Source organism: Watersipora subatra, chromosome 11, assembly GCF_963576615.1.
Source record: "Watersipora subatra chromosome 11, tzWatSuba1.1, whole genome shotgun sequence".
NCBI classification, from domain to species: domain Eukaryota; kingdom Metazoa; phylum Bryozoa; class Gymnolaemata; order Cheilostomatida; family Watersiporidae; genus Watersipora; species Watersipora subatra.
Window position 1 is genome coordinate 42416374 of NC_088718.1, and position 144179 is coordinate 42560552.

The 144179-nt window shown below is 35.1% G+C and overlaps 3 protein-coding genes across 3 annotated transcripts; 1 reads left to right on the plus strand and 2 right to left on the minus strand.

Moving 5' to 3' along the window:
- Positions 1–14015: 14015 nt before the first annotated feature.
- LOC137408082 (fucolectin-like) lies at positions 14016–16238 on the minus strand. The gene is made up of 4 exons (XM_068094475.1): positions 16214–16238; positions 15674–15958; positions 14827–14997; positions 14016–14435 (listed from the first exon to the last, which is right to left on the minus strand). Exons 1-4 carry the CDS (start codon positions 16236–16238, stop codon positions 14191–14193), a joined length of 726 nt encoding a protein of 241 aa, XP_067950576.1. The 3' UTR covers positions 14016–14190.
- A 32551-nt stretch (positions 16239–48789) lies between these two features.
- LOC137408083 (alpha-amylase A-like) lies at positions 48790–69004 on the plus strand. The gene is made up of 11 exons (XM_068094476.1): positions 48790–48886; positions 51105–51344; positions 52828–53035; positions 53664–53836; positions 55484–55682; positions 56281–56455; positions 57415–57512; positions 62315–62488; positions 65853–66084; positions 67817–67993; positions 68941–69004. Exons 2-11 carry the CDS (start codon positions 51225–51227, stop codon positions 69002–69004), a joined length of 1620 nt encoding a protein of 539 aa, XP_067950577.1. The 5' UTR covers positions 48790–48886; positions 51105–51224.
- Positions 69005–103847: 34843 nt separating this feature from the next.
- Positions 103848–116183, minus strand: LOC137408084 (uncharacterized). Its single transcript, XM_068094478.1, has 7 exons — positions 116114–116183; positions 115064–115152; positions 113839–113976; positions 112721–112853; positions 111728–111861; positions 105727–105895; positions 103848–104306 (listed from the first exon to the last, which is right to left on the minus strand). The coding sequence occupies exons 1-7, from the start codon at positions 116181–116183 to the stop codon at positions 104137–104139; spliced, it is 903 nt and encodes a 300-aa protein (XP_067950579.1). The 3' UTR covers positions 103848–104136.
- Positions 116184–144179: the final 27996 nt, after the last annotated feature.

The following is a 144179-nucleotide window of genomic DNA, read 5'->3' on the forward strand; positions in this document are numbered from 1 at the left end:
ATCGTTCGTCAGCCAATCATGTGGCTGTTTTGATCGAAAGGCTTTTTCGCAGCTGACGTTTTTAGGCGGGAAAGTTAATATAAATTAGTGTTACCGTTCGCCGGCCAATCAAGGAGCTATTTTTGTCGAAAGTCTTTTTCGCAGCTGACGTTTAGAGGCGGGAAAGTTAATATAAATTAATGTTACCGTTCGCCGGCCAATCATGCCAGGTTGTTCAGTCGATGGGATACTTCGTAATTGTCGTCACCAGGCGGGAAATTCTAAATAATAAACAAACCCGAGCATTGATAATAGGAACATTATAGCAACTACATGTATTTCAAATTAAGGGGAAGATTAATTTGGCGATTTCCCTAGCTCATAAGGCTATGATTCCACTACAAGATACGCACAAAAATCAAGTGCATGCAACCTCTGCTTGCTGCAGAGGTTGTAACTACTTTTACAGAGTTGTTTCTCCTCCAAAAATACAAGATGTCACATTTTCAAAGGGTTGTTTCTCCAAAAGAAAACTTCAAGTAAATTCTGTTTTGGCTTTTTATTTAAAATTATTGTATTATTACTGCTGAAAACTGTTGACGGTGATCACTGATAAATCATACCTCACATATACAATATCAAAATCTTTATGCTTTTGCTGGTGCAGTATAGACATCAATTTACTAAATACATTTGTATTCTAGATACATTTGTATTCTATTTATTTGAAGTTCAGAACCTTTCAGTAAGCAGAACCATTCGCATGCGGTATAGAGCACACTCACACAAAAGTTACTTTAAAATTTCTTGTTTTAAAAATTGTCTCAAAATAAAATTGGTTAAACCTAAAAAATTTATAATAATTCACATGAACACAATAGAGCTTTTACATTGTTTGTGGTAAATAAGTAAACTATGAAGGGGTGGTGATGTAACTAACAAAAAAATAGGAAAAGTTAGGTAGCATATTGTGTAAAGCTATTCACATATCATTCAGTCTTTTAACACTGTTTTATTTTTTATATAAAGCTGACTCATATTTCGATGATAATATAACATGTATGAACAGAAAGATGCCGATTAGAATTCCACCAGAGTTTGTACTGATAACTCTTTAGATTTCGTAACAACTATTACAATTTCATAATCATATACACCCGGTTACAAATACACAGAATATTCATACAAAATCTAGTATAGCGTATGAACCTTATGCTTTGTAATTGTCAAGATCTAAAATTTAAACAAAATTTCAAAGAACATGAGCTAAACCCATCAACAGTGACAGAAATGGGAAGCCGATATTGGTAGTTTATGTCAACACAATGGTTCTTGCGAAGTGTATATATAATAGTCTTTTCTTTAATTGTGACTAAGTCTGTGAATTCAACTTGTAGTCTGTCGGCAACAGCGGTTTCGACCATCACCTTTCTGACTAGGCATCCATTTATCGCCTGATGCAATGTAATGATCAGTGGTAGAATCGAAAATTTTCTGGACACGACCTTAAGCCGTTTGTTGAGACAAGACTCATTCGTGAGAGGAAATCTAAAACAAATTTAGGTATTAGGAAACAGTTTTGGCACTGAGCTCAACTTGGGAATGGCAAGAACCCCTATTTGCACAAATATATCCAAATATTACGAAGAATTTATAATCATATAGCATATCCACATATATGCACACTTTCCCATCGGAGCCGCAGATGTGGTGCCAGGGTCTTGTGTGAAATTGCATGTAAAACCAAGTGCAAGTGCAAACTGTAGTTTTGAAAAATGAATGAATAATGTATCCAGATGGTGCATAACATAAATGTATTTAATTAGCAAACGCGCAAAGGTCTGTGAGGTAACACTTTTCTTGATCAAAATACAGTACCACTATATTCATCTGTCTGTGTTATAGATGCAAAGTGTTGATTCGAGCAACATTTGTGACTTCTCTCCAAGAAATCATGAGAACCCGAAATTCAGATCTAGGGCATGATCTGTTAGCCAAGTTATTGATCAATCTCCTGCGAGTCGGCCAAGTTATGGTTCTATTTATCAACAATGAAAGTACTTGTTTTATGCTGTTTTTGTGGAGAGACAAGCGCCCAATCTTAATACTACTACTTGTGACTATTCATGAAATAATAAAAATGGCACAAATTGCTATATTTTTAATCTTTCTTCTGTTTCCGATTTTGCCTGCAGACGACTTTCTAAACTACATAAAACTTTACCAACTGTATCACTCATATTGCTTCGTATATAGGGCCTACTGATATCATCGGATCGAAGTAAAGCACGTATAGCTTACGCCAGGGTTGTCAAACTCATTTTCACCGAAGGCCACATCAGCGTAATGGCTGTCCTCAAAGGACCAGATGTAATCATTATTGTAACGAAATGTAATTGAATAATGTAAAATAACTTTAACTAATCTTTGATATTAAATAACTCTGACTTTATTACTTAAAGTTGCAAACAGAACAGCTGCATAGCAAAACATGCAGAACAATTGTTTTCGAAAAGAATCAGAAAAATTACACAATACCCATTAACATGAGCATACTTTTAGTAAAGTCAAAAATTGTGAGCTGCTAAGGACATGAATTTGTTTGCATACCCACATTAAACCTGCAAACACTAAATAATTGCAACAGCAGCAACGCAGAATCAAACGTAAGCAGCCAAAAAAACAAAAAACTATTTGCTATTTGCTGAAACAAAGTTATACTTGCACCAAAAATGGCAAAATATACAGTGTTTGACTAAAATTACTTATTTATTACATACAATACAAAATTTTGAATATTATTTATACATATACAGTTAGTCATGAACACGAACATCACGTAACTCCAGTTTCAAACTTTTCCTCGCGAGTATTATCCTTCAAAGCATAGCAAATTTACATCCCAATATAACACAAATAAACTGTCATAAACATGTTTCAAATAATAAAGAATATGTTCAGTAACTCTGTTCTTGACTTTTCAGACTTCAGAGGCAGCTAGCTCTAAGAATCAATATGATCCTATTAAGATTGAATGATAACTTTAGCCTGCCTACGGCTGACAGCCTAAAAAGTGCATTTTTATTTGAGCATAACGATTTAAATTGACAAAATTAAAAGTTAATAAAAACTTTGAAACATTAAAAATAATGTTGCAATTTGATTTATGCAGTCTTTCACTGTCTTACCTCTTCTGAATCTGCAAATTAACTTCTGGAGTTGAAAAAAAATTGATCGTGAACAGTGAATTTTAAAGTGACCACAAGGATTTTTGGTTTAGCTAGATGTCGATATAGGTGTAGTATTTCAGGTATAACCTTTGCCAGAGACATCATTGAGGCATATTTGTACATTTGTTTGATTAGCCAGAAAATTTTCTTTCTGACTAATCAAAATTATTCCTATGTAATTTAAAAATAACGATACAAGGAATAGATAAATTTCGGAAGGAATAAAAGGCAAGATAACTCACGTTGGGTGCCTAGCAACGTTATAAATACAGAAGTTGACTCCTCGCGTGCGAATGAGTCAAGCTCTCGCGGGCCACATAAAATGACGTGCCGGGCCACATGTGGCCCTCGGGCCATGTGATTGACACTTGTGGCTTACGCAATACTCGACACGATGACGAGTTGTTCTAATACCAAGTAGCTTATGAAGTAAATTTTACTAGACAAGGATAGACAACTTCCAACTCAAAAGCGAGTTCACGCAAACTCGATGAGTCGATAAACAGACTCGTGGGTGAGCCGATAAACAGACTCGAGGGCGAGCCAATAAACAGACTCGAGGGTGAGCTGGTAAACAGACTCGTGGGTGAGCCGGTAAACAGACTCGATGGTGATCCGATAAACAGACTCGTGGGTGAGCTGATAAACAGACTTGATGGTGAGCCGATAAACAGACTTGATGGTGAGCTGATAAACAGACTTGATGGTGAGCCGATAAACAGACATGTGGGTGAGCCGATAAACAGACTCGAAAGTGAGACGATAAACAGACTCGAGGGTGCCTTTTCCCAACTGTTACACCCTAGTAAGCCAATCGCAATAATTCTTGATGTTCGGTCAGTAGCACTTATAGTGAATGCAGCTATGATATGCTGGCTAATATCAAAATGCTAAAGTCAGAAACGGTGACAAGAATTCCCTACACTATTTGCCTTGGGAAATCAAGCAGAGCTATTGTAAAGAACGCAGTATTTTTATAATTGGTGTTGTATCTCACAGTACCAAGCAGTAACACAACAGCAATGACAAAACTGAAAGGTTATATAGCAAACCAAGGGAAAAATGTACAGTTGATTGGCAGCACAATAATTAGGTCAACCATCGCCACAATAAAATATTTCGAATGCAAAAATGATAATATTTGTCCCTAACTAATCACGCAATACGAGTATTAATATTTTTCTGAGTATTTATATAGTAACATACAATCTTAAAGGTTGACTTGCAACAAAACTCGCATTACCGTTATTTGATATGAAAAGATTCACCATGTCTTACTCTGTTGTGTTGTAGGTGCAAAACATGTGGAAAGGTGATTACAAGCTCTTAAAAGCTCAAAAACGAACAGAAAATCGCAGCCACACGAGACCGCCGTAGTTTGGATTCCCTTTCCAAAACGGCTCAAATGTGATGTAGTTGTGAAAGATGGTTTCTGTGTACACTTTCTTGCAACCTTATTCGTCGAAATATTTTCACAAATATACTTCACGCATTCAATAAAACTATGTCTATTGTTCTTACGCGTCTGTTTTATCGTCATCGTAATGTTGTCACTTTTAGCAGTGATATCTTATAACTTACCGTAAAAATTCGTTTAATTTTTTAGCTTTAGCTTGAAGGAGTACATATCATTGTCTGATAATCATGACGAGCCTGTTGGTCACTTGTGATAATCGAAAAGTGCTGCAGAAATTATTTTCGAAGTATTGGGTCACATGATCAAATTACGACTTGCCGATTAGACCAGGCCGAAACAAAACTGTAAAGTAGCGAGCATCTATATTTGACACGGGGTCTTCAGTAAAACCCGAAGTGTTTGTCATAAACTAGTACTACGATAAGTTTTATATTGAGCTTTGTATTAGCCTTTCAATTTACGTGAGAACATACGTGACAAGACGATAACCAAATTTCGTGACTATGTCATCGAAATAAAGAGATTCCAATCTACGGCGGCTTTTCGTTTTTGAGCTTTTAAGAGCGTGTAATCACATTTACACACATTTGGCACTTACAACACAACAGAGTAAAACATGGTGAACCTTTTGATACCGAATAACTGTAATGTGAATTTTGTTGCAAGTCAACCTTTAAAATATAGCCACCCTCTTGTTCTCTTGGTAGACGACTCTTCGGTTGCTCTGCTGACACGTGTGTCTGCAAGTTGTAATGCAAGTGGTGCAAGTGATGCAAGTTGTCATAGTCTGTGCTATGAACACAATCTTTTGGTGATTATCTGAGATTTCCTTATGCTAAGTTCTCAATGTCCTAATAGTACAGTGAGTAGGTCGATTCTGGAAGTTGGTTTGTGATGGTGATCATTTCATCTTCGGATTTTGTAGATGCTATCTCTATGAGGGTCTTTTAATAAAGTTGCAATTGGGGTGTAACTTGTTATTCCCTTTATGTCTATCTGTACATGGCTGATATCAGATATAACAAAGCAATTATTTTACTCAGCACATGATAAAACTGGTTTCAATATTTTCTTCATCTTCAACTTGATCGCTGGATGACTATCAAAATTTTACAATTATAATTTGTTTTCGTGTTGAGAGTTGTATGAAGGGAAATGCTCACATATGTAGTAGTAAAGAAGTCTGTGGTAGCATCTTCTAGCATTTGTTTAGTCCAGTAATTAGTAATTTGGTGCCCTACGCTCTTTTAGTTGACAAGCTAGAAATAATTAGCCATTACAAAATGAGTAGAAATACAAAAGTATATTTGTTCTTCTGCCATGAGCAATCGGCCAAATCAGCCAATCATATTTGTTGACCTAAATCGGAGATATTTTCAAATTTCTGGATATTTGCTTGTATCGATAGCAATTAGGTCTGGTTGCGGGGTCATTAGGTTAGTGGCCGCTGTTAACGCTAGTAGTAACAGTGAATATTTTATATCTACCTAAACTGATTTTCACAGCTAGCTACCACGGATTGCTTAATTCAGTACAATTGAGTATCACGTCCTAATAAACTAATATGCTTCACTAATGGGAAAAACGCTGATAATCAAATGTTTTTGTTAGGGGGCAACTCTGCAAAAACAACAGTTTGTCAAGACAGGCTAGGTTGAGTGATTAATTGAAGAGTAGGCAGAGTTTTCAATGAATCAATGCATTTACTACTTGATTGATTAACCATTAGCTTAATTAATAAAGAATGAAGTATATGAGTTTGCTGCTGTCTCACCCAAGTTCTTCTTCAGATTTGAGATTCCTTGCAGCTTAATAAGTTTGTTGATATTTTGATTCATGAGTAAATGCCCTCAGCATTCAGTATAATCTTTATACGAGACAAATAATTAGAGTTGTCAAGGTGGCTTTAACTATTTTCCAATGAACCTCTCAGCTTTTCAGGCTCTTTGTAGATACCGCTCAACTGCAACAATGTTCGATTGCTTGCTTGTTTTCATTAGCAAAGCTTATTACTTTGCTAGGAGGTGGTACTCTTTTGTAATGAATTATGTGTTTCATGATGGCTAGCCATAGGAACTAAATTAAATAGAGATATTAAATTTTCATTGCTACCACCAAAGTTAATGACCAAGTGATACCAGAAACAGCCTAAATACATAATTGCTATCGCTAGGCTCATATAGTCCCCATATTAAAAAAGTCTAGGTTTATGTCTGTAGAGCTAATTGGTTGATTTGTCTAATTAAACATGGCGTAAGAACAAACTGTTTTTGTATTTCTACTCATCTTTTAAATTGCTAATTATCGCTGCTTAGCAATGGTATCTCCTGGTCTACCTGTTAAACTAAGACCCGTTATACCACATGGTCTTGGATACTTTGTAAAAAAATGACACAAAAGTGCCCTGTCAACCAGAAAAATAGGCATGAATGACTTATGGGATCCAAGTTGACACAGAAAAGCTAAAAGATTCCATTTGCCAAAATCTACAGACATTTTTACGCAATTGACGATCTTTAATGATTTTATTAAAGCACATCAATTACATAAGTACTGTTACATCAATTACATAAGTACTGTTACATCAATTACATAAGTACTGTTACATCAATTACATAAGCACTGTTACATCAATTACATAAGTACTGTTTCAGCTCATTCAGGTTCTTCAATATCTTGGCTTTCAAATGAGCCATTGTTTGACATGGTGAGACAGACATTGGTTGGTGTTTATAGGATTTCCCTAGAGCTCTACCACAAAAATGTTCAATGGGATAGGCTTGAAAATTATGGTGTCGAAAATTGTGTCGTCACAATTTTCATATTTGGTGTTGTGTGCTCTTACCGCTTATTTTATTGCGTACCGCTTATATTTATCAACTACGATAATTACGCTAGTGGCAGGCGAAGGTAGGAGAACTCCAGAGAACCAATGAAGATGACAAAGGAATCAGTGTCATTAGCTCTTCAGGTGCAGATTATTTCTATGATAAGTAAGTGAGATTCCAAGCACCATACTATGTTTTCATGATGATATTATGCACTAGCCCTTTCTTTTTATTGTGATGTTGAGGGGCACGACTGAGACTAATCAATTTCAAGCATTGCTTGATCTCGTGAAAATGCAATTGACATATAGTCCTATGGCCACGCCACTGCAGGTCACAATTTAATCGATGTGATTTCATTACCTTTATCAACGACAGTATATTTATTGAAGCATAATTAATTAACCCAGAACATGTGTTTGTATTGGTTGGACGTTAGCACGATCCCCGGGCATTGTTGATTATCTAGAATCCTAGTTTATTATTAGCGCTCTCTAGGTTTAACAGCGCCGGTTGTCACAGAAAGCCGCAGCCTCAATGGCAGCGAAAAGAATCGACGACCTAAGGCTAAATAACAAGTACTAGAAATTCCACTGTCATACAGCCCACGACCAAAGAGATGGCCAGAGATATTGGCAAAAAAATAAAGGGTACTAATGGTTGAGAAATGCAATATTAGCAATCAAATGGCTCTGCAGTGCAATAGGATAACTGCAATGGTAGCTGTAATGTACTGGGTGTGGGTGTTATTATATACAACAATAAGCAATAATGAATGGAAAATATGTTTATATTTTCCCCCTGCAACAGGAGAAATGCAATATTGGCCAATATTAGAAGTAAAATGCACTGATATTCTTAGAATAATCAATTTTATTAATATAGTAATAATAGAAAACCAATACACAATTTTGTTTACATTTCAAAACGCCATAGGTAGCAATATCGAGAAGTTGTGGTATTTATATAGGTTTTTAGAAAATTTATTTAAAAAGTGTTTGGTCATGACAAACAACAACAATGAAAGGAAAATATTACAGGTTTATATCTCTCCCTTGCAATAGGAGAAATGCAATGTTGGCCAATATTATAAGTAAAATGCACTGATATTATTAAAATAACCAATATTGTTAATATAGTAATACAGCAATAATAGAAAACCTATGAGCGTTAATGCGTCTCGAAGATTTCTGCAAACTGCAGCAAAATAAAAGCTGTTATAAAAGTGTTATAAAGCTGTAGGCCCAATTTACTGTAATGTATGTAATTCAACAACAATAAAGAAATATGTTTATTATAACTCTGAAATGCAAAATTAGAAGTAAAATGGCAAGCTACTGTGTACTATACACAGTTTGAAAGTTGGTTGCGTTGAATGTAGAATGGTTTTGATAAGCGATCTTTAACAGAAAGCGGGTAGGAGCATTCACTCGTATAAAAATGTAGCAAAATAAAAAATGTTCTCGTCATGAAGGGGCGTTGTAGTTTGGCCTTAGCTTGTACGTAAGTTGTAAAGAATTTCGGCTAACGTTTTAAATAATGAACCCTTCGGTGATTAGACAAAAAACATAGGCTGATAAACGGTGTACCACAATTTCGTACCTGTAAATCGGTCTACGCCTCAAACGGTCTACGTTTATTACAAAAACCTTCGAATAAATTCGATTACAAGTAAACAGCACCATAGACTGGTAAAATGAACACGGTTTTCTCGTGAAATACGCACTACTAAATGGTTCTACAATCGGTCGCACGGCTTTATTGGCGTTTCAATTTTCGGTCTTAACTTTTATTAAACCGAGCTTTTCAAGCTTTTTGTGACAATTTTCGTTCAAATAAATCTGTCCATTTGTGTATAATCCGATCAGATGGGTAAGTTTAAAGATAATACCGATAATTTACAAAGACTTGGTAACATATTTAAATAGGTTTAAATGTGTTCTGTATCGTTATGATACTTTAACGACTTTACATTCCGATGCTTAAATTTCTTGATGAAATTTCTAGCCAAGGGTTCGTCTCATTGTTGATGAATAATTTTCGTAAGTTGTGTGCACATGCGTTTATCATAAAAACTCCCACACATCGCTTCGCTCGTTTGCTCGTGGGATGACATCACATTGTGGAAACCGCAACCAAATGTTTTTTATTGCAGGACATCCTTTTGACACCCTGTTTTTCCTAGTTCTATTATTCTTTGTGTATTGAATATAGGCTTATTCGAAAGCCAAGACTCTGATGTATTGAAATATATGATACAAAAATTATGTAATTTATGTGCTTTAATAGTGTTCGCATGATAGTAAAATTTATATATGTTTTTGGTTGCATAGCGGAGTAGTCTACGTACCTTTTCGAATTAGGTACGACCGTTAAGGTTTTTCAAAGCAATATGTGTCCGTTGTGTTTATACATTTTCTCATGACAAGATTTTGTATTGATTACTTTTTGTTCTCAGAATATGTCTTTCTATTACATGAAAATACTCTTCACAACATGTTGCATGTAGCTTTTCATAGGCTTTTTGTTGGTGCCTAGTTTATTGCACAATGATGGTTAGTTTAATGAGTCAATTTGATTCAATTAAAGTTGCTGCCAAAGTATTTTATTTGATGCAGACTAGAGGGAGTCAACCTTGCGTTGCTGACTGGTTTATGGCATAGGACCAGATACGACCTAAAAGTAAATACTAGATGAAGCTTTGACTTGTCTTGACTCTCACCTTGACTTGTTCTGTGGTGTTGGCAAATGGACTAGAGCAGGATGACAAAAACGTAAAAAAATGACATTGCAAAACACGTCCAGTCATGGGGCATCAATGACAACATCAGCCCAAGTTTTCCACCTCATGACCACAGCACCCAAGCTGTGTCAGTGATGTGGCAGGACTGGACATGCATGCAAACATTGTTCACCCATACAAGCTAAAAGGTGCAACTGTGATGTCAAAGGCAATTTACATGCAGTCTGTGAGAGACAATGCCAATGTGAGCACTTGATGCAAGATGAGAGCACACCAAGTGCACACAGTAATGGATGAAGCCAAAGGTATATCACATATAGCTCATCTTGATAAGCAGTCTAGCAATCACCCCTGACATGCTTCCATTATGCTGACCATATTCAATAAGGGGCAACCTCTGGAGATAGAACTTCCACTGTGTTGAAACCGGATGGGACCTCTTCCCTTACTATACTTTGGGGTGTGTTACCGATGACAGTTATGTACGGCAATCAGCAGATGGTGACACATATATTTGTGTTAAATCAGGAAGAAGTACTCTTTTTAGTCGTGAGTGGCTGCAACACTTCTAGTTGGACTGAAGGACATTTGTAGACAGCTGTCAATTCATCACATCAGCACTGATGAAGACACTAGGCTTATATAGTCGAAAAGATGAGTGGAGGAAATCTTTTTTTTAAAGTGAACCTCTCACATGCATTTTCCCAGATCAAGCTAGCTGAGGAATCAGAACCATTTGTGACGATCACTACTTAAAAGGACTATTCTACCCCTGCCATTAGCAGAGGGCCATGGATGGGTGTATTGTGCTATCAAGATGACATCTTCATCACAGACGAGTGTCAAAAACCATCTTGAAACACTGCCTGCGGGGCTAAACGCTATACAGGAATTGATTTGCAAGGCTAATAAAGGATGTGAAGACAACCATTTCTGAGAAAGCTATCAGGTGCACACCAGCAGCCCCAGTGTGGTACAACTCACACAGACCAACTCAAAACGGTGGTTGCCAGATACCATAGCACAAACCATTGGAAAATGCATGCATTGAGTACAAGATTCTGCTAAAGACCAGCTATGTCTTTAGAAACACCAAGACCAATTGCGCCAAAGGAACACTGCACTTTAAACCGTGTCAGCCCATTCATATGTCTGTAGACGCCAGGACCGATTACGCCAGAGGAACACCACACCTTACACGGGGGCAAACCAATTACTCATTGTTGACAGTTCTGACTATGCTAACCAAACCGCCACTTGGAACCCTGCTTGTATTGCATCGTCTGAAAAGAACTCAGTCAAAAGCACCCCGTCTGAGACTCAACCTACCTGCTTATCTTATGTATTATGAATCCTAGGTTGTGGCCTACCAAAATCTTGTATGGCACTTCCTTGAGAAAGGGAGAATGTTGTGCTTATTAACTTGTGTCATTACTGTTCTCCAATAACTTACGCTATTTCCTGTTTGATACTATGTGCAATTCAGCACTTCAGTTCTGGCTAATAAAGATAATCAAGTGTGATTATCATCTTTCTTATTCTTATCAAATAAATGCCTTTAAACACAATCATGTTAACCCGGATCATTCTACATTCATACATACATCAGTGTTGAGTTTGCTTTGTCATCTTATTCTAGTCTTGACTTTGTTTACGTAGTTTTCTTAGGTTGTGTAAACTCATTTGATTAGCAACCTGGTCAGCATGAATGTTCAAATCCTGTTATTTCAGTCATTTCTGGCAGTGGTTGACAGAACTATGTGCATGTAATCACCAACATATCATCTTTGGATGGTCATAAGTCGGGCTCAGACATGATCAGTGTATGGTCGACTGATGCAAAGCTCATCTACTTACAATACCTTTAACTGGATCATAGGGCAATTGTTATGTAATACCTACAGATATTTCTGGGGACAAGATTCTAACGATTGTGGTAGAACAATTTTGTTTTTGAACTAAACATGAAAAACCCTTGTGAAAAGTGAAACAATTTACTCCATCGATTAAAAACTTGCTACTGAAAATGGGATTTTCACTGAAGATCCTTGCTGCGCTTTAGTGCAAAAAAAGTCAACCATGTAAAGTGAAACTATTGTAATGCTCTAACTTGGGAAGTGTTAACCAAGATAACCACTTCTACATGAAGAAAATCAAGCTATATGCAAAGAAAGAAATGGACATTTATCCGCTAATACACTTTACTCAGGTCTACAGAAAGGAGATCAGAATGACCTTTGGTATTGAAAAATTTGGAAGACTGATCTTCAAAAAAAGGCATACTGTGCATTCAGATGGCTCGAAAATGCTAACTAGCGCCATCAAGGATCTAGAAGGATACAAGTGCTGAAGTGTTTCACAAGGCTATTACTGAAAGCAAAAACACGTTTGGCAGGTCCTACAAAACCTACTCGATGAAAGGAACCAAGCCAATAAATGCCTACACACTGGCGGTAATAAGTTACACAGCAAGCAAAATTAGGAAGACTAGGGAATGGCTCAAAAATGTACAGCAGACAGTAAGAGAAACAACAGCATGAAAGATACTGCAGCCTCCATGGCCAACATAGACAAGTTGCTAGTTAAATTCCATTCAATTGCTGTTAGAATAGAACCACACACTGATGATAAGGAACCTAATTGGCACCTCGAACCTCTCCAAGGTGCCTACCACCAACAAGTATTTGAGGTGGCGGCCTCCACTGGACATGTAAGCGGCTGCAAAGAAGTAAGCTAACAACCAATAAAGAGTTACTCATCATAGCAGCTCAAGAGCAAGTGCTCACAGACAAGCAACTTCAAGCGCAGATCTATCAAACTAAAATGATATTAGATGCAGGCTGTGTAATGATGCGATTCAAACCATTCAAAGCATCAGCAGTTGCAAGAAGCTAGCAGGCACTGCATACACCGGAGTGTCATAATCATTTGACAAGTTTAGTGTACAGAAGGGTATGCTATGAGTATGACCTCAATAAACCACAACAATAGAGAGAAGCTCTGAAGAAAATCAATAAGAACGACGGTGCTATGAATAAATGAAGCTTTTTAGGATTCTACATCAACAGACAAGCCCAGTTTGGCAAACTGGCTAGATATTGTGGAAAAATATAATAGATACAGCAGTGTCAAATGACTAACCGAATAACCACAACCAAGCCAGAAAAGAACAGGAAAAATTAGCAAAATATCTCTCATTCGGAGAATAGACTGTAAATTTCTGACATATAAAAGCAACTGTAATTTCTGTAGTCATTAGAGTATTGGGTGAAATAACTAAATACACCTCAGAAGTGGCTAGCAAAACTCCTCAAACCTCAAAACTAGCAACAATCGACACTAGTCAGTCGCAGGAAAGCGCTGTTGGGAACGGCTTCAGATGCTGAACAAAAATGGAAAACATGAACACTCAAGAGAGAAAATTTGACTACACTATTGCCAACAGATGCTCTTTCTCTCTACCCTTATCTCCTTCTCCCTTGACCTATTTCTCTTTCTCTCACTTTCCCATTTTCTTTCTAGTTGGGAAAAGTGGTACTTCTTCAAAATGCTGTGAGGGAGCCAGGATCTTGTATAAACGCCAGTTGTAATCTGCGATTTCACATTAATTAAAACAAGCAAGTTAATGCTATACAAAACTGAACATTGCTTCAGAGAAGTTGTATATTATTTGCACCATTCACTGCAACAAATAAATAAACATTGTTACTGAAGGATCATATATATTTACCACAACATCCAACAAAGGTTGTGCTGAAAATATGCAAATTGCAAGTTTGGTCTTCTAACAACATTTATCAGTAATCTAGTGGCCCAAATCTTGGAATTCATATAAATTTAATGTTTCTGTCAGCGCAAAACACGTCTTTGTAAGGTGCTTGTTATGGTTTGCCGTTATCAATTCAGTCTTTACGACACGAGTGACTAGTTAGTCAATTGTGACTCGCTGATATACAGATCACTTGAATGAAAAGGCAACCCTAAAAACACACCTTAGAAGAAGCCATGGACTTCAAACTCATAGATATTTATGATTGTTGTTGCATTAAGCAGCATCTGCACAAACCTAGCTCTCATTGGCTGAACGCAAGTCATCGTCGTAAAGTATCGGTCAAGGATTCCAGCATGGTAAGCGCAAAGGGACTCAGGGTTGTTCCGGAGGAATAAGTGATCTTCTACATTAGAAGCAGTCACTATGGCATTTCGGGTCCTTTCCCAAATTTCGGAGTATACTTCATCTACAATAAGATATCTTCATGAAGGAGGGAAAGATCTATGGGTTTGAGGTAACAATACCTGGTTCTCAGAAACCAGATGGATATGCGTGTGAAGTTTGGATAAAATTGGCTAAGAAATGTTGAAGTGCGTAGTGTTTACACGAAGTAACAGAGACACATGCGCACTGACAATGTGTAATTTGTTAATATAGATGGTCCAATGCCATTGCAATAATTTGTTTTTCACCAGGGTATGCTTTCAGTTCAGAACAACAAGCCAACAGTTTGGTTAGTAAAGACTCATTTTCTGGAGATAAAAGACCTGGTCGCATTCATGGCCCAACCTAGTTAAAACACTGAGGCGTGGGTAGTCCAACCATAATCTTATGGAATGGAAGAATTATTAGCTTACTTCCCCGGTTATGAATCCTGACAGCCCAAAAACAGTGTGCCTGTTCAAGGTCAACCCTTAACCAGGGATTCGCCTCAAGGTGTGAGTGGGCAATTGTTCCCTCTAGGCCATCAACAGCCCTCCTTCCTTCATTAGGATATCCTATTGTTGAGGACATTTGTGTCAGCTTCCCTATAGAAGATGGTTGAGATTTTTATTGTATGCTAAGTAGGACAAGCGAGTATTAAATGTACTAGTCAAGAGGGCGTCTGTTTTACCAGACGTCAACAGAAAATAAGACACGCAGATTTCTTGCTGTTTCCTTATTAATATGAATGAAGTGATTGCAGACAATAACTTAATGCTGACTATTAGATTGGTGCTCAGAAAAGTTTTTAGGAAAACTGCAAAGTATTTGTAACATTGTTATACTATACATTTAATAAAATTTTGATAACAGCTAATTATAACTGCAATGCTGCGCTCGCTAATGTTTTTATTGTCTTCATTTTTACAAAGCTGCTACTCTGATTAAAAAGTGAAACTTTTATTCAGATCAAACTAATTTCATATTACAACACAACCTTGGTTTTGAAATGTCTCTGATCTTGAATGAACGGAAGTTTAAGCACATGTTTGGAGAATCTTTGCTTAAGACGCTGAACAAAAATTTGAAATATGAACGCTCAAAAGAGATGCCGAAGAAACTCGGTGAACCGTTGTAAATTGATGTGTTCTTTCTCGCTTGCTCTCTTTCTCTATCCCTCTCTCTCTTCCTTATTCTAACCCTTTTTCTCCCTTTCAATCTTCCCTTTTTTCCCTTTCTTTCTATCCCCTTTTCTTCATTCTCTGAAAAACCCATACATACCTTGAGCTAGTACATGGCTAATAGCTGGAGCATATACCCATTCTTTTCTGACATCTCCAGGTGAGTCCAACTCAGGGTTAAAACAACCCAGCAACCTGCACTCATGACCAGCATCTTTATAAACAAGGCCAAAGCAATCAGCACGGGTGCTACAGTACCCAGCACATCTTAGTTTGCTTTTTATTCCAATCAGAATGGAGCTGAATTTGAGGTCTTCAGTGGTGAGGGTGATTCGGTTGAACTCTTTGCTGGACTCAACACTAAACAGCAACAGGATTAGGGAACCTGAAATTATTCAGCTCTTTGTCATTGCTCTTGCAACAACTCGTAGCTAAAAATTCATTCAAAATTTTTATGAAATGTTTTAATTTATTTTGTGTTCGAGTTAAGAATTTTTCCACAATTAGGGAGTTACTGAATATGACAGACATCTAGATATATAAAAATATATATATAAAACATTTGCATATTTTTACTGGGTTACAAAAAGCAAGCACCGTTACTCCAACTGATTCATGTAATATGACAGTGATAACTTACCGAAGCAGATGTAAACTCTTCCCATATTTGTCAGCAGAGATTGCAGAAATAAAAAGCGTTCAAAACTGTACATTTGTTGCGAGTGAAACGAGACATAATGATTATCTTGACTCCTGTATGGGCTACATAAGATCCTAAGCTTTTGTTGCGTAACCATAAATGACCTTATTTTTCCCATTGACTCCATTGTCTTTGTTGCATCCTTATCTCGCTTTCATTTCATTCAGTGTCATCTTAGGGTGCCATATATAGAAAGATCAATCACTCACTATTTCTTATCACTTCATTGGTGTTTACTCACCTAGGTGACACCAGAATCAAAGACACCCATTCGATAAATACAAAAGATATATGATAGTTTATCCGCCTAGCCATAGCATTATAAGTCTTTTCATTATGACTTGATCTGTATCACCTGAGATAATAACTACCGGTAAATGTTCTCCATGTGGTTTTACTTATACTCAAATATTTCTCTAGTTATAGATTATTTTTGTGTTTAAACGGCATGCTCGAGACTAATCTGCTACATACAATATATCTTCACAATTTACAAACTAAAGACTTTGTTCTATGAAGTATGTTGATGTGAAACCTTTAAGATGAGGATATTTTATTCGGTGTTTAGCACAAGCTCAAAAAACTCGCATACATTTATCACTTCAACATTTGAGAAGTTATGAACATGGTCTAACCAGATTATTGTCCAAATGTACATGGAGAAGTTACTGACTAACTGGCGTTGTTTGTGCAGGTCTTATTTTTAATAGCTTTACTTTTTTTTGAAGCTCTAATCTTGTACATTCATTCGTCGACATATGAGCTGATTCCGTTCTGGGACTTGTATGCCAATTTACTCGCATCTCAAAGCAATGTTTCCTACATAAAAAACTAAGTAAAAATTAATCCTTTGCTATTTTAATGAAAAAAACTACCTAAAAATTATATTATAGTGGAAAAAGTGTTTTTAATTGTTATAATTCAGTACCCACACTAACAAAGCGACAAATACCTATTTAGTTGTTGTGATTTGCATTAAAATGTATAATCTGAACATGTACACTACTGAATAGAGTTTCTAACTACGAGACAGACGTTGTTGATAACGGCAATCTGAAAAACTTGAGAGCAATGCAGTCAGTACACTGAACTTATGACCCTGCGTTAGAGAAACTTTAAATTTAACTTTAATGAATTTAGCTTACTAAACACACACTTTAAGCTAAGTTTTAATATTTTACTAAATTTTACTTTGCGTTGTTATTATTGGTATTACTTTGCATCACTTACTACTTTACTTTTCATCATATTTTTTTAGTATGGTTCCGGTTATGTGATTTTGCTACGCGTTTACCATAACTATTAGCTAACCTATTAAGAACTTTTTTTAAATTGATTTGAGGAGAAAAAATCGGGCTATGCTGTTCTTAACATCGGCCTCTGGCATACTTGGCCATACAAATTAGTGGCCATCGAGAACCGGCTCTTACGCTCATATCTCAAATATTACTCGTATCTCAAGGAAGAAACTTGCTGAAATGTCAGTTCGTATCTCGAGTTTCTCATACGTTGGGGCACTCGTATGTAGAGGTGTGACTGTATACACAAACAAGTCCCGTGATCATAAACCGTATTAACAGTTTTCAATTGGCTCTAAAAGTATGTAGGGTAGCACAAAACATTTTGAACTGAATATCGTATTGAAGCTCCAAGCTTGTAAAAAATTAATATAATAAACAGAAATTAAATGTAGGAAATAGTTTAATTTTTTCTTACTCTTTCAAAGATGTGATTTTTAGATGCAATTGAAAAAACAAGATGGTTGATGTAAACAAGCCTGCTACAGTGTGTAATTTTAAGAATAGAAAAACAAAAGATGTAGCTAGTGTTGCTAGGAAGTTTTTTAGTTTGATTGTTTAGTTGACTTGCCTAGATTTTATCTTTATTACAAAAAATTGCAATCAGTATGTCATTAGAAACCAATGTTCTGATGAAAGCCATTTATGATTTCTCAGTCTTTTAGAAGTCCCGTAGGCCGGTCCGATGCCTTAACAATTCAGCCACTGAGCTTGATAGATTTCATAAGCGATATAAGTCACAATATGGGAGCAAATATGCTACCGCTTTCCATTATGACGCAGCGTCATGAGAAGCAGTAGCTCTTATTAGTAAGCTTACTCAAATTATACATTGGCATTGTGCCAGGCTAATAGCAAGTGGCAGGCAACTCTCATTACCTTTCATTGTTTATAAGCTGATTTTAATACTCGGGCAACGCTGCGTAGCTCAGCTAGTATATATATATATATATATATACATTATATACAGTAAAACCTCTAGTTGACCGCCACCCAGAAAGAAGGGTTGAAAAAGGAACTGCCACCTCCACTTAGACATTATTTGATCTTCACGAGTCTCTAATATCAACTGATCAGTAGGAAAGTGTCCACAAAATCGTATTAATAATGAATCGTTTATATCAATATCAGTTAATTCTTTCGTTGTCCAATTTCAAAGCTTTTTGTTTTTTTCGTTAAAACTTTGAAAGTAACACTGTCCCAATAACCAATAATGGTCTCAGGCTAGTAGTAGCTCTCTGTTGAACATGGTCTTTCTACTTCGAAGTAGCCTACAATTATAAAAAAACGGCTCAAATTTACTATGGTAGATGAGCTTTCACAGCAACATTATAAAAATAATTACTGTCTCAGGCTAATAGTGGTTCCTTGTTTAGCGCGGTCCTAATACTTCGAGGTAACGTTATAAAAGTACAGAGAACGGTTTAAATTTACGATAGTAGATGGAACTTTAAAAGCAACATTATAGAAATAATTACTGTCTCAGGCTAATAGTAGTTTTTTGTTTAACGCGGTCCTAATACTTCGAAGGACATGTATATAAAAACCGGTTTCCAAGTTTTGGACCAACCGTTACAATAAACGTGAGTAAAACTTCTACGCATTGCATTAGTGATAAATGCAGCGCGTGAAAGTTTGCTCTCCCAAAAAATTGCTTGGAAGCTAATATCAACTAGTTCAGCAGTGCAAAAGAAAAGTTGAGGCCAGAAGATATTGTGGAAAGTATTGGACAACTAGAAGATGCTCGTTCCATCAAAAGCAACAATCAGAACGCAGCTATCTGAGCAAACGATGAAAATATTTCTGTTTTAAAAACGTTAATTTTTGTTTCTGCATGCAATATAAGTATGGTTCATTTATGTCACTTGTTCATAATTATATATTTGTATCATTTGATAGATTATTGTTGTATACCTTATAAATATGCAAATTTAAAGCATTTTATTTAATAGCATCCTTGCGGCTATCTTAACACAGCTTACTATGGATCGATGCTCATAACTCCACTTCTATGGCACATAAAAAGCTAGTTTTGGCTGCAAACTGTAGCAAACATATCAGTGAGTGCAATGAGGTTTTATTCAATAATGTTAAACATATAGAGAAAATAAAATGTTTTCAAATTTAAAATGAAACAAATTCTGAAATGCCAACAAATTGCAAAGAAGGACACAGGCTATAATATCATCGCAGGTAAATTGCAAGCAATATATATCAACTAGTAGAGATATTTCTCGGTTTTTGATGCACATTTATTAAGAGATCTTTGACCAGTTAAAGGTAACTTAGCAGATTTGTTGCATTCAATATGTTAAATATCGGTCTACCGGAAAAGGGAGCAAAATTCGCTTCACCTGCAATAGGGCTATATTTATCTTCCAAAATTCTGCCAATCTAGTTGAAAAATAGATCACTAGCCTCTATTTGAACACCCCATCCAATTGACCGCCACTATAGAAGAAAGGCTGAAAAATAGAGCGCCATGGCGTTCAATTAGAGGTTTTACGGTATATATATATATTATGTATATATATATACATATACTCATGCTACAGACAGTACTGTTTCAGCTATTGAAGCCTCGTCAGTGCGGCTCAGAGCAGGCAAGGAACACAAATCCCATTACCAATGGGAGTTGACTTCCTGCCACCATGAAACAACTAAGTTGCCTCACAGACTAAGAAAGTCAATGTGCTGAAAACTATTAGCCTTTGTGCAAAGCTCATCACTTTTGTGATTTGAGCACTTTGAGGTCAGCACATTGATTTTCCTAAGGTCTGTGAGGCAACTTAGTTGTTTCATGGCAAGAAGTCAACTCTCATTGGTGATGGGATTTGTGTCCCTTGCCTGAGCTCTGAGCTGCACTGATAAGGCTTCGATAGCCAAAACAGTACTGTCTGTAGCATGAGTATACATACCGCACTTTTCGGACTATTAGCCGCTACTTTTTTCTGATGATTTGAGCCATGCAGCTTATATAAGGGTGTGGCTATTCTTTAGCTTTTTCTTTCATCGCTAGGGTGCATTAACCAGAATCTCCGGTTAGTGCACCTCTAGCGGTGAAAGAAAATACAAAACAATGCCTAACGGTACAGTTCTGTTAGTCACTAGGTTAAAAAGCGTCGGTTAAGGTGAAACAGTGCCAGTAGGCACTGTTTCGTTTTAAACAGCGAAGTTGCTGCCGTGTTAAAAAAAGCACCGTCCTGAGTTCTGCAGCCTATACAAAGGTACGGCCTATGTATTGTTTTATCATCGTTTTTTGGAAAATAAAGCAGATGCGGCTTATATAAGGGTGCGGTTTATAGTCCGAAAAGTACGGTATATATATATACTTATATATATATAAGTACGGTATATATATATACTGTACTTATATATATATATATATATAAGTACGGTATATATATATATATAAGTACGGTGTATATATTTTACATCTCTATTTTTTAGCCTTTCTTCTATAGAGGCGGTCAATTGGATGGGGGTGTTCAAATAAAGGCTGGTGATCTATTTTTCAACTACCGGTAGATTGGCAGAATTTTCGGAAGATAAATATAGCCCTATTGCGGGTGAAGCTAGTTTTGCTCACTTTTCCGGTAGACCGATATTTAACATTTTGAATGCAAAAAATCTGCTAACTTACCTTTAACTGGTCAAAGATCTCTTAATAAATGTGCATCAAAAACCGAGAAATATCTCTACCAGATGATATCTATTGCTTGCCATTTACCTGGGATGATATTATAGCCTGTGTCCTTCTTTGCAATCTGTTGGCATTTCAGAAGTTGTTTCATTTTAAATTTGAAGATATATACGGTATATATACGGTATATATATTTTTATATATATTTATATATATATATATACCAGCAATTTTAATACTGTCAGCACAATCTTTGTTCATTATTATAATATATAAATATATGTATATATTATAATAATGAACAAAAATTGTGCTAACAGTATTAAAATTGCTGGTTTTGTCTTCTAATAATATTAATCTGTAGCCTAGCAGCTTGAATCTTGTAATTTATAAAGAATTGCTGATTCTGTAAGAACAAAACCAATCTCTCTAAGGTGCTTACTATGATTGGCCATTGCCGTTTCTGTCTTTAAGATGCCATAGACTTGTTCTCGCTATTAACCAGCTACTTAAAAAAGGCAGCCCTAGAAACACGCCATTTTGAAAGAAGCAGTGGATATCGGGCATATAAATATTTATGATTATGAATACTAGTACCTCTCAATACTGGTACAAATGTAAAAATGAGATATCGAACTGTCGTTTTCTCATACTTTGTCTGACCAAACAAAGAGAAGATGTTGTGGCTATTCCAACTCGGAATAACTTAATTTTCCGTGTTAAAAGTATTAATTAGCTTTTACTCATTTAGCAATCGGACCTCACAAAAAAGGGAAACTGAAGTGTAACAGTACATTTGAAGTTGAATTGGCACATTTAAAAAAGAAAGGGTAGCGGAAGCAAAAAACGAGTTCTTAAACGATTTCAAAAAAAATATAAATGCAAAAGGGGTCAAAAGTGCACATTTACCATGTACAAGATACGAGTTATATAATGCTAAGGACTTTATAGCTCAGTGGTTAAATCCGTGGTTTGGAACTTGCGGCTGCAATCTCTATGAGTTCAAATCTAGCACACAGCAAGCTTTTTATTCAAAAATTTTAATAACTATAGATAGACACACCGAATCATGGAATAAATGATGACAAATTTTGAGATTTATATTTAATAGCTGTACTACCCAGCGTTACCCGAGAATTATAAAATAAAAAAGTCTTTGCATAAAAAATTGATTTGTATTTATCATGTAACAACACTAGCCAGTCTAACCTTTAAACTACATATCATGACAAAAGTATTTTGTGTAGTAGAAATATATTAACAAAGAAAATAAAAACAACTGTAAAGGCTTTCAAACTTTGTCAAACAGCTGTAACTTTCTAACTTGATATCATGAAGAAAATGTTTTGTGTGGGTCGGATAAACTAAAAATAAATTAAGTAGCTATGAAAGGGTTTAAATGTTACTGAAATAATTAGCAAATATTGGCTAAATTAAGTCTGTTTTGCTACGTACAATAAAAGATGATTCGGTAATGATACAATTAATACGAACTGTGAAAACGAAATAAAAATCCTGAATACGTTGAATTAATGATAACAATTCTCGCATAGAAGTGTGTGTGCGCGCGTGTAAAAAACATTTCAGCTTCGCTTAGCTCAATGAATAGTTCAGCTTTGTTACCTGTGGAGGCAACTCCAACTGAAAAATTTCTCATTGAAGTATACTGGATGAGTGTGGAAAACTACCGTTATTCTTTAAGTGAGCTCAGACTTGCATTTTATGCATCGTTGACAAACCCTCATCAACTGACAAATAGTAATATAGTTTACTTGCATTGTGGTTGGTCGAATGTAAGATCATGCTAAAATGGATGTCACAAAAACTTATTGTACACGCTTTTATTAGCTTTATTGCAAAAAATAAATTATGCAACAAAAAAAGGAATTAGAGTAATATCTAAAAAAATTACAGCAAAAGAAAAGTACATATAAAAACAATAATATATACCAAAGTTACCTTCATGAGCACAATCAATGAGATTTGATTTTCTCCCAAGATGCTCTGTAAGTATTAGAACTATCATTTTATATGTTGCTACAATTAAAGTTTCATTAGTTTTTTAATTGTGCTCTGAATGAACTTAGCGAACAGGTGAGCAAAATAATAATTTGCACCAACATTTATAGAATGAGTTATGCAAAAAAAAACAATAAATCAAAAAGTAAAAGAATAGCACACAGAAAGTATAATTGTAGCAAATTTAAACATACTCATAGCTATCTTTATTCTCCAATAATAAACAAAAAACTAACATTTTGTGTAATATAATAGAGTGAAATAACAATAAAACCACTAAAAGTTGGTAGAAAGGTTTTTCCACACTCCTGGTCTGGTCAAGAGCAAGTCTTTATAGGTGCGCTGTTAATGTGTCATGAAAAGCTAGACCTCCAATTTCTTAGGTCTAAATTGTACTTGTGTTCTGAGGTTTTTAATATTGAAACAGTCACAGCTACAATAAATATCTTTTCTCTTAACAATATTTAAGGTAAACACTAACTATAAGACATTTACTTGTCTGCAACAGGTATTTAACTTGCTGCGAAAAGCTACAAATCACATCAAAAATAAATAAACAAGGAATGACAACTTTATTATTTGCCAGGCTGGTTCTGGTCACTGCTACATGAGATTTACCACTTTAAATTACAGGCAATAGTTAATTGTACGAGTTCAAATTCCTGTTTTTTAGCAAAAAAAATTTTGTTTTTTATGCTATTTATTCTAATTACAAAAACATTCCAAAACAGGAGTTCCATCGGGCAATAGCATGTGTCAAATTACAACAGGAAACAAATTAAATACACGCATGGACACCTCATAAACCTTTTCCAGCAGTTGGGATGTGTGAATGCAGAGAAAATATAAGAGTTTAGTGAAGGAAACAGTTTGTTGTTCATTTACAGCTAAGATGAATTTACATTGCAACTATTTTGATTTCGCTAAAAATCTTATCAAGTCTTACTATTTTATTCTCCTTTCAGACTGTTACAGTTTAATATGCTCAATAATGAGCTGACATATAATAAATATACTTTGTTGTTGTTTTTGCTGCAATTATGGTTTGTTGAAAGTTGCAATGATAGGAATTTGATAATGTTATTCAACAATAGTCATAACTAATTTATAAGGAAATGGCACGTAAGAAGAACCAAGTTCAGCAACAAGAAGATAATGACAAGTACATGTACGCTGAAACTAAAACGATTCTAAAACTGTATATTTGGCACAGGTAAGATTTTGACCTAAGTAGTTTTAAGTAGCCTGTTTACATTGCATAAAAATGATTACATTGTTCTTTCATTTTAGTTGTGCCATCTACTTCAAAGAAACAATTAATATCCTTGTACAATTATTGTTCTATTACCAACACTATAATGGTTGCAATTCTAAAATTTAGGTTTTTTCTTCAAGTATTTTTTTACCCAATTATTTAGTATAAACCACCTTTTATGAAACTTTACAACTATTTTAGACAGTCGGGTCATACAAGTTGGCACCTGAAGAGAACAGTTGCATGAAACACAGATTTGTATTAATTTGCAGATAAATATTTTTCAGACCTTCTACCTCTTTTATTATGTTTATAATGGGTGCATTGTCTTTTAAGTTGCAGTTTGTACTATGGTTAGCAACCGTTTCTTCTTTAAAAATATTTGCTTGGCTTTTGCGATGTTTTGTTGAAGACTGTTTTATCTTGAGGTATACTGCAGCGCTAACCAATCCCTTTTTCTCTAAAATCTCTATAGATAAAGTTCTCGGTATACTTAAGAACGCACCACCACATGAGCCAAAACCAAGATTGTTAAGTAGTCTAACCATAGCATCTAGATACTCTTCACTCTATGAGCAATAATTCTAGCTAGTCTGGCCACAATATAATATGGATTTGTCAATCAAGTAGGTTGTCTGCTCATGTAACCTGGTAGCTAGTGACCTGCAAAGGAGAGTGGAGTCACAGTACCTGGTACAAATCTGACAATCATGGAGAAAGTAGTCAGACTTATGTGTATAGCCGCCACTTGATGCCTGGACAAACTTTAAGCCAAAAAGAAGGATTTTTTGTTTCCAGAGACAAAAAGAACAACAGTATTATCGTCAAAGTTTACATTTATTTCACAACACACTTTTTAACCTTCAAGCATCTCTGGATTCTTTTTGGTAGAATTTACCTGTAAATCATTATACGTTTACATGTATACTGATATACACATAAGCGTATAATGACTTACATGTAAACCTTTAAATTTCTCTCTGTGTATACTGAAAGAAATGTAATTCTATTTGTAGTAAGATGCTACCAAAAAGTTTTAAATATCTAAAAAATTGAAATGCTAGAACTCTTTTTAGATTGCAACAAACAAATCCTAAAGCATATAAACAAAACAGGCAAGAGTTGGACAAGTTTTTATTGAGTAAAGAAAAACCTTCGCAACTTGAAAACAAATTTATTGCAACACTTCTGGTCATAGGTGTGTGTCGATCTTTGGTTATGATTCCAAAATGCGTTTATGCAGAACATCATGAACATGTTTCATATCCTAATATGTGTTAGAAGCTATATATATATTATATATATACTTATAAAATATGGATAATTATATATATATGCTTATAGTTATATATATACTTATAATATATAATTATATATTATATAATTATATTATATGTATATACTTATAATACAATTATATATTATATAACTATATTATATGTATATACTTATAATATAATTATATATATTTACATATATATGGGTGTATATATAATGTATATATTTGGGTATATATATGTATAGATATATACCTAAAATTGGATGAAATGAGTAAATCTTCACATACCGTCAATTGCTATGTGTGTCTTCCTCCAAAACTACGCAACTCATTGGTAGAAGTATTATTAATTATTGTTAAAAAATTATTGAATGTTTTAGTTTTGCCTTAAAATTCAACAGGCACCTTTTAAATGCTTTTTAGATATACATTATGGTAGAAACAAAATGAAGTTTATTAAAAAGTTTACTTTAATCTTTTAATCACTTACATGTATGTTTCCACACTGTGATTTTAATCAATTTATATCTAGAAAGTTAGTTCGAAGAGCGAATATCTAATAATCAAGAGCTCATGACTCCAGAATGGTTATTGGTAGTTACATAAAAGTCATTTAAACTTGCCTCGTTCTCTTCACTAAATCAATAGGGTCTACTTGCTTTTTCTCTAACGGTGCGTTTGTCTAAATTAGATTGATTGAATGAGAACAAAATTTGAATATTTTAGAAAAAAGAAGACAACAGATTTACTCAAAATATAAATAGTTTGTAACTAATTGTAGGCGAACACATTACGTTAGTTGATTTAAATACTTTATCTTTACATACGGGTGTTTTAGCAAGTAGGAATCTCACAAGAACTGACAAAGAAGAACTTGCAGCAGTTGGAGAAGCGTGCATAGGTCTCAGCAGCAGTGAAATAAAACAATGTTTAGATGAATCATTCAGAGATCTGTTTCAAGAAGGAATGGTTCACTGGAAAACGATTCTTGCGGTAAATATTTTATAGGCAAACTCATTAGATTTTCGATTAATTGCTATTACAATATTTTAGTATTGCGCATCATTTTTTTTGGAAGATTTTTTCTGTAAAATATTCTGTTTGACTTGAAACATTCTTTAAACATAGTGGCATAGATCATATTGTAAGAATCGTCATATTTTTTCTAAAATCCATAAAAACCAAAAAATAATGAAAATAATTATTAGCCCCAAATTCCAAATGAAAAACACTTTTCCTTTTGATACCAGTAACACAAATATAAACAACATAAAAACATAAAGATCCTCCAATACCTGCCACAAAAATGTTTTACCTTACTGATGAAAATAATTATCAGCTAGTGTAATTATAAGAACTTATTTCAAAAATATTTTGTGTTAAGAAAAATTATTAAATTAAATTGTAATATAAAGATAAGCTAGCGACAGGCCTTATATTTAGGCAGCATTAAAAAATTTCAATTATTCTTATAACTTCTGAAATCTTACAAAAAAAATGAAATAACAAAAGTCAAATAATTAAGAAATAACAAAAAAATGAAATAATAAAAATAACAAAATAATTAATTGGTAGATAAAAGCTAGCATGTGGAATAAAATGCTTTGACATTTTATATAGCGAATATCCTTTTTAGTAAACAGCACTTAGTTATTTAGAATTATATTAAATTCACGTCATTTATTTGTTACAGTTTATTAAAACAGTTTCATTGTTTTTTTTAAAGATTGCATCATGTTTTAATGTTTTACAGAACGCAGGTTATTTTTTAAATTGATGTTATGTCATTTGAGTATGAAATATTTGATGCAATGCACTAAGACTGTTTGTCATGCTTCATGGCTGGAAGCATTGTCAGCAATCAGCCTCAGCATTTGAAATTGATTGCTGAACGACTAGCACATCGTTATATGTGCACTGAAATAAATGACAATGAAGATATTATTAATGGAAAAAATTTGCAAACTGGTTTATGCATGGGTAAACATGTTTCAACATTAGAATTATTTAACATGAAAATTTAACCAGTGATAAACTTTTAATAGCCAGTTAAACAATCAGTACAGACTTGCAGAAAGTATAGAAGTTTTCTACATGAAACTTGATTTTTTCATAATTATTCTAATTTAGTAAATTAGTGGTAAGTAAAACAGAACTTGGTTTTGAGAAAATGAAATATATAATGTAAAATAGTTAAAAAAGGAGAATTTAAAGTGATAGACTTTCATGATAAGAACGAAGACATTTGGAACAAGTACTCCATCAGTTGTTTAACCAGTTGTTTTTAGATCTTGGCATCAGATGTACCCACTAATAAATTCAAGTTGAATTAATAAATAGGAACGTTATTTAGGACTAGTGCACGAAGCTAATGAGGTCTTGATATTTAGATCAGGGTGTTGAGATATTGAGATATTGATATTTAGATCAGGGTATTGAGATATTGAGATATTGGTGTTTAGATCAGAGTATTGAGATATTGAGATAAAATGATAAAGTTGATTGCTGTTAATGAAAGGAAGAATACAATAGTGATTTGCTCATCAGAGCGGTGTGGCAGTGCGTATTAAATAATTCACTTAATCTCTTACAGTGATGCCTAGAAGACTGGCGAGTAGGAACATGACAGCTTGAACAATGTTGCTGAGTGTTACATAAAGGACAAAACTTAAGTTTAATTACAAACTTTTTGCTCATAATTGTAACTATAAAATATGAGGAGATTGAGCAATATATAGAATTTTAACAAAAATATAGTTAAAAACCTAATTGAGCTAACAAGGTTTATACTTTAGTTCAGCAAATAGTGGAGTAATTATAACTTAAAAGTGAAATAATGTAAACAAAAACATAATTATGTGCTTTAGAGAGCCGTGAACTGCTTCATTTCAACCTTTCTCATTTATCATGGGTATTGAAGAAAATTCTGCAGCTGCTATTGTCGTTCGACTGAGCAAGGGCAGTTATGCTATGAAAAATGTCATATCCAAAAAATGTGTATGCCAAACTGGCATACCAAGAACATGTCTGCAGGTACATAAATGCGAAAGTGGCGCCCAATATATGTGCATGTTTCCAAAATGTGAATACATTGCAAAAGCCCACCCTATAATCTATAGCCACCGTCAGTTGAAGCATGCACAAGCAGAAACAAAGAAGAATTATACTGATTTAAAGACACAGTTAATGTCTGCTAGATGAAAGGTCTGTTCTTGTGGCAGAACCATTCCAATAACCAATCAGAGAGCATATCCAGGCAAAAATGCAAAAAACGTTTTTGCATGTATCTTAATTGCTTTAAAGAGAGAATTCTTAAAACTATTCAATGTCATCAAAGACGTCAACATAAGAATGGAGTGCTCTCAAATATCGACAACGAGTTGTATTGCGTGTGCAACCATCTGAAGCAACGAGAATCTGGAGTCTCTTATCTGCATTGCCTCAACCCAGACTGCAACTGTATCTGGTGTTTGTTAGATCATTGTGAAAAAATCCTTTTAACAATGAGCGGTCTACAAGGCCATCAAAACACTGACTACAAAGAAAGTATAAGCAGAAAACTGCATTCATGTAGAAATTGTGAAAAGGTAGCTAAAGAGAGATATAGAAATAGTAAAGTCGGTCTCTGCAGAAACTGTGGTTATTTCTGGTGTCTCATCGGTAACTGTCCAAGGGAGTTTATGACAAAGCAAAGTTTGCTGATTCATCAAGGAAGAGGCCACCAAGTTTTTAATTAGCCATTTTTTGCCAGGATGGGATACACTGTGGTCTTCACTATAGACTGTATACATTATTTATAGTAGATAGTTGATGTTATAAATAACATTGATTCTCATAATAAAGAAGGTAGCGGCAGCAAGTTTTAAAGTGGGTGTTTACTTTTATTATGCTCTCATGGTACCACCAAATACAATTTACATTAATGTAGACTGTACTATAACAATAGACAGTAACAGGTAACAGCTTACACCAACCAAAATATCACGTAAAAACTTTCATAAAAGAATAAATGCTGAACAAAAACACTGAATATAATAACTACATGTAATTACCTCAGTTTAGCACTCAACTTGCTGAGCTAATAGTTGCTGAAAGGTTTAAATTATGAAAGGGTTGCGCAATCTGTTGTTGCAGTATTAAACTGATCTTGGGAAATTGCGGGCTTCCAGTGAATATAGTTTTTATATCAAGGAGCAGAAAAATTAAAATACAGAAATATTACAATATGACAAGTTATTACAATGATGCTTAAATAAGCACTAAAATTTTTTACAACTTTATACTTTTTACAATTTATTGAATTTATTTTTACAATTAAGTTAAAATGAAAACATTTGATATTGAATATATGCCTTATTTATGTAAAGGATGAATGAGTACTGTGGTGAAAATGCGTAGTCAGGCTACGCATTAGCGAGCCTGCAATATAAAATTAATGTCAAACGCAGAAGTTTGCCTTTTCTTGAGAGTTAGCTTCTCATGGAATTTTGCAAAGCTATTGATAGCCTGTGCTCGACCTTTTTTGTCAACTGTAAGCAATGAAGTTACCATTAATCTTTATGAGTACTGACTTATAAACATGCTAAGGCAAGGGTAATTACAAAATTGCTTACTTTTCTTCTTCTTTAAAAAAGCGGACGCTTTAACGACAAGTGAATGCTTTCATGACAAGTAACTCGAGATGACAGTGATTCGTTGTAGCTGTGAAATTGTGTAATAGTTGAAATTTCAATACAAAAAGGTTTGAGTATGTGTGAACTGCTACACCAGTTTTCCCAATCTTTCTCATCTATTTTCACTGTTTCTGACCGTTGACGCCTGGATTAACCTATTAAGCATAAATTTATTTTTTTTTGTGGCAAATATTGATCGTTAGAATATATGCTGTTGCCGTATTGGTCTGCACATAATTTCTGGTTTTTGCCCAGCTTGTTTTAGTTCTAGTTCTACTTACAACAACTAATCACAATTGTTGCTGAATCATTGACCAAAATACGTCGTACACGATTACTGCCATCTTTATAAAATTAATTTTGGTAATATCAGCCAACTTGTAGTCAGTCTCATATAGTAGTGTTTACAAGTGCGGCAATCCGCTATACTAGTGAGAAGCACACACAAAAATTCATTACAGTACAAACTGAGCGAAGTGGAAGACAGGTAAGAGAAAAAGAAAGCATCATGGCTGATTGGACTTACCCCATAATGAAAGATTAACTCCAATTCAGCAATTAGGACTTATGACAAAGGCACACAGTTTGATTATCAAGCCTTTCATGAAGTATTTGAAAAATATTTGCACCAGCTTTGCTTCAAAGCAAATCACCATACTTAACTTTGAGTAAAAACACTGTTTTCGGCTACGAACTCTTTTATTACCGTTACATGCTACTTTAAAAATACAATAAAAATGTCAAAAATTGTTGTTAAATAATGATTGTTAGCTTAAATAGGTTATTCACTGAGTACGCCAGTCAATTTTTTATATATGATAGTAAAAAAGTTATGGTGCCGCCATTTAAATTTGCAGGAGTGATCTCTTGACTGATTTACTTTATTTATTACTGTATTATTGTTTAACTGAACAATTGGAGCAACGTTATGTGTGTGAATTCTTTGTAAATAAGCATAGGCTAAAGCCTGTATTTAATTCATTGACTTTATGAAACAAAATAATAAGTTTTGAGTTGCGTTCTGATTGTTGCTTTTGTTTTGACTCATTTCATCATCTTCTGGCCAATTAACATCTTTTAGATTTTCTTCTCATCTCAAATCTTTTTCCGCATCGCTGAACTAGGTGATATTAGCAACGTGACAATTTCTAGCAGAGCAACACTTTAAGGCGTAGCCATTTAGAATACATGATTTGTACAAAAATAAAAATAAACTAATAGCTCATGTGGTTTGAGCACAAGTTTTAGCCTCAAAACAGTAAAAATAGCAATTCTATAGTAATTAATCAAGCTAATAAATAGTTTTTATAATACAAATTAACAAAAAAATAAAAGAATTAAAACCACACTGGTCGAAATGGATTTGGTACACTGAGAAAAGACTCATACACCTAAAAAGTAGATTACGGTATAGAAAGGGTTAAGTTGAAAACAATGTAGTGTCACACAAAACTCAAAAGAACAGCTCATCAATAACATTCTTTTACTAACATGTTATAATTTGAAACCAACAAAAAGAATGTTGCAAAAAGATTTTTGAGCAATTATTCAAATGCTTGCAGCAACAGCAACATGCTTTTGTGATCAAACGTATTCTGTTCGTAATTATATTCAATATGGAAAACTTCAACAAGGGACTATAATATAATAATAATAATATAATTGTAATCTGATGTTGTCAAATTTAACAAAGATTTTTTTGGAAAGCTGAAAGTGTGTGACAATGAATTTCTGGTGTTTGTAATTGCACAAAACATACTGAGTGAAAATTACTAAACAAATGTTTTTTTAACTATACACTAAACTTAAAAAAATTTAATTAATCAATAATAAATTTTATTACTGTTTCAAACAAACAACTGCCTTCAGTAAACATAATGAATTATAAAAATGTGATCTTTGATTTTTAAAAACATAAAATGTTACGAATAGCTTTAAAATTTCTTTAGTGAATTGAACAAAAAAACAAAAAAAATTTTATAGTATCGAAAAAGCTTTCACATGAAATTAGATCCAAAACAATGCTGAATGATAAATAATTTGTGCAAACATTACCATCTGCATCTGTTTTAACCGTATGGAAGCTGATGAAGTAGTCTAGAAAGCTGCTACAACTTTGTCATCTAGTAGAAATTTGAATAACAAAACTGTTCAAAGATTTTAATTGTTTGCTATTTTTTTGGCTTATTCTGGTTGTTTTTTTATTATTAAAAATTAACTAATGTAATAATCATAGTTTTGAGTAAAATTAACTATGATATATATTGAAAAATGGAATGACTTTTTAGGGGACTTCATCGAAGTACTTTTGGTAAAAACCATATCAAACTTATGCATTTTAGGAAAAAGCGACCCCAAAGATTCAGATAATTAAATTGTAAGACCTGCTGAAAACTGTTTTGGTTTTAACAACTTTGGAAAAATACAAAATTTTGAATAAACCATACAATGCATTATGTACTTGTAAATAGAAGAATCTACTTACACAGCATTCTGGTTGCATATATTCTACAAGTAATTATGTTTTCTGATCAACAAAGTGTCGTTGAACGCTACTTCTTATTAGACTGCTATCAGCTTCTATTCAAAACTCTTTATAACAAAATCAGAGTTTTAAATGTTGATACACATTTTGGATTTTTTAAAGTGATTTCTCCTGCATTGTAGACTTTGAGATAGTTTATTTATTTGGAGCTTTACTGATAGAGCAATTAAATTTTATCTTTGCATTATATACACATAAGTCATGTTTTTTCACACAGTGCCTAAGTCATTAGTCATTATTTTGGAAATTTTAAGAACAACAAAAATGTTCCAGCTAATGAACTGCTTTGGTTTTTTAAACTGCCAAGTTTGGCACATAAATTTTTGGTTCCATCTCAAATATGGTCATCTAAAATATCTCAGGTCAAATGTAAATGGTATCGTGTTTCTTTTATCCTTAAGTTTAATTGGTTAGTGCATTTCAATCGTTTTTGCAACTTTTAAATGATTATTTTTTGGCATATGTAGTCAGTCTGAGTAGCTTGTCAAACTTTTTAGGAAGCCAAAATCAATGAGCAGTTGATAAGCAGGTGTGTCTTCTACAATAAAACTGAACAGAAAGCAACCAGCTAGTGATAACACACTGGTTACTAATCGGTGCTTTCATGCTAGAAAACACTGTCTTACATTCTTCTCTGTTTACGGCAGCTAACTTACATGGTTCAAAGCTGTCAGTGCCTTATTAAAATCATGTAATTTTTACACTCATTTGATTAAAATAAGATTACCCAGCGTAGTTAAGTTTGATTTTAATAACTCTGTTTTTCCTATGATCAACTTTCTGAAACTTTTATTTGATTAAGACCTCAATTACTTGGAATAAAACCTTTATTTTTGTGTTAATCTATTAAAAGTAGCAGCATTCACCTTGCTGCAACTTCTAGGCTGATGCAATGCTGATATCGAGGGCTAACTGATTTTAACAGTTAACAACATGTTGATAAGCTGCTAAAATACCTTTAGGATTAGCAGCATAAACTAGGTAATCTATAATTTATAACTAAATCATTAAATATTTATTGGTGTCTCTAAACAATGTACATCTTTGCATAGGCAGAAGCGTATTATCAACAATCTGCATTTATGAATCTCATGGTTTGTCTTGTAATTTTCCTCTGTCCACGTATCCAGTTACATTGATTGAAATCTACCAATGATAAAATCGCTTCGCAGAGGATTTGATCTTAAAAACTCTAGATTTGAAGACTGGTGATCTAAACCACTACACTACAATCATTCAGCTGACTGTAGTGACAAGTTAGTGTGATAACATTGATTACATTATTTAAAATATTGACACTTGGTTTCAAACACGACTACCATTTTAATAAAGACTTCTAGCTAAGTTCTAGGTAAGTTACTCAAATTCATTGAGCAATTACCGTATATTATCTGCAATGTCAGGCATTCAGGTAGTACAGTAAGATTGTTGAACTAAAAGCTTCTTGAAATACTAATAGCCATTGTCATAAAATAGTTCAATATAACACTAAAGCTACAAAGTTCAAGAAGTTGAGATTAAACAACAGGCAGCCGTCATTGACTTTACTATTATTGTTACGACTTCTTCTTATTCTTTGTTGTCTTGCCTTTGGCAGCTTCTGGCTCATTTCCATCATGAAGCAACCCATTAGCTTCACAAAAAATATAAAGTCTCAGAATTACCCAAAGCAAAAAGCTGTATAAGGATATTAGATGTATCTGCTCTTCCTCGAGATTGAACTTATTATCACCAGGCATCTTTTCTGTCTAAGTAGTTGGACTATAGCTCTGTATCCTGCAAAAATATATACATGCAGATGTGTACAGCAGCCAGTAAAATGAACTTTAAGCCTTTTAACCGTAATCAAGCTTTTTTCGATTGCATTCTTAAAACATTGAGGCAGTTAGATCACTTTAAACATCAAAATATTTTCCAATGGTAAAAAATAATGACATACTTCCTGACAAAACATTACCAAATGTTGTGAGCGCTCATATTGAAGCACATAAACCAACACAATAATATCAGTCTAAATCTAAACAGAGGATGAAAACCTGAACTTACTGCCTGATATGCTGTTAAGATAATAAAATCTTGACTAGTTGTCAGCTACATCCAGCCCTTTAATAGACATTTAACTGAAATGCTCCTACAAAAGCCGCTGAGGACTACCAAACAAATAGATAATTTGCCAAGCTAGGAAGCATTAAACAATTGTACTAAAAGAAAGCTGAGAGATTAGATTTGGTGGACAGTGTATGTGTATCCTGCTTCATGAGTTAGATTGTTACTCAATATGCTTAGCCGCTTGGGATGTAAAGTTTCATTTGCTGCGAAAAGAGAAAAGAATTTCCAATAATTATATACGGTTAATAAATAGTTTTTATTTTGGCAGTAGTTGTGACCTGGTGGCATAGTAAGTGTCTATACGGTGATAGAGTGGCTACACAACTCGATATAGCATTGTAATGTCATAATTACATCAGGCGTGTTGCTCTTATTTGGTCACGATTCAGTGTCACGGCAAAGGGAAGCAAAGATGACGCTGCGTGCGTTGCTGTGCAACGTATCATCTTTGTGCCATGGAAATTGCTTTTGAGACAAATGGCGTCACACAAGCGTGTACATTGGCCTTGTTTTCCTGTTGCTTCATACACAGGCATATGCCTTGACATAAGACATCATGCAACCATCACACTACTATAGGGCCTTATAAAAAAGGATTTGCTTGTTGGCCCATCATAGCGTTTTGGTACTGGCGCACCCTGATGTCACTACATTATCCCTATATGAAAACTTAGCAAATATGAAGCAAGATTATAATAATATGCTCAAACTAATTCTTATTCTAAAATTTATTTTCATGGATTTTCCCACGACCAAACACGAGCGAAGCGATTGGTTGGGAGATTTATGATAAATGCACATGGGCACACAACTCTCGAAAACTATTCATTAACGGCTGCCGCAAACCCTTGTACTGAAATCTCGTCAACAAATTTAACCATTTTTGTGTAGAGTCATTTAAATATAATAACAATACAAAACACATATAATCCTTTTTAAATATGTTACCAAGTCTTTGAAAGGATAGCGCAAAACCCTAAAACTAACCCATCTGATCGGATTATGCATAAATAGACAGATTAATTCGGCCTTGAATCGAAATAAAAAATTTACAAGCCTATTGTAATTAAAGTTAAGACCAGCATATGAAACGCCGATAAAGCCGTGCGACAGAGAGTAGAAATATTAAGTCGTCAGCATTTTATGAGAAAAACGTGGACATTTCACCAGTCTATAGCATTGTTTAATTGCCAAAGGTTTGTATAATTAATGTAGATTGTTTGAGGCGTAGACCGATTTACAGGTACAAAAATGTGATACACAGTTTATCAGCTTACGTATTTTGTCCAATTACCGAAGGTTTTTTAAATTATCTAGAACATTAACCAGATTTCTTTACATTTTATTTAAAAGCTAGGGCCAAACAACAATGCCCCTTTATGACAATAATATTTCTTTATTTCACTCCAGTTTGCAGAAAACTTCCAGGCGCGTGAATGCTAATGATTGCTTTTTATTACATATCGCTGTATGTTCGAGCAGTTTATCAGCCTACATTTTTTGTCCAATTACCGAAGGTTTTTTAAATTATCTAGAACATTAGCCAGATTTCTTTACATATTATTTAAAAGCTAGAGCGGAACTACAATGCTCCTTTATGACAATAATATTTCTTTATTTCACTCCAGTTTGTGGAAAACTTCTAGACACGTGAATGCTAATGCTTGCTTTCTGTTACATATCGCTGTCAAAACCATTCTACATTCACAACACAACCAACTTTCGAACTGTATATTACATAGCAGCTTGCCGTTTTACTTTTAATATTGCATTTCAGAGATATAATAAACATATTTCTGTATTGCTGTTGTTAGTTAAATTACGTACAGTAGGTTTGGTCTACAGCTTAAATTAATATTTACTTTATTGTTGTAAAACATAGGTTTGAGATAGTAGTAGATTAGGTCTGATTTTTATACAATCTTTTGTTTCGCATAATTGACCTTTTGAATTTCATTTCAAAACAACTTGACAACTACCGTGAACATACAACCTCCCAGAACACCACGTCGTCACATTGGCCGCCCACGTGTTTCCCAATTATTACGGAGGAAGAGGAGAAATAGAAGGTCCTCACAGCAACCATCAACATCAAATGCTAATGTTCAACAATACACTACTCAAAATAATAACAACAGCTCATCTGATTCAGAGAATTCTTTAGTAGATGTTGTAGGCGAAGCCTACAACATCTAACTAAAGAATTCTACTTTTGTAGAATTCTGACATTTGTAACTACTTTTTCAACAAGCAGCAGTACCCTTTCTTTTTTCCATTATTACTTTGGAAGTGGGCTGTATGAAAGTGGAATTTCTAGTGTAGGATAATTGAATAATCAGACTGATATTGGGAAATTTTGGTTGAGATAACTTTTTGACATTTCATCAATCAGTGTTTAGCATTTCATATCTATAACAAATATTGATGCAAAAATGCAACCTCATTCGAAACCGTTGTTGCTCATGGTTAACCCATATACTGGCAATCAATGACTGGACTTTGTTAGACATCTAGGCCTTTTATTTATTGTGATTACCTCTAGGAGCACTTGCAACAATAATAAGTTGTAGCAATAATATGTTAAATAAATAATAATATGTTAAATACGTTTGGGTACAAATATATTATAATATAAGCAAGTGTCAAACACTGGCATTGCTACTTGGTACTCAATGATTGATGTGTGCTACTGTTACATCTTTGGCTCTGTGGTAAGCTCCGCCCTCTTCTCGCTTAGCTGACCTCAGCATGTAAATGATACCAAGCTGGCTAGTGATTGCCTAAAGGTGCTTTTACACCAGGCCGACTTGCCAGAGTTGAAACAACTCCGACAAAATCGGCCTGGTGTAAAAGGCTAATCGGTTGTAAAAACTGCCTTTTCTCAGTCACCGACACAAGATCGGTGAAATGCTGCATACCATGTTGGTCCGATTTTGACGGCCATCATTGTCGGAGTGCAACAAGAAATTGAGCAATCATATCTCGCAACATTGCAAAAATTCGCAATTGTGCGGGAAATGTAAGCACAAAAAATGGCTGTTTATTTCGTTTTACCTAAAGACCGGTTAAAACTAGCATTAAAATTTATAAGTACTGAGCAGTTAATTGCAGAGTTGCAACCACGGTTTTATATATGGAACCATACGCATCAGGACCATTTTTCACAGGCTCAAGGACAGTATGTGGATCTAGCCAAGTCGCTGAACAGTACAGGTCAGTAGGACTAGCACTAGTGCGTAGTGTAGTGTTATAGTGTAGGCCTAAACAGCTGATCTAGCAATGGTAGTAAACATTTAGTAACATTATTAATGTTTATGTTGATAATTTGTTTACTACAACAAATTTATTAACAATCCCTATTATTTGAACCTTCGCCAAACTGCAGCCTATTTTCATCAATGTTGATGGTGTTCTTACAGATCACCCACTTTTACCTACAATATTTAATATATTGTATTTAATCTGTAAGTTATTTATTTTATATTTTTTTGTCTCATTTCAGTTCAAATTGTCAAAGCCAAATAACAAGGGCTACGCACATACTGACTGAAGGAATACAAAAAGGTGCTTAGTTCCCAGAGGTAAGGCGCAGGGGATGCTTATCGACCATCTTGGCCATATTATACTAGCCTAATGTTTCTTTCCGTGACGGTGCATGTCAATCAGACTGAGTGTAGTATTGAGATGCATAGTGAAGGTACGTAGTTCATTTCCAGAATTTTACAAATTGTACATAATACATATAACAATACCCATGCTACTGTATGACAAATCTACAAATAACTCATATTTGTCATTTTTTCAGCACCCACAGACTCAGCCAGTCAAGCTGACATGGATAGGTCAGCTACAACTGATTCATGGGTATTAGCTGTACCAATTGCCACATCTCCCAGCCTCGATGAATTGAATGATGAAAATGCGCTCAAACCTGAAACTCCAGTTCAGGCATCCCGGTCACTCAGGCGCAAGAAGTCAGAGATTAGAGATAAAGCTCTAAAATCTATCACAGACACCATGATTACAGTGCAAGAAAATAGGCAAGCCAAATTAGACGAGTTTGACTATGCTGGCAAAATGAATGCTCAGCAGCTCCGTCAAATTCTGAACAAACAATAGCCTCGACCGCGTTGTTGAAGATACAACAAATTCTCCATGAGCCTCGGTTTCAAGAACAACCACCGGCACCTATAGGTCCTCCATGGTCTATCAACTGAAGCAGACAGTGAACCGAGCTATTTAGTATTATAGTACAAGCAAGTTTTATATAATCCTAAGCTTATATTTTCTGTTTATATACCTCTCTTATGGGAATACTAAAATTCTCATTTACAACATGGTTACCTACTGTGAATTTAGTCCTTAGCCATATATTATATATTAAATGTATTCCTTTTTTGTCCTTATTTCAAACATGTAAATAAAACAGTTGTAAAATTATGTTTTTAAATCCTTATGTAGGCTAAATTCTGAACATTTCATTTTTTTAATCTTCAACATTTCAAAATATTGAAATAATCAGAGTTCAGCCTACATAATTATTGAAAAATTTAATTTTACAGCTGCTTCGTTTATATATGTGAAATAAGGACAAAAAGAGAATTAATTTAATACATAATTTATGGCCATGAACTAAATTTACAGTGGATAACAAACTTTATAAATGAGAATTTTAGTTTCCCAGAAAAGAGGTCCAGTTTATTTTGTACACCACTATATATGTCATAAGTGTGTGAGAATAATATTTTTACACAGATCAATAGGACTCGAATATTCAATAAACATGCACTTTATACACTGTCTGTACCATTGAGCCAAATGTTTAACTGCTGTATAGTAGATGGCAAACACCATAATTGCTGCAATCAAATGAGCTCCTGTAGTGTGGGTTGATGTACATCGAATTTATATAATAATAATTCATCAAATCCTGACTGTGTTACCATTGCTTGACAGATCTAAAATATAGGTAATTCTCATTCACTACTGCAAGAGACAGTCTTAGATATGCTCACCAAACTACAGGTCAAACATGTGAAAAATTTTGAAATGATTGCAATTATTTGTATCACCACAAATTACTGATGAGAAGTGTCATAACACAAGAGATGAATTTCAAGCAACCTAGTTATAAAATGCTTTAAATTAAGCCTACCTGTATCATTGTAACAATGCGTACTCTCTCTGCCGCCAGACTGTTCCATCTTTGTTGAGATAATCACAGTACTGTTCCCGAACCATCCTAGCAGCTTCAGTTGGTCTAACGGATCGAGCTTCAACACTAGGTATAGTGATCACTAGATTAGACGGTTCTCGAGGTTTCTTCAGGAGGATGGCAAGAACTATGAATGAGATTGTGAAGAGCACAGCAAGCCAATACAATGGTTCTAGTTTTATCTGGTTGAATGTCAATGGGACGAAGTGAAAATCGCCATGTCGAAAAAGGAATTCCAAAAGAGTTTTCGATTAATCTTCTAACCCGTGACAAACAGTAATTAAAAATCCTTCTCTCATCTGTCAAAACCACTTTTTGGATATGATCGCATTAAGTGAGCTTTTAAAGGAAACGCCTCATTGGCTAATATTACATAAAGTAAAGGTTCTTTACACCGTGGCAGCAAGCGGGCAGGCGGCAAATTAATGTTGTTGCTGGTCAATGCTGCCTGCGGCGTACTCATTTCAAAAACACCCCCATTGGAAGCTCGACCTAGTGCTCCAACATCAACATAAGTAAACGAGTAGTTGGCGTCACACATATCCAGCAGGATAATTGATTCCTACCCCTTGTAGTTATGGTACTCAGATCTACATGCCAAGGCTTGTTCATCATGACATACTTGCCAGCAAGGGCACCAATAGCATTTGGGAATTTCCATTTCTGTTCCAAATCAGTTGAGATGTTGAGCCATTCTTGCACACTAGACAGAGTTTTAATAAAGTCATCTTTTAAACAATTGTAGATTGCTCTTGAAGTCTCGGAAATTATTTGTGATAAGCTAGCAACTGAGATGCACCATTCATAATGCAGCTGAGTCAAACTAGAGCCGGTAGCTAAATATCTCAGTGTTACCATTAATTTTTTTCTGCAGTAATAACTTCTTTATAGTGGGTATCTAGCTTCTTTATTTCTAGCTTCACTTTCGATAAAACTAAGCAAAACTCTTCTTTAGACAATCGAAAGTCATTTTGGAACCTGCCAACCTGGTTGGATGGTAGCTTGTAATCGCCAGTAGCATCAATTAGCTTTGGCACAGGTGAATAAAAAGTGCCACGTCTGGTACGCGACCCAGTGATTGGACCGACCCAGGGCTTACCCTTTCTCAAATCTTCCTACAAATACACAGAACATGCAGTAGTAAAATCATGTGAAAAGTCGGTTTGGGTTACAAATTGAGAAAATAATTTTCAGAATAATATTAGGCAATATTTTTCTAACGGTTGATTTAACAGGGTACAGTGACAATTAATAAAATTATGTGATTTAAAACATTGGTAAAAAATCGTGAACAATATTGTTAACTTAGATGTTAACAGTATGAATAGCTTAAATAATTGACTATATATCCAAATTAAAATATGCGTACGTACTTGTTCTTCTTCAACTTCATCTAAAACTATAACGGCTGCAGCTGCAGCACAATGTAGTATTAAATCGTCGTTGTTTTGTTCTATCATTGCAAAAAATTACTTTAGAGGAACTAAATTATTATTATTATTACTATAACAATTACTGTAAGAAGCAGTGTGGGCGTGATGTGCATCAATGGCAAGGCTTTCGTTTCTGTTTTTGGTGATAAGCGGTCAAAATGGAATAGGTATCGATGTTGTATTTAATTGGTTAAAATAGTGACCCATTTTGTATAATTGGAGTTGGTCTGGTAAAAAGCCTCTGCAAAAGCGTATTTCAAATCGTAGACAGACTAGAAGCGGTTCCAACTCCGACTCTATCGGAGTTGGAACCGCTTCTAGTCTGTCATTCACTGTTGATTGTGCGCCCTGCAAACCACAAATACTTAAAGGTTGACTTGCAACAAAATTCACATTACAGTTATTTGGTATCAAAAGATTCACCATATATTACTCTGCTGTGTTGTAGATGCAAAATATGTGGAAATGTGATTACAAGCTTTTAAAAGCTAAAAAATGAACAGTTAATCGTAGCCACCCGAAACCGCCGTAGTTTGGAATCTCTTTCCAAAACGGCTCAAATGGGACGTAGCTGTTACAAGATGGTTTCTGTTTACACTTTCATGCAATCTTATTCATTGAAATATTTTCACAAATATACTTCACACATTCAATAAACCATGTCTATTGTTCTTACGCATCTATTTTATCGTCATTGTAATGCTGTCACTTTCAGCACTGATATCTTATAACTTACCGTAAAAATTCGTTTAATTTTCTAACCTTAGCTCGAAAGAGGACATATCATTGTCCGATAATCATGACGAGCCTGTTGGTCACCTGTGATAATCGAAAAGTGCTGCAGAAATTATTTGCGAAGTATTGGGTCACATGATCAGATTACGACTTGACGATTAGATCAAGCCGAAACAAAACTGTAAAGTAGCTAGTATCTATATTTGATACGGGGTGTTCGGTAAAACCCGAAGTGTTTGTCATAAACTAGTGCTACGAAAAGTTTTATATTGAGCTTTTTATTGGCTTTTCAATTCACGTGAGAACATCACGTGACAAAACAATAACCAAATTTCATGACTATGTCAAAGAAATAAACAGATTCCAATCTACGGCGGCTTTTCGTTTTTGAGCTTTTAAGAGCTTGTAATCACATTTCCACATATTTGGCACCTACAACACAACAGAGTAAGACATGGTGAATCTTTTATACCAAATAACTGTAATGTGAATTTTGTTGCGGGTCAACCTTTAACAAAATTAAAACTTTAAAGAAAGTTTGCAGCTGTCAAACCTTCTTGATAGTTCACCGAGCACCAAAGACATCCGGCAAAATGTGTGCTATTTTCGCAATAGTGATTTGCTGTCCCGGATAATATAATTTAATCATGTTCATTTATGATAGTTGCTGCGAGACTAGTGTTTGATTCGGACATGCAAAAAACAAAAAGGCTACTCCAAAAAAATAAAAAAATAAGAATTAAAACATTATGTGATGGAGTCTTGATAACACAAACGCAAACGAGTTTATGATAGTGTGAACGTTCTTGTCACCAGTGATCACAAAAGTATTGTGACAGCAACTCCGAGATACGGTGATTTAATGGGAACCAGCCTTTATCTGGCTGATTAGTAGTTAGTGACTCTAAAGAAGCATTGTAGGACCACTATGTAATGGTGCACAATGTCTAATCTCATATGTTGAGATTCCTCTGATTAAAAATACAACAAAAAAGTTAGCAATATTATTAAAATCGCATCTAAATGACAAAAGTATTTTACTTAACGTCTCAAAAAAATATCTAAAATCAGCAAATTAGCTTTTGTGATCCTCCAACATACTATTTGTCAATCTGATACATTTTGTTTAAGTATAGTCACGCTTGAACATTGTTAAACTGCTTTTGAAAGTTCTATTCAGTTGATTTGCATGTGCCTTTCATATGCCCCATAAGTCTTAGACAAACTAACTGTCTAAAAATTATTTATTTAGCAAAAATTATAAATAGTGGATCAGCACCTTTGTACTATTTCCTATATAAGCCTAAAATAGATATCCGATTGCCTATCTGGTTTTTAGAATTGCAGATGATTAGTTACTGCGTAGCAAAGCATACTTTAGGACCAGGTGTCTTGCCTAAAACACTATTGATAATACTATAGCGTTGTTCTGGCCTATTATAACTTTGATCTAGGTCAGGTGAATTAGTGAAGTTTTGTTTGAGACAAAACTTATTATACAAACAGTTGAATTTAAAACACTTACACAGCAAAATAAAATAAAGAAGAATTATTAATTAGATTTTGAAATAATTATACCTTTTCCAACAGTTTTATCTTCATCAAAGGTAAAAAGTTACTGAAATTTGGGTCATCATTAAGAATTTTGCTTCCCTTTTGTCGAGTTGCTAGTGAGAAATAATTTATTCTACATTTAATCTTTCTTGCCAAAAAAATTACAACATAATATTTTGAATGTTCTATATCTAATAATTTTAAAGAAAATCTATATTTAGGTATTTTCAACATAAAAAACTTGCTGCTTTGTAGAATTTGAAAGATGTGAAGTTGCAAACTTGCTAAAAACTGAACATGCGATGGAAAGGCAATTCCCTATTATTTTATAGTGCAGTTTTTTGAATTTTTTATGCAAGAGTGTCTTCCTGCACTTGTCATAAAAGTGTGTTCCTGCATTGAAAATGGTCGATCTACATTTCAGACATCACATCCTTTACTCATGGGAAAAGAAAAAAAGTTGCTTTTGGTTAAAATACAACATTAGCACTTACTGGTGTACAAGAGTTTAACAAACAAAAGCAAATTATTACAAACAGTTATTCAATAAACATGCAAAATGACTCAGTTAAAAAAGTTTAAACTGCTCAAGAAAAAATTTAAATAAAGACTGATATTTTTAGAACCGTTGCCATAAAAACAGCGCCCTTTTTTGATACATCCAACCCTTGCGTTAAAGTCAACTGTAATGAGTAAACTATCTGTGACAAGAAATTATAGTTTTATCACGTCTCTCAGCTAATTGTAAAATGATCCCTTGATTTCATCAGAGTTTTTCATAGGGGAGCATAAAAGCTTATGATAGACAAGGACTCAATTTTTTAGTGGCAGGTGCAGTCATGATTTCGACACTCACAGCAATTGGATATACAACATTTTTTTGACTATGTCATTTTTGACAAAAAATTCAGCTTCTGGTTTTTTTGATCATTATGTTTTCTGCCACTCTGGAAGAATGTGTAGCCACTGTCCACCAAAGTCTCTAAGAGCGCCAGAAGGCTCTCGTAGAGGCCTGCAATATTGATCTTGTACCTCCGCAGATCTCCTGCCACCAGTTCAGACTGTCACCCGGATTGATTTGAGCAATCTCTATCAAGAACTGCCCTTACGTTCTGTTCTGCAACTTACATGATGAGCTTGTGTTTCCTGTACACAGAGAACCACGATGTGAATCTTTTTAAGCCAGGCGACAAGAGAGGTGGTATGATTGGTATTGATGAGAATGATTTCCATAAAGTTGTCTTTAAAAGCTATTAATGAACAATAGCTTTTGCATCATTAGAGTCTCTTTCTCAGTAGTACAGAGATATAATCCAGCAGACAAAAATAAGTTCAGACATACTGGCATCTTTCATTTGCTGCTTTGACTAGCTGAGAAACAAGTTTATGTAAATCATTGGTGAAATATTGACAACGAGGAATATTAGTATGTCTGTTTATCAGGACACCATGAGCTTCTGTTAAAATATTGTTAATGAAAAAGTTTTTCAAAGAATGGTTTGTTGTGTTAGGCGAACATTTCCTCTCTATGCTGATGAAGTGATAAATACATAGACGGAGTATCTTCATAAATATAATGTACAGTTGGAAAACAGTGGACAGTTATAAAAAACATTGGAAAGTAGTGGAAAGAGGCGAAAAGTTTTGGAAATCTGTAGAGAACTGTCGCAAACTGTGGAGAGTGATGGAAGCTGGTGAAAAGTGTTGGAAAGCGGTAAAAAACGATAGAAATTAGTAGAAAGGAGTAGAAATTGTTGAAAAGTGGTAGAGATCGAGCTGCTTACAGCAATCAAAGTTATAAATGGCTTAGTAATCATTTTCATTAATAAAAAATCATTTCATTAACAATTTACTAAGCACATGCAAACAGACAGCATAGTTGTTTGGCAGCATGTGATCAACTAGCTTTACTACCTTTGGGTGACTAACCAAGTCATTTCCACTTAATATTTTTGTAAATGTTGCAACCGTATTTGATAGTTTATAAGATGCATTTCTGCATAGGATGCGCCCAGTTTAATCAGAGCATGAAGAAAAAATATTGATCTATATGTATTTTAGTGCATTATCAGAGAGTCATAGAATTTAGCCACTCGTTGTCTGACTAATCAATCTACTTTATTATAGAAACTATTTTGGGAAAGGAAAAACCATGATCCATACAAAAGCTTTACCATTGCAAAGGTTGGAAAAATAAAATAATAAGACATAAGACATTATGGTGAGTGATCAAAAACACAAAAAACTAGGTCATCAAATTTTACTTTTCTTTAGAAACTAAACATCTATTATCATTGCTGTCTGCAGAATCAAGGAACAGTGTTATTTGATGACACATTTGTTTTTTTTTAGCAGCGGTAACAAATTTACAAAAATTCACAATGTTTTTATCAGTGAACATTATCATTTGTGCGCAAGGGATGTTTTTGTATTCACTGTAAAACTTTTTTTATAAAATGGTAGCACCACCCTTCTGAACTTTTAAAAGTCCGCTTAAAATTTATCTCTTGTTTAAGATGAACAATTTTTTTAAAGAAAGAAATGCAGTAAAATACTTTTCCAGTATGGGAAAATGGTTATGATGCATGCATGGCAATGTCATTTAAAACCTTAGCCAAAATTCCTAAAATTTGAGGCAGTATTATGTACATTAGAAAGAGAAGTTATTAAGACATGTTTTGATAAAATATGCGCCTTATAGATCACGAAATAAAATATTTCATTTCTGCTGACATTCTAAGCTAATGACAAGCTATTTTAAGGTAGTGCATTGCAAGGTTGACTGCCATTAATACCTTCAAGTTGAATTGATATTAAAATTGAGCAATAGAATCATATGTTACCTTTAAGGTTCTTAATCATTACCAGAAGAGGTTATACTTCGCCATCCATTTCTGTAGCCAATGAAATGCTAACCTATTTTTTTTGTTTCTCCTGCAGTTTGTTTCCTTTTTTGTCTTTAAGAATCAGTGTTGAGGCAAAAGAACTGCTACCAGAAGTTGAAGTTGAATCCAATTCAATTTCAAATTGTCGCCTTTTGATATTCTATTATTATATTTGAGAAGAAAACTCTACCTCTCAAGCGCTTCTACAAAATATACACCGATTATTTTATTTTACAAGATTTTCAAGGGATACCTAGTTTTGAACAAATTTGGCTTCTAATTAATTGCCATGTTGCTAACCTGCTCACGAACTACATTTGTTTTTTAAATAAAAAGAAAATATTTACTAATAAAATGTGCGTAACTGTGACAATGCTGCATTGTGTAAGGCAACACTGCCTGATTGATTAAACGAGGAATATGTTTAATATTGTTGTGTCAATAATGCTAAACATCAAGAATGAGGCTAGTGATATGAATAATTCTTGGTTTCAAATTAGTAAAACTGAATACTCAAGGGTTACTGTACAGCTTGTTCTAGTCCATTTGTTGCATTTTTGCAACGTTTAAATTTGGTAAATCTGCAAGCGAAGAATCATGCAGTTTGTTGTTTTGTAGAATTGGTTGTTAATCATTACTGCTAAAAGCCGACTATGTTATAAAAAGTATCAAGCTTAAACAGAAAAAACTTCAGCTAATATTTAATTTTTTTAGTATTTAATTCCCTGAAGTCGTTGTTAACCAATTGCCATTTATGTCTGCTGCTAGTTCTTCAGAGTTATAATTTTGAATAAATAATTTAAACTTTAGAATTGTGATTCCTTCAGATAATGCTTTTTTTGCAATTCATCTATTATATGTACTTTTGTATCTGTCAATAAGATTTTTTTTAATACCCTCAATTTTTTTGACTGAATAGTACACATATCTGCGGGATTTAATCCAGATTGGTTTTATCTTTTTAACTTGTAAAACATAATTGTGAATGATTGAAAATTCTCTTCTAGTAGTGACATGTCCCAAAAGAGTTCACGTTGTATCATATACATGACACATCATGTACAGTATATGACATGTTCCAAAAAAGTTCTGGTCATATACATGAAATTTCATATACAGACATGTCATATACATGACATGTCTGTATATGACATGACATGTCATGTCATATCATATACATGTATATGACATGTCATTTACATGTCATATACATGACATGTACATGACATGTTATGTATATGACATGTCATGTATATGACATGTCATGTATAGATTCTACCTATAACATATGCATGACAAAACATTAAATCTTAAGTAAATATCGTACCCTTTTCTTTGCATTTAAACTCTTATCAGCATCTCATGGTTTTCAGCCCTCTAACTGCTATTACTACGTTTATCTGAATGCCTTGCAAGAATGTTTTTGTTTAAAAATGCAATTTATGTGTTTAGCCAATCTGTCTTATTTTAAATTTTGAGTTTAAACAGAAGCATTGAATTAGTTTTATAAAACACTAAAATAATGTGATATCATTGGGTCTTATACATACTACAGATTTCAAATGATATTAGAATAGTGTTTTTTCCCATTGACTATTAATTTTGGATCGTTAGGGTTTACCAATGTGCATCTAAAATTGAAAGCTTGTGCGTCGAGGAAGTCTTTACTTAAAAAGATAAGCTAATCAAGACAGATGGCAGTTTTCACATATTGACCTGACGAGAAGCACTTAAAGAAAAGGCATTCTAGAAGGCTCAGTGACAGAAAAATGAAAGGATATATCGGAATTTCGCTTTTGCTTTTCACAAGTAATTTATTTGCGCTGGCATTAAATGATCTTCGAAAAACACCACACTGCGACTCGTCTAGACCTGGAAAAGTTTTGGTTCAACTTTTCTCATGGCGATGGAAAGACATTGCTGAGGAGTGTGAAAACTTCCTTGGGCCAAAAGGTTTCTGCGGCGTACAGGTAAGCTTAGTATCTAAGCATATTTTGTTTTACTTTTCTACGAAAGCAACGTTTCTAGGAGAAGAATATTTGTGAGAGAACACTACTTATCATTTATCTTTATGGTTTGATGATGGAATCACTCGTATATATACATGTATATATATACATATATACATGAATATATATATGTATATATACATACATATATGTATATATGTATATATATACATATATATACATGTATATATATATATGTATATATACATATATATGTATATATATATATATATATATATACATATATACACGTATATATATTTAAAAAAATATTGAGAAGAAAGTAAACTTTTAGTAATTGTGCTACAAATTTGTTTCGGGCAATTCCCACAGCAGAAAATTGTTTTATATATATTATATATATAAATATATATATATATATAAAAATTGTTTTCTCACCCTGGTTAACCCGTATGGGTGGTAGTTTCTGCTCTAACTCGGGTCTCCTACCAGAGACCTGGGAGTTTGAGCACTCGCCTCAAGATCTTAGCTGTTCCCAATAGCGAACTTTTTTGCAACTCATCTGAGTTGATTGCTGTTGGTATCTGGGCAAGCCACATTTTATGTGCCGGTGTTATTGCACCCAGTGCCCCAATGACTACTGGGATTACAGTTGTTCTTACATCCCAGCATTTTTCAATCTCTTCTCCAAGAGGGAGAGATTTCTCTACCTTTTCTTTTTCTTTGCTGGCTATATTGTAGTCATTGGGCACTGCTATATCTACTATAGTAGCCCTCTTGTTCTCCTTGTCCACCACCACTATATCTGGTTGGTTTGCCAAGGCATGCTTGTCAGTCCGGATGTAGAAGTCCCAGAGGATCTTAGTGCGGTCATTTTCATTGACCTTACCAGGAGCTTCCCACCAGTGTTGTGGTTTATTAAGGCCATACTCGTCACATAGACTTCTATACACGACACCTGCGACATGGTTATGCCGTTCAGTGTATGCGTTTCCTGCTAGCTGCTTGCATCCACTGATGATGTGTTGGATGGTCTCAGGCGCATCTTTGCACAGTCTGCATCTAGGATTGTCTCTAGTGTGATAGATCTTTGTTTGGAGTTGCCTTGTTGGGAGCCCTTGCTCCTGGGCTGCCATGATTAGCGACTCTGTATTTGCCGTTAGGTTTCCTTTGTTCAGCCACATATATGTCTGGTGAAGATCGCCAACCTTAGATATTTGTCGGTGGTAAGCACCATGAAGAGGTTTCGTGTGCCAGCCAATTTCCTCATCATCAGGGCGAAGGTCCATTTTAAGAGCAGCCGATTGAAATTCAGCTAGCAACTTGTCTGAAGTGGCCATGGAGGCTGCATAGACTTTGATGCTTTGCTCTTCCGCTTTCACTGTCTGCTGTACACTTTTGAGTTCCCTACCGCCATCTTTCCTATCGAGATACAATCTAGTAGTATCAGATTTTGGGTGGAATGCTCCATGCATGGTCAGCAGTTTACGAGTTACTATATCTGTTTCCTTGATGGCTTCCTCAGTCCACTTTATTATGCCTGCTGGATATCTTATTATTGGCAGTGCGTAGGTGTTTATTGCCACGACTTGGTTCTTGGCATTGAGCTGGCTCTGTAGGACCTGCCGAAAGTGTTTCCTGTATTCAGTAATGGCTTTGTGACGTACCTCGGCTTTGTGGTTGATGTTGCTTTGCATAATCCCCAAGTACTTGTACCCTTCTTCTATATCTTAATATATATATATATGTATATATATATGTATATATCTATAAACAAACAAAAACTATATAGTTACATTTGATGTAAATATATAGTTTTTGTTTATATTGTTTGCAATTGTTTTTGATGTTTGAGGTCATCCAGTTCCCAGGATGTTTCAAGATTTAAAATCAATAAAACTTGATTGCGATTAAATGCTCAGGTCTATTAAAGTGCGATTATGAGGTCTATATACTTATAACATTTCAATTTGAACGCAATAGCCGATATCAAATACCAGGACGAAAACAACTAGGGACATCATTTCACACATTTTTTTTAGAGTAATAGCCATGTTCAAATTTTATAGATTTTAATCTAGAAACATCCTGGCAGTCTAATCACCTAATGCATCAAAAACAATCACGAATGATAAAAAATATCAATACTTTCCGACAGAATCTATGAAATTTTTGTGCAAGTTTATTTTAAAAACTCACTACATTAACATTACTGTAGGTGTCTCCTCCGAATGAACATAGAGTGGTTACCAACCCATACAGGCCATGGTGGGAAAGGTACCAGCCAGTCAGTTACAAATTGGGAAGTGCTTCTGGAAACCGAGTAGAGTTCAAGGACATGGTGACCAGATGCAATGCTGCAGGTGTAAAAGTCTACATAGATGCCGTTATCAATCACATGACAGCAGCAGATGCTGGTTCAGGTGTTGGCAGCGATGGAAGTCAATATGATAGCAGGGTGAGTGTTCATGCTGACTGTATAACTTTTATCGGCATTTACCATTTAGCTATAATTTTATTTATATAATATCAAGTCAGCTTAGCAAACTTTTCTACTGTTAAATTTACGCTGTCATTTCTGTCACTCTTACAATTTTCATTACTCAAGTTTATAAAAGTAAAGTACAGTTTTATGTGAATAACCTTGTTCATAATCGACAACGCATCTGTTGATGCAGCAGTTTGGTGTTAAAGACATTCTAATACTTGTCAGTTATTGCAAAACTCTTTTTTACTGCGTGAAGATTATTTTAAAGCAGTTTTTAGTAACAAAATTGGTTATTTAGCTGATGAAATGTATTATTGACAATATTCCAATAGTCTCTTTTGTCTTCTTTTTTATATTGTACGTTGTGATTGTTTACTACTTCTATTGGCTACAATGAATTCCAGTTTTACTGGTTACTGACTAGCTCAGCATTAAATCAAGTTTAGCAATTCAGTCTAACAATTTTCAAATATTATGATACGTCGCTTTGGAGCTTTTGTCGAAAGTGTGAACCAGTTTTCAGAGTATTTCAGCTTATTTTTTCTTCCATTCATATGCGCTCAGTACAGGCAGATCCTACTAACATATTAAACTCATATCACTATTTTTAGTCATTCAGGCGTTAGTGATTGACCGTATGTTCCATTGTGGGACTTTTTTTACAAACTATTAATACCTAATCAGAAGTGCTATACTTTATATGATAATGAACATTTCCATAAAGCTATTGTTTTAAAACAGCGCATTGACATTTTACCGTGTAGTATCTATGCAAGAAATATTTATAATAAGTGTGTACTAGCAATATTTAATCATTCAGTTGTGGTTATTGTAGTTGGTATGTATTTTTCAGCTCCAGCAAGTAATAATTGTGCAAATTGGCTGAAAACCGATATTTTATTTTAGCCAAACAAATGCTGAATTAGACATATCTGACCAGAAGTTTTTGCAACAAAAATTGCTGCATTATGACCATCAGACGCTATATAAAATCACAAATATCTTTTGTTAGACTCTGATTTTCGATTGATACAACGATCATGAGAACTTTTAGAGTTACTAATCATATTGACGTCTTTAAAGAAAATACTTCAGTGAAGTACCTTACGGCCCTAGCGACTTACTCTGTATTGTCATATTTAGGGAAAATACTTTCAAGGAGTACCTTACGGACCTAACGACTTACTCTTTGTTGTCGTCTTTAGGGAAAATAGTTTAGAGGAGTACCTTACGGACCTAACGACTTACTCTTTATTTTTGTTTTTAGGGAAAATAATTTAGAGGAATACCTTACGGCCCTAATGACTTACTCTTTATTGTCGTCTTTAGGGAAAATACTTTAGAGGAATACCTTATGGACCTAATGACTTACTCTTTATTGTCGCCTTTAGGGAAAATACTTTAGTGAGGTACCTTATGGACCTAACAACTTACTCTTTATTGTCGTATTTAGGGAAAATACTTTAGAGGAGTACCTTACGGCCCTAACGACTTTGGTAGAAGGTGCAAGAGTGCAAGTGGTAACATTGAGAACTACAATGATCCAAATGAGGTACGAAACTGTGATCTGTTGGGTTTGCTTGACTTGGAAGGTGGCAGCCCCTATGTTCGACAGAAGATTGTAGATTACTTCGATGATATATTAGACATAGGAGCTGATGGTAAGTGTTATTCTATTACTTGTTGCCGCTTAAATAAATTTCAAATTATTAATAACTTCTTTTAGGTTTGTTGAAACCTCTTTGCAGTTTCTGTTAAAAAAATTAGGACAGCTCAACTCTTACCTTCTGTAAATCTTACCAACCTGAACTGCTAGTAAATCTGTTCTTATTGTCTGACCATTTCTTTATTTAGAGGTTACAGTAATTAAGAAAAAAGATCTGTTCATGTTTCAAGAGCATTTAATAAGCAATTTTTACCCAGGAATATAGCAATATTTAGAAAAAGATTTAATAATTATTAAAAATTTCAGGCTATAGGATAGACGCTGCTAAACATATTTGGCCTGGAGATCTAGATGCAGTGCTACAAGCGACTAAACAAACGAAGAGTGGTGAAACTCCATTCGTTTTCCAGGATGTCATCAGCTACTCAAATAGTGAAGCCATCACTTCTAACGACTACAGTGGCCTTGGAAGAGTTACAGAGTTTCTCTTTGGTAACAAAAACATAGCAAGCTGCTCATTATGCCAACAATCTTAGTAACACAGGTTAATGTGTGTGAATTTTTGACACTAATCCTTAGCCTTATAAGTTTTTTAACAGTTGATATATTCAACTCTTTGTAAGGTAAAAAGATGGCAGAGACATTTCTGGCAGGCCGTTTAACTTTGAACACTTTATCAAATGTGCAATCATGGATGATGTTATCAAATGAAGATGCTTTGGTATTTGTTGATGACCAAAACAAACAAAGAGAAGCACCTGGTAATGGACATTCCATTACTTTCAAGCAATCTCGGGTAAGCAGAATATCCTAAATATGTGTAATGTTATTATGTCATTATATGTACACAACACTCCGGAAGCAAAATGTGTTTTACTGGCCTATTTTACTTTGAATAGATATTAAAAAAATTGTTTCTCAACTGTTAGAGATGGTAAAAGACAGTTTCGGGCACTTAATAACACTTAACAAAGATAAGCAATTGTGTAAAAACTCTTGAATTTTTGAAGGCAAGACTACAAAAACGATGAATATTATAAAACACTATAAGACTTTGCAACTGGCTCAAATGATGTTTTGTGATCCTAATGACTTCAACTGTCTGAAAAGATACAACAGTTTTATTGACAAGCTTTCATGTGTCAAATTTTCTTCACAATTCAAAATTTGTTCAATCAACCAAATTATTGTTAGTACTATTGTTATAATAATAATAATAATAATAATAGTTATTATCATCCAAAATCCGATTAAAGACTTTTCAGTAGAAAACTCATTAAAATGATAACCCATTGGCTTTAAGCCAAGCCCTGGGCTCACTTACTATTACTCACTTGCACATGGGCTCACCTACTGACAGTTTCTATATAATAATAATAACAATGATTATAATAATAATTATTATATAGAAACTGTCTTCACAACTAAATAGTTGGTAGTAAGTGAGCCTAGGCCTTAGCTTAGAACCAAAAAACTATAATTTTAAGGATTTTCTCTACTGAAAAGTCTTCCTTAGAATCCCGACAGCTCCTAGTAGCTCTGTATTCTAAATTGTTTCAAAAGACAGTTCAGGGCCAAGCTCAGTGAGATATGAGCTAAACTGAGTGGATATTGTTCTAAGCTCTCCAACCACTATAGGTATAACGTTTGGTTGGACACTCTACAGCCTTCAAAGCTCAAATTTTTATGATTCTCCCATTTTTCATCCTCTTTTCTCTCTATTCTGGTATCTCCTGGGATAATAATTTGACACTGTTGTTTTTGAGATAAGCTGACTGCATATTGTTTCAAGCGCTCCCATCACTATAGGAAACACTTTTGGTTGGACATACCACAGCCTTCGAAGCTCAAATCCCTGTTCTTTATACTTCTCCTTATTTTCATATTCTTTCCTCTCCACTCTGGTGTCTTCTGGGATAATAATTTGACACTCTGTTGTTTTTTTGTTGATTTGTATTAAATTTGGTGCCCTGACTTTGATTGTCTTTTCAAGATTGTTATCCTATATTATTATTACTAGCCTTTCTCCTTATTCCTTCTCTTTCAACTTTCAACTTGGTACGTTTATAAGGTACAATTCTCTTTCAATTTCCCTACACAAAACACTGTAATATAAATCACTCATACATTATTCACCTTTTTTTACCACCAATGGATCTTGTCTTCTCACTGGTATTATATGGTACGTTTATAAGGTACAATTCTCAAGGACCTGGTTGATTTCTCTAATTTTTATTTTTTTTGCTCTAATTAGCTCATAAAAATTTCCACCTAAACACGCTATCATCTGTGCCACCATTTCACATCTAAGAATAATTGTGCATGTAGTTATTTCATATGGCAATCTCTCAAGGTGCGCAGAACTGCCCGTGTACTAGCATTAATAAAACGACTAAAGGCAGGTGAGCTAATGAGGCCACAACATTTGATAATTCGTTTAAAGGAGTACAAGATGGCTACTGCATTCATGCTGTCCTGGCCATATGGTGTACCCAGAATCATGAGCAGCTACGACTTTAAAGACGACTGGGCAGGTCCTCCACCCGCAAGCCCCAATCAAGCTGGTCTCTGTGAAAATGGCTGGATTTGCGAGCACAGGTGGAGGCAAATCACCAACATGGTTGAATGGCGAAACCAAGCAGGTACAGCCATGCGGTACAGTGCAATTGCAAAACAGGCTATGACAGGCATTAATGAGATGAAAAGTGCAAAGAGGAGTAAGGGTGTAAATATGAAGATTAGCGGAAGGATGGGTGAGGAGGTAAAGAAACAAATGAGTGAGAGTGTGATTGAATTGACGAGGAAAATGAGTTGCATAGTAAGTGAGAGTAGGAAAACAGGTTAGTAGGTGAGTTAGCATGTAGTTGAAGAGTTGAGTGAGAGTGATAAAGGAAGTGAGTTAGTTGTTACGGGATCAAGAAAGTAAACAAATGAATGAGGAGACGATTGACAGAGAAATGAGCAGATGTGATAGGGATTTATAAGTTAGGGTTCAGGTTAGTAAACTAGTGAACAAGAAGTAGCTTTATAGGTGAGTTGCAGTTTGAGCTAAAGAACAATCAGATTTATGAGATGGTGAGGAAACAGGCTGATTTTGTGAGCAAAAAGATACGTGAGTTTTTATTAAGGAGAAAGATATGGTAGGTGAAGGGTGAGTGAGAGGTGAACAAAGGGAGGAGTCGGCTAACATTTCAATTTGTTCTGTCTAAGTATAATAACAGTTATTATCAATTATTCTAGGCAACACTCCGGTAGAGAACTGGTGGTCAAATGGAAACAATCAAATAGCCTATAGTCGTGGCAGTGTTGCATTCATAGCATTTAATAATTATGACGGCATTATGCAAACTTCTGTTACTACTGGACTTCCTGCTGGGCAGTACTGTGATATCATCAGTGGAGATCTGCTTAATGGGTTGGTATATAAGCACTCATAGAGGTAGCATCATGTACTCAATTTTGATGAATCTTACAGAGCCTTAGGCAAACCACTCTTCCTTTTAATAACTTCTGACCTCTCTGATAACACTTTATGAAATGCCAGGTGTTGGCAACATGTGTGAGTTCTCATCAGCTATCAGTCCAGTGTTAAATTCTTTTCAAATAAGTTAGATTAATTTCGGTGCAAAGTCATAGGGATAAAAGTGCTGTATTGGTCACTGATGACTCGCCTTCATCACAAAATGGTTTTGATGAATACTGGAAAGTCATGAAACTTGAACTGATAATTGTAAAAAAAATATAATTAATTATTCAAGAATATGCTAGTGATGTATGATTTGACCTAAAAACTTTTGCTAAAGCAACCTTTAAGACTGTCAAAAGAGAGCTTTACATGGCATTAGTTCGGATAATACTGGCTCAATGATTCTGCTTGTCACAAGTGACTGTTAGGAGAATTTGTAATTAAGTCTTACATAATTTTTTAGTATCATAAAAATTAATAACTATTTCCTCTCTATGAAGACACTATGTTGATGTAAGGTTCAAGTTTTTAAAAAAGAACTTGCCAAAAATAGATCATAGAAAAACTATCCTATGGAACAAAAAAAATTTGGCTTCAGTTAACATAAAGAGTACATGTACATATATAGGCAATAAAAAGTGTTCTACAGAGTATATTGTCAAAATCTTTATCTTATAGATTTGTACAGTTATCAACAAATCTTTTTGAAAAATCTTTGTTTTACATGTACTACAGAGTATTTTAAGCTGTTCAAGAACTTGGGCTTTACTCAAGTTTAGAAGTTTGACTATGTTTTGGTTTATTTGCAGTTTCACTCAGTAGTTTTATAATTTTTTTTGATTTTCGTAAAACTTTAAAAAAGTTTTCTATATTTCTTCTCTGTACCTTTTCTTTTTGATGTTTTATAGAACCTGTACAGGAATGACCATAGCTGTTGAATCTGACTCTAAGGCTAAATTATTCATAGATGGATCATCTCAGGACCCAATAATAGCTTTCCATCTTGGTGAGTTTAGTTAGAGCAGTATTTTTACCTTCATATCTTTTTGATTTAATGCATTTTTGTGAGAGGTAACATTTGCAACCCTTAAATAGATGAACCTAGTTTTATTTGCATGAAAAATTTGTGACATCTAATTCAACAATATAAGCTATAATGATATACACAGCATAAACTAAATCTTACAGTGGTCATGCTTTATAGATGACCAGATACGCAAATAATTTTCATTTGGTTTTATTTTATACTAAGAAACTGTTAACATAACAATATGCTCATAATAATATATTACGACAATTATATATGGTATTTAATATATATAATGTATATTATATATCATATACTACTATAAATCATTATACTAGAAATTCCACTGTCATACAGCCCACGACCAAAGTGATATTGGAAAAAAGAAAGGGTACTGATGGTTGAGAAATGCAATATTAGCAGTCAAATGGCACTGTAGTGCAATAGGATAACTGCAATGGTAGCTGTAATGTAGTGGGTGTGGGTGTTATTATATACAACAAACAGCAATAATGAAAGGAAAAGATTAAATGTTTATATCTCTCCCCCCTGCAATAGGAGAAATGCAATATTAGAAGTAAAATGCACTGATATTATTAGAATAACCAATATTATTAATATAGTAATACAGTAATAATGGAAAACCAATGCACAATTTTGTTTACATTTAAAAACATCATAGCTAACCATATCAAGAAGTATCAAAAAGAATATCCAAACTTAGTAATAGTAATACAGTAATAATAGAAAACCAATGCACAATTTTGTTTACATTTCAAAACGTCATAGCTAACAATATCAAGAAGTATCAAGAAGAATATCCAAACTTATAATTAAATATCGTAATAATCTCATAAGAATCTTTAGAAAAAAATATCATCGTCATTTCCTTTACTTTCACTGCATTGGACATCAGTTAGAATACCAAAGTACTCAAATGTGTCTAAAATGTCAGTTACTTTGAAATTGGCAAAAATGAAACGATTTCTGTACTCCTACGTTAATTACAGAAACCTTCGGCATTTCGACAATGCTATAGACTGGTGAAATGTGCATGTTATTTTTTCGTGAAATGCGCACGACTTAATCGTTCTCTTCTCTGTCGCTCGGCGTTTCAATTTCCGGCCTTGACTTTGATAAAAGTGAGGCTTAGCAAGTTTTAATAACGATTTTCATCCAAATAAATCTGTCTATTTGTGTATAATCCCATCAGATCGGTAAGTTTTAAGATAATGTCGACGGTTTACAAAGACTTGGTAACATATTTAAATAGGCTTATATGTGTTTTGTATCGTTATTATACTTTAACAACTCTACAAAACGATGGTTAAATTTGTTGACGAAATTTTGAGACAAGGGTTCGTCTCATTGTTGATGAATAATTTTCGGGAGTTGTGCGCACATGTGCATTTATCATAAATCTCCCAACCAATCGCTTCGCTCGTGTTAGGTCGTGGGATTATGTTATGCATGTATAATGTGTAAGATGTTATACATAATATATATAATATCATAAAATAATATAATATTTAGATATTAAATACAATACCATATACATTATGAATATAGTATTATATATAATGTTATGTACATGTATAATATGCTATAGCCTATGTTATAGTAATATTTTATATATTATACTAGCTGATTGTCTGGGATTGCCTGGGTAATAAAAGTTTTTGCATAGAAAACTTATTTTTATTTAACATATTACAACAGTTACCGTTTTAACTTTTAAACTTCATATCTTGAGAAAAGTGTTTTGAGCAGTTTAAATGAATAGAGAGAAAAAATAAAACAACTGTAAAGGATTTTAAGCTTTGTTAAACAACTGTAGCTTTCAAACTTTATATCACGAGACAAATGTTTTGTGCAGATCAAATAAATTAAAAAACAAAAATAGACAACTATAAAAGTGTTTAAATGTAAATGTTAAACAATTAGCGTATAATAGCTAAATTAAGCTTGTTTTGCTACGATTACAATAAAAGATGATTTGGTAATGATACAATTAATACAAAATGAGAAAAAATAAAAATCTTGAAAGTGTTGAATTAATAATAAAAATTCTTGCATAGAAGTGTGTGTATAAAAAAGGTTACAGCTCCAGCAGAAGCTGTCCATTAAAACTTTGAATATGACACTACAACCTCTCGATACTGGTACAAATATAAGACTGAGATAGCGGACTGTCTTTGTCTGACCGAATGAAGAGAGCATGTCGAGAGTATTCCTACTGAAGATAATACAATTGCTCGCTTGAAAAGTATTGACCTTGACCTTGATTTAGCAATTGAACCTTATAAAAAACAGGAAATAGAAGTTCACGAAAACATAAAAAAGCATCCTGTTTCATAGAGTTAATAAAGTTTCAATTAATACGCCATTTAAGTTGTGAAATTTGGGAAAGTGTGTATACAGTATAGAGTAAAAACTATAAACCGTAAGAGCCCTCATAGGCTTGTGGTTAGACAATTGGATTACAAACCTGCAGTAGCAATCTTTGTGAGCTCAAACCCTGAAGGATGTGAGATCTTAATTCCAAAATTTTAATAGCTATAGCTGGACATACTGAAGGACAGACAAGCTTTGAGAGCTATAATACACATAGAATGTATATAGAGTGTATGTTCAATATGGAAATTAAAATAATATCTTCATGTACAATATAGAATTGGTATGCTACAATGTATTTGCTATCAGATGCTGAACTCATCTCTTACAGAGTTTTTCATTCGATATTAATGTATAACAGTGGGCGCTATTTTTACCAAAATACACGCATAGTGATGACGGATTTGATCATTGTACTGCTCAAGTTTGTAAGAAATACTGTTATATAGATCGATATATATTTTTTATATATCTGTTCACTGCTGTAAACAGCCAGCCAATCAAAGACCTTTTTGATAATGGTTGAGTCAGCAATGGCCTGTTCTGTTATTCCATCATTAATCGTTAACATTCTACTTTTTAAATATTAACCTAATTTGAAATGATTAAGTTTTACTTTTTAATACTAGGTTATTAGATGCTAACTGACATCACAATTTTTATTGCATTGATAAAAGCAATTCTTTCTACTTTTTAAATCTTAACTTAATTTTAAATGATTGAATTTTCCTTTTTAGTACTAGGTTATTAGATGCTAACTGACATCACAATTTTTATTGCATTGATAAAGTAAATAAAACTAGAGATTTAAGTTTCACTACTATTTATGTTTAAGCACGACTGAACACCAGACTTTATGCACATTTTGAAATCATTAAACTGAAAAAATAGTTGCCGTTTTTGCAAATGTTCATTAAAAATAGTTGCAAGGCAATTATATTAACTATTTGATGAACTAAATAATCGGAATATGGTCCATTTTAAATCTTTTTTTCATGAAAGTAGAAAATGTGTTAGTAGGCTTCAGACAGATGACTTCTGAGAAAAGCAAATTTTCATATAATTTGTTAACTTTTCTTGTTTGTGTCAAGTAAAAGTTTTCTGGTAAAGAACACTGCAAGATTTGCTCACTAACCGCTTGGTGAAATTCTATAAGCAACGTTCCAAAATTAATGAAGGACATATGATTACACTGCTGAGATTTTTTGGCTATAATTCATTCTGCCTCAACCTTGCATTGTAATTATTTGCATTATTACATTGGGTGACATAATGATATAACATGGCAACTAAATGGAGAAAATTTATAATGGCAGCCAACGAAAGCTATTTTGTCTAATGTTCACATTGGCTAACCGTCAACATTGATATCGTCTATCATACAATATGTTTTGCCAAAATACTTCTACCTAATGTTACAGCTTGGAGTTTACACAGAAAATTTCTAGGTCTCAAAAACTAACTTTTTTTTAGTTCTAATGTAAAAATCCTTGCTGAAAACTAAAATATCATTATTTTATTGTTATCAATCAAATAACTTGTAACTTTAATTGATCCTTTAATGGATTAATTTAATTTATCATTTAATTGTTAATTATAAATGGTTTTTATTCTTAACAGATTTTTCTAAAAGTGTGATAATTTCAAACCTTGATATTTTTTAATTGATTTGTTAAATTAAAAAACCAGTTAGTAGTAGCGCTTTTCTAATTACTCGCATTGAGGCTGCAGACTCTTACATGTTTATCATTTTAGAATCATTCTTCAAAATAAAAAAGTTAACCACTTTTCTAACATACCCCAGTTCAAAAAGTTGGTTGAAGTCATAACATATAGAGTAGATACAAATATGGTTAAATAATAAATAATTTTTATACAAAAACTTTGAATTCTTTTCTATCTACGCATACTAAAATTTTGAAATACTTTGATTCTTTGCATTTCTAAGCTAGCTTGAGCATTCGAACTCAAATCGACATCACAAGACATTGTTATAGAAATCATTTTAAATTAATCAAATGTTTTTCTGACTAAAACCGTTGTCACTTATTTTTTATTTGTCAAGATTATCTTTAGATTAATACAAAAGTAATGAGAATAAGTCAAATCAATGTGTAGATGTTTGTTGACTTTAAATTATCATCTGATATTGATAAAATATTCATTCACCTGAAGGATATTCACTTACATCGTAAAATGTCTGCCAAAATGACCTCGACGTTATAAAACATTCTCAAATTTTACTTTTAATAAATCTAAAAAATATTACTAATTTTTTATTGAGAAATGTATGCAGCAATAAAACTATGCAAAATTTTACTATATCAATTCAGACAACCTGAAAATTTGTCTAAATTTGATATTATAGTAGAGCACTTTTTATACAGGTTCCAAAGTCTCAAATGGATCAGCTTTGCCAGTAAGTTTCTCCAACAATTCCATTGCGGGAACAACTTCTTCTCAGCCTGCTAATATAACCACATCTCCGAGCAATGAGGAAAACACCATCGTGTTCATTAGAAAAATAACAAGTTATGGTGAAAAGGTGTTCATTAGAGGAGGTAAGATTTTACCAGTAAGATAAGCAGACAACCACAGTTAACATGCAAACAGGACAATTCAAACCAACCACCATTCATTTATCACCAAAAGGTATTCAGCCTTGATTCAGTGTTTATAGCCATTTTTGTGTAAGTTAATTGACTCAGTTAAGTTCTTTTTTGCAACTGGTGGTTGTTCAACAAGTCAAAACTCTGAGGGCCCTTGAAAACTTTGTGCTGATTGTAATGTCTCATATACATCTCTACTGTCTACTCTATTGCAATGTCTCATGTACAGCTCTACTGTCTACTCTATTGTAATGTCTCATATACAGCTCTACTGTCTACTCTATTGTAATGTCTCATATACAGCTCTACTGTCTACTCTATTGTAATGTCTCATATACAGCTCTACTGGCTACTCTATTGTAATGTCTCATATACAGCTCTACTGTTTACTCTATTGTAATGTCTCATATACAGCTCTACTGTCTACTCTATTGTAATGTCTCATATACAGCTCTACTGTCTACTCTATTGTAATGTCTCATATACAACTCTACTGTCTACTCTATTGTAATGTCTCATATACAGCTCTACTGTCTACTCTATTGTAATGTCTCATATACAACTCTACTGGCTACTCTATTGTAATGTCTCATATACAGCTCTACTCGTTTGTTGATTTTCAGGAAGTTTCTGATTAATCGTTATTAAAGTAGTTTTCAATTTCATAACTTACCAAATCTTTTTTAGTCCTGAGATTCTGTATATGCAAAGGATAGAGAAATTTTAAATAGCTCTCAAATGCACCTCAGTTTTTTATAAATTGTCATTAAATTACAGCACAGATTTAAAAAAATTTATCTCTATAGTAATATGAAAAAAATGAGTACAGTATGTTTAAATTTTTAATGAGTGTAATGTTTCAATATTAATAATTAAAATTAACTGCTAATAATCTTGTATGTGTCTAGCCTAAGGCCATTCCAGCGTATCACACTAGTGATATATTTTAACGCATAATGCGTATCATATTCTGGGAATACCTTATTTCTAATCTTAAATTTTTAAATTAATAACAAGAAAACAAAAACAGCTTGAGTGAGCGCAAAGCTGGATATTAATAATTATCAATTTAAATTTGACCCCACTGATTTCGATACTATTTGCTTGCTTCATCTGTTTAAATTTTCACCAAATATTTACTACATTACACCAGATTGGATTAAATTATAAAATCAAAGCCCTGACTAATTATGTTGTGAAGATTTCAATTGCACAAAAACTTTTATACGTGTATGAAAACTCTTTAGAAAAAGTTATTGGGGTTTTAACTAATGCTTATAGTTGATAGATAGGCTATAGGCACGTATTGAAATACATCAAAGAATATGTAGCTAACATTTGTCTTTGGATATTCATAACTACTTTGATACAAAAGTTAATTCATTGCAATATTTTGATGAGAAGTATTTTTCATAAACAACTAATGCTTACAGATGATGATTTTGTAGTCAAGCTAGAAAGGATTTAGAATAAATTGTAACGATAACCAATAAATCAAATATATAGAGACGCATTAATGAATATGACACATATAGCACTTTTTACTTTGTTACCAAATAAATATACATCTGATCTTTATGTTCAAACTTCTTTTGAGGTGATAAAATATCTTACAGTAGAGCATAGTCCAATGGTTCCATTGAGTAAATGTCTTTTTACAGCGGTATAGAGTAGCAATCTTTACACATACATAGACTGGTTTAATTCACTGACGCTGAATCTTTTCATAAAAGTATCCGCACATTCTGATGCTAGGAATAGCTTCTATTAGTATGTTAACAGCAAATACAACTTTGGTAATGATTTCTTGCCAGAAACCATATAAAATGGTGCAATAAAGAGTATCAAATGAAGTGAATTTGACATTTTCATCAAAATTTGAAATGTAATCAAAATAGTTACTCAAACAACCCATTTCCACTTTTTGCCATTTTAGATTGCTTGCCGTTAGAAAAGCAAACAATTTTTACAAAAATGCTAAAGTTTTGGCGTTTTAAAAACTATGATTGAACATTTGAATGTTTAATTTTGTACAAGGTCGCAATCTTTTTTCATTGTATGATTTAAAACATATATTGCTGCAATATGGTCAAATTAGTTGAGGTGAGTAGCATATTCTGTGAATCTCTATTGTTTGTTTTGAGTTCTGTTTGTGTACACTACTGAAAGTGTTTACAATTTTATATATATATTTATTATTTTAAATATTTGTTTTCATGGCTAATATCAGGCCATATTAGTCAAAGTTTGTCAAGGGATTGCACAATAAACAGGACGCACAAGTAAGCTGGTTACAACTCAGGCTCAAGAATGATGAATGATTATAAACTGCTTCTGTAGGAAATTATTATTGATTGTAGTAATTATATAAGTTGGCAGAACCGTAACCAATTTTTTTTAAATTGAAACTGTCAAAGTGAATTTACAAATTTTAGAGATAGTATAAATATAGAAAACTTAATAAAATTGAGGGCTTTTGATAAACTTTTTCTGTAACATTGTAAAAATGTGTAGACTCATTTTTCTAGCCTGTATTTGAAAGAAGTTATTAAATGTTCACTGTAAATAGATGTTCACTGTAAAATTAAATGCTCACTGCTTGACATGATTCAACAGTTGGTCTATTTTTTCAAATTATTGTTAGCCACTGAAGTACTCTAAGTTCATAGAAATTATAGTCATTCAATCCTACTTTAAAAATTAGAAACTTTGGCTTAGAAATGTCGAATATTGTTGTATTCTTCTGCTTCTGGACACAGAAAAAATGCTTTTTGTTTTGAAATTAAGTGAATTCATCAAATATATTAAAAATAAAATGAAAAAGGTATTGAGATATTTATACCATATATGTAGTACTACTATTACAAACTTACTTGTCACATGTTGGTCATTTAACTGTTCCTGACCAGTTTATTTAATTAGGTTTTTTAGTATGCAAGACAGATTCTGCAATAACTGTGGTTGGTGTAAACATTTTATCATTAGAAAAAACATCATAAATTTTCAGCAAATCAAATTTTTGTTCCAGCAACTTTAATATAATTGTTTAAAAGTTTGAATTTAGACTTTTCTCACCCGGCTAGATTGTCATTTCATAATGGCAGTCAGTTTTGGTTGTTTTAAATTTTTATCTGGTGATTATATTTTGCTATACACTGCTCAAATAGTGAACAATGACTAAAATTTATGACCTTCGACTTTACTCAAACCAGAGTATGTTCTACAGATGCATATTTACGGGACTACCATAGTGTACAGGTTGCAAAATCAGAGGATTCTAATATTTTTGAAATAAAGCTCTTTTGTCTCTCTACAGGCTATGGAAAAGATATGCCGATTCCTATCAAATACCCTTACATGAACCTTCAAACACTGAAAAGGAAAGCGTGGTACCAAGCCTACAGAGATTGGTCACAAGGAGACACAGAGTTGAGCTGGGATGGCGCTGAGAATGGACAAGGAATGAGAAATGGTGAAAAATCTTTAGGATCCCCTATGCTTTGGACCAGCAGTAACAGTGGTAGCAATGAATATGTTCCTGAAAACACGTAAGCTTATCATTAAAGTTAAATGTGGGTAATATAGAGCAGATCATGTGTTAAGATTTTAAGTTATTAGGCAATCTTTTCTATGATATGAGTTGTTGTTGCCCATCATCACGGTTAGAAGTTGGAATGAAAAATACATGTAGTTACACGCGAGATGTGAACTCACAACATTCTGCATGATAGATGAACTCTCTAAGAAATGCACCGATCAACTACCTGTAGGTATTTTATACTAATTGTGCAGATGGCTACTTTTTGTTGTTCATTAGCAAGAAAAGGATGCGCCGTGACTCTTCACTTCTTCACTAGCAGCCAAACCACTTGAGTTCAACAGGTGCTGTATATATTTATCAAACATAAAAATAATACAGTTTAGAGCATGCAACAATCAACGATTAACTGCATGCTATGAGATGTTCATATGCTCTGCTTCATTGGGTTTATCTGCGCTCCTTTTATATAAAACTGAGTGATAGGCTCCATTCTTGATCATCTCCTCGATTGGTAGCTGACCAGGTAGTCCTACCGAGGGCTGACTCGGTCTTTCCTTATGTTAGCATTTCTTTAATCTCAGCTGGGTCAGACCGGTCCCCTAGTTTTGGCTTGGCGGTCTCCCGGTGTAGGCCCTTCTTGGCTTTGAGCCTGTCTGTCTCCTGCCACCACAAACACACCTAACTGTAACCTGCGGCAAACTCGGCTGCTGGGGTACTATTTAATAATACTAAAACTATTGGCATTAATGGAACATTCTAGAACCAACTATAGTAATATCAGAGCAATGCGGGCTAGCTTTAATACTTGGTATGAGTTAGCCTTCATTTCAATGATAAGTTTTTTAAAAGCCAAGAGCTTCAATGTCTGCTTCAGAGAGTCAATTATTTTGTATATAGTCTTTCTGTACTCATGAAGCCATCTCAATGCATGTTATATTAACAAAAACCTGTTGGTAGCTTGTTGATGAATGTCGGCTGATGCTCTAAATTGTTGCTTGTAATATATGTCTTCTATTATTGTACTATTTGTTGTGTTTAACATTGAACAACAAATTGCTATGGAATTTTTCGCAAACTTTTTAATTTTATGTAAGTAAACCATAATTTGAGGTTTGCTACAACTATGATCAAATGCATGTTTTGCTATTTATACAACGTATAAACTGGCTAACGCAAATGATTTCGCAGCTTACAAAAGAAAGAAAAGGTGCTTTTAGAAAATTTAAACCATTTTAATATGATTGTAGCAAAGTATAACTCAAACCTAAACCTTGACATTTTTTAAAAGGGCAGCAAATTGATTTAGTTTATAAGTGCATTAGAATAAATACATATTTCTTAAAGTAACTTAAATAAGGTTCAAATCTACTTTAAAAAATATTTTCATGATATAGAATTTAGAAAATACTATACTAATATAGTATTTTTTAAGATTTGTTTGGCAAACCTAAGAATTACCATGCTGACTTAAAAAAAAATTTGTTCTCAGCTATTGCTACTTGTTTGTAACAAGACTGCGTAAGAAAATAACTAAAACAGTTAATCAAATCTGTTTGAAGTCTATCAGACGCTATTTTAGTCAACACCCATTTATTTTGCTTGCTAGATTAGAATTTTTGTAGATTTTTTATACGATGTTATCTGGAAAACTAAAAAATGCTGTGTGTAACTTAATTTTAAGCGAACTACCAAACCATTCAAGTCTACTAGCCTAGAGATTGTGTGAAACCACTTTTTAGTTTTGGAGACCATTACTGGATGTGGGAGGTGACAATGGACTGCTCCAAGTTACCAGGTGGTTACTTTGAGTTTAAAGGCTACAGTAATAAAGATGGATATGAAAGCAATGTGAGACAAGAGAAGTGTCTGGGAGAAACCACTAGCTATGGAAAATACCCAATAAACCATGTCGCAAAGTATGACCCTTTTTCATAAAATAGCGATTCATAGGATAGCTTAAATTAACAGAACTTTAGCGACTTTCTAAAGACTTGCCTACAAAGCTACAATACGGGGGCCTAAGCTGTTTAGAAGCATAGGTTTGTTGTAATCATAAGCAGACAGTTGCTTGATAGAAAAGGCCTTTCATCTATATTCAGTGTGTTCATCAAAGCTCTTTTGATTGATGACTAGTTTTTATACAAGGCAGTTTTTTCCTTTTGCTAGAGTATTGACTAATGTTTGTGTGTTCTTATTGTTCAGATATACTTTATTTTCCCTACTCGCTACTTGCATTTACTCCTACAGGTTATTACAAAGCTCTTTAAATGATTTGATTTCTTATAAATGTCAACTGAGCTCAAGCGTCTCTTTTCTATCACCACAAAAAAGTGTAATAGAGCTTTTACTCTGTATAAATTTGGCTAGCAGTAGCTAATTCTAGTAATTGAGCTTTATAAAGGTATAGATTTTGTTTGGTTTCTACTAAAGACTGAATTTTGCTGTTACGTTTTCATGTACAATCTACAATCTCTAGAACTCGGAAAATTACTGGAATAAACTAAAACTTAACTCTCAGCTTACTTAGTTTAGTTTATATATGATCTGTTCATACTTGTACATATTCCTAATAGTAATGACCAGAGAATGGTGGCAGGCAAGTAAACTATGTCTAGTGTCATAATTAAAAGGGGAGTTGAAACCAAAATTATGTAGAACTACCAGTAGAGTTTACCAGCATTGGCTGCAGAAGCCTCTTATGCTTAAGGTTAACAAAGAAGACTAATTTAGCACGAGTTTCAAAATGCCAGCAATGTAACAGTTAGTTGATTAGGAATGAAATGAAATTTACAATATATTTAAAATATATATTTATATATATAAATGTATATTTAAAATACAATGAAATTTTGTTGCTTTTTAGATGTGGACACAAGACTGTTGTGGAATGGGGAAGAGGCAATTTCTGTATCATGCAAAGGATCTAGACAAAAGCGTTGGTGACAGTTTTATCACCTACTAGCAAACATAAATAAACTTGACACAATTGGTTTGGATAGTTTGCAGTTTTTAAATACTTCGTTGGAATAGACTTTACAAATAAATCATCACTCAAGCACACACTCATCTCGTACACAGTTATTTTTGCCGTGAGCAGCCCTGGTTAACTGTCCTTATGGCTGCTTGCTTATTCCTTTTTACTTATAAACACTGTCAGTAGAACTAGTATATACTGACCTTAAGTTGCTAGTTCTGGTGCAGAGTATTGGCTCTGTGTAGCTGGTGTTTCCATGAAGTACTGACTATTACTATCAGCATACCATTGCAGCAGAACTCTGACTATGATCTACTGCTCTTGCAGTGTACTACTGACTAAGAATCTTTATAGAGTACTGGTTGTAAGTCATTGCTGTTGCTGTAGAGACCCTTATTATGCCATGTGGCCATAGAGTGCCAACCATGCCTTACTGCTATTGCTATATAAGACTGACCTTAAGTTCGGCTCTTGAACTAGAGTACTAGCTAAAAGTTGCTACTGATCATCGCAAAGTACTGGCTCATGCTGTGGAATGCTAAATATTTAAATACTAGCTTTGTGATAGAGTGGTGGCTATGACCTACTGTCCTTGTTATGAAATGCTGATTTTAAATGGATGCCCTCACTGTCAAATACTGTCTATGAGCTATTGCTTTAATTATGAAATACTTGCCATGAGTTTCTGATTTAACAAGAAAATACTGTTTTGCGGGTCGATTTGTTTCTGCGAAATCCTATACTCCAGGAAAGTATTAAGAAGGTTGTCAAAATCTTTTTTATAATACAACGTCAAAGGTTTTATTAGCCACTTTGACAGCTATAATTTTGGACATTCAAGTTTTTTAGCATCATTGTGGAAGAATGATGGTATTTAAATCTTTGCTGATAGCCCTGATCGTTTAGGGGTTTTACAAAATCAAAAAGTAGGCAATATTCTATAGCTTGATAAATTACATATATAATCCTCCCATTGGCAGCTGACTTAGGCATAATGAAACTAAACCAACCCATATTTAGCACCTAAAGTTCCTCCTATTAAAAATGAATCCAAGTCAAAATCTCTACTAGAACAAATTGTGGATAAATGTAATGCAATGATGATCAAAGTCAAACTACAGAGATTGATTTTATACCATTGATGAAGAACTACCATCACATACCGTGAAGAGCTGCTACCAAATTACTACTCAGGATGTCATTCTATAAGCACTCTCACCACCACTTTTTGCACATGTCAGCATGTGTGTGTGTATGTGTGTGCGTATGGTGCGTGTGGCGCGTGTGTGTGCGTGCGTGCGCATGCATGTGCGTGCGTGCATGCGTGTGTGTGGCTACACACTGTATCTGATACATGTAGCTCATACATGAATTACATATTGTAGATGTCCCCAAAAGAAAACTTCACTCATTTATTTTGTCACATTAAATTTATCAAAAGAAAATGTTTCAAAATTATGCTGGAAAACAATCGCTAATGTCATTATCGATTGTTAATAAGTATTAACAAATGATTAGCAATAACTACTTGTTAATACTGTTAACAGCGGTGTTAATAAGTAATTATATTTGTGTTGGATCCTGCGACCCACACGTAGAGGCGACCTGGGTCGGCTTACTCTACCGGTCTGCATTCACCTTCCACAGGGGCCGTGTAAGTATTGCTCGTAGACCAACACGCGGAGGCGACTAGGTCGACTTACACCACCGGCCAATCACAACTACCTACACCAGGAATTGCTCCCTGGGAGATATAATGCTCGTACGACAAGGTCGACCTGGGGTCGACGCGGGTCGACAGTGTATTTCTAACCCTACTCCCAAAGCACAGTCCGAAGGACTTAGGCTTGGAGTACGTAAGTGCTCAGTGTGTTTCTGTATTGCGCAAGGAAACAGAAGAGTGTGGGTCCAACTGCAAAGCATGTATTGAACAACTTCTATGCCGATAAACACGGCCTTAAATATAACAAAGTATGTAAATGAGGTGGCTAGGGCCAACCTCCTCTAGGGGCGTGGCTATATAAAATAACACAAGGGAACACAACTCTACGATAATAACAAAAAGGAGATGGTACTACAAGTTTCCATCACACACGCCGCCCCTATAGACGGCTATCGGCTATATAAGAAAAACACAAGACAAGAAAAAAAATACAAGAAATATGGGAACACACCAACTAGCTACAACAAAATAAACAAAGAAAAGGGAATATAATAGTATAAGAGACCGCAATTACTAAATACCAAGGGAAATACGGATAGTTATGTCGACCGGGTCGTCTGGGATGTCGACATACGGTTTGCCAGATCCTCCAGGCGACGAGCCGCCCGTCGGAGGTTGGAGGCCTCTTCTCGTAAGGTATCCACTGTGACCCGGGGTCGTACGTCCCCCAGCCGGCTCTGGATGCTGCCTATTGTCGTCAACCTCCTAGGAGCTGGGACGGGTCGTTCCAGCTTAGGTGGGCTTTTCCACTTCTTCTTCGGGGGAGAGGGGAGAGGTGCCGGGGGTCCTCTTCGTATAGGTAGCTTAGTTTTAATAGGCCCGTAGGGTGTAGGCTTTTCAAAGGCCGGAGGATTGTTTAATCGTATCTTTTGGCTCCAGGCCGGGTAGCTGTCTCTGTCGACCTCATATATAGCAATCCCCTTTCCCCCGTGTGCCTTCCGTACTTCGGTATCCTTGATCCGAGCCTGGTGTTTGGCAATCGTATCTCGAGATGTGGAGTTCCTCCCACATTTGCAGAAAAATCGCGTAAAGTGCTGGGCGATATGGATTCTGCGTCGCCGAGGGGTAGAGATTAATTGTTGGCACAATGGACAGTTAGTACCTTTTTCTCGACATAGTTTCGAGATCGTTTTGGCTGTCTCTGCCGCAATCCATTTAGTTGGTAGTGGGGGGTGTGGAACGTGATTATCTAAAGACTCCGTTTCTGAGTCGTCCAGGGTTTCACCCGGTGCTGGGTGGAGCTCCAGTGGCAGAATCTTCACTTCTGGCAACAGGGGTAAAGCTCCGATAATTGGTGCCGGCTTCTTTACGGTTTCTTTGGTGATCTCCATGTTGAGAAAAGATATGGGTGTGTGCGTCTCGAGGTTGTAACAAGTAATGAGCGCGTTCTGTCTGGGACCCAAAATGGCCGCCTTCTGGCCTTGAACTCCGAGGGTTCCTCCCGATTGGATGGTGTTAGTGTCGTAATCGGCCAAGTACGCGGGAGGCCTCCTGATTCGCTGGGGCCGTGGTGCATCTCCAGCCCCGGTATCCCTAGCCTGGGCTCCCATATTTTCTGTGGCGCTTTCTTCCTCGAGTATCGACTCGTCGCCAGGGTCGGGGTCAATCATCAAGGTAGGATTGTGCTCCCCTGGGGGAACCAAGGGGTCCCTCCCGGGAATCCGAAGGGCTTCTGGCCTTCCTGGCGACTGAGGCATTCGCAACTCCGTTAGTTGGCTAGGCAGGGGCAACTCTGAAATAACTACTTCTGGGTTATCGTTTCCTCGTGCGATTTGCCTTCTGGGTCGGCCCCTCATGTTGGGACGGCGAGCAGGCTCGACTTCCACTGGGGCTCGTCCTTGTTGCACCGGACTGGGGCGACAGAGTCGTAATCTTCCCTCCGCTTGGATAGATCGCTGTCCATACCTCTCGATCTCGTAAGTGTGGTTTTCGTGACTCCTCAACACGCGATAGGGCCCCAAGTACTTGGCCGCTAGCTTCGGGTTTTCCCCTCTTCTCCGCCGCTTGCTCAGCAACCACACGAGGTCACCCTCATTGAATAACGGAGGCTCTCTCGTGTCGGTTGACACAATTTCTTTTTGCCTATCTCTGAGGAGAGTATGGGCTTGTACCAACCGGTCGTGGACCGTCTGCACATACTCATGTATGCTTGCGAATGATTCTAGTCTATTCCCATACTGCAATTGGTCAGGAAGACGTAGTTCCCGACCCAACATCAGATAATTGGGTGTTTCTTTAGTTGCGGAGTGTGGTAACCCTCGCAGCGTCCTCATGATTTGTGGCAGTAGCTGGTCCCAATCTTCCTGTCCTCTACCCAGCAAGAGAGCTCGCAGGGAGTCACCCAACACGCGATTGTTTCTCTCGACCACCCCATTCCCTTCGGGGTGGTACGGGGTGGTCCGAGACTTATCGACTCCCCACAAGTCGCATAGCTCCTGGAATAATGAGGATTCAAATTGGCTCCCCTGGTCGGTATGGATAATCTCGGGTAGCCCGAAGTAACTAAATACCCTTTCGTCTAGGATCTGGGCTACCGTTGGGGCTGTAGCGTCGGGGATGGCTAACGCATCTGACCACCTAGTGAAGTGATCAGTGAGCACCATCACCCAACTATTTCCACGAGGAGTTGGAGGCAGGGGCCCCACCAAGTCTACGGCCAGGCGTTGCCACGGCCTCCCGGCGTACAGCCGTTGTCTGTTCCCGGAGATCCGCCCCTTTCCTGTTTTGGCCCTCTGGCAAACCTCGCAAGAGAGGACTGCTCTCCGGATATCTCCGGCCATACCCGGCCAGTACCAGTCCAATTGGACGCGCTTCAAGGTCTTCTCCACCCCGCAGTGTGTTTGCTCGTGGGCTTTCCACAGGATCTCCTGTCTCAATGTTTTCGGGCATACCACCACTACCTTTTCTCGCCCATTCTGGGTAAGATGGAGAGTCAACACGCCCGACTCGTCGAGCTGGAGCTGGTGGAACATCCGGGCCAATCGTTGCAGCTCGGGGCTGCCCACTCGTAGCACTGCTTCTTCCACTCCTTTCCGGTCCCTGACGGCTTGGTAAATGACCCCTAGGTCGGTAGTGGCCCTCTGTTGAAGTGCCCGTACTTCGTCCAGCGGGGTTTGTACCACCGTCAGTTGTTCTGGAACCTTTTTGGCTACACCTTCACCAGTTCCATCCAAATTTTTGGTTTCGCCAGTTATCTTGACGGCCTGTGACTGAGGATCCTGAGGTCTTCTGGGAGGGTGGTCCAACACTCTAGGTGTTCCTGCCCCGCTCGGCAGCCGTACTGGGACCGGACTGGTTGGTATGGGAGTCGGGAGGCCGCGCCCTAAAACAGGTCTGTTGCCCGGTAGTCGAGGCCACTCAGCCTCGTCCAACTGGCGGGGGTTGGGACTGGATGTTCCGGTGCCTCTTGGCGGCTGTACCGGAACTTGGTCCACTGGCACCGCAGTTTCCCAATTCGTTCCTGGGGTTACTAGCGAGTCGCATACTTGCGACCTCGTTGGCCCTTGGTCCCGCCTCTCAATAGCAGCACACTGCCGGCAGTCGACGCACTGTCGTCGACTCAATCCATCGGCGTTCCCGTGTTTATCGCCTTTTCGATGGATGATTCGGTACTTGTGCTCGGCCAGACTCTCCAGCCACCGGGCCACCTGGCAAGAGGGTTCCTTCCTCCGGTGCAGCCAAACCAAGGAGGCATGGTCGGTTCGGATGGTGAACTCTCTGCCATATAGGTAGGGCCGGAAATGCCGGACAGCTTGTACCACTGCTAGTAACTCCCTTCTGGTTACGCAGTAATTGCGTTCGGCGGGGGAGAGGGTCTTGCTATAGTAGGCTATGGGTCGCTCCGTGCCCTGCTGGACCTGGGATAACACAGCCCCAGTCCCTACATTACTAGCATCAGTATCTAGTACGTAGGGCAAGGAGGGGTCGGGATATGCCAGTACTGGAGCGTGTGTCAGCGACCATTTGAGCCTAAGAAAAGCTTCCTGCTCCTCTTCTCCCCATTTCCAGGGGACCCCTTCGCTGGTCAACAAGGTGAGAGGTTTGGCGACCGAGGCATAGTCCGGCACATATCTGTGATAGTACCCAGTGGTACCCAAGTATGACCTTAGCTGCGTCACATCTTGGGGTGCTGCCCATCCACTTATAGCCTGAATCTTTTCAGGGTCGGTAGCCACCCCTGTGTTGCTGACTATGTGGCCCAGGTATTTGACTTGGGTCTGGAACAAGCTGCATTTGGAGGGCTTTAATTTCAGCCCGGCCTGCCTCAGTCGCTCCAACACCTCGGCCAGCCTAGTGACATGACTGGAGAAGTCGGCTGACATGACGATGATGTCATCGAGGTACAGCAGCAGGGTTTTCCAGTGTAGCCCTTGGAGGACACGTTCCATCAGCCGCTGGAAGGTAGCTGGGGCGGAGGTCAGTCCAAAGGGGAGCACCTTCCACCTCCACAACCCACTGCGTGTGGCGAACGCCGACCGCTCCTGGGCCTCGGCGGAGAGGGGTACCTGCCAGTACCCGCTCATCATGTCCAAGGTACTGAAGAACCTACTGCCAGACAAGGCGTCCAAGCTCTCATCAATCCGGGGGAGGGGGTAGGCGTCCTGGCGAGTGACACTATTAAGTTTCCTGTAGTCTACACACAATCGCCACGCCCCGTCCTTCTTCCTCACCAAGACCACCGGAGAGCTCCAGGCCCCGTGAGCGGGCTCAATCATGCCTTGCTTTTCCAGGGCCGAAACCTGTCGTTCGATCTCGGCCTCCTTCTCGTGTCCTACACGGTACGGGTGTTGACGGATGGGTTGTGCCTCTGGAAGGAGGGGGATCTCGTGTTGTACCAGGGTGGTACGCCCCATGTCCTCGCTCCCTTGGCTGAATACATCCGCATAGCGGGTCAAGAGGTCTTTCATTCTTCGGTGCTCGGTAGGGGACGAGCAATGTGGTGCCGCCTGTTGGAGCAGGTCCAGCATGTGGGGTGGTACATTGGAGACAGAAGGGGGAGTTTCTTTGGAAACCTCGGCTTCTCCCTTCGCTGTCCAGGGGGCCCCTATTTCGTCCGGCCCGACCCCAGTGTATTGCCCCACGACCGTTCCTGCCGTCACGCTGACGGGATGGTCGGTGGGGTTCATACAACGGATGGCCACTCTCCCCTTCTCACCGGGTTGGTGTAGGCTGGCGGCCACCATATATCCATCCTTCGTTCCCTCAATTAACCCGACTGGTTGATAGGAGGAGGACGTGAGACGTCCGGCAACCAGGACCTCGGTTCGAGGGGGAAGCGTTGTGGCTCGCATTATCTGCACGCTGCTTGTCAGAGGTCGACCCTCTCGGTCAGTGCACGTCAACTTCTGTCCATTTAACACCAACGTGGGTTGCTGGAAGTTCATCTCGCAGTGGTGGTCGACCAGGAAAGGCATGCCCAGGATGGCATCCTCCTTCAGGGCACACACCACGAGAGACACAGTAACCTGGACACTCCTGACTCTGACCGGGAGAGTGATGAGTCCGTGGAACTGTAGCCGGGTGCCATCTGCCATTCGCCCATAGTCCTCCCGGACCTCCAATTTGCTCTTGACGTCTTTGGGTAACCGCTCAAAGACATGTCGTCCCAACAAATTAGAGGTACACCCGGTGTCCACGAGGAATTGGACGGACTGACCTCCGATGCGACCTGGCAAGAAGTAGCTGCTATTATGCGGCTTCCATGCTTCGTCTCCGTGGGTCCGTCTGGCTTTGCTAGTCCTCTGGGGGCCCTTCTTGGGAGGCCGAGACGGCTTAGGCCAGACGTAGGCTTCGTCCTTGGCTTCTGAGAGTGGGAGACCTGCACACTCAGGTAAGGGTTGATATTGGTTATGCAAGGGGACCGGTGGCGAGCAGGGGGGAGCCTGCGTCGCCTAGTCCGTCGTGGCTGTTGCCACTGTCCTTGCGAGGGTAGATTTGATCCACAGTCAGTACTTCCCCCTACTGCTGTGGATGGTAACCGTTTCCCGGCCTCGTGACTTGAGGCTGTTGTCCTTGGGGGGCTTGGGGGCACCGGCGTTGGATGTGCCCTGCCTGGCCGCAACCCCAACAATTTGGTCCCCTTTTGTCCACTCCCCGTTGTCCCAACAGCTTCCCTTCCCTCAGTCCATCTGCTAACCCCTTTATAGCCATCAGGACGTCGTTCAAGGTGGCTGATGGGGGTTCCGAATGGACGGGGGCGACTGTAGCGGGGGTAACTTCTTCCTCCTCCACCGTCATTATTAGGGGTCGGGCACCAGGTCGAGGAAGAGTGGGCTGGATTTGCAGGAACTCGTTCCCCGCCTGCACTGCTTCCTCCAAGCTCCGTGCCTTCATCGCTAACAGGTGGCGTTGGAGGGGCGTATTTCCCAGTGTCAGGGAAAACGCATCCATGGCCATACTGGACTGGTAGGATTCTGGGAGGTCAGCATATGCTATTTTCACCAGACGCTCCATCTCTGTGGCATGCTCTTGGAGACTTGTCTTGGGTTCTCTTTTTAGGTGGAGTTTACTCCTAGCCTCTCTCGGGGAGAGCCCGTACTTCATGCGTAAAGCCGAGAAGATGGAGGCAGGTGAGTCCCCTCGACTGCATCCTCTGGCTCCCTCCTTCAGAGTCTCCCGCAGGTGGAGGAGCGTGGCCTTCTCACTCCACTCATTTGCTTCCGCGACCTCTTCGAACTGGGAGATGAATAGCTCTACATCCTCACTCCCATCGAACTTCGGAGGCTTGAAGTTGGCTCCCCCTCGGGGTATCTGTAAGGCTCTAGTGATAGCCTCTGTCAGTTGACCAATCTGGTCGACCTGGTGTAACTCTGCCTCAGCCAGATCTCTGGTAGCACTCCGTCGGCTGCTTGGCATGGTTACAAAGTTTATCTTAGAAGTTCGTGGTCAATCCCACCGCTGCCACCAGTGTGTTGGATCCTGCGACCCACACGTAGAGGCGACCTGGGTCGGCTTACTCTACCGGTCTGCATTCACCTTCCACAGGGGCCGTGTAAGTATTGCTCGTAGACCAACACGCGGAGGCGACTAGGTCGACTTACACCACCGGCCAATCACAACTACCTACACCAGGAATTGCTCCCTGGGAGATATAATGCTCGTACGACAAGGTCGACCTGGGGTCGACGCGGGTCGACAGTGTATTTCTAACCCTACTCCCAAAGCACAGTCCGAAGGACTTAGGCTTGGAGTACGTAAGTGCTCAGTGTGTTTCTGTATTGCGCAAGGAAACAGAAGAGTGTGGGTCCAACTGCAAAGCATGTATTGAACAACTTCTATGCCGATAAACACGGCCTTAAATATAACAAAGTATGTAAATGAGGTGGCTAGGGCCAACCTCCTCTAGGGGCGTGGCTATATAAAATAACACAAGGGAACACAACTCTACGATAATAACAAAAAGGAGATGGTACTACAAGTTTCCATCACATATTGCGCATAATGAATTTGTATTGACTTGAATTTAATGTTAGGGAAGTACTGCAACGTTGCATTATAGTACTACAGGCACACGGCTCAAATTAATATTAAAAAATGGCTGAAGTAGTTTGATGTGGAACTGTGTGATTGTTGTACCTGATAATATTCTCTAATAAAATCAGGCATTTTAACCCTTCTCAGTTTACAAAAGAAGAGTTTTATGTTTTACACAAATCGACCTTAATATTAAATAAAGTTTCTCTGTATATCTATATATTAATATTTTAATACGCTATGTACAAAAACCTTTTCAATTGAAATACCAGTTATTCGAATAGATTAAAAGATTATTATGTTAATATTTGATTTTAAGCTGCTGTCATGGTGCAAAACCTAAAGTTACAGAATTGGTGCGAACAGAAATAATTCACAGAATTCACTAAAATCTAGTCTTAGAATGTATTAAAATTATACAGAACTCAGTGGGCTACAATAGTTGTTAATCTTTAAAAACTTTTGTTTTAATTCGTAATTTGGCTATGCTTGATAATTTTCAAAAGAAAACATCTTCATTCTATTTTTTTAGTAAATTAGACCACGATTTTTGTCTCCCAACTAATACTTTATAGAAGTCACTTTTGTCTGGCTGTCAAGCTGTGGAAAAGGTGCGAAGCTGTCAAGGGTTGAGGTAACACTTGTACGAGTTATTATTACTCCCTCCTGGTAACTGTGTACTTCAATTTTTTTAAAGATGCTATTTATGCAGATTTACTTATTTAGCACCTGAAATTAAATGAAGATGCTAAAAATGTAAATTTGGTAACGTGTAGTGGGAAAATGGTTTACTTCTAGTACTGATAAACAACCTAATGTTATTGATATGACACCAAAATACCATTGACTACAGTTGTCAGCAGGTGGCCCATACATTGACTATAGTTGTTAGCGGGTGGCCCATACATTGACTACAGTTGTCAGCAGGTGGCCCATACATTGACTATAGTTGTTAGCGGGTGGCCCATACATTGACTACAGTTGTCAGCAGGTGGCCCATACATTGACTATAGTTGTTAGCGGATGGCCCATACATTGACTACAGTTGTCAGCAGGTGGTCCATACATTGACAAAAATGCTGCTAAACTATATGCATATGAAAATCATAACACAAAAACGTTGCTTTACAACATCTGTATAGAAACTGTTGTCACTAAATGCGACCAAGAGTGGCCTCATCATGGGGAGCTCAGAGTTGTCTCATCAGGGGGAGCTGCTGTCCACTAACCTATTGATGTTTCTAAAAAGCATTTCTAATAGTTTAAAATCAAAGCAATTTGTAGTATTTTTACTGATTCCTGTATTTTATGTATAAATACGTATTCATTCGTTATCTTGGGTTTGTTACCAGAAACATTAGTTTCTCACTTTTTGAGCCTGAAAATTCATAATCTCTTATGCACAAGTCAGGTTTATAATAGATTCAACTCAAGTCTATACAATCACCTTTTACACAAGTACACACTTAGTTTATACCCGTTCTCAACTACCCAATACCAGAAGGTACCATAAGATCAGTACCAGCACTTCACAACAATGATTATATGAATTTAAACATCAGCTGACAACAATTGCTAAGTTCATAATGTACTACATACCGCACACTTATTGGTTGTACTTGCCTACGGTGGCTGGTAATAGAATACACAGAGATAATTCATCAAATTATGGTTCTATCTGTCTAAAATGACTGGTGCAGTATTTTCTTATGGTCATATATACAATGTTAGTATAGTGGGCTACATCATATAGAAATGAGAATAATCAGATATGTGACATGGTGAGAAGAAATCTTACTTGTACCATTATAAGAACTCTAGAATTGAATTGAACTTTTTATTAAAGTAATGCTTTGCATTTGAATGGTTTTAGTGGCTTGATTGAAGTTTTTAATAAATCAGCTAGCTTGATAAATTGGTAAAATTTGCATTGTAAATTAGCATCAAATTTGCTATGCCAACAAAATCTATAGTAATAACAACATATTTGCTAAAAGCACGATAAAAAATATAGTTTATCTGGTAAATAAAATATTTTTTACATTTTTCCTGTTTCTCGCTATAAAAATGTAAAAGTTGTAGGTATTGCCCTACTTCTGTTATTTTCCTAGCATCTGCTGAATAATGCTGAACGTGTAAACACTTGAAGTAACAGTTGATATTCGATGTTTGCCAAATGGTGAAAACTGCTTTTTAACAGTAGTAGTAACAGCTTAGTAACAACTACTTTTTAATGGGAATTCTATGTACTGCGACAAGTCCTCTTTTATAAAAATGAATTAAAGCATTTGTCACAGCTTATACATGATGCTCCGCTTCATACAGATACTGTGAGTGAACACAACTGTTATAATAAAGCAATGGTGGTATTCTCAAGAGCAGAGTTTACATCTATAAATAAAAATAGGATTGTTATTGTTGCCTTAGTAAACACTGACCAGGGTCCTAGTGTGTCTATTAGTGTTGAAGAAGGTTAGTGGTTACTATAGCAACATGGTGATAGAAGAAAGTTAGTGGTTACTATAGCAACATGGTGATAGAAGAGGGTTAGTGGTTACTATAGCAACATGGTGATAGAAGAAGGTTATTGGTTACTATAGCAACATGATGATACTAGATACGTAATGATTAAACTCTAACGTTATGTAAATCTTTTTGTAAAAGTAGTTGTTGACTTTTCTGATCAAACCAATTAATTTTCAAAGATTGATTCTTATAATAATGCAAATTATAATTGGGAAGTTGCATGTATCACTTGAATATGTATGTACATTTTAACCAGTTACAAAAAAGGTTTGCTTCAAACAATTTGAAATGCTGAGATTTAAATGCAGCACATTGTTTTTTATAAAACCATAGCTTTAATAGACTGTTTAACCTGAAAATAGCTCAAGAACAGCTGTAAGAGTAACAGAAACAAAGGTACTTAAAGCCAGATTAAACTTCTTAGTTGGTGTCGTTACACACAACAGTACGAGTAACACTGAGTATTACTATTTTGACTATGAGTTTCCAGTGAATAAATTATATATAATTTATTATAGTATGTTATTATACCACTATAATTTGTTATTATACTATTATAATTTGTTATTGTACTATTACAATTGGTTATTATGCTAATATAATTTGTTATAGGCCTACTGTAACAATGGATAATTTTTATATGCTTTTCTAATAATAGGAAGACAAGGAGCAAATAACATATCTGAGCTTTGATGCACGCAAACTACTAATCCTCTATTTAGTCGCATTATAATAGTAAAATATTTACCTTTTATGACTCCAGGAAACTCTTTAGTGTACGAGCTGTATGACTCTAATCAGTGTATAACCAATAAAATTAGTATAGTCTACAAGAGTATGTACTACTGTTTGACATCATGTCTTCGATGTTCTGAGATGCTTTATGCTGCTGATTACCCCAACTGAATGCTACATTTTTGTGCATAAGCCTTCTGATAGATTTAGAACTAGTTGCAAAGTGTGGCATTAACCTACTTGCAAAGATTAATAGACCCTTAAACTTTTGCACTCGGTGGCACTTTTCGATGCCTGAAAAACTGAAGTCATCAGAAAACTGAAGCCACGTTGGTGGGAAAAAAGACAAGAAACTTATTTGTAACCATTTTCGCTCTAACTCGTAAAAGAGTTTTACAGTTCGTCTAAAACTGTACCCCAAGAATCAACTAGTGTTCATTACAACCAGCTGTTTTCTGTTTTTGTTTGCCATATTAATACTCGGTGAGGTAGCTTCAATAACTTTTGAGAAGAATAAATGAAATTATTAAATTAACATTTAGATGAGTTATCCCCTCTTCAGAAGCTCTGACTGAATGCTTCGCACATGTGTTTAGTTCTGTTGTTGCTATGGCAACGAATGTTTACACAGTAATAATCTTATTATCCGCTACAAGCATCTTATCTGACACAATGTATACTGAAAGACTACTTCTAACTCTCAACCTGAGGAGGATATATACAGATAGTCTAACCGCCAGTTTAAACATTTTAGCATTTTATATTTTCAAATTTATAAATGCATTTCTTTCTGTTATTAATTCCTAATTTTTTACAATGGAGTGAAGCTAGCTAATTTCCTTTACGGCATTTTCTCTTCAATACTTAAAACATGTTTTTTTTACAAAATACGTTAAAATAACTTGAAACATTTAACTTAAAACTTTTCTTGAGAGAACATAAAATATAATAAAACTTAGTAAAATTACCTCCTTTGACCTCCACATCGGAATCAAATTACCTGGTTCTAGAATATCTTTTGAATCTAAGTTATTTGCTTATGATGCAATTTAGCATTGACATTACTTTACATCTACCGAAAATTCCTAAACTAATTAAAATATCAAGCGCAGCTACCTATACGTATGTTAGTTGTCTACTCCTTCCTACTTTATCCGCTGCTGTGTTGATGCTAATGATCATACTAACAGATTCGCACAGCGCTTCCTTATTGTAGCCCAACCGTTAGACAATTATAGCAGAAATTGTTTGAATTATTAATTATTCTTTGCACAAAGTAAAGTTAATTACAGAATACTCTTAGCAAATGAACTTGATGTTTAAATTATTGGACTGATTTTATGAAATTGCTGAGAAGTAAACAACAACATAGAACTTTCTAGAATAAACAAGCCCTATACATAACAGTAATGCCAAGAATGCACAGGCTCTACTCAAACTAGTGATGTCACAGATTTTGTTGAGATTACGTATTGCTGCTACCTGTGTCAAGTTGTATGTCTCCTCTGCTCTCTAGCCTTATCCAGCTGTTCACACACTGAGCAAATACCCGCTGAGCAAATCCTCTCGACGCTTTTTCTTTACCCACTGTTCAACGCTTCAACGTTGCTTTTACCCGCTGCATACTGCCTAAAATAATCGTAAGTATTATCAAGTTACTCTATAAAATAAACTGTTTGAAATATTTTGGTTAACAAACTCTTAACTTTGTTAACAATACTGACAAGAAAGAGTAAAGTAGAATAGAGCATGGTTAAGCTTCTTCATGGTCTTTATGTATGTTATAATTATATCATTTTTAAATTACAGAGCGAGATGAGCACCCAGACATTGTGTCAATCGTGTCATGACAGATGGTACGAAACATGCAACCTCAAATTTGCAAGAAATTTTTATGGGACCAAACATGAGTGTTATTTACTTATGCTGTTACGCTGATGCTACTTGTAGCTTGTGACTAACTGGGTTATATGTTTGGTCTTGTCAGCTTATTAACCTTGGTAAAGCTAAGCTTTAACAATGCCAACAAACAGACTTTATTTTTTGTAAAATACTGTTTTAGTTTTATTTCATATTAAATTTAAAACAAAACACTATTGGCTACTGGGAGATACTGCTGACATATACAATGTCTTTGTATCCTTAGAAAATTAATCCTATAGTCATGTCATAAATGTTTCCATTACCAACATGTCTAACAGTTGTGTTGTGATACTTTTATGGCTACCTTTATACTTTTCATGGCTTCGTTTTATTTGCTCTAGTCATCATTACACTTTACGCAGCCTTTCATTTTACCAGAAAATGATTCCAATTGAATTTTACCGCCTACTCAATTTTTTCCAGATTGATGAGTATATACATTTACTTTAATAATTAACTACCAAGGTATATTATTATTACCTATAACTTTAGCCGGCTGTATAATATATATTAAAAAATTTCTTTTAGTCTTAAACTAACAAAGCTAATGACCAGGATTAAAAGAAAACAGATAATTATATTTTGATTTTCAGAAGTTTCGTTTAGAGCAAGTTCCACCTGTTTGAAAAGTTTTCACACTAGCAGTAGGGCAAGCAATAACTAACGTGATGTATTGCTAATATAACTTGGCAGCTGAATATTAGCATAGAAAGCAGGAATCTTATGCTATAGATAAAAATCTATTACCAGGTTTTTGATTTTATACTCAAACCTTGGTAAAACGCTTTTAAAATAGTTTAATATTAGTTAAAACCAAATTACTGCATATATAAATGTGAGTGAGTTTTTACTTAGTGTTTCAAGTGTATGCTGATCATGAATGAAAGCCTGTGTGAGTGTGTGTAGGTGTGTGTGAGTGTGGGTGCGTGTGTGTGTATGCGTGCATGTGTGTGTGTGTGTGTGTGTGTGTGGGTGTATGTGTGTGTGGGCGTGTGGTTGCTACAAAATCATCATCTTGAGAAAAGTTGTTGGTAGATACATAGCCGATAATTTATTATTCATTTTAAACTTGACTGAAAAGCTACTACCAACAACTGCTAGGGGTATATCATATCATGAATGGCAGTATTTTAGTTGCAAATTTTTTATCAGTGTGATGAAAAATAAATCAAACTGACAGACTCAATTTTGTTGTAGAAAATGCTGAAGAGTAAATTGAATGAAGTTGAAAAAACTCAAGTTTGTAAAACTAGATCACTTTATCAACACGGCTGACTTCTTTGTGACTTCTCAAATTCTGCTGAGAAAGCCTGCTAGTGCTGCTAATGCTGATATAGGTTAGTTCATTTAGAGACTCTTTGTTTTTTCTTTATATATTCTTTATAATTAGTTTGGTTTTAGTTTAGTTGCCAATCACCAGAGCCAGGGTCGAGCTAAAGACCATAGCCAACACCGAGGCACCTAATGACAAGACCAAGCCGAGCCCTAACTCAGTAAACGAGACGGCTTTCGGTAACACTTCTGGTTGACTGAGAGTCGGCTACTAGGTCGGCTTTTCAGACAAAAAAACACTGTAAAAGCGTCCAAAAGCAGAGCACTTGAAAGTCTCACACTAAACAGTTACTTATATGTTTATTGCATATTTGATTGTACTCTTATATATTTGCTGCAAAATTCATACTCGTTTGCCTTGTACTCAACCATCTGATTATCGAATGCAAGTAGAAAACTTGTTTGATTCCTTTACACTGGTGACAGCAGTTAGATTGCAGCTCTCGACTCTACCAGAATCAGGGGATTTCTAGATACTCTAATAGAGGATCCCTAGTGATAGTAAAAGGAAAGCTTCAGATAAAATGAGGGTCTCGATGTGAGACTACTTACTGATCACAGAGAGCTTTAGCTGTTTTTAGGTCAGCCCACCTCCAAAGGTCTGAAAGAGACACGCTTACAAGAGTTGGCATCGAGATAACCACCAGGTGCATTCAAAGCAGAGATAGAGGCATAGACCGTCTAGTCAAAGTATTGTGAACATCGATGATGCCCCAGGCTCTAATATCAGCTCCTTAGTTTACAAAAGCTTAATACTCATGCTCGAGAGAAGTGAATTGCTTCATCAGCCATTTCTAAGCTCATTATGGCCTCTCCGACGTGATTTGATCTGAGAACCACAATGACTACCCTCCATAATCACGCACTTGAAGTTGAGTAGCTAGTCTAAATGGCATACAATGACTTGCCAGCCAGCACCCTAAAGGGCAGACATAGCTGAAGAGCTGCTCTGCAGCACCCTGAATAACTCTAATTCACAACCCTACTCTACAAAATTATTAAAGAGAAGTGCCCACACCCATGTTGACCAACATGGCTTTACCTGACACACATTTTTTCCAGGTAAAACCTGGGAAACGTCTGTTGACTGCAGTACGCTTTGTGGAAGAAGGCAAGAAAAGCAGACTCCAGTAGCGCAGTACCAGACCGTCAACCAGATGGTGCTACTCATACAGCTGCCAGCAGAGCAGGTTCAGCAACTTTTAAAAAGGCAGGTTTGAAGAGCTCACATTTGTACTAAACAAACTCTGCTGTAACTTTACACCATTTTGTCGTGTGCAACTTTATATACTGGACTAGACAATTAAGTCGACCCAACATTTTCTAATAGAACAAGTCTCAAAGGGTGACATCACTAAACAGGTTAGCCAGCCATTGCATAGGTATTTATGTTTAGGAACTGCAACATATAAATGCTTCTGTAAAAACCCCAAAAAAAACCACTGATGCTAACGATAGTTTAGATTTTATGTTGCTTTAAACACTGTGCGCAACTGCATAAAGAGAAAGAACTGAACACAACTTTACAGACAAAACTTGAGTCTGTAAGGTTACACCGTTTGGTTTGGTTAAAGAGAGATGTCTGGCTTTTAACACACTATCCGGCTGCATCCTATGAGATTGCTGGATTTTATGTAGTTTTCGAAGTGCCTGTTTTCCCTGTTTCAACTGCTCCCAAGTAAGTTCTTCATTATTGAGAGTGCCAAGTACATAGTTTCCACTGGTGTCTGACCGATCGCTTGTAGCTCTGCTAATTCCTTTTTCATGGCACCTAGAGTTTTCATCCGAGCCATTTCAAAAAGTCTCATGGTGGCTTCAGCGCACCGTCTGCCCACTACCTGTCCACAAAACCCTCAAGAAGAAAATGCATGGGTTAGTTTACTCTGATGTGTGCAGAATGACCCGCTGCCTTTGTATAACCTAGTACTTGGTGTGACCTGTCAGACCTGGTCTAGTCTAGTCTGGTTTGACAGCAACAGTGAAATGACTGTTCAAGCGCTGCAATATGTGCCAAGCCACAAAGCATGGTGAAACAAAGACAGTCAGGGGAAGACAGAGGTTGTAAGCTGAACATGAGACACTCTGTTGTAGCAAAGACAGAATCTTGCTTATGGAGCCGGGCAAAACCACCTCTGGGTTCAGCTGGTAACAATCTGGCTATCTATTACAGCCCCTCACAGCTTTTAATGGGAAAGAATATGAGAGACTCCTGCCAACCAGCAGCTTGGCCAGACACTTGGCAGCCCAGTCGGCTTCAGCTTTACCCAATTGGCAAAAAGACAAATCAGCACCAATGGGCCAAATGGGAGATTGGTTGACACCGCTGGACCAAAAAGTGGAGCGACCATCCTGGCTAAGAGAACAACAAGCCGAGCACCAGCCAACTCTAAGAAAACCAGCAGGTTTTCGGAAGAAGAGTGTTGAGCTTCCAATATACATGTATGAGGGTAGATTCAAAACACGACCAGTCAGATCAATGGAAAGTTTCAATAAATGCAGTTGTATGTGTACACATAGCATACCATTTACTGTAACAATGTATTGCACAAATATACTCATTCACACTTGAACATGTGGCTGGTTTTAGGTGTAACAGTAAAGGGTCTCTGGCGATCCTTTACAATATCATGGTCGTGGTTGATCGACATGTCAACTTCTAGACAGGGTCTCTAAGTTTAATCTTGCCATTGACTGTTTAGCTTTATAGAACCTTGATGACAACAGCTTCTATCTACTTAGCTCTTGGTCTTTTTCATGTCCACAGTAGTTTGTATTAGTGTTCTAATTCTGTGTTGGTACATTTCGCAAGTAGTGCATATGTTTCGCATTCTTATATTTTGTGCTAGATTTGCTTGCAAGTTTAAAAAATTTGAAGACCTCAACGGAAGAACGATCAATGCCACATTTTCTCAAAATACTAGGTTTAATTTCCATTAGATAGTTCTGGCCACAAAGTTTAGTCTCTGTGACAAACTTTCAACAAAAATGATCCAGGTCTAGGGATATCCCTACTTAAAATAAACTAGCTCTTTGCAAAGCTGATCAATGTCCAAGTTTTTAAACCTTAGAATGGCTATATCTCAAGTTTGGGTATTATGACATTGATCGTTCTTTCGTTGAAGTCTTCATTTCTATCAGTAAATATCTGACAATCTTTTAACATTTTGCTACTTCTCCCCTTGAAAAGAGGCGCTTGGTCGAGTTGTGAAATAATACATTTAAGCAAATGTATGTTTACAGAATACAGCATGCATCAAATACACACGACTGTCTGCATCGAGACTTGCCTGAGCTTCATTTTCTCTAGTCTTAACTGCTCACTTTATATAGCAGTAGTTCTGTCATCTTCTTTCCGGAAGCGGACTGATCTTTTTGCAGCCAGTCGGTCCTCGGCCAGCTGCTCTCTCTGCTTGGCTGGGCATCACTTTTCTTGACTCGGTGGGGCAAGCAATCTTTTTCTCAGCTTGGTTGAGTCCAGACATTTTTTGCTAGTCAGGTAAAACTGAGATTGACTGGACTGTTGAGTGTTCAGCTGAGATGTTGGTTGACTGGCACCCCTCATACTATATAGGTTTTTACCAGCTCACAGGTCTCTGTTCTGTAGAAGCTGCCCATGATCAAATTTGGATTTTTGGATCCTCTTCTCATTTGCATGCATTAGGTATAATTTTTGACGTGCATTATATGTAGTTTGGGTAAAAAGAGTTTTGTGCTGCTGATGATTGGATTGAAAGATTTCAAACATTACTTCATGATCGCATTCAAACAACTACACTACGATCGCAAAAACTGATAGACGATCTTTTTTACTAATTTTATTGAACAAAGCTAAATAATTGTTAAGATAAATAAAGAACAACCTTCACTTGCATGCTCTTGTGACCATTTTAAAGGTTGACTTGCAACAAAATTCACATTACAGGTATTTGATATCAAAAGATTCATCATGTCTTACTCTGTTGTGTTGTAGGTGCCAAATATGTGGAAATGTGATTACAGGCTCCTAAAAGCTCAAAAATGAACAGTTAATTGCCGCCATCACAAAACCGCCTTATATTAGAACCTCTTTCCAAAACGGCTCAAATGGGACGTAGTTGTACAATATGGCTTCAGTTTATACTTTGACTTAACTTCATTCGTCGAAATATTTTCACAAATATACTTCACACATTCAGTAAAACTATGTACATGTATATTGTTCTTAGGCGTCTATTTTATTGTCATTGTAATGCTGTCACTTTAAGCATTGATATTTTATAACTTACTGTAAAAATTTGTTTAATTTTTTAACCTTAGCTCGAAGGAATACATATCATTGTCTGATAAACATGATGAGCCTGTTAGTCACCTGTGATACTCGAAAAAGGCTGCAGAAATTATTTGCGAGGTATTGGTCACATGATCAGATTACGACTAGACGATTACACCAAGCCGAAACAAAACTGTAAAGTAGCGAGTGTCTATTATATTTGATACAGCGTCTTTGGTAAAACCCAAAGTGTTTGTCATAAACTAGTGCTACGACAAGTTTTATATTGAGCTTTTTATTGACCTTTTAATTTATGTGAGAACATCACGTGACAAAACAATAAACAAATGTAATGACTACGTCAGAGAAATAAGCTGACTCCAATCTACGACAGCTTTTCGTTTTTGAGCTTTTAAGAGCTTGCAATCACATTTCCACATATTTGGCACGTACAACACAACAAAGTAAAACATGGTGAATCTTTTGATACCAAATAACTGTAATGTGAATTTTGTTGCCAGTCAACCTTTAACATTACTACAATTTCAATGGGTTTTTGAGCTTTCACGTGATAAAGTATTTTAAAAGATGTGTGAGAAGTTCATCCGTCAAGGTCAAACTGTGTACTAATTGTACTGAAGTACTGAAAGTTACTAGCATCTGCGTAAATGCACAAATCTATTCTGAATTAATGAAATGAAAATTATCTTTACTGCAAAAATGGATTGTAATTGGTTGAAACATAGAAAAACTCTGACTAAAATTTTGTAAACAATAATGTATGAATATCTTGATATACCATCGAATGACTGCTGGAAGTTGCACTCAATCTTTAAGCCGCGGCCAAGTATGCTGGTAAATTTTAGCTAGTTACCAAAAATATTTCTGCAAATGATCTGAAATATTGTGACTTCACTTCAAAGACTGCATAACCACATAGTGCTACCAAGTTTTTTTACCTGAAATTTAACAAACAGGCCCACGAAAACCACTTTGTTCGATGAGATCACCTTAAATTATGCTCATCTTTTTGCTTTCTACCGCATTTTTTCTTAAGCTTTTATTTGTGCTTCATGTAATGCTTTGCGCTTTGTTTTGCTTTAAGCTTTACATTTCCTTGATAATGAGCCAGAAAAATTTCCCTGGCTAGTCATGACATAATATAGCATTAAATTACAGAATATGATATAAAATGATAAGATACTTGCGCTATACAATTTACAAGTGCAGAATGGTAATTACTTGTCATCGAGTTGCTGCGATGTTAAAATTTGCTGACAACATATATGAAACTATTAGAGAGGCACATATCAGCTCACTCATAGAATCATAGAACATGAGCTTAACTTATTTAAAATATTCGATGGCATCATATACTCGATGTACCTTTTGTTCGATTTGAACATGAGAGCTAGACACAATGGATCGGCTATGACGATCAATAAAAGTCATGCTATGTACATGTATATTGCTTTTACAGTCAAGTTAGTTATTACTCTCATGTTTTATGCTATGGTTAGTGAGCTGACAAACAACCTAAAAGTTGCGCTAAAAATTTTTTTATTTGTATGTTATAGAAAACTGGAAAATTTGCAGATATTAATCTGTTTTTTAAGTGTACAAGAAGTGTGGTTTACAAGATATTTGTTAGTGCTCTTGTATTTGTCATATATGGCTTGCTAAGTTAATTATCTGTCAAAATTTGAACAGTTTAGCACCAATAAAACTCACATATCTTGCCAATTAGATAGTTCTTTTATTTGAGCAGAAAATACGTAGTAGTGCTGGCAAATATGCATATTGCTTGTTTGCATTACACTGAAGAAAGATGACGTGGTCCAGGTTTCAACAAAATTGTTTGTTTTTATTTAATTATAGCTGATCATGGAACAAATAGAAAAGCACTAAACATCCTCATAAAAATTGAAGTTATTACCTCGTAATAAGGAAGTTTATACTAATGATTGAATATTGAAAGCTATTTGATAGATGCTTGATGTAACACTTCAAGCGCTTTATCATCTCACCTTACAATAGTATTTGATATGCTTTTTGGTGGCATATTGCTATTTAAGAAGCCCATCATTTAGCCTGACTAGGATTCCATATCTACTACAGACTCTTTTGTTGACACACAGCTATAAATAGGCTGAAATCTGTTTAAACTGACCAGATGTGGTTGTTCCATGGAAGAAAAAACAAAACTGTTAGTAGGTAAGTAAAAGTTAGTGTACGTACGCTTGGCTGAATGTATTTAGTATAAATATTCACTGGAACACATAACATTTTCTTCATTCATAAGCTTGAAACAATCCGTTTTCTTACTAAAAAATTTAGACATTGCTATAAGACTTGTGTTATTAGGAGACGGGGAGATGAAAAGTTATCCAGCAAATTTGGTTTACCAGATGACAACCTACTAACTATTTTTGACATCAGCATAGCTACAAGAGAAATCAGATGCGCTGACAAATGCAGTGTACAGCACGAGTGTTACAGCTTCCTCTCACAAAACTCAATCAAGTCAAGCGGTTTGTTTGGCTTTTGCAGCCACAAAGAAGAGACACATGTCATTGGAGACGATGGCAATGAGATCTACATTTTGACAATTGATCACCATCTTGTTCATAGTGGATTTTGTAAAAAAATTGAAATGTATAAATTGATTTTATAAAGAGCTTGATTAAATATCTGTGTTACGCTTTATCAATTAATCTTTTTGGATGTTGAGATTGGCAAGGAAATACTAATTACCTATTAAACTCCCACTTGGAATACATCAATTCAGATATATTTTAAGTATAAATTTATTTGTGAATGACTTTAAGTACATTGGTTGTTGAAACCAGCTTGTTGGCTGACATACAATGAGCCAAAACTGTATTACATTGATTGTATAATATTTATTATTTAATTGCAACACTAGCAAAAACTTTTAAACAAAAATATGTTTCGAAATAATTTTTGAATTGATTAACTGTAAAAATAAAAGAATATACCAAAAATTGGTGGTTATATTCATAATATATAAAGTGTTCAGAAAAGGCACCTTACAACAAACCATCTTTAGAAGAAACGAAGAATTGCTTAAGTAAAAGGGTGTCAGTAAAATGATTTCAGCTGAAGTTCAACTGTAAATCAACAGTTATCAGTTGCTTCAGTGTCCAAAAAGGATATCGATCAAACATTCAAATATATAAAGTTGGTAAAACACTTTCCGTAATCTCAAGCATGATTTAAAACAACTGAGTGATAGAAGATAGCAGCCGAATCCAGAGTTGAAAAAGACCGATACATCCACACGGCTATGCCTGAGCAAAGAAGATAGCTTAGCCCAACTGAGCTAAGAGGCGCGGACCGGTTCCATCAGACCGACGTCAGCAGGGAATGTGCTGGCCCATGATCTGACCGAACGGGCTAGAAGCACGACTGACTGAAAGCACGATTGGTCGGTTGTCAGCGGTTAAGGACATGCCAACCACCGAGCCAGCACCCAAGGGACTACCCTGTTACCAAGCTGGCAACAAATAGACTAACCTGCCCTTTTGCTAGCTATTCTGAAGAAGGGGCGGAGCCAACTAGAAAAAAAAACTATTTAAGTAGCCCGATGAGCCAGAAGAAGGGAGAGCACAGAAGAAGTGAATGTGTGCATACATAAACTTGCTATTGCAGTTTATGCATGCACACATTCACTGTACTTTGGTGCTCCTACATCATAAGTAACCCGCTCTAGGAATGTTTATGTTATGGAGATTTTACGTTATAAGAACCGTAAAATTCTGTCAAATTACTTAATTTGTTCCAAGATCTTTCCAAGCTCATTCTTTTGAACATACAAAAAGGAAACACTTGAATTTTTTTAATTTGTAGGCTGTATCGTAACTGCAGTATTATTGGTTTGCATCAAGAACCTTTCTCCTTTTGGCTAATCAATTTCACTGGTTTCATAGGCCATGGTTGCAATAATTTTACAATAAATTGATGGAGAGCGCACATCTTCGACATTTATTTACAAATGTTTGCTTATTTCTTTTAAACGGGCAAAGTCTATTCTGTAGAGCACAACTAATAACAAATACTTTTATATGTCTAAAATAAAGGAAAATAACAAAATATTTTTACTATAAAAAAGGTGCTATCTGTCTGTCATCTATTTGTACCCAGGGGTCAAGGTTAGGATAAAATATAACTTTCGATGATACTCCAACTCATTCCAATCAGATTGGTAGACCAACTGCTGTAACACCTCCTGCACCAATTGACCTCTTTTGCATGTATGAACAATTTCGCAGCTATCCTATTCTATGTTTTGTCAACACATATGACGATCTATTATGACGAACTAGAATGTAGCGAAAGTGGTATATATAATAGCTATAATGCTATTATATGCTATTAAATGCTATAATGCTTTTTTTGCTATTGCAGCAAGATAAAGCAACCTTAAAATCAAATTAGAGAACTTGTCTGATTTGACACTTTTACGATATATGGAACTTTTTACATAGTATGAAGAAAAACCTTCACACAATTTCTTTACAACATCTGAAATTTATGCTACACGAAGTATTTGTTATAAAAGCGTTTACTGTATTTATATTTATATGTTTGATCAAAATATATAAAACCTTTTACTCTAGAGTAGTTAGGTTTGTTGTGCAGTAGTAAATGTTCATGGTGAATCCTTTACACTGGTGGCAGAAGTACGCTTTCTGAGATCATTGTTTCAACAAGCCCCAGCAATCAACTAGATAAACTTATCGAAGTTACCCTAGAGGTATTAAGGAAAGAGAATCAGGGAGAACTAGTATCTTGAAGTAAAATACCTTGTGGAGTGAAAAGAGCCCAGCTGCCATAAACGTTCCAGTTTATCTTTGAACCTCTAACGGGTTCTTCTATTAAGAAAAAAGCCATTGCATGGCTGCCCAACATAGCGCAGATAGGTATACAGACCATCTGGTCACACTATTAAAAAGCTGATGATGATGCCTCAGGCTTAGCCCCGACTCACCAAATCAAAGCACCTCAATAAGCTGGTACAAGAAATTTAGAGTACTTCATTAGCCGCTTCCAGGAGGTAGCCAAAGTCAATGGTTAGAAAAAGGCAGCTACGCTGCTTCACCTGTTCAAGTGTCTGAAGGAAGGAAATGAAAAATCTTTGCCTGGAAAACTGAGTAAAAGCGGTTTTTGATACGCTCAGGGCTCGATTTGGTTTCTCTTACGCAATTTCAGTCTGATATAAGTACTCTACGCAACGCCGCACAAACCAGCTTTCAGGACTATTCAATCTGGGTAGAGCAGCTGGTCTGAGTGATGAACGGTAGGTGCCCTGTCGGATTCAAAACCAGGCCAATATGACAAAGGAGATGTTCTGCAGCACACTGAACATCCTCAGCCTGCAACTAGATTTACTGGACATATCAACTCCTAGGTTGACTGACGCAATCTGGGCTGGCACCAAGTTCTGCCGAATGCGTTCTGGGGAATGCCAGCTATCCATCGTTTAGTCCATAGAACAGCCAGCCAAGCAGGTCACAGTGGTTCAAAACCAGACCTTCAACCAGTTTGCTCTTTTGGTGCAGCAGCTGACAGCTGCAAGAAGAGTGAAATGACCCCAAGAAGGCTGCATGACGTGACCCAAGCCCCTGTAGTGTTAGAACTGGGGTGGCTAAGGGCACGTTTGGAGAGACTGCTCAAACATAAAACGACTGAACCAAAAAAATAGTCAAGGGCCACAACTGTAGTGTCGACTACTGATTGCACTAAAGCTTCAAACCGTTCTAACTCTAACAAACAGTGTTCCAGTCAACTGGCCAAACACAGAAACTAGTTGGACTCTAGCAAAGAAGACCTCTAGGAGTGACAGAGAAGTGATAAGAAGATTATCTGCTAAAGTCACTTGAAATGGAGATATGATGTGACAACCTTGGGCCAAAGCTCTTGAATGGGGAAGTGGCGCAAGGGCCTCTAGCCATACGTGAGCTTTGACCCATCTAAGGAGAAACAACCAGAGCCTAGACTAGCCACACCAGGTAGGATTGCGAAAAGTAGGCTTGGATGTCAGTTGGAATAGACTGGAACAGAAGTCAACTGAAAGTCTGTCTTCAAAGTGGCGGGGCCGGCACCAACTGCACTCTATCTCCGAATCGGATGGGCACATTAAAAGCCTGCCCAGGCAGACTCAGGAATGTCTAAGCTTTGGGTTCTTTGGCCCGTGTTGCTCTTAAGCTAATCAATGAACCCGCCTAGTTGATCAGAGCACAGGCTCAGGCTGATGCCAGTCCAACAGCTACTTCTCTCCAGGGAAGCTAAAGCAGAGGACTATCCAGTTCTTGATCAACGTTGAATGTACCATGAACTTGCCAAACAAGCAAGTGTTTGACAGGCTTCTTTTGAGCGCACCGAATGTGCTCGAGGAAAGCGACAACTATGGCCTTATGGCTGATGAGACTCAGCTGCCATTCTACAAAGACATGCAATTGACAATACGATTCCGGGATGTAAAGACTGTTGAGATCTTTGTGGTGAGCCACATCAGTGAGGATGCCATTTTGGAGATGCTATTTTTGTGGCTCAACAGTGTGCTTTGAAGTTCCAGAAATCTGGGGCTTCCATCAACAGGCGATTGTCGACATGCACATATAGACATGAGCGGCTGCTACTTAGCGAGGTGCAGGTTGTAAGAGATATGGTGGTACCGGTCCAAACTGAGATAGCCGTTCTATGTTGGGCTAATACAGGGCTGCTTGGGTGATCCTCTACTGGCTACAATATGTATCTAGTTTGGGCCAAAGGGAAGTGAAGTCATGTAGTGTCTGAACCTGACCACTCAACCTCTAACACTGTGAGCCGGCATCACTGCTTTCACATAGATAAGAGTAAAAAATACCAGATAGGAGAAGAACTGCCATTTTCTTGCTTGGGCTTGGAATTTCTTCCTGAGGTGCAAGAACATATGAGGAAAGGGTGCTAAATCACCTGGAAGCCCTGTTCGAGCAGTGCAAAAAAATCTGTAAAAATCCTGGACAAGCTGCCATACCCTTTGTCACGCCAGTATAGTTAGCAAAACTGCTAGCACGCTATCAAGCCATGTTAACCATGAAAGAAGAAGATGTAGGCAAAAACTTCAAAGTAGAACACTGAATTTCACTAAAAGAAAGGGCTCAGCCTATGTATGTCAAACTCCAAATTATCTCAAACCAGAAAAGAAGGCCGATCTTGTCGAGAAGCAGAAATTCCTTTGCAAGAAATTCATTTAGCCTGCCAGAGATGCCTAAAGTTCTCCTGTAGTGTTAGTCCCGAAGAAAGACCTGAAGTGACAGTTCTGTGTTGACTACCGCCAACTAAATCCAGTCAAAGGGCAGAACGCCTACCACCCTTCCCCTGATTGACAACAGCCATGAAACCTTTTTCGCAACTAGTTTTTTAGTACGCTGGATCTAGTTAGTGGCTATTGGCAGGTGCCTTTAAATGTCCACACACAGAAGTCAGGGTTTACAAGCGGATTCAACTTATAGAATTGAAAAGTCTTGCCATTTTAGCTCACATCTATCCCAACCACTTTTCAGAGGCTGATGGAGTGGGTACTGCATGGGCTTCATTAGTGAACGCTGTTACTCTACCTGGATGACGCTGTAATCATTGCATAAGATTTTGACTTGCACTTGCATTAAATGAGGAGGTGTTCCAGTGGCTGAAGCTCAATCCAAGAAAAGTGCAAACTTTTCTAGTCATAAATGCTTTAAATGGGTCATGTGATAAACGGAGGAGGAGTGGCTACTGCCCCTGAGAAGACTAGGACGGTCCATGAAGAGATGACCCTAGTGGGCTCAATGAGCTTTACAGCTTTCTTGGCATGGTAGGATATGACTGTCGGTAAATTTCAAGCTTTGCCACCGCAGCACAGCTCTTGCACAGGCTGACAGAGAAAAGAGGAGAAGGACAAGCAAGAAGATTACCACACTGTCTTTGATGATCTTTTCTGCATACATCTAGAGATACCCTAATCTGGGTCAGCTGTATAACTAAGATACGAGTGCAAGCAAATGTGGGGTGAAGGCCGTATTGTGCTAAGTTCATTACAGAGCAAAAAGGGTGATTGGTTACATTAGCAAGACCTTGGTGTCTGCGAAGAGAAACTATTGTTACACGAAGAGAAGCTAGCCGAAGTCAAAGTCTTGAAGCACTTCTGACTGTATCTACACTCCCAGCAGTTTTTACTTGAAACTGATCATGCTTCACTCCATTAGTTGTGCAGAAGGAAGGAGCCATTTGACTAGGTGCTCAACAGTTGGAGATTCTAAGGGAGTTCCATTACATGCAAAAAACCGGGCCAGGTTGCTCTGCGAGACCAGTGATGGGATAGCCGGCAGACTTGTGAACAATACTGGGAGGGCAAGCTCTTTGAGCTAAAAGATGGCAGACCCACCAAAAAGGCCACCCTAGGATTTTGTGACATAGTTGGGGGTAAAAGAGTGGAGGACATAGCTAAGGTTAAAAAAGGATATTTGCAAAAAGCTGGCACAGATGCAGCCTACTGGATAAGGGCCTGTGGCTACTATGTACCAAGCACTCTTGCTGGGAAAAGAGCTGACCTGCTGAGGAAAAGAGCTCTGATAATTGCAAACAATTGGCCATTTTTATTAATATGGCTGGAAGCAGTGTTAGAAGCTCGGACCTTGCTTCAAAACTAATTTAGGTGATGTACAGTCTGTCCACCAACTGTCAAAAAAAACACCATCTGGCAAACACACACTTTGCCTAACTTTGGGTTTAGCAGGACAACCAGTCACCTATGTTTTTCTTGGTACCGACCAGGAATGACAGCAACTATGATAAGACTGGTCAAGAGTTGCGAGGTGTTCAAAGCCGTGAGGCATGGCAAGAAAAAGGCACCCGTAAGCGGACAGAGGCTGTATGCTGGACTTTCTTGGCAAAAAGTAGCAGTGGAGTCTTGGGCCACTGCCAAGGACACCAAAAGATAACAAGTGGACACTGGTATTAACTGACTACTTTACTCGATGACAAGATGCTTTGGATCTTATAGAAGCTAAAGAGTCAGTGGTAGTCAGCTGAATAGACGAATGGGTTTTCTGCTACATAGTTTTAGCAAAACAAATCAACATAGACCACTGAGCATAATTGAAAAGTCAACTGATAATGAACCATGTCAACTGTAGCATGTGGGAAAATCACATACCACCCCATTTTACCCATTTTCAGAGTAAAACACTCAGCAACTCTGTGACTTACTGTGGGTCTTGCTACTAAACAGGTCTAAACTGGTCTTGCTTTACCAGCTGATGAGGGCATAACCAGGTATTCCAGGCTCAGTCATGAAATAAGTGGCAAACATGCTCATGCTCAGACAATAGGTGCACCTATTGGACCAGTTGCAGTATGACTCTTTACCCAAGGAGCCCCAGCTAATAAATAAATGTGTGTTGCAGCTGCTCAACAGGTTGGAAAAGGTGCACAGTACTTTCCGTCAGGTGCAGAAGGATATCAGACAGGAAGGTCAACAGGAGCCACCTCTTTACACTCTTAGAGAACGGGTCTGGAGGGTTAACAAGAGGCAACTGAGAAAAGACAATCCTAAGCTGAAGATCAGAATTGTAGGGTCGCACCATGTTATTAAAGTCTGGGCTAAGCAAACTTATCTGATTGAATGGCTGAGACAATTCTCTAACTGAAGTGAAGGCCGGCTGAAACTTTACCATGCATGTCCAAAAATGTTAGATATGCTTTAGGCACATCAGAGCTTTGGAGAGGCCATATCACAAAAGAGGTTACACTAAACAAGGAGTCAGAACACCGGCCAAAAGAGATGGTGGAATTACCCACCCTGAAACCAGATGCTCTGAAACCATGGGAGCTGGAGTACAAAATAGAAACCCATTTTGAGAAGCCATAAAAAGAAACACAAATGAAAGAGACCTAGGCATTTCTGGACAATCAGCCTGGTTTCGAGGCCCAGGAAAACTGGCTCCAGCAGTAACTCGTTACGATTCTCGACCGGCTCGGACAACCAGAAAGCCGGATCGGTATGGTGAATGGGTGTGTTTAATATAATGTTAGCTGTTCCCATGTGATTTCGGAAAAGCAATATCAAAACATACAATATGCACTTAGCTAAAAAGTTGTAAAATGGCCATTCCACTCTAAAGGGCTAAGGCACAAGTTCAGCACCCAGCAATTCTTGGAACTACTCAGCCAAGTCTGTCACAGCCCTTGGAGTCTAAACAAGGTGAACCAAATGATTCTCTAGAAGAAATGCTTAGCCAGTTGAAGCCTTTAAAGACAATTGAGGCGGCACAGCTAAAAGGTTTCTTAGCCTTGAACAAAGATTCTGTAGTCATATGTCAGAGCACATTCATGGCAGACTCGGACGAGGCAGTGGTGACCACTATCAAGGAGAAGAACAGAGATGTGGAGTGCCTTGGCCAGTCTGACTCCATTAATGATACTGCTTCTAAACACCGTAATGCTTGGTTCAAGTCACACCTGATTAACACTCGGACCACTGGCACAAGCTGGCCTCAGCTAGCTGCTATTGTGTTGTATAAGGGCCAAAAACTAGGTGGAGCTGCCAGCTAAGCAAGTTCAGATGAACTTGTGCCACTCGAGATTTATGAGAACTATGACTGGCTAGAGGAAATTGACAAAATTGAGCAATCTGTCCCAGCTCGTGTCTCTCGAGTCAATGTGGAGACTGTACAGAAGGAGCCAGCCATCACCAGATTACCACCTGCTATCTAGTAACCAGTACTACAGCTCATTGGGGGTAGAAAAACTACTGGCTTAAAAAAACAGTAGTCAAGACTGAGCTTTTCATCTTGCAAGGCACATGGGTCAGTGTGGCCGCTACCCTAAAAAAGAAGCCAGATGCGTGCCGCTTCTGCGGACTTGTGACTAATGTAAAAAGAAGTCGACAACACATCCTGCAGTGTTTTGCAATTTTTTGCGTGCCTCTGCAGGTAGCAGCATGTGTCAACAAATCAAATTATGATGCGCACAAGAAAGCTCACCAATATGGCTGATGTAGGAACGTGGTTTATCATAAGAATTGCACCACGTGTTTACAGTTTCTGAAAATCTGCGGTTTGCAAAAAGTCACTCCATGTAATCAGGTACCCCGAACATGACCTCAGTTCACTGAATTCATAAGGATCAGTTGGTGCTGCCAGTTAGGGAAGGCAGGCATGAGCTCAGGGCAAAAAGGATCAAGCAGAAAAGACTGGTTAGTACATTGGTGAGTAAGGGGCCACACCAGCCTCCAAGCCTTATCCTGGTTTGGGAAGAACAGGTCCGGCAGCCCAGGAAGAAGTCAATCACAGCCAATCTAGTAGCCCTGGGCAGCCTACCACTAATGCAAAGATCATCTCACTAGGGCCCTGGGATGCTGAATAGCAGCTGGTTATTATATGGTAGAAATGAAATGGAAGCCCGGCGTTTGATGGAGGATAGCTGGCTTTGGGACAAGATAGCACAAGGGCACGCCCGATGTGATGTTTTGCTGGAGTTTGAACTTGGATAACAAGGAGATCGCGGATGAAGAACTCTGCTGCCTAGAACCAGCGCTTAGCCCTGCTTATCATTCTTTTAGGCTGCATGTTAGTGAACACCAGCCTTTAATCAAGAAGACTAACAAAAGATAACAGCCGGATATCCGCCGAGAAAGCTCAATGTGACCAGCCAGCTGTGCCAATGCAAGGAGGACAGCCTGGTCCAACCAAACTGAGAAAAGCCGCAATCTAACCGAGCCAGCCAGAAACATGATCGGCCGGCTACCAGCCAGTAAAGGACCAACCGGTCAGTTACGGCTGGCGATGAACAGGCTGAGCTGCTATCAAGCCAGCTATTTACAAAGGAGAAGCAGAGCCTCCCAGCAGAAAAAAACTATATAAGAAGCTTGATGAGCCAAGGGAAGACAGCAAAAATGTGTTGCTGTTGCAGTTTATGTATGCATGCATTCACTGTAGTTACATGTACATTTATATATTTGATCTAATTATGGAATTAGCCTTATACTCTAATGTACATTAGTTTGACTCTTTAGAGAGTAGTAGAGGGTCTCGGTGAAATCTTGACATAATTATCCAAAACGACATTCATCTCATTGCAGGAAGTCATGTAGCCAATAGTCATATCATCATATTATCAGTCCAAGGACAAAGCAACACCTTATTTTGGATCATTTGCTGTCGATGCAATATACTTGCCACCTGAACATGATGAAAGGTTATCAATTGCCCACACCTTCAAAGAAATCAATCTATGGTTCAGAGCTGATCTGCAGACAGTCCACTGTATTTGGGCTTTGAGGATTCTCAACCGTGGAGAAGACGGACAAAGATTGATAGTAAGATAGTTAACCTAGAACTTTCTATATCAGCTAATGTAGTTTGTTTGATATAAGCAGTAGATATATGCTTAGAGAAGAACTACCACAGACTATAAACCTTCATTGTATTTCCTATTTAGTTTAATATATTCATAATTTACAGAAATACATGATGAAACGACTCTGAGATGTGACCACAACGACCTTTATATTTGAGGACAACATATTCAATGATACAAACTCTGAATCTATCTGTTGCTAGATTTTTGGTGTTCTGAATTGACTTTTTACAACCATCACTCACCAACAGCCATGAACACATTTTCTTCACCTTCAAATTAAGGGCAAGTAAGTTGAAACATTTATGAGTTTGTAGTTCACGGCGTCAAAAATGTTTAGCATGAAACTATTTTGGTTAAAGCTGCTAAAAACTAAGTAATTGCTAGATAAATGTTCTAACCTTGTATTCTTCCAAAAGGCCAATATTGACAGATTTTAAAGAGAGTTAAAAGATTTCTGATTACTGTCTTGTGCTTGTGAATGCACTTTTTTACCAATTAAACTGTTAAATAAACCATTTTTTATGTCAAGATAAATATGCCCTGTCTAAGAGAGCTTAGCTAGTGTTTATTGAGTTCTAACTTTCCTGATAGCAAACTATTTAATTTAGGTTTTTCGGATTCCAAATTTAATTGATTTTTTTTTCTGTCAGTCCTTTTTTACCCTTAGCCCAATTTTGATTATTTTATAAACTAGTAATACACTTGGCAGTCCGGTGTACTGTGAGAGATTGTCATGAGTAATTGACAAGTGAAAAATTAATCCGTTAATATGCTATCCCCATATTGTGACAAGCGTTTTGTTCCAAAAATCTATAGAGCATTATAGTTTGCTATTGATATACAAACCTTTTAGAAGATGGCAAAAATTAACGGTGTAAAATACTTTGTAAGGCAATAAATCTTTTAATATCTCTATCAAGCTTTCAGAAATTTCCTTTTAATAAGCTGAACAAGAAATTGTATTTTTCGAGTTTTCTATCTAGTTCTGTAATAAAAGTGACCCCAAAAATATCGATGACAATTTGATACCATAACAGGAAATAGACAAGTTTGCAAACTGAACAGATGTGAAGAGAAATATGAACAGATACTTATTTCAAATATTGTGATTTCATAATGTCATCTTTTATTTGAAAAGTTTAAAGTTTTCCATAACTATTTACTAAGAAAGAAATTACCTTCTTTTAAAAAAGTGGACAACTCTTACTTTTACAATAGTTACTTTGATATGATTATCTAAAGATTGTCAAGATTAGTGAACAGACTGTAATCTTTGTAACATATTTTAAAACTTTAGAAACATGATTTGCACTAACTTTGCACTGAGCAATTTTCTTTGGAAGCATCAACAAAAATTATAGAGGAAAAATAAAACTTGATTAAAAACAAAAGTATAAAATCTATTAGTTTGATCAGACAAAACTTAGCAAAAATATGAACAGATTTTACTCACTAAGTGTAAATTTAGTACCGTATTGTCATGAATTTAAAAGAAAAAAACCAAGTTTTAAGTTATATTGTAAAACCTGTGTAAAGTGTAAAAAAACATTGGTGGCAAAAACTTCAATACCACTTAATACAAAAAATTTATAAGAGAACAACAAGACGATATTTTCATTACCTAATAATTAGGTACACTTAAGATGTTGTTTTTATTAGTAGCTTTCTCATCATCGATTAAGACTCCTGACTCTACTGTTATTTATATTTTATAAACCGTTTACTGGCACCTGAAATACATTTTATTATCAAATTCAGAGTTGGAACATACTAAAGTTTTATTTTCTGAGTAGGCTCATTTGTGCATTATTCTAGTGAACAAATTGTGTATTTAACTATAATATGTATGCATGTTCTTTTCTGGAATATAGTAAAGGTGGATACAAGTATTCATGGAATAAACAGCGAGGTATTGTAATAAAACAAACTTTTAAGAACAAACAACATAAATATTTTGTAAATATTCCAGAAATATGCAGATTTAAAATTTTTATCTCACCAGGATCAGTGATATATTTTTTTATCAATTAACGCACCTGACTTTAATTTATACTTGTGAAAGTCATGCACTTTGCATCACAAACATATTTTACTATTGCAGTCATTTTTTAAAAGTCATCCAGTCACTTTGCTCTATACCAGTACTGTAACAGTTCTACTGTGTAGCTTGTGATTGTGATCTGCATGTATAATTATACATGCAGATATGATATGTGTGGTTTGGAAAAGACTTGAACCATATTCTTCAAAATAATTAGTTGGATACTAGTTCTGCTCTAAACGATTTGGTTTGAAAGATGGCATGCATGGAGCCTCCTGAGCAAAGTGCTTATTTGAAAGGAATTTGCAGATTTATTAATAGACGACATCAAATAATAGACTTTATTAAGTTAAAATTACTTTGAAAATACATGTAGCATGTAATTTGGCACTGCATTGTTTCGGATTAAAAAAAATTCTCATATGCCATATGTAAATATGTTGTCTGTTATCTCAGTTGTGAACCATAAAAAATACTATTTATCCTCGTAGAAAGGTGCTATTACCGTTATGAAAGCTAAGACCAATAGCCTTAGCTACTTATTTATTACAACAAAGTTATGCTGCAACAGAGCCACAGCTAAAGCAACCTGATTTATGTATTAAAATATGTAAAAATATTCTCCACATCTTAGGTATATCATCTGTTGTATGATTAACTATATTTTTTCAAAGCGCTTCAATTAATATATGCAGCATTGTCCCATTCAATATTATTGTTAGCTCTAGTCTTTTGTCTTTCTCTATACTTTCGTACAACTATTGGAATGAGACAACTACTGCCAGCGACTCCGAGGCATCCAGAAAGTATAACAGCGGCTTGTTGCTGTAAATCTTGGGCCACAAAACCTAAAATAAGTGACCATAGAATGTGTTTATGTTTGCTTTTATTTTGGTGAAAAAAAAGTTTTAAAATTGTCAAAAATTAAGAAAATAAGTGGTTCCAAAGCAAAAAAATAATTGTATTTGCAGCAAAAAGCAAGAAAAACTTATCTTAAGTTCACAATTAGCTTTTAAGCTATTGCTTTATATCGTAGCTTCATGTCATTTTTGCAGAGTTTCTATCAAAAATCTTGCAGTTTTTTGGTTTTTTGGTTTAGTGAGAATCTTATTGTTTAAACAATTTGTTAGAACTTTTTGCCAATATAATTTGTTGTAAAGAAATAGTTTTGATTATTTGATAAATAATAAAACTTTGCATTCTGTTAAGAAGTTCAGTTACTAAGAGAGCTGTTACTTAACCGTGTTTCCGCTGCAGCAATAATAATCCTCAAAAGTAAGCTGTGATTATGCTCTGTCGCTTAAAATTATTTTCATTTTGAATGCAAGTAACTCCACTTCTTTTATGACAATAAACCATTAATGCATCAATTGACAGCTATTGTTCTTGATGCATGTAAATGAACATTTTCAACTTTTTAATCAAATAGATCCCAGCATATTTTTTTTATAGAAAACAAAAGTTCTAAGATTGACAATTAAGCCTGCATTGTTAGGAGTGGTCCTGTTTTTCCATGTCAAAGGAGCTGTCGATGTGTGGAGCTGGGGCAGTCTGCTTTCATAAATTTTCTCTGTGAGAATTTATTAGCATCACTAAACACAAATCTATTCACAGTGAAAGTTATTTTTTCAAAATTGAGTTGTAGTTAGAATGGCGCAGTTGATAGGATGTCTTCTTCCAAATCTGAAGGTCAAAAGTTTGAGCCCCGTAAATAACTATTTTTCATGATGCCTTCTAATTATCACCAACTCCATTTCATTAGCACAGTGGTAAAAAGCTAAACTACAAGCTCATCAGAGTTTCATAACTATTAAAATTATTTGAATTATTATAAAATGAAAGCCTTTTTGTTATTAATGTCTTACTAGTTCTCAGCAGTAGGGTTAAATGATAGAAATGGGTAGTTTTTGAATGCTGATTATTATAGAAGTGCTAAAAATGTGTGACATTTGACTTTTATTACACTGACCAACGATTTTATTACATAAAATGGCTAGAAGATCTATGTTAAATGAGCTTTTTTGCTAAAATCTATAATTTCGAGCCTTTTAAAACAAAGGATTAAATTGACATTTTTAAAAATCTATTGGAAATTGTATTGAAATTTTAAAAATTGATCTTCAATTTACATGACAAAAAATTCACCAAGCCCAAACTTTATGGTCAATCAAAAAAATTACTGGCTTACTTAAAAACTTCTAAAATAACACAAATGAACCACATAAAACAAAATAATTGAAAGCGAAAAAAATTATGTGTAGTGCTTACTTATGAGGGAAGTGCCGGTAAGAGAACCAATTCCTTCACACAACAATGCTAGTCCTAATGTGAGGCCGAGTTGCTCTGTCTGGCATATTTGACTGACAGATGCCAACAGGTTGGCTATTGAGCATCCTTTACCAATGCCCCAACATCCACAGAGAAAGTAAAACATTGTCTACAAATGGATGAAATGTGTAAACATCAGTTCATAAATGACATTTTTGAAAGTTTCTTTAAAAAGCCAAAAGTTAACCTTGATAATCAAAGTCAATTTTTTAACTTGCAGAATAATTTCTTGTCAAAAACAAATATTTAAAGTTGACTTGCAGCAAAATTCACATTACAGTTATTTGGTATCAAAAGATTCACCATGTCTCACTGTTGTGTTGTATGTGCCAAGTATGTGGAAATGTGATTACAAGCTCTTAAAAGCTCAAAAACGAAAAGCCGCCGTAGATTGGCATCTCTTTATTTCGATGACATAGCCACGAAATTTGGTTATCTTCTTGCCACGTATGTTCTCGCATGAATTGAAAGGCCAAGACAAAGCTCAATATAAAACTTATTGTAGCACTAGTTTATGACAAACACTTCGGGTTTTACCGAAGACCCCGTATCAAATATAGATGCTCGCTACTTTACAATTTTGTTTCGGCCTCGTCTAATCGGCAAGTCGTAATCTGATCATGTGACCCAATACTTCGCAAATAATTTCTGCAGCACTTTTTGATTATCACAAGTGACCAACAGGCTCGTCATGATTATCAGACAATGATATGTACTACTTTAAGCTAAGGCTAAAAAATTAAACGGATTTTCATGGTAAGTTATAAGATATCACTGCTAAAAGTGACAGCATTACGATGACGATAAAACAGGTGCGTAAGAACAATAGACATAGTTTTATTGAATGCGTGAAGTATATTTGTGAAAATATTTCAACGAATAAGGTTGCAAGAAAGTGTAAACAGAAACCATCTCTCACAACTACATCACATTTGAGCCGTTTTGGAAAGGGAACCCAAACTACGGCGGTCTCGTGTGGCTGCAACTTTCTGTTCGTTTTTGAGCTTTTAAGAGCTTGTAATCACCTTTCCACATATTTTGCACCAACAACACAACAAAGTAAGACATGGTGGATCTTTTCATATCAAATAACGGTAATGTGAATTTTGTTGCAAGTCAACCTTTAAAGGCTTTCAATTAATATATAAATATTTGAAATACCATGTGAATTTTAAATAGAAACGATAATGCATGTTGTGAAAACAATTAATATCTATGCGGGTGTAGACAGAACAAAAGATACATCAGTCTTAAAAGTCTGCTATTGTGAGAAAAGATTTTTTACATTTACACTTTTAATAGTGACTAACTACCGTACAACTAGTTGCCTGCTTTCTGCAGTTTATAGTCGTTGACTGCATATACCTTATGAAAGTTTAAACTGAGTCTATTGTAATATGTGGCATGCAAGATATTTACATGAGAAGATTATATAATCATAATGCATATCACCACAATCTTTTTCAATTTGGTCACTTTGATTAGAGCAAAGGTTGGGAAATAAAAGAAAAACTCTGTGAGTATTACAGCTACTAACCAACGTAATATGAGGTTTACCCTAGGACACTTATGTATTCGCCTCATCTAACTTTCGCGTTTTACGGAGTCATCCTCTCACGAAAATTTCATGAGCGAAACTAAACTATCATAACGAACGAGCGAAAACGCGGAATTAAATAGCTTTGTTCGTCGATAGTCCAAGAAACAAATGGCAGCAAGCGATCAAATTGCATCATCGATCTCGACCACAAAATTCTACCTGCGGTTCACAATTACAAACTAGTCCCAAATTGAAAATTTTTTTTACCGGTGAACCGAACCTGAGGAATCTAATTATGTTTGTTCTACTGCATTTATTTTCACATCACTATATTTTCGCACTCATCAGAGCTGCGAAATTGAGTTGCATCGAAATTTTACTCTGTATGCTACTCACGAAACTAAATACTAGTGAAACATAAGTGTCCTAGGGTATTACATGTGCAAAATTTGTATAAACAATTGAAGCAAATAACATTTTAGTTGGGATTTCATAGAATTTAGCTGCTCAACTTATTGTAATTTTCTAAGAATTTTGCTAAAATATCTCTCATGATTTTACAATAGATTCGTACGATTTATTGAAAACTACACCAATTGATATTGATTTTATTCTGCTGCAACCCAACTTTTGTGTAAATTACAACTCAAATTAAAAATCTTTTCTGATGAAAACTAAGTTATTAATTATACCATGTTAGCTGTTAAAAATATGCTGATATTTAATGCATTTTGAAACATTGATGATTGGCCATTTTTGTTAACAGTGGCATTTTCCTTGGCATCTTTAGTTATAATCACCTTTTAGGAAAACAGAGACATTTAATACAAAATTATTTTCTATTTTTAATTTCTAATAGGATCTATAAAAAGTGATCAAAGGTGAAAAGTCAGTATAACTTGAAAATCTCAACAGTTAAATGTAGCATTCTCTGGTTGTGTAATATTTTAGCTATGCATGTCAGTTAGGAAAAACCAACTTTGTTTTGTTATTTCAATTTCTAACTGATTGGACAACCAGGTAGTCACAGCTAAATTAGTGCTGCACGATATCTTTGCATGTACATTTGATTATTTGGTCTCTAAGTATATCGAAAAATATCGAGCATTGGAGTTGTCTTCTTTCGATATATAGCGTTAGACTAACATGAACGATATGAGAGGATACATGTATTGGTTAATATAAATTGAAAAACAAGAGTTGTCCCCGCTTTACAATAAGGCGAATGAACAACTCCAGTTTTGCAAAATAAAATAAGCCGATATTTTGATAAAATATTGGCTTCGATATTCATATCGATTTGAAAACTGACCCAATATAAAATCATCCACTGAATTATACCGTCACATCGAATTATATCACTTTTTCGTGCAGCACTAAGCTAAATGATTAGTGTTAAGCGATCTGTATTTATATATTAACTTTAAGATAAGTGTTAGCAATTGACTATGACAGACTGAAAAAATTACTCCGGTAATTAAATGACTGTGTTTTTGGTGCGTGAAAGTATCTTAGCTTCAAAACACATCTTTCTTGCCTACTTTTCTGACTGCAAAAATTACACACTATAAATCGGTTTGATCAAATACTCTGCTTTAAAAAAAACTGAATTAAAAAACGTTAGCGATTCTCCACTTTGGCAAGCAATATGAGGCGGGTGGAATATCGTAGGCACTTTCTAAACTTTTATTAAGTGTAAAGCTGTTTTCATTGTTTACTTTTGCAGCTTGACAAAGATAGCATGAATCAAAAGTATTTAGATTTTTCATCACTGAGTACTTGATGAAGATGATTCAGCAGGGGCTCTGTAAGCTTTCCCCATTTGACGCGTAAATAAATCGGCAATGACTAAAAATATGGATAGTTCTTAAAACAACTTCTAAATAAAAGCAATTCTTAGTAAAAGCTAACGGTAATGGTAGTTTACATCATTTTATTACTACTATTATTATTATTAATATTATTATTATCATTGTAGAAGTTTTTCTTCACAGTCGTGTGGTGGTAAGTGACTGGTTTTAGTTCGTGTTGAGTCCGGGTCTTAACAAAAGGCCAAAGGATCCAACATCTTCCTCAATTCCACTAAGAGAGGACCTTCCTCAATATGTGAGCTGTTCCTAAGATGGCTGTTTTCTGTATAGTCTCAAAAGACATGTCTACTCCTATCTCGGCCAGGTATGCTATATGCCTCATTGATATTGTTCCGAGTGCACCAATTACTACTGGTATCAATTCGTCCTTCACCTTCCACAGTCTGTTTATTTCGAACTCAAGCTCTTTGTATTTACCAATCTTCTCATCTTCCTTCTGTACTACCCTTGTCTCTCCAAGTATTGCTATGTCTATGACCTGACACTTTTTGGTTTCTCTGTTTATTAGTATCAGGTCTGGTCTTCTAGCTTCAAAAACCTTGTCTGTCTGCACATTCAAGTCCCATAGCAGCTTCACTTTCTCATTCTCCAATAAAACTTCTGCACGGTGGTCGTACCATTTTTCTGTATGGGGCAACTCATGTTTCTTGCATGTGCTCCAGCGCACTGCACTTGCCACTTTGTCATGCCACCCTTTATATTCTGTCTGTGCGATCTTACTGCATTTGCTGACTATGTGGGACACTGTTTTATCTTCCTGCTTGCACAATCTGCATTTCAGCTCGTTTGTTGACTTTTTTATCTTGGCCTTCCTATTATAGTTAGTTCTTAATGCTTGATCCTTGGCAACAATGATCAGGCTTTCAGTCTCTCGTTTGAGAGATCCCCTCTACATCCATTGTCATGTCTCCTTTGCGGCTTGATCCTCTGTCTGTCTTAGATGTTGTCCGTTCATTGGCTTATCATGCCCGTTTTACATTCATTCAGTTTTCTGATGGTTTCTATACTCTTGTCTTCCATCTTCACTGTTGGTATTTATGATCTTACCCGCTGTTCTTATAAATTCGACTGGGCTGCCTTCTGTGTACACTGAATAATCCCTGCTCCGTATCTGTACAAGGACACAGCCCATGTATCGATAGCGGTAATGAGATCTCCAGCAGTCAGCTTTGATTTCAGCACTTTCATGAGCCTGTGAATATATTCCTTCTTGATCTTAGCTTTCATTTCAGATTGTTTTATGTCGACTGCCTCCATAACTCCTAAATATTTGTAGCTCTCATTATCTTCTAGTTCATGGATCTCTGTTTCATTTGGCAGCTTGATATTTCCTCTGCCAGTTAGCTTATCTCTTATCATGGTGATGGTAGCGCACTTATCTAATCCAAACTCCACGCCGACGTCATCGCTGAAGATTCTCACTGTGTGTATCAGTTTCTCAATCTCATTCTTGTTCTTCCCATACAGTTTCAGGTCGTTTATATACAGTAGATGGTCAACTGCACATTTGTTTTTGAGATTTGTTTAACTTTGCGCAGTACAGTTGTGAGGGTATCATGGACATCACAAACATCAAAGGAGAAAGACTGTCTCCCTGGAAAATACCTCGGCTGATCGATACTTTTCCTAGTTCTTTCCCTCCACTTTCTAGCTCAGTTTTCTATTGTTTCATACCTGCTGTCATGAACCTCTTGATGTTTTCTGAGATCCCTAACATATCCATTACTTTCATTATCCATGAGTGGAGAACCATATCATACACTTTTCTGTAGTCAATTCATCCCAACACCAAGTTGGTTTTTCTTGCCTTACTGTCTTTCATAACACACTTGTCTAATATCAATTGATCTTTAGTTCCTCGACTATTCTTATTATTATTATTATGATTATTGTTATAAAAAAAACTTTTCACAGACGTGTGGTGGTAGGTGACTGGTTTTAGTTTGTGTTGAGTCCGGGTCTTAACAAAAGGCCAAAGGATCCAACAGCTTCCTCAATTCCACTAAGAGAGGACCATCCTCAAAATGTGAGCTGTTCTCAAGATGGCTGTCTTCTGTATAGTTTATTATAATTATTATTATTGTTATCATTATTATTATTCTTATTATTAATATTAATATTATCATGGAATACATAAGTTTTATCTTTCAATTGAATTTAGTTTATATCCTTATGAATAATCCTCCAAAAGATAATAAAAGTATATCCATGATAGGCTTGATAAAATGACAAAAGATTACTGAGATTAACAAGCAATACTAGTCTAATTACGTCAGCTCTTGAGTCAGCTATGTGTAACTGTCTATTCACCAGCTAACTCTCACAATGATAGCATTTGATTGTCTGACTTCAAAGCTATTTTAAAAGAATGTTTGGTATTTTGATTTGCCGTCAGACGATTTTTGGTGCAGAAATCTACTTTATGTGATTGTTTAGTTAAACAATCTGTACAAGCTTTCAAAAATAGTACCCTAAGACATTCATAATTCTATGAGGATAGAATTAAAAAATGAAAACTAAAATAACAGACCTTGTTTGAGGTGAAGGCCATTATGATTGTAGCGACTGCATAAATGAGTATAAAAGTTCCTTGCGAAACGAGTCTGTTATACTTGAGTGCGCTACTTGCGACAACTACCAGGCACCCAGCAACATTGGAAAATCCTGTAATAGACACAAATTTGATATTTCTCTAAAATGGCTATAATGTGAGAATCAATTAAAACTCTTAGTTAATTTGGATGTTGCAATACACCTATAGACCCTAACAATGCAGTGAGACTGCAAGTATTTCAGCAAGACTAAGATATGGTGCAACTGAATATCTCAGAGACACCTAACTAATAAATAACTTCTTTATTAAGTCAAGCGAATCAATAACTAATAAGAAAATCAATATCTAGCGAATCAATAAGTTCAATAACACTGAATGAAGAATTCTTTATGTCAGCATACTTATCTATAATTGCGTTTAATCAAAGCTAATGTAAATATTGGCAGAATTTGCAGAACATAAGGCTGGTGAGTTTGTAAGTGTTTGACTATCCATCTTCACTTTCATGCGGAATCAGCTGGACTTAATAAAACAAATTAACACCAAACTGAAGCAGCACACACTGGTAAAGGTAGAGCAAGCAAATATCAAATATCACCCATAGAGGAATGACAACTTTCGTTTAACTAGACTAACTAGGCAGGTGTTGGTTTAATGTCCTTGTGGTTGGGTGACCCCTATAAACATCTGAGGCCAGTAAATAAAGCAAAAATCTTTGCATTTCATAATACTTACTGAACTTTGCCTTGCTGGCTGCTGCAAATACCCACTTGTAGGTTTTGTTCAAAAAATGAATATTGGGAAGAACTATTTTTACTAAGATGGTCAGTGACCATCTGAAATACTATTTATACATGTAGAGTTTCTGTTTATCGCTTTCTAAAGTAAGATAAAAATTTTTTTTCTGAAATTGTGAAATTTGAAATAACTGAAAGATCTTTTACTTGATGTGCAAAACGATAAACTTACCCAAGATTGTTATGCCAATAGCAACTTCATCTTTTGTCAGGCTGGTGTGATGAAAAATGTAATCATTGATAAGGATGAAGAAAGATGAACTGTTAGCTCCATGAAGTAAAGAATGAACCAGAAACAACCATACCTAAAAATAAATGCGTGTTATAAAAGTGAATTTAAAACAATAAAATTTTTAATAATAATATTAGGTCAACACAGTTTTCTTGTCACTTTCGGTTATTGTGAGAATTTCTAGTTTATTATTGTGTGATGGCAGAGTGCAGAAACAGAGTATTGAGCAGACAAAGTACCAAACGGAGCCAACAAAGAAACCAATGAACCGATATTATCGAGAGGCAAAGCCTAACAAAAGATAGTATCTATAAAATGAGATAAAAAAGAGTGCAAGAGAGAGATATAGCTGGCAGTCTCTTGCATGTTGTTCTGATGTACGCGAACACACTGATCACTCACACGCACGCATGCATGCACGCACGCACACACATATATATAAATGTATATATATATGTATATATATATATATATATATATATATATATATATATATATATATATATATATATATATATATATGTATGTATATATGATCACATATATATTCATGAGATATATTTGCTTTATTGCTTGCATTCGGTGTCTTTAATCTTTAAGAGAACCAGCAGCTTTCTTTCAATTGATAAGCTTTGATCTTAACTATAGCTATTTAGCTCAGCTGTATCAAATATGATTAACTAGGCAACTACTAGCCTACAATAAGGTTTATGCAATTATTTTATTGCTACCGTAAAAACTGGCATCTTAAGATCAATAACAAATTGATTTCTCTACAACAGTGACTTTGCCTAACTATGTCAGTGTTTAATATTTTAAGGATGTTCCACAGAAATCATTTTATAGAAATTAAAATTTATTTTATTTGGATGAATTTAGATTTGCTTAAAAAACTTTGTACAATACTTAGTAAAAAAATGAAAGAGAATCAGAGTGATGTAAGTTTTTTAAAAATAACTTCTTTAAACTATGTTAAAGCATTTGAGCAAGAGTAAAACAGAGCTAAATGATCAACAGTTGTGTGCGATTGAAACTATGTGTACAAACACTTTTCTTACGTTTATAGACTTCAGAATAGTGATAAACTCTCTCTTCAATAGTCTGATGTAGCTACTTTTGTCTTTGACTTCTTCAGCCACTGTTGGTGTAGTTTTTATCTCTTCCTTTTCTACCGGTCTTTCGTTTGGATTGTTGTTCTAAAATGAAAAAGCTTGATAACACAATTCCAACGCTAAAAAGTATCAAGCACACAACTTATCAGATTTTATTGCTCATAAACTAAGTATAGCCAAAATCAGTTGCGCTTTTGAAACTTCTGTTATTCCGCATTGAAATTTCAGTAATCAAGGATAGATTTAAAGAATCTATGAGGCAACTACTATTTCTATCAATCAAACTAAAACATGGTCACATGTTTGTTCCAATCAATTATTTTAAAAAATCAGTAATGTACAGCTGTTCAATGGTTCTTATCAGTGCTTTCAACACAACTTTTTACAAAAATTACTGCAAATGTGCAAATTGTTTCCTAATTCAAAAGTCAATGCACGCAGTTAGGTATGACATCATTTAAAAAAAGATCTATTTAGTGTTACTATGCGTGGCCGAGAGTGTTTTGCAGAAGTATCATAAATAAAAAAAGGATTTCATTTATTAGTTTTTAAATAAGAGAATATTCAACATGAGAAGAAAAACTATTTGGTCTCTAAAGTAGGTACAAATGCAATTCTCAACTCAGTCATAAAATTCAACATGCCTGTGCTACAATAATTCCTAGATTGATTAATATGTAGATCAAAAAATGTACTGATTAGGAAAATGCTTTACAGACTTACTTTAAAAATAGTACTACAGTACTTTAAAACAGCAACTTTTTAAAATATAAAAAAGCTTGTAAATGTGTGGTCTTTAATATTTCTCGGAGAAACCTTTACAAGTGTTGTGCTAAAGCAAATAGTACATATTAGGGTTATTGAATAAATGACAGCGATTAAAATTTATACTGTGGAGTACTTTGAATACTTTAAATATGCCAAAACCAAGAATCTTGAAAAATATGTATTTAGTTTAATGAAAAGACAGAGTAGGATACATGCTCAAGAAAGTTCTTATGCCACACCATTGTAACATGCAAGAATTACAATTGCTCTTTTTAGAATACCAGTTGACTTGCTTAAGAAGTCATAATCAGTGAAGACCTTGGGAATACTTAACACTTAGCTAACTGGTGGCAGTTTTTAATAACAAATCCAACCTGACAGGAGATTATACCAGCTATTTTACCTTCTGGCTATCAAAGGAAGCATCATCACTAACAGCTGCTTGATTTGTATGTTTGTCTCCACTGCTGAGTTCATGGAGCTTTAAGCTGCCTGTCAGTTGATAAACAATACTATTGTCACTGATTATATTATATACCGTAGTATATATGTAAATATATATATATATATATATATATATATATATATATATATATATATATATATATATATATATATATATATATATATATATATATATATATATATATATATATACGTGTATATCAGATGCATATATATCAGATGCATATATCAGATGCAGATATATTTATATATATATCAGATGCATTTGTTAGTCAAAATTGAGCTCACTTTGCAAAAATAAATGTAGTTTATATAATTTGTAATCTACCCATCATAACTAATCACAATAATTAAAGAAATTTAGAGCCTAATTCAGCAGTAGTTTAAACAAGACAGATTACTTGGTTGCATGACAGATTGGCTGTCGCACATCTTAGAGACAAGCTAATAACAGATTACTTGCTATAACAAACCAATTTTAATCTCCTGTAAGATCATAAATTGCTCTGTGGGAGGCTCTGCGGATTATCTTCTAGCACAAATCAGTTCCTGGTGTACACTATGTTTCCATGGTACAGATTATGCGGATTTGAAATTTTGCACACTTTATGTTATTGTGCAATGTTTTTGGCAAGAACTCTCATGTTAGGAACTGAAATGTATGTTTTTTTAAAAAGATAGAAAATTTTATTTAAGAGGGTTTAGCAGCACACTCCTGTATTGTCAAATTGAAATAAAAACATCTGAAGTAGAAACATTGTCAAAAATGGAATGGCTTGTGCTGCATTTACTCCTTTATATTATGTGAGTGCCATTTCCATTTTTTGCAAGCAAACAATTTGTAAGAATCTGCAAGCAACACGCTTGACTTGTGAGTTCTTGCTGTTTCTATATTCCGGATGACGCGAACTTGCCGAGTACCGGAGACATGGAAACATAGTGATAATAACTGCTAATCTATTTATTAATGGTGTAAAAAAGATTGTACCTGTACACTGTGGAACTGGCTCGAGGTAAAAAACTCCAGCCAATACATGAATGGCTTGAGCTGCTGCCATTATGCCCATGGCTTTGGAATATGTAAATGAATCTAGCAGTTTCTGCGATGCGATTGGCCAAACCGTCAGTCCAATATAGAATCCAACTGTAGCTGCTGAAAAGGCAAAGTACTTACGACGATCGAAATGCAGGGCTAAGATTGATGCACTTGCGGTGTAGGTTGTCGACGCACCAAAACCTGTAAACACAACTGAATTTGTTACGTAACAAAATATTCTTAGGTTAGAACAATAACAGATTGTGTATAACGTACTAATCAATAGGTACAAAGTAGAGTTTATTGCCATGAGATCAACACCATCTTGGATGAGTTTGGTCCAATAGAGATTTGTTAGAACAAACTTGGTGGCTAGGTGTATGGCTTTTTAGTTTTATAAGAAATTAGAAAGAGATTAAAAGAATAATAAATTGGCATTAGCCGGCTTGAACATTAAAATGTCTGGGTTATTATTATAATCTGAAATTGTGTTTGAAGCTTTGAAGAGGGCATTGGCTTTTTCTAGCCTCAGCATTATGCTTTGACATGCTTCAATAATAGGAGATGCTTCAATGCCATAAGTCTATAAGATGGGAGAAATAGACTAGGCGCACATTTATTAAATCGTTTAATTGTTGAAATCTGCATCTAGGAGTTGTTATTTATTAAAACAACTAGTTCTGCAAAAAACCATTAGATAAATTTTACAGCTAAAATAATGACAGATGCTTCAAGCAATTACATATGATATCTATGAAAAAATAACAATTTTTAAAACAGATGTAAAACCAAACTACAGAATAATCCTCAAAAAGGTTTTAATTGTTATTTTACAATAAAGGTACAAGGTAAAGGTTTGAATGTTTACACTAAAAGTTGGAACAATTTAGAAAGCAATACTGTGTTGGATCCTGCGACCAACACGTAGAGGTGACTAGGTCGGCTTACTCTACCGGTCTGCATTCACTCTTCACAGGGGCTGTGTAAGGGTTGCCCGTGACCAACACGCGGAGGCGACTAGGTCGACTTACACCACCGGTCAACATCAACCACCTTACACCAGGAACTGCTCCCAGAGTGGTGCTATACTAGTTCGACAAGGTCGACCTGGGGTCGACGGGGTCAACAGTGTTTCTGTGACTTTACTCCCACAGCACAGTCCATAGACTGAGTCTTGGAGTAAATTAAGTGCTCGGTGTGGTTCTGCTATTGCGCAAGGTAACAGAAGAGTATGGTTCCGAATGCAAGGCATATATTGAACAACATAAAAGAGCCGAGGCTCTGCCTTAAATACATTCGATTATGCAAATGAGCTGCAAAGACCAGCCTTCTTTAGGGGCGTGGTTACACAAAGGATAAAAGGGAGCATAACTCCAAATGATACTAAGAAAAGGGATGGCAACATAACGTTTCCATCACAATACCAATGCTTTAAAGGTTTCGGTTGGTACAAGCTGTTGAAATAGTCTAGAAAATTGTTATTTTACTTTTATTCGATATTTTTGCCTGAACAAGAAATTTCAGCAAACACCTCATTATGTTTTCTACAACTTTATAAAGTTTTTACAAAGTTTTCTGTTTACATCAAGTGTTGAAGCTGAATTTGGTTTTTAACTCTCTACCCAGACACATCAGATTACTGTAAAGTGTGTGTCATGGGGCTTGCGGTGTTTGTCGGGTGGGGCTTAAAATATTTGTTTTGATGTTTTGCTCAGCATAACAAATGTTACACTTCATTAAGAAGCTTTATTTAAAGGATCAGGCTTGGCCGTTACGCCAGAAGTGGCTCGATGCAGTTTTGAGTTACAATACCAACCTCCTAAGATTCCAAACAGCAAAATTGCGTGCCAGTAGTTGGTTGTTAAAGTTGATAATCCTAAAGACAAGACCATTATAATCCCACCAGCAATCTGGGTTCGTCTCTGTCCAAAGCAGTGGATGAGTACTGACGACATTGGACCTTAAAAAGACAATTTTTGAGTAAATATAGAAATAAAAGGTGCCTGTTATGTTCTTAGTTGATATAGTCTTAGCTTTCTAAAGACTAGTCCACTTTCTATAACAAGATATTGTAGTTTCAATCTGCCTGATCTTCTAGCAATTCAGCGAGATAAATGATTGCTTTGTTTCATCAGCAAACATAGCTGAAAGAAAGTAACAAACTCCCTTTTTCTAGTTTAACAGTTACGTATATAAACATATTTTTCTTTCGCTGTTCCTTCAAAGTAGCCAATACTTATTCTTCATGTGAGTATTTCACAACAAAAATAATTTTTTACATTTAAAATGCTTCATAAGGTGGTAAATATAATACCAAGCAGATGAAATGTTTTTAGATTTGCAAATGATATGCTATTGCTTCCGACAAAAATTGGCATGACGTAAACTTTGTAGAGTATAGGAATTCCCAAGACAAGCATGCAAATTGTCTTGCTAATTTTTTGAGGATTCACCTAATTAGAGAGATGTAAAAATTCTGTGAATGGAAACTAGCTGACCTCTATCAGTTATTTGAGTTAGATGTTTATTTCAGTTACTTTCATAAAAATTCTGCAATGCTAATCTTTATTTGTGCTAGTGCCTGATGTTCATACTTCTATTAAATATTATTACACTTAACATAGGGTGTTAGACATGAAAATAATAATAAAATGATTAATTTTGAGGTGAAACCCAAATATTTATTGCAATGTTATTAATAAAATGTCTTGCATCATAAAATAAATCATGAACAGTATTATTTTCATCTGCAACCATTTAAAAATATTGTTTACTTTAACTTGTGTTTTATTTCTGCATGAAAATTATTCCTTTTGGGAAAAAAATAAACAGAAATGGTGAAATTGAAGCACCAAACTTGTTAGCTTTGTGAAAAAAGCTGTTGGGTGCAGTTCATGAATTTTGTTGTCAAATAGTGTTGCTACATCTTTATGTGATTTATTTGTGAAAAATAAAATTTACCATAAGATGTATCATTTTTTGTTTTTAACCTATTTTTACTGTTTCATTTCAGCAATCATTATTATGAAGTTATTTAAAAAAGATACCTACTTCAGCAAAAGTGGCGAAACTAACATTTGAGAGCTTTGTCAAAACAAGGTTTTTTCATAGTTTTATACAATCCGTATGCTAGTATTTCAAATTATGCTCCAAAGCTGAGTGTCTGTTCATAAAAGTTTTGTCATTGTTTGTTTATAACATATTTCTTACCGAACATGCCGAAGAGAGCAATGTTTACAGAGCCAATGAGACTGCCTTTTTGGAGGCTCACACCAAAGAGGTCCTGATGCGCTATAGTTAAGTTTCCAACCACAGCATAGTTGAAGCCATGACTCATCATCTGTGATAGCCCTGACATTACTAAGACCACCCAAGCAAAACCTTTGTCTTTCTCAAGCTTGGGACCATGTAATATTTTCTTCAAAATCTTTGATTCTGGCATATCTAAGGCAGTAGAAAGAGACCATCGCTAGAAAAAACCATTATTCAAAAATGCCTGCGTACTTAAACAGATTAAAAAGACTGCAGACATAATTATTCACTAATCTGTGATGGTTGGCCCATACATTAGTAAGCAAAACTTCTACCTATACTAGTAATAGCAAGTTAGAACTAGTCATAACTAGTTACAGTAGAACTAGTTATAACTAGTGCACGCGCCATAAGTTTACATAAGTGATATGAGCCAGCTATAAGCAACATTTGTTTTGCTACTGGCACCAGCCATAAGATTTAAATGTATGCAATATTTTAAAGACTAGCAGCCAATGCTAGAGAATTTCTTACCAAACATGAGTTTTGAAAAAACTTGAACCCAAATCTATTGATAAGCTTTACAAACTGTAACACCATAAAGACGATATTGAAAAAGTAAATTTGGTGAGACGGTAAGATTAATTTGAAGTCAATTGCCATATTTCCAGACTCTCCACTCTTCAGAATATTAGTAGATAGTTTTCAACTAGAGGCTGAATGTGAGAAGTTTTAGTGATTTGGAGCTAAAGAACATTATCAACTTTCTATTTCGAAATCAGTTATTTTTATAGCTTTTTATGTTTTTTTACAATTTTCAATATGTAGTTTTAGAATGACAAGAGCTCATAAAAACTCGGTCGATAATCAAAACCATCTCTTGCAAAAAGTATGTATGTATATATCTTTTGTATAATCTTTAGTTATGTATAAGTATGTATATACAGCTTTGGTATATCTGTAGTTACGTATATGTATGTATATATAGCTTTAGTATATCTGTAGTTACGTATAAGTATGTACATGTATATATAGCTTTTGCATATCTCTAGTTATGTATATGTATGTATATAGCATTTATATAATCTGTAGTTACGTATATGTATGTACATATAGCTTTTGTATATTTGTAGTTATGTATATGTATGTATATATAGCATTTATATAATCTGTAGTTACGTATATGTATATATAGCTTTTGTATATCTCTAGTTATGTATATGTATGTATATAGCATTTATATAATCTGTAGTTACGTATAAGTATGTATATATAGCTTTTGCATATCTCTAGTTATGTATATGTATGTGTATAGCATTTGTATAATCTGTAGTTACGTATATGTATGTATATATAGCTTTTGTATAATCTGTAGTTACGTATATGTATGTATATATAGCTTTTGTATATCTCTAGTTATGTATATGTATGTATATATAGCTTTTGTATATCTCTAGTTATGTATATGTATGTATATATCTTTTGCATATCTGTAGTTACGTATATGTATGTATATATAACTTTAGTATATCTGTAGTTACGTATAAGTATGTATATATAGCTTTTGTATAATCTGTAGTTACGTATATGTATGTATATATAGCTTTTGTATATCTCTAGTTATGTTTATGTATGTATATATAGCTTTTGTATATCTCTAGTTATGTATATATATGTATATATCTTTTGCATATCTGTAGTTACGTATAAGTATGTGTATATAGCTTTTGTATATCTGTAGTTACGTATATGTATGTATATATAGCTTTTGTATATCTCTAGTTATGTATATGTATGTGTATAGCATTTGTATAATCTGTAGTTACGTATATGTATGTATATATAGCTTTTGTATAATCTGTAGTTATACATATGTATGTATATATAACTTTAGTATATCTGTCGTTACGTATAAGTATGTATATATAGCTTTTGTATATCTCTAGTTATGTATATGTATGTATATATAGCTTTTGCATATCTCTAGTTATGTATATGTATGTGTACAGCATTTGTATAATCTGTAGTTACGTATATGTATGTATATATAACTTTAGTATATCTGTAGTTATGTATAAGTATGTATATATAGCTTTTGTATATCTCTAGTTATCTAAAGAAAGCAGTTAAGCAGCATAATTTGTAGCAGTTTTATTTAGCTTCCACGTTAATCCATTGATACCTGGTACTATCCAATACAGTTCTTTTCAATAGCAACTTAGTAAGATAGAAACCAACTTCCCATCAAAAATTCAAAGTTCAATTTTCTCTTGCAATACTATTAATTGTTATACAGTGATTTCAAGTTATACAAGTACATTTTACTAGCTACTAGTATCAAAATAACATACATTACTCTATTATATTATTTTATTTGATCTTTCTGTTTTATACCTTAAACAGTTAGTAGTTATGCATTACAACAACTTTTATCTTAAAGTGATATTTAGAAAAAAACATTTAAATTTTATCTACTTTTTTACAAAAATAAACTTTTCACATAGAATAGCAAGCACTGCTAGACCAAGTTATGAAAACCAACACTACTCATCAAAACACCTTTGTTGAAACAGCTCTCATCTACCTAACTATTATTTTACAGGTGTTCAGAGACCAGACTAAGCTGGAGGAATTGGAGCCTACATACGCAGTGGCGTGACTGACAACATTGAAAGCCGCGAATTAAACTTTACAGGCTTGGAAGCCTTACAGATAACTTTAAACGGCGCTATGTTTGGGCAACTTGAAAATGGCCTCACTCTCCTAATCATCTATTGAAAACCATTCTCAAACAAATTAGAATTCTTAGATGAGCTGGATAAATCTCTTGAAAATGAAGGTGGAATAAAACAGAATGTACTACAAGATATCAATATTGACATTTTAAACTCTACCCGGAAGAGTAGATTGTATAATAAAATTTTAACGCATTCTAAATATCTCCATGCTGTCACTATTCCTATTCGCATAAAATAATGTCTTGACCACATTATCATAAACTTTGAAGAGTTCTCCATACAAAGTGGTACCATTCATACTGACATAAGCGACCATTTGCCAACTTTTATTGCTCTGCACCCCTGCCAACTTCAGACTACATTCCTCAGACAATCATTCGTATCATTGCTCTTTCAAAACCTTTCAAAAGCTTTTACTTCTGATCTTTTTAACACCAACTGGCACTCAAAATATAAAACAAACTCTACTAAAACAAAGTATAACACTTTTTAGACATCTTTCAAACAATTTGCAACAAGCATGCTCCTTTCATTAATACCTGACATTTTAAACTCCAGCTTTACAAATTCTCAAGAACCAAGTAAAATGAAAATAGCTAAAGTAAACCCTTGTTTAAAAAGGCTCAAATAAAATTTGCTCAAATTATAGACCCATTAGTTTGCTACCAATGCTAAGTAAGATAATTGAAAAAGCTGTAAATAAACAGATTATGGAATACCTTGCGAGTAATTTACGGCTTAACAATGAACAATATGTTTTTTTGGAGAAAGTGCAGCACTAAGGATGCACTAATTAATTTGACTAACAATTTTTTAAAATCCTTAAACGATGGCAAATATGTTCTTGGAATATTTTTAGATTTTAGTGAAGCCTTTGACAAAATAGATTTTAACAGATTGTACACAAAACTCCATAATCTTAATTTTGACATCCCTGCAATTAACTGGATCAGAAGCTATCTAACCGAATGTAAACAACAAATTATTATTGGTAACACTTTATCTTCCATACTACATTTAACATGTGGTATACCTCAAGGTTCCATCTCTGGTCCAACTCTTTTTTAAATTTACATAAACGATTTAACAAATGTCACCAACCTTTTCACACTTTTGCTCTATGCAGATGACATTACTCTCTTTTTCAAATCCTCTAACATCAACGACCACATAGATTGTTTAAATAACTAACTTCTTGCTATTCAAAACTAGTGCACTTCTAACAAACCCACTTTAAATTTTGGTAAGACTAATTTCATGTTACTAAAAAAACCCAAAAACAAATTTTATCTAGCTAACACTCATCCCTATTTTATTTTCAACAAACCAATTTGCCCTACTAATCACACTAAATTCTTAAGCATTGTTATTGATTCTAATCTCTCTTGGAAAAAACACATCAAATATTTACTAAAACAACTGAGACCCTTATCAGTCTACTCTACCGCACATCTGAATGTTTATCTCACAAACCTCTGCTTTTATTATACTATTCTATGATTCAATCCAAACTTTCATATTGCATCGAGACATGGGGCGGTGCACCTCCCACCCATCTTACAAATTTGATAACACTTCAAAAGCGCATGATAAGAACCATTCACAGAAAACTCTGCCTCACCCACACCAAACCTCTTTTCAAATCATCTTCTGTACTACCTATTAGTTCACTATATTCATACTGCCTTATACTTTTAGCGCATCATGAATTTTATTGTAATCACATCCGTCGCACAATATATCAAACACAATTCTCAAATTTCTGTCTAAATCTCTCACAATCTTCTTCCCATGCAGGCCATCGCAGAGTGGATTACCAACAGGTCACTTTTTAGAACCAACTTCCTAATACTATAAAAATAATAATAATAATAATACAATAATATAAAAAATATATAGAAGTTGGCTAGTTTTACAAAAAAACTTAAATTACATATTTTAACAAGTGAATAAAATCTAATTAATCATAAAAATTGAACTTGATTGCGTTATGAGGACAAGCCTGACGCCATGACTAGCTATGCTAATGCATATTATGGGCTTCATCACTCTTCCAGCTTTTTCCTCTTCTGTTTAATTACTTTTGTTAAAGGAAATAAAGCAAAAGTCAAAACATCGAATTATTTCTAATTACTTAACTGACAATAACATGAATAAAACTAAACTTGACAACAGATATGATTCTAAAATACAACCAGGTAACGTTTAAAATCAGTAAGACTACACACAGCATTTTAGCCAAAAACCAGAAGCTGTAACTATTTTCAAGTGTCAAAGTCAGCTTTCAAAGAAAATCCTCTCTCATGCTACAAAGTAGTCTTGTACAAATACAATTTAGAGAAAGCTTTAGCAGGTGATGCGTAGTGATAGTTTTTGCCAATCTTCAAATGACATCACGAAAAAACGAAGGATTCCTTCGTTTTTTCGTGACGTCATTTTATCGTTGTCGGCCATCTTTATAGACCATTTTTTCGTTAGAAACCTGAAGCTTTTGCAATGATAACAAAAAACGATGATAACTGAAAACGATGTTTTTGTTTGCAATTTTTTATTATAGTATCAAAACGACACTTGAATGTACTAATAAATCAAAGAAAAACAATCGTTTTCTACAAAAATGGCGGCTTTTTCGTGAACGAGCGCATGTGCAAACGACTTAATGATGTCACAAAAAAAACGATAGATATTTGTTCACGCAATACTTCATTACCGGTGAAGGCTGTGAATGAATACATGTAGATCTTGTTTCAAGTTGAAAAGTTAATTGAAGCAAAAAAAGCCATTCCAGAGCTTTGAAGTGGTCTGTAATAAAACATTCATCATCCTGTAGTTAGGCAATTACCATGACTTAGTAGCGAAATGCGCACAAACATCTGCCTTAATCTCGCTTGTCAAGTGCAGAAAACCATTGCTCGATCTGAAAAAAAGCATTTGATTTCTTCTTATGATAATAGTTTTCAAGAGTTCAAAAATCCAATTAACGAATGGTTACTTTTAGCTTCATACCTGTTATATATATATATATATAAGCAAGTTGAGCGATGTGAACAACAAACAACTGATGTACTGGAAGAAGCATGAGACTTACCAAACACTTAGTACAATAGGTTAGATAGAAAGTATATGTTGTCTTGCTTGTTTAGAAAAAGTTACATATGTTCTGATGAATTTGTCGTTATGATAAAAATACATAGTACTGTGATTCAAACCCAATGGTGTTACTTTCAGTAGAGAGTGCTTTCAGAGTGAAATACTACATGTACTTTAGTTGAAGTAGGATGTGTCGATACGTCATCTTATAGGTTAGTATAACAAGTTTGGGTTTAGCATCTCAAGATTAAAATTTGTACAAATCAACATCTAAAAGCTTGCACAAATCAAATAGCTTCCGCAAACTTTTAAGAGTTTTGTCTCAGAACTATTTGACCTAGCCAAAGCAAAGACTGATCTTTTATTGGTTTTTTGATTGTGGTCATTGTAGCTAACACCAATATTTGGACAGGTTTTTTAAAGAAAACTCTCTTTGCCTACTACTAAACAATATATATATATATATATTTCTTTATTGAATTAAACAAAGAATTAAATTAATATTGAATTAAATTATATATATAATATACTACTAAACAATCTAAAAGATATATTACACAAAATTAATCTTCTATACAAAAACTAGTCGGTTACAATCTATGAAGTTACTTTTGAAATAAAACTAAATGAAAAAGGAAGTATATTTTATAAGACATGTAAATATTTTTAAAAATTTTGTGGAAAGTAAGCTTCCGTTTCATTTTATATGATGTAAAACCTAAAAAATATTGTCTACAATACAAACAGTAATCTGTTTACCTAATCACTTGCTTACTGAACAATTCAGCCTCGCAAAGGGCTGTTTTCGTTACTATCCAATCATTCGAGTGAACGTATTCAGTCAGTGGATGCTTCTACGACGTCCAGTAAATCATAATCGATGATTTATTGAGAACAAAACGTTGTTCAACTTAGTTGTATGCATATCATATTATGTTCTAACTGAGTTTTGTTATTTGTATATATCTAGTAAATTTAGTAATATGGTAATAAACAATTTCATAAGTATTAACAGGATTAGTTAAAAGTGAGCTACTTGTAATAATACTAAATATAATAATAAAAAATAATATATAATAATAAATATAATAATAATAAATAATATAATAATAATAAATAATGATAACAATAATATAATTCATATAATAATAAAGTCAGCTGTTTGTAATAATAATAATGTAAGTCAGTCAAATTTACGCAGTTCTACATACTCACTGTCTGTTTCTTGTATTACACAAAGGTTGGTGGACTCTCTCGCCACCTCTTCTATTACTTCTGGTCATATCTGCTTTTACATTTATATTTTATATGACCTTGTGGATATCCAATAGTATTCACTGTACAGGGCTTATAAATTATCATATTATCAAGGCAGTTAAGTCTGTTTTCAAGGATAAAGCAATTAATTAAAAACATGACATTTAAAAACCCCTAAGGATGAATCAAAACTTTTCTCACGGTTTGTAAATAGAAAACGCAGTAATATTGTTATGAAAGGCAGTTTTTTTCATTATTACAAACTACTACTGAACGCATGAGGCATGCACTGTTCACATATCTTAGTAAACTACCTACTTGCACTGTTCACATATCTTAGTAAACTACCTACTTGCACTGTTCACATATCTTAGTAAACTACCTACTTGCACTGTTCACATATCTTAGTAAACTACCTACTTGCACTGTTCACATATCTTAGTAAACTACCTACTTGATTGTTTCACCTCAAGATTGGCTCAATGAAACATTCTAATATGCATTAGATTATGCAACATTATACACAAATAGTAGCAAAAATAATTTAAATTTTATTAACAAAAAAAGGCTTGAAAGTCTAGCAAAGGCAACAAATTTGTATGTGCAAAGATTTACAACTGTTGAATGAATTTCAGGTGAGTCATGTTCCACATTAATGATTATTATCTATATTAGCATGAGCACTGTATAGATACACTGTATCGTACTTGATATGCTGTATATGTATAATTGTACACTGTATGTATAATGCAAATTGTACATTAAATGTATGCTGGTCGATTTTTACTTTGTTTCTTTGGTATTCTAGTTTATGGTAAGTAGAAAAACAGATAGTCCAAATAGTGTAAATCTGCATTTGTTTGATTTCTATACCCCTATTTGTCATGTTATCCGAAGTATTTGGTAATTATTTAAGATAGATAATATTGATATTAAATAATTAATATTAATTAAACTTACATATGATGTAAGCTAATCTTTTTGATGTTGAAATATGAAATTATGAAATATAACATATTATATTACAGCTTGTCGTAATAATCCCTTGATTTTGTTGGAATAAAATCTGTGTCAGCTTACGTAAACTACTGGTACTAAACTTTACATCAACTTACTTGATCAAGATAGTTATCAGCTTTCAAGTTCAATTCCTAGTTGTCTTCCCATTTTCAAATCTACTTTTTGGTGCTAAGACAATGCTTTTAAACATGTGGTACAAGACACTGGTTAATGCATTTTATTTTTCTTGTAACTAAGCTTACAGCGACTGTAGCAGGTAAGACTTCCTTTAGTAAGCAGAACTTGCTAAATAAACTTCCATCACAATAACCTTTTACTAGCAAGTTTCTAAAATCAGTGCTTAAATTTTTTACGAATTTTTAAATTCTGTTCAAAAATTAGACAAAGAGTTTTGTGGGCTAAAATACAAGCTATTCGTAAAATATTCTATTACCAGACCGCTCGTGTTCATTGATAGCTAATTTGCAGTAATGAGTCTATGCATAAAATTTAAACTACAGAATAAATAATTAAAAAATATATACGTATCCCGAGTAATAAAATAATTTTTTGAAAATTTATTTTTAGTCAGCCGTTTAGAACCTTTAATTTGTTTAAGAACTCAATATTCAAAATCGTAACGCACTTATTGGACTCTCAGAGATCTGCATAAAACTGTTGGCACTTAATGTGATCAAAAGTCGTCTCTTCGGAAAATGTGGTCAAGAGTTTTCTATTCATGGGTGTTATCAAGAGTTGTCTAATCATTGGGGGAGCTTTAGTTCATTAATTTTTTAAATTTTTTGAAGGAAAGACAATTCTAGTAGGTTTAACTTGAAGCAATTTCAGTTATTGTCACTGAATTCAGCAATGTTGGTATGAACTTCTTTCATTATCAAAAGTTTATTACCAGAGAATTAGTTTTTTTATTTCTGAGCCTAAAAATTCATCTTTTATGCATAATCCAGGTTTATAATAGATTTAACTCAAGTCTATACGATCACCCTTTAAGCAAGTACACATTTAGTTTATACCCGTTTTCAACTATCCAATACCAAAAGGCACCATAAGATCAGCACCAAAACTTCACAACAATGATTATATAAATTTAAACATCAGCTGACAACAATTGCTAAGCTCATAATGTACTACATACCGTACACTTATTGCGTGTGCTAGGCTACGGTGGGTGGTAATAGAATACACAGAGATAATTCATCAGTTTATGATTCTATCTGTCTAACGTGACTGGTGCAGTCTTTTCTTATTGTCATCTATACATCGTTAGTATGGTGGGCTACATCAGATGAAGATGTGAATAATCAGATATGTGATATGATGGGAAGAAATCTTAATTGTAATATCTTATTGTAATATTAAGAGTTAAGAACTCTCAAGAGAAATTGATCTTTTAATAATATATAGTCCTATATATATATATAGTACTTTATTGGCAATAATTTCATTTCAAAAATATCATTGTTTTTCAAATTAGGCCATACAACAATAGTAAAACAATAAAAAAGTAAAAGGTAAAAAAGTAACAGTTAGCCTTTAAAATTGAACAAATAGTTTGACAACTTCTGTTTTCAATACCTTTCTCTGCTAATAGAGCGGATATTAGGTGGAAGATTGTTAAAGCAGTTGGCAATGATACTTTTAAAACATTTGTTAGTGATTGTAAGGAATTTGTTCATATCACGTAAGTTGAAATGAGTTGAGAACCTAAAAATGTCTTGTAAAAAACGAGGACACAAACCATGAAAAATCTTGAAACATTGAAATGAAGTGAAATAAATATTTAGCATAGGCAGAGTAAAAAGATGAAAATATTTGGAAAAATCATTCGTTGGAAAAATATATGCAGAAAAATGATGTAGATTTGCAATTAGTCAAAACGCTCTTTTCTGCAACAAAAATAAATCCTTTGTGACATATCTTGGAGCTAAATTAATGTGGATACCATAAATAATATGGCAAAATATAAACTGATAATAAAATGCAATGGCAGATTATGAGTTCATGTATGGCCTGCAAAACTGGAGAAAAGTCAATGACTTCGTGACCTCACTACAAATAGTGTCGACATGATTACTCCAAGAGAGTCAATCTGTCAAAACAAATCCTAACAATCTTTTCTCATGTCTACAAGTGATAGATTGACTGTTAAACTTAAGAGTAAAGCTGTTTCGAAGGTTTTCATAAGTGCTATAAAGAAAAAAAATTGATTTTCGTAAATTGATTGTCATATAATTTGAAATACACCAGTTTCTGATAACTTGCATGATGAGATTGCAGTTCAGCTCAAGAAGTTGCACATATTTGGGATAATTATAAACGTAGTGCTTTGCACTTGAATGTTTTGAGTGACGATTAAAATTTCCATTAGCTCAGCTAGCTTGATCATTTGGGTCATGATCTCAGAAATAGGGGTTAAGTTGGAAATTATCAAAATTTAGATAATAGCTCAGCTTAACGAAAGAGTATTTGCAAATTTCTCTGCAGAAACAACTTTATTTTTATATTGGTTATAACTGATTTTATAGGCAAACGCCTAGTTATATTTTTTAAACAATTGAAATGCGAGTTCGAGAAAATTGTACTTCAAGTCTTGAGGGACGTGACTATTTGTTTACAGTTAGAATCACCATAGCAACCACTATTAAGTTTAACAGTAATTCCACAAATACATAAGTTCTAGGACTAGATTTTATGCTGAATTTGAATATGTAAAGTAAAAAGTTGTAATCATTTTATGTCTATAGATAATATTAGCTACAAGTTGATAACCAAATCTTTTTGATTGCAAAAAATCTTATTTGTTATTGCACAATAATATGGTAACATATAACATAAAAATATATTTCACTTTTTAGGCAATACGATGAAATTTAATTCCAAGTTCAAATAGTTAAATTAAAATCTTCCCATTAGTAATGATCCATATTAGCAATGGTCCATATTAGTAATGATCCATATTAGTAGTGATCCATATTAGTAGTGATCCATATTAGTAGTGATCCATATTAGTAATGATCCATATTAGTAATGATCCATATTAGTAGTGATCCATATTAGTAGTGATCCATATTAGTAATGATCCATATTAGTAATGATCCATATTAGTAATGATCCATATTAGTAATGATCCATATTAGTAATGATCCATATTAGTAATGATCCATATTAGTAGTGATCCATATTAGTAATGATCCATATTAGTAATGATCCATATTAGTAATGATCCATATTAGTAATGATCCATATTAGTAGTGATCCATATTAGTAATGATCCATATTAGTAATGATCCATATTAGTAATGGTCCATATATTAGTAATGATCCACATTAGTAATGATCCATATAAGTAGTGATCCATATTAGTAGTGATCCATATTAGTAATGATCCATATTAGTAATGATCCATATTAGTAGTGATCCATATTAGTAATGATCCATATTAGTAATGATCCATATTAGTAGTGATCCATATTAGTATTGATCCATAATAGTAATGATCCATATTAGTAATGATCCATATTAGTAATGATCCATATTAGTAATGATCCATATTAGTAATGATCCATATTAGTAATGGTCCATATTAGTAATGATCCATACAGAGGCAAAAAAGAAGGAAAAAATATGTTGCTGGTAATGGCTACTTCACGGTTACTTTTTCTTCAGTCTTCTGTCTAACACAGATCTGACATGGGTTTACAGCAATGTACTCCAGAGAACAGCAACTTCCACAGTCATTCGAAACTAGAGATGATGACTTTTAAGGATTCAGCATTAGAATCTGCCTCACAATTTTGGCTGTAGACGTATCTTTTAGTCATGTGTGAAGGCAACACTTCTCTAGCTTCTCTGGATATTCCATTCAATCTACCAGGTAGCACTAAACTGCAATGTTGCAGAAGATTTTCATGAATGTTTGAGAGCATGCAAACTGTTCATTTGAGATATTTGTTTTGCTTCCATGTTTCAGCTTCCTTTACATAATTGACAGAACTGACTTGTGATTTACAATCTTGTCCAGCATGTTAACAGATATATTGTTCATAAATGCAAACATAAGTCGGCATACTGGCTTAAATTACTATGTGGTTTATACTCAGTTTTAGCTTTTGTCTAAATATATTAGGCCTACTAGCTCTTTCTGTAGAAACTGTATGCTTACTAGCATGAAATCCGCATTCAAGCTTTTCTAAGATAGCAATATCCAACTCAATACTGGATAGTTTAGAGCAAGCATATCTGCAGAGACTGATTTCATTGTTCTTGAAACAATCTATTTACTTGGAGCCTCCTGGACACAACTCCCAGAAACATTTACAGAAGGAGAGTGGTTAGGAAAGTCGAATTTTGCGTTACCAGCGTGAAGTTAACTTTTGGTGAATTAAATTCCTAACGCAGTCTGAACTCTAACGGCTTCTTGCTTTTCTAACTGTGCAATTATTTTTTCATGATCATCTTCGGCATCAGTTGAACACGGAAAATCATCTAAATAAAAACCTTTCTCTTCATCAGATGCTTCTGCGTCAGCTATATTGACAAACTATTCTTCAAAAGCATCATTTATATTTTGTTATCAATTGTGTCAATGAAGAAAATGCTCGTTTTGCTTATGCAATGCAGTAGGCATATAAAGCATTGAACATGTATACAGTACTTCATATATCAAGAATTTTATTGTTGTACACAAAGTTTATTACATGACAATGACCATAAAAATTCTCTAAAAAATTAAACGAGAAAGGCAGTTTGTGTAGATCCAAATAATTTACAGAAAAAATAAGACACCAGTAAAGGTGTTTAAACGTGAAATAATTAGCAAGCAATGGTTAAATATAGTCTGTTCTACTACAATGATTAGCAAGCAATGGTTAAATATAGTCTGTTCTACTACAATGATTAGCAAGCAATGGTTAAATATAGTCTGTTCTACTACAATAATTAGCAAGCAATGGTTAAATATAGTCTGTTCTACTACAATGATTAGCAAGCAATGGTTAAATATAGTCTGTTCTACTACAATGATTAGCAAGCAATGGTTAAATATAGTCTGTTCTACTACAATGATTAGCAAGCAATGGTTAAATATAGTCTGTTCTACTACAATAATTAGCAAGCAATGGTTAAATATAGTCTGTTCTACTACAATGATTAGCAAGCAATGGTTAAATATAGTCTGTTCTACTACAATGATTAGCAAGCAATGGTTAAATATAGTCTGTTCTACTACAATGATTAGCAAGCAATGGTTAAATATAGTCTGTTCTACTACAATGATTAGCAAGCAATGGTTAAATATAGTCTGTTCTACTACAATAATTAGCAAGCAATGGTTAAATATAGTCTGTTCTACTACAATGATTAGCAAGCAATGGTTAAATATAGTCTGTTCTACTACAATGATTAGCAAGCAATGGTTAAATATAGTCTGTTCTACTACAATGATTAGCAAGCAATGGTTAAATATAGTCTGTTCTACTACAATGATTAGCAAGCAATGGTTAAATATAGTCTGTTCTACTACAATGATTAGCAAGCAATGGTTAAATATAGTCTGTTCTACTACAATAATTAGCAAGCAATGGTTAAATATAGTCTGTTCTACTACAATAATTAGCAAGCAATGGTTAAATATAGTCTGTTCTACTACAATAATTAGCAAGCAATGGTTAAATATAGTCTGTTCTACTACAATAATTAGCAAGCAATGGTTAAATATAGTCTGTTCTACTACAATAATTAGCAAGCAATGGTTAAATATAGTCTGTTCTACTACAATGATTAGCAAGCAATGGTTAAATATAGTCTGTTCTACTACAATAATTAGCAAGCAATGGTTAAATATAGTCTGTTCTACTACAATGATTAGCAAGCAATGGTTAAATATAGTCTGTTCTACTACAATGATTAGCAAGCAATGGTTAAATATAGTCTGTTCTACTACAATGATTAGCAAGCAATGGTTAAATATAGTCTGTTCTACTACAATGATTAGCAAGCAATGGTTAAATATAGTCTGTTCTACTACAATGATTAGCAAGCAATGGTTAAATATAGTCTGTTCTACTACAATAATTAGCAAGCAATGGTTAAATATAGTCTGTTCTACTACAATGATTAGCAAGCAATGGTTAAATATAGTCTGTTCTACTACAATGATTAGCAAGCAATGGTTAAATATAGTCTGTTCTACTACAATGATTAGCAAGCAATGGTTAAATATAGTCTGTTCTACTACAATGATTAGCAAGCAATGGTTAAATATAGTCTGTTCTACTACAATGATTAGCAAGCAATGGTTAAATATAGTCTGTTCTACTACAATAATTAGCAAGCAATGGTTAAATATAGTCTGTTCTACTACAATAATTAGCAAGCAATGGTTAAATATAGTCTGTTCTACTACAATGATTAGCAAGCAATGGTTAAATATAGTCTGTTCTACTACAATGATTAGCAAGCAATGGTTAAATATAGTCTGTTCTACTACAATGATTAGCAAGCAATGGTTAAATATAGTCTGTTCTACTACAATGATTAGCAAGCAATGGTTAAATATAGTCTGTTCTACTACAATGATTAGCAAGCAATGGTTAAATATAGTCTGTTCTACTACAATGATTAGCAAGCAATGGTTAAATATAGTCTGTTCTACTACAATAATTAGCAAGCAATGGTTAAATATAGTCTGTTCTACTACAATGATTAGCAAGCAATGGTTAAATATAGTCTGTTCTACTACAATGATTAGCAAGCAATGGTTAAATATAGTCTGTTCTACTACAATGATTGCGAAAAGATTGTGATAGAAATGTGATATAAAAATTGAAAACCCCAAAAAATCATGAGTATATCGAATTAATAATAACAATGAAAGGTTACTGTAGCTATGGAAGATAGCATTGAAAAAGTTACAGGCACACCGTTTGTATATCACTGAAGCGCATGAGGGTAAAAAATATTCTTTGTCTGACCGAATGGCGAGAGAATGCGAAGGCCATTTTACTGCCTACTCTTTATAGCGAAGCATACAGCTGTCCATGTGAACAGCAAGGTGTTTGGAAAAAAATGCTGACAGTTTTTAGTGTTTGACCTTGGGATTTGTTAATAGTCAAAGCTAATGACAGTCGAACAGGAATTTGAATACGTTTAAATTGAAATGGCACATTTGTGGTAATTGGTAGTATTCTAGAGATAAAAACTTTTTCACCCATCGCAGCTCCGGTAAGCACTGTAGCGGAAATAAGATTTGGTGGTAGATCTTTGATGATCAGTCTTGTTCCATTACAAAGTCTAGGTAAATCCAGATTTCAAAAAAGCATAACCGGAACACCAACGCGTAGTTGAAGATTATGAGGACGCATACTGACAGGTTGTAAAGGGTTCAATAAGTCTGTTGGATAACTGAGAGAGTCATTCTCTTCAACAACACAATCTATGCTAAAAAATGAAGTCGTAGTTCTAAGAATTTTCTCAATAAGTAGTTGATTTATGTGGTCAACTGTGTCATTTTTAGGTGCCAGAGTTACCCTTTCTTTCAGCCATTGGTGCTGAAGATACTATAAAACCTCTAATGGAACGCCATGGCGTTCTATTTTTCTACCCTTCCTCTATAGTAGCGGTCAATTGGAGGCGGCGTTCAATTAAAGGCGGGCGGTCTATTTTTCTACTGGCTTGTCAGAATCTTTGGAAGATAAATTTAGCCCTGTTACGGGCAAAGTGAATGTCACCTATATTTTGCCCTCTTTTTCCGGTGGACCAATATTAAGCATTTTCAATGCAATAAATTTGCTAACTTACCTCTAACTTGTCAAACATCTCTTAATAAATATGCATCAAGAAACCGAGAAATATTTTTACCAGTTGATATCTATTGCTCGCAGTTGACCTGCAATGACGTTATAACATGTGTTCTTTTTTACAAATTGTTGGCATTTTCAATTTTTATTTCATAAATTTTAAGAAATATATTTATTTTATATTTTTATCTAACATTTTTGAATGAAAGCTTCTTGCACTAATTGATATGTTTGCAATAGTTTGCAGCTAAAACTAGTTTTTTATGTGCAATAGAAGTGGAGTTATGAGCATCGATCCATTGTAAGCCGTGTTAAGATAGCTGCAGGGATGCTATTAAATAACACGCTATAAATCTGGATATCTATTAATAAGGTATATAAAAATAATATATTAAATGATACAAATATATTTTCATGAACAAGTGACATAAACAAACCATACTTAAATTACATGCAGAAACAAAAATTAAAGTTTTTAAAACTAAAATATTTCCATCGTTTGCTTGGATAGCTGTGTTCTGATTGTTGCTTCGATGGAACAAACATCCTCTAGTTTTCCAATACCTTCCACAATATCTTTTGGCCAACTTTCAACTTTGGATCAACTCTTCTTCTGCACTGTTGAACTAGCCGATTTTAGCGTTTTAACAATTTTCTGGCAAAGCAAAACTTTTACGCGCTGCATTTATCACGAATGCAACGAGTAAAAGTTTGCTTGCAATAAACGTAACCTTCGGTCCAAAACTTTCAAACCGGTTTTCATATGCATGCTCTTCGAATTATTAGGACCGCGTTAAAAAAGGATTACTGTTATCCTGAGACAGTTAGTAGTTATTTCTATGGCAAAGGTTTCAAAGTTCCATCTACAATTGTAAACTTAAACCATTTTTATAACGTTACTTCGAAGTATCATGACCGCATTAAACAAGGAACCACTATTAGCCTGAGACAGTAATTAGTCTATAGCGTTGCTCTGAAAGTTAATCTACTATTATAAATTTAAGCAGGTTATTTTTATATATATGTAGGCTATTTCAAAATAGAAAGAGCGCGTTAAACAGAGAGCTTGCCTAAAACCATTATTAATTATTTCTATGGCATTGCTTTCAAAGTTTTAACGTAAAAACCAAAAAGCTTCGGATTTGGACAATGAGAGAATTATTGTTATTGATATATACGATTCATCATTAATACAGTTTTGTGAACACTTTTCTACTAATTAGTTGATATTATGGGCTCATAAAGATTAAATAATGTCAAAAGGGGCGGTCCATTTTCCAACCCTTCTCTAAGGGTGGCGGTTAATTGGAGGTGGTGTTCAAATAGAGGTGGTGTTCAATTCGAGCTTTTACGGCAGTTTTGTGGATATTGGAGTACACTGTTTGTAGTAAATAGTGTTCTGTGTCTACATTCTATCACTGATATTTAAGTTGTGCAGAAAACTCCCCTGAAGCATCATCCCCTCGCAGATGCACTCTCATGTTTGTCGTTAGTTTACAAACTTCTACCCAGTGCCATATATAATAATCTTTTAAGCAAGCTCTGAGTTCATCAGCTGGAGTTCCTTTAGGTATGGCCGGTAGAGTTTGACAAAAATAGGCAGCAAGAAGTACACACACCACCCATAAGTTTGTCACTGTTATACAGGTCTTCAAGTGTGGGATCCAGAGTTTCCAATGTTGCTTTATGTGCCATTGTGCATTCATTCTAAACAATTAGTTTTGTGGTCTGTAATAATTGACCCAATCCAGTACCTTTACGGATGTTGCAAACAACAGTCTTCAGGCGTCCTATATCCAATGGTAGTTTAAACATGGAATGAGAAGTTTTTCCACCTGCCAGCAACATAGCGGTTATACCTGAATATACGATTGCCAGTGCGACTTGTCGGTTAGATCTGATTTTAGCAAGCAAAAGATTGAGCAAAGATGTTTTACCAGTTCCACTGGGAGCGTCTAAAAAAAAGATTGCTTCACGCTTATCATTCACAGCTTTTAACACTTTTTCATAAATTCAATTCTGATCAAATGTAAGGTTTGGTTCTATGCTGCTAACAAATCTATCTAAATTTGCTATGTCATACATTGCAGTCGGTTTCTCAAGGCAGTTCGGTCTGTGAAAGGAAGTCTAAATCTCTGCATGGCAATGTGAATCCGAGTTGCTCTAGTCTCTTACCAGGAATATTAATGACTTGTCTGCTAACAAAATCAAAGCTTTGGTGGAAATTTGGAGCTTCTTCGTTCACTTGAGTGCTTGACAATGGTGACAAATTTTATTCATATTTCCTATCAAACAAAAAGAATCACTCTCATAGTTAAAAGAGCAGTCATAAAAAAACGCCGCATTAAACTTTTCTTGCCAAGATGTACATTTTCTTGCAGCAATCTTTTCTCAATTATACGCTCGTCTTTGAGCATGTTGTTTGTCGTTGTTCTGCCACTTGCTACTAGCCTGGCAGGCTGCCATTGAAAAATTTTAGTAAGCTAACTAATGACAATCACTTATGCAATCACCCTGCGTGGTATGCAAAGCTGTTGGGTATGTGCTCTCATACAGCGACTTATATCGGCAGGCTGCCAACTCATTCACTGTGGCCTATTAGGTAGGGTGTTGGACTGGTGAATGGTAGGGTCTGAGATCAAATCTTCTTTAGTATGGATTCTTCATTCCAAAATTTTAAGAGCTATAGCCGGAATGCAAACATACAGAGATACTTTGAGAAAGATATATGTAGATGGTGAGAGATTTGAATGAGCACGAACGAGTATAACCCTTTGGCTCATCATCTGGTAAGTCAGAGGTTAGAATAATATTTGAAAACTGAAACATGCTGGTTAGTTAGAAAGTTTACAATGTACTGATTATAAAACTTGGAGCAGGGAATTGATAATATTTCTAATTCATTTTAATCTACGTATATGTAGATCAAAGAAAATAGCCAGTCAGAATGCTACAGTAAAAATTGTGTGAAACGATGCTTTCCAATGGCTTTTTGACAAAGAATTATTTTTTCTATTGTGCTAAATAGTATTCATTAGAAGCCAAACATGTTGTAGTTCTCTGTGACTCAACCACAATGATTGAGAACAAAACAGCAAAAGAAACATAATTAAATGTTGCAGAAAAATCTGTGCAGACAAAATAGCTACTCCTAATTCGGAAGGAAAGAGGAAACAACTCCACACAGAGAGATCTGGTTGAGTAACTAGTCCCACTGAGCATCTTATAGATGATTGTGAGGAGCTCAATGTTTTATATATAAAACCAAGTTGTTCAAGCGTGTGTTATATAATATTATGATATTTTATCGTTTTAAAAATATATTTGAATGTTAAATAAACTTTTGATATAATATATACCAAAATAGTTAAATAAAATCTAAAAGAACTATATGCATACAGACACTTTGGAATGCAAACTTAAAATTTTAAATCATGTGTAAAGCCCATAAATACCAAGATAATAATGTGTTGCAGTAAAATTAAGATTTGTTATTTCCAAAAATAATTAGTATCATCTTTTTTCATATTTTAAAAATAAATTAATACTTTCTGTAGCATTTAGCGGGCAGAAAAACTGCGAAAAGTATTTTTGTGTCACGATACATTTTATGACTCAATTGATTTCTGAGTTACCCATTAAAAGGTCAAGAACAGGTTTATAAGAAATTACTCAGTTAACAAACTCCTACCATATATGGTCAGTGAAACATTTTGTGGAGTTATTATTAGATCTATAACTCTATACCCAGAACTAAGATTGATCACATGCTATTTATAGGCAGCTTTAGACAGCGATTTCAATCTCCATTTGCCTTTTAACACTCATTTATAGACCAGCTTATTTCTCCTGTTGGTGGGAAAACAAAACAAGGTTTTATATGATATGAAAGTTATCTTCTCTTTAAAACAACTTGTCAGGTTCTCAGACACAAGGTGTTCTCAGACACAGGTTCTCAGAAACTCTCTAACATAAGCAGATACATAAAAATAGCGAGTACTAAAATGGCAAAGAATGCTGTTTTGTGCTGAGCTGTTTTTTTTCTGTCTCTGGTTGTCGGATAAAGAAATATTACACATACCACATACCTGGGTTGTTGAATCATCCAACTTTGATATTCTGAATTTCAATGCTAGGTTTTACATATTTCAAAACTTCTAAAAAATTTCTCATTTGATGTCTTTAAACATTGTGGTTGTTTTTTAGAAACTTTTTAAAAACTTCTTGTGGAAATCAAAAAAGTCAGTAATGTTTAACTAGATTGATGGAATGAACATACCGTCTCGCGATGTTCTCACCCTTGTGATCTCTCTCTGCAGCAACAAGTGTTATCAGTATCAGAAAGAGAGAACCTTCTACAGCAACAAGATTGTCCATGATGCTTATGAGTGGTGAATATGCAAATCTAGCTCATGCTTATTTCTAAGGCCGGAAGTTGAAACAGAGTTTTGAAGGCTGTGATATACGTAATATTTTTGGCAAAAATTTTGATTCTATTTCGCTTCATTAGAAGCTCACATTTTGCAAAAATCTTTTACAGCGTTTTATAGTCTTTACAAATTTTCTATAAACATTTTATGAAGTCACCAAATAATATTTTTTGTATTTTTTAAATAATTAAAGCAGAGTAACTTGTACTCAGCCTATTGCCAGAATCGTAGTAGCTCGCAGAAGATAATGCACTTAGAGATAATTTATGAAATGAGAAGTACAAGTTACGGATAACGTACTTAATTAATTATGTGTTATTATTTTGTAGCTTTTTAACTGATAAAAGTCGTAGAGCTATATTACATGTACTTACATGTACTTACAATGATTAAAATAATTTAGAAATGTTAGATCCTAAAAACTTACCTAGAAGCTGATTTTCATCCCAGTACTTCAACTTGAACTGTTTTCACAGTTATTAAGACTAATATAATTAGTTTTAGCAAAATTGTAATTGAAATTACAATGGTAATTATAGTTTTTCGGTTTGAATAATCGAGAGGCAACCTTTTTTGAGGTTTATGTACACTATTTTTATTCTCTTATTTCCATGCCTTGCAGGTTGTTACACAATGTATAGATATTTAAGACGTCATGAGTTTGTAATTGGTTCCAATTATGAGTTTAAATCTTTTGTTTATAGAGTATTTACAAAAAAACTAAATGAGTTTTCTTCAAAAACTAGGAGTTGCCTTCTCCAATTTCAGTAACTCATTTTTGTCATATATTTTATACCCATGTTGGATATTGTAAAAGTACGAACCTGAGCAATGGACTGTCTGTAGCAATATCTGTTATAGAAATATTGGCTGTAAATCTTGTCGGTCTATAATCCAAGTCTATAATCCAAGTCAATAATCAAAGTTCAAGTTCCCTATTGCTAATCTGTATATTTCTCTTCGATCTCGTCCTTTCAATGTACATGTATGTCGACTCGGTAGCTTTCAGCTTAGTTGGTGTTACAATCATACCCTACCCAAGCTTTGTATTAATCTGTCCTATTCTTCAATATAACTGCTAGTTGTTATTAACATTGTTAGCTAATTGTTAATAATAGGGTATGACTTCATTGAAATAATAACTTGGAGTATTTTGTTAAGGCACCAAAAATAGATGTAAACTAGTGTATATTTATACCTTAGCTTAATTTCTCCTATTGTGAGAATATAACCTCCGATTCACATAAGTTGATTGCATATTTTGATCAAACCTCTGCGAATAGTATATCTGCTTAACGTTACCTCATTGCTCCAGCAATCTTTCCTGTGATTCTCATAAAATTATTTACTGACTCATCTATTAACAGTTCTAACATTAAATCTCTTATCTTTTAAAAAGAAAAGCTGTACTCATAACAATTCTTTTAGAGCTTCAAAAAACTGCCTTGCAAAAACACAAACAATTACTTTTAGTAAGCAAACAATTTTATATTATAGCTTGCAATAGTGAATTCTTGCTACATAGCTAGCATTTTTCCTTTATTTTGCAAATGATGATTTTTTTGGATTTATGCGAACATTAATGAAAAAAACTAAAACTATAGTACTACAAATAAAACAGTAGATAAAGTATAAATTAAATAATAAAACACTGGTAATTCAGTTTCTCAATCTAATTGAAATATTTCTTTAGTGGTGCATCAGAATGCATCAATGACACATAAAGATAAAACAGTAACAACTCTCATACTATGGCATGTACTTCAATCTCATACAGGTTCATAAAGTCAGTGATCATGAATTGTATTTGAACCATATGTGCGGTTACATGAGAAATACATTTTATCAGAGTATAGTATTGGTTGAGTAGTCCATCATGCTGTCCACAGAAGTTATCTCTGTTTTCTGGGCTGTAGAATAGTCCGGTCACATCATCAGCTACTGTGACATAAGCGTTGGCAGCACGCAGGTAGCTGCCTAAAGCTACAATTTGAATACGAACTTTTAAAATAGGTGTTTACTTACTAAAGCCAGTAGTTATACAAAAAATCTTTGCCAGGCTTCCAGCATTTATAAGCAGAGTTGATTATCTCTGATTGAGGCAAAAATGAGATCTCATAGAATTCACTACTCCATGTTGCATCAATAAAACTGTGATATACAGTAGAAAAACAATTAAACCTGTACCACCTTGGCTGATATTGATTATAAACATGCTCTAAATACAACACTGACTTCAGTCATACCATCTCAATATTAGCAGCATAATATGAGTGATTTCCTTAGCAAGTGGTTTGTAAGAAAATATGATATCAAGTTATTTATAGGTTATGGGATTGTAACAGTTATACGATGGTGTATGTCTATGTTGTCTAGTTTATTAAACCTGCTCTCTTTAAATACTCCTAGAATGTTATATTTAATGATGAATACTTGATAGTAAATGTTAATGTAGTAAAAGATGTTAATTTACTGAAATAGTAGTCAGTCTTTTTTATAGCATTTTATAGTTTCATTTCATATAACTCTCTGTAGCAAACTTTCGTAAAATTAAAACAAGTTTTAATTGGTGAACAAAAACAGTTTACATTTCATTTGATCTATTTATGTTAAAAATTAACTTTGCTACCCAAATTAGTCTAAATTTCGCAAAAACTCTTTTGGGGAAATTACCATATTTTTTAACTAAGAACTCAAAGTAAAGATTGAGCAGTTAGCAAAAACACAATAATTTGAAAAGAGTCACACATTTTTGTTTGAGTCTGCTACAATGAGAGTGTTTTACAATGTAAGGTATATATCTATACATATATTTCTCAAAATTCGTTGTCGATCGTCTGTCTTTCGGTACATTCAGCTATAGCGATTGATTAATATCTTGGAATAAAGAATCCGCATTGCAGAAGATTTGATCTCGGATCCTCTGATTCTCCAGTTCCCTGCCTTACCAATTCAGCCGCATAAATTTAACAGATTCATGAGACGATATATGTCGCTATATGGAAGCAAATACGCTACTGCTCTCCGTTATGACACAAAGTGACAGCGTAACGTTATGGGAAGCGGTAGCTCTTATTAGTAAGCCTAATCAAATTATCCATTGGCAATGTGCTAGGCTAATAGCGAGTGGAAGGCAACTCTCATTACCTCTCATTGTTTATTAGCTGATTTTTAATACCTAGGCAATGCCAGATAGCACAGCTAGTAATACTATGAAGTTATCAGCAAACACGCTTCTACATTAAAACCATTTTAGAGCCAGTATATTAAGATTTCACTGTATTTGTAATACATTTAATACCTAAATAGTGTTGTTTATAAACTAGACAGTGAGTAGCTTGCGATGTTGATAGTGAAACAACTGGAATACTGCACACTAACCTTTAAAAAATTAGGCAAAAACTCAAATAATTTAGAAATGGGTCATGAGCTCAGAAAGTAGGGTGAAGTTGGAAATTATAGAAATTTAGGTAGTTGCCCAGCTTGACAAAGGAAAATTTACAAACTTCTCGACCAAAAAAAGTTTGCTTCTACGTTGTTTAAAACTGATTTTATTGTCAAAAGTCTAAATACATCTTTTAAATTGGTTGAAATGTGAACTCGAGAGATTTAAAGCTTCAAGTGGCGTAACTATTTGTTTACAGTTAGAATCACCATAGCAACCCCTATTGAATTAAGCTGTAATTCCTCAAATACAAAAGGTTCTAGAACAAAACATTATGCTGAGTCTGAATATTTAAAGTAAAAAGTGCTAATCATTTTATGTCTATAGATAATATTAGCTACAAGTTGATAACCAAATTTTGTTGATTGCAAAAAATCTTATTTGTAATTGCACAAGAATATGGTGACATATGACATAAAAAGACATTTCAGTTTCTAGGCAATACGATGAAACTAAATTCTAAGTTCGAATTGTTAAATTAAAATCTTCCCATTAGTAATGATCCATATTAGTAATGATCTATATTAGTAATGATCCATAGTAGTAATGATCCATATTAGTAATGATCCATATTAGTAATGATTCATATTAGTAATGATCCATATTAGTAATGATCCATATTAGTAATTGTCATGCAAGTGCCAAGTATTATTGGTACTTTGCCAACAAACATTATGCTTATTAGCTAAAGCTTTATACAAACTAATATTATATAGTACTGTAGCTATTAATAATGCTTGTAGCTTTTTACAAAGCTTTTCTATGACCAAACATATAAATACTTGGGTTTTCTGTTATCAAATCAGTTGTCTCTGGAGTGTGCAATAAACCACATTTCTCTAATTTAATACTCTATTTGATTGCTTCTGTGCAGAAACATAACAGAAGCTAATTGGCGACAAGGATTTCTCTTTTGAACAGTTACAAAGAGTTTTGTTCAGATTTTATCATTGATAAAATCGATACAAAGAGTTCTAGTTTATTACAGAA

What these genes read in the sequence shown, in the direction of transcription:
- LOC137408083 (XM_068094476.1), top strand. Translation starts at nt 51,225, where the DNA reads ATGGTGACCAGATGCAATGCTGCAGGTGTAAAAGTCTACATAGATGCC. An exon ending in TTACTTTCAAGCAATCTCGG is followed by an intron (nt 53,837 to 55,483) that starts GTAAGCAGAATA and finishes ATTCGTTTAAAG; the next exon opens with GAGTACAAGATGGCTACTGC. An exon ending in AATAATAGCTTTCCATCTTG is followed by an intron (nt 57,513 to 62,314) that starts GTGAGTTTAGTT and finishes CTTTTTATACAG; the next exon opens with GTTCCAAAGTCTCAAATGGA.
- LOC137408082 (XM_068094475.1), bottom strand. Translation starts at nt 16,238, where the DNA reads ATGGGAAGAGTTTACATCTGCTTCG. An exon ending in TAGCCATGTACTAGCTCAAG is followed by an intron (nt 14,998 to 15,673) that starts GTATGTATGGGT and finishes CATCTTCTATAG; the next exon opens with GGAAGCTGACACAAATGTCC. An exon ending in CAGGATTCATAACCGGGGAA is followed by an intron (nt 14,436 to 14,826) that starts GTAAGCTAATAA and finishes ATCTTATTGTAG; the next exon opens with ATGAAGTATACTCCGAAATT.
- LOC137408084 (XM_068094478.1), bottom strand. Translation starts at nt 116,183, where the DNA reads ATGGCAGCAGCTCAAGCCATTCATGTATTGGCTGGAGTTTTTTACCTC. An exon ending in TATTGGCATAACAATCTTGG is followed by an intron (nt 111,862 to 112,720) that starts GTAAGTTTATCG and finishes TGTCTATTACAG; the next exon opens with GATTTTCCAATGTTGCTGGG. An exon ending in TGGCCTTCACCTCAAACAAG is followed by an intron (nt 105,896 to 111,727) that starts GTCTGTTATTTT and finishes ATCCATTTGTAG; the next exon opens with ACAATGTTTTACTTTCTCTG.